General features: G+C 33.4%; 11 protein-coding genes and 1 pseudogene across 11 annotated transcripts; 11 read left to right on the forward strand and 1 right to left on the reverse strand.

Annotated features, from left to right (window-relative positions):
• The first annotated feature begins 11,034 nt into the window (after window positions 1-11,034).
• On the forward strand, window positions 11,035-11,970 carry LOC100927372 (olfactory receptor 2D3-like). The gene has a single exon (XM_003773864.1). The coding sequence runs from the start codon at window positions 11,035-11,037 to the stop codon at window positions 11,968-11,970; it is 936 nt and encodes a 311-aa protein (XP_003773912.1).
• Window positions 11,971-20,807: 8,837 nt separating this feature from the next.
• On the reverse strand, window positions 20,808-21,740 carry LOC100927633 (olfactory receptor 1019). Its single transcript, XM_003773865.1, has one exon. The coding sequence runs from the start codon at window positions 21,738-21,740 to the stop codon at window positions 20,808-20,810; it is 933 nt and encodes a 310-aa protein (XP_003773913.1).
• Window positions 21,741-46,873: 25,133 nt separating this feature from the next.
• LOC100927115 (olfactory receptor 1020-like) lies at window positions 46,874-47,815 on the forward strand. The gene has a single exon (XM_003773863.1). It carries the CDS (start codon window positions 46,874-46,876, stop codon window positions 47,813-47,815), a length of 942 nt encoding a protein of 313 aa, XP_003773911.1.
• A 10,972-nt stretch (window positions 47,816-58,787) lies between these two features.
• LOC105750956 (olfactory receptor 1020-like) lies at window positions 58,788-59,723 on the forward strand. The gene has a single exon (XM_012552705.1). The coding sequence runs from the start codon at window positions 58,788-58,790 to the stop codon at window positions 59,721-59,723; it is 936 nt and encodes a 311-aa protein (XP_012408159.1).
• Window positions 59,724-66,957: 7,234 nt separating this feature from the next.
• LOC100919280 (olfactory receptor 5M10-like) lies at window positions 66,958-67,914 on the forward strand. Its single transcript, XM_003773910.3, has one exon. The coding sequence runs from the start codon at window positions 66,958-66,960 to the stop codon at window positions 67,912-67,914; it is 957 nt and encodes a 318-aa protein (XP_003773958.2).
• Window positions 67,915-79,657: 11,743 nt separating this feature from the next.
• Window positions 79,658-80,617, forward strand: LOC100919019 (olfactory receptor 5M10-like). Its single transcript, XM_003773909.2, has one exon. It carries the CDS (start codon window positions 79,670-79,672, stop codon window positions 80,615-80,617), a length of 948 nt encoding a protein of 315 aa, XP_003773957.2. The 5' UTR covers window positions 79,658-79,669.
• Window positions 80,618-81,975: 1,358 nt separating this feature from the next.
• Window positions 81,976-82,530, forward strand: LOC100918758 (annotated as a pseudogene).
• An 8,487-nt stretch (window positions 82,531-91,017) lies between these two features.
• On the forward strand, window positions 91,018-91,965 carry LOC100926859 (olfactory receptor 5M10-like). Its single transcript, XM_003773862.2, has one exon. It carries the CDS (start codon window positions 91,030-91,032, stop codon window positions 91,963-91,965), a length of 936 nt encoding a protein of 311 aa, XP_003773910.1. The 5' UTR covers window positions 91,018-91,029.
• Window positions 91,966-102,378: 10,413 nt separating this feature from the next.
• LOC100918498 (olfactory receptor 1030-like) lies at window positions 102,379-103,347 on the forward strand. Its single transcript, XM_003773908.1, has one exon. The coding sequence runs from the start codon at window positions 102,379-102,381 to the stop codon at window positions 103,345-103,347; it is 969 nt and encodes a 322-aa protein (XP_003773956.1).
• Window positions 103,348-109,416: 6,069 nt separating this feature from the next.
• LOC100918237 (olfactory receptor 1030-like) lies at window positions 109,417-110,355 on the forward strand. Its single transcript, XM_003773907.1, has one exon. It carries the CDS (start codon window positions 109,417-109,419, stop codon window positions 110,353-110,355), a length of 939 nt encoding a protein of 312 aa, XP_003773955.1.
• Window positions 110,356-123,072: 12,717 nt separating this feature from the next.
• LOC100917977 (olfactory receptor 1030-like) lies at window positions 123,073-132,437 on the forward strand. Its single transcript, XM_012552673.3, has 2 exons — window positions 123,073-123,660; window positions 131,462-132,437. The coding sequence occupies exons 1-2, from the start codon at window positions 123,073-123,075 to the stop codon at window positions 132,416-132,418; spliced, it is 1,545 nt and encodes a 514-aa protein (XP_012408127.2). The 3' UTR covers window positions 132,419-132,437.
• Window positions 132,438-138,076: 5,639 nt separating this feature from the next.
• Window positions 138,077-139,015, forward strand: LOC105750953 (olfactory receptor 1030-like). The gene has a single exon (XM_012552672.1). It carries the CDS (start codon window positions 138,077-138,079, stop codon window positions 139,013-139,015), a length of 939 nt encoding a protein of 312 aa, XP_012408126.1.
• Window positions 139,016-144,179: the final 5,164 nt, after the last annotated feature.

The raw sequence follows: 144,179 nt of genomic DNA on the forward strand, positions 1-144,179 counted from the left end.
CTTTTAAAATGGAGGGGAAGAAGCAGACAAGAAGATGTGTGAGTGAACTTTAATCTCATCAGAATTGGTTCTATTAAGAAGTAACACGTGCTTAAGAGGCATATAGAAATCTATATTACCCTGAAGGAAAATAGGAGAGGAATGGGATATGGAAAAGTCAGGATGGGTGGTAAAAGAGAAGGTATATAGGGCATGCTGGGGGAGACAGTTGTCAGTAGGAAAACAGTTTGAGGAGGGGCAGGGTGAAAAGAGACAAAAAAATGGAGGGGGTATACAATTAGCAATAGTAATTTAAAAAAATTAAAGCAAGTTTCTCTCATGGATGTTTACTGGAAAATAATGAGCAGGGCATTCTCAGCAGGGGGAAAACTGTAAAGTTTTCCATGAATAAAATGAAATATATTGCATACAAAGTAATAGCAATGTTCTGGGATGATGAGCTGCAAATGACTGTTCTCATAGAATATCATCCACACTTACTCTAAAGGACTTATGATGAAAAATCCTCTTCATATCAAAAAAGGAACTAATATAGCCTGAATATAGATTGAAGTCATATCTATTATTCTATTTCTCCATCTTAAACTTAATTGTTCTTGAGGGTTTTTAGATTTTTATTAGGATGGGAGAGCTATGTTTTTTCTCACACTGACTTTTATGAAAATGTTTTGCATAACTTCACATGTGGTTTCTTAATTGTATGGGGTAGATAAGGAAGAGAAATATGGAAGGGAGGGAGCAAAAGTTTGGTAATTGGAAAATTAAACCAAACAAAGTATTTGTATCTGAAAATAATAGGGCATCAATCTTAGAATTTATTGAGAAAGGGAACAACATACTTAAATCTGAACCTTTTTTTGCTGAGGCAAATGGGGTTAAATGACTTTCCCAGGGCCACACAGCTAGAAAGTGCTATGTGTGTGAGGCCAGAGTTGAATTAAGTCGTACTGACTTCAGGGCTGCTGTTCTATCCACTGTGCCACCAGCTGCCCCTGTTAAACTATAAGTTAAGTATGAGCCCTGATAGGGTCTGAACCTTTGTTAAAAGTGTAAATATTGCAGTTTCCTATCTGAGGCCACCCTATTGTGTATTGCCTTTGATTTGAGGGCAAGGGAGAGCTCACACTGAGATTGTTCCCCACTGAAATCTTTTCTCCTCTTTATGAATAGCAATAAAGTTTTTGTTTGCTTTTGACCACACTTGCTACTCTTCATTTGAACTACTTCTTACCACTCTGCAATAATTTCCTCTTTAACTAAATTATCCTCATGTAAAATTATATTTAAGTAATTTTTCTATTATGTAGCATTTCACTGAATATATTTTGAAAGAACAGCAATTAAAATGATATATTAAATGTGTATTACTTGTTTGGTAACATGCTATGTGCTGAGCTACAAAAATTTAACAGTCCCATTTCTCAAAGAGTTAATATTACATGATGCAAGAGAAGGCTATGTATAGAAATTACACACACACACACACACACACACACACACACACACACATATATATATATATATATATACATATATATATATATATATATATATATATATACACATACCCACATACAAACTTTTGTTTTTTGGAAGAGCAGAAAGCCTTTATATAAAATGCTTAGTAGAGTTTTGCAAAAAAAAAAAATTCCAAAACAAAACACCAAACAAAAAAGATACTTCAAAATTCAGAGGGTTAATCCCAGCAAAGGAAACCATCTGCTCAAAGATGCAAAGATGAGAAAGTTTGAGGTATGAGGAATGGCAAAATAGGTCAATTTATCTGGACCACTCATAAGAGAAAGGGGACCATAAAGTGCCAGCTAAGTGCTAGTGGTCAATTTCCTTTTCAATCATTTATAAATGTTCAAAAAATGTATTAATAGATAGGCATTTGCATGTGTACATATGTACACACATGTGCACATATGCACATATATACATCCATACATAAACATATGTGCATGTGTTTGTATACACATATGTGTGTATGTACATGCACACATACTGGTCAAGAAGTCAGTCAAACCTGAGTTCATATCTCAGACTCTTCCTAGCTGTGTGACTCTGGACAACTGTTTGCTCCTGTTTCCTCAAGTGTAAAAGAAGGGATATCAATAGTACCTCTCACATAACATTGTGAGGAGTAAATGAGATAATAGGAAAGTACTTAGCACAATGTCTGGACCATACAAGATACTTAATAAATACTAATTTTCTTTTTCTCGTTTCTCTATATAAGCAATTATTAATTTATTATATATGTATTTAAATTTGGGATTAAAATATGCATGTATAAAATTTTGCATTTTAAATTAGAAAAGTATAGACAAAGAGAGGGAAGAGAAACTGGTGTACTAGTTATAATCATGTATTTTCATTTCTTTCTCTCTTCATTATGCATTGTATATACATATATATAGTGTATACATATATACCCATATGTTTATATGTATAGATTAAATATACACATATATAAGTATTTATGTATCTACATTCATAACTGGGACAACTTTCTAATCAGATAGAAATGGCAGCTTATTGTGTGAGATTATTATTACATATGTGTGTATATGTATGTATATACATACATACACACACACACACACACACACACACACATATATATATATATACCCACAATACTTTTCCATTCTTTCACATAATGTATATATGGATAGATATATGATTAAAATCTTTATCTACTAGTACTAAGTCATATTCAGTTGTCTACACAAGCAGTATAGGTTTAATGCATGAAATGCTTCGAAAAAATAAGAAAAGAAATAACCAGTTAGTAAATAGAAGACTGATATGGTTAAAAGTTGGTTTGACCACATCTTAGTGACACAGAGGAAATTACTCTAATGTTTAAATATAATGTAGCCAAATTTTATTATGTACTGACCACCAGTGAATATTTTGAAATTGACTCCCTGACAAAAATCAGAGATTTAAATCCAATAGAATGACTATTAATATAATGATATTTTTTTGTCTGAAAGACCAAGAAAATGGAATATCGGCCAGTGATGTCAATCTCCACAAAAGAGGTCAATAAGGTATCTTGTAGTGTATTACCTTCCAAGCATTTAACTACATGATATATATTTGTATTTATTCACTTTATACTAATGCTCTGTGTATATAGGTATTTATGTAAGGAGAGAAGTAGAGCTAGCTAGCTAGCTATAATATGTATTTGTCTTTCCTATTATTGTAAATTACTCTTTGTGAATAGGGATTGTTTAATTCTTTGCCTCTTATTCCCAGATGGTAGGATAGCACTTTGCATACTGTAGCAATTGAATAACTGCTTGATGATTGATTGAATACTGAGTAGATTATGAGACCACTCAGGTTGACACATGCCAGTTACAATTAAATTAGGCTGAATAATTTGGGACAAATTATAGCAGTCACAATAAGAGATTAGTAAAACAGTCATGAAACAATATTAAATGTAAAAAACAAACAAACAAACAAAAAAAAAAAACCAGGGGGGCAGTCCCCACAGCAAGACCTCAGTAGTCATTAGAGAGTAATTGTTGGCCTGGGACATTATCCCTCAAGAATCTAAGCATTCAGGTAGAACTGCCTCCTAAAGTGATGAATTCGACTTGTTCAGGGATTTAACTCTGCTGGTCATATATGTAAAACATGCAAAATAACATAGTCTCAAGTTTGAAATGTGATCTTTAAGGGACAATAATTCCATTCATCTTACTCTTGGGTATTTTGGGGAATGCACATTCACATACAAAAGCTCATGTTTACACACACATATACACATATACATGCATATATATCCTTCATGAAAACTTCATGTTGCCATTTTGTCCATTTTATACCAGATGAGCTTTGCTAGCAGATGCTTCCAGAATGGACAGGTAAAGTCCTCACTTTTTCCCTCAAAACTATCTTTTATTGTAAGGCTATGCATTTTGGATTTCCTTCACAGGCTAATTGTACAATATTTCAGAGTCTGATTCTTTTTGTAGCAAAATAAGTTTGGTCATGTATACTTATTTCGTATTTAGTTTATACTTTAATATATTTAACATCTACTGGTCATCCTGCCATCTAGGGGAGGATGTGGGGGGAAAGAGGGGAAAAACTGGAACAAAAGGTTTGGCAATTGTCAATGCTGTAAAATTACCCATGCATATAACTTGTAAATAAAAAGGTGTTAAAAAAATTGTAAGGCTAGTTTACCTTCAGCACCAAAACAAAAACAAAAAATAAAAATAAAAAAGGAAAATTTGACCCAATTAAATTATTTTAAATTAAATTAAATTAAACTATTTTGTTGTTGTTTTTATTTTCTCCTTCTATTGGATGAACTGCTTTTTTGGAAGCTACTGATATTGCCACATGATACTCTGGTAAAAGGAATATTTCAATGACTTTATGTCTTATGAATTAAATTTGGGATATTTCCCTGGCCTAAGACTAACTAAAAATCATAGCCTTAGGTTTAGTATTAATATAAATATTATCATTCAGGATATTCTTTTATTCCAACCTTGGATTCTCAAGTTTTCTTTCTCTATATCCTCAATCTAAACCTTATTAAGGCTAATGAAAAATTATAGGAAAACAAATTCACTTGAACTCACTGTGGGAACAATATATTATTGGTCAGGTGAGGATGTTTTCACTGGAGTACTTTACTTTCCACATATATTTTGAACCTTCATTTGTCACTTAAGTCTTTATGCAAATCGTGTGTAAAGAATCTCCTCAATTTGATAGAATCTTTGCTAAACAAAGTTTTTCAACATTTTTTTGTGTCTTATACCTCTTTAGCAATCTGAGTAGTTTATGGCCACCTTCCAAAAACGGTGTTTATAATAATCACAAAGGAAACCATTATCTTGAAATACTATGATCAAAGTGATAAAAAAAAATCCCAGGTCCTTTGGTTAAAATTGTTGACCAAGATCTAAGATCTCAGGGCTAACTAAGTCTCCCTCAGGTAAGTGTTTATAATTGATTATTGGTATTTTAGGTTTTTAGTTCGAATATATTTGTATGAAAGTTGTATCCTCTTCCATCTTCATATACTATTAGAATGTTATCTCCATAAGGCCAAATCTGTGCCTTGTTTTTTCCCCCAGTATCTCAAATAAGGCTTTTTGATAGGCAATTAGCAAGTCAATGTTAAAAATGCATTCAAAGAATGAAAAATTAGTTGTATCATAAGAGAGGGACAGCATTAATTTTAAAAGCTTGAATTTGAAATTGGTATTTTTTTGTAGAAATCATTCCTTCTTACTATTTGTATTATTGACAAGTTATAAGATATTTCTTGGTTTTCTGATTAGTAACACAAAGACACTAGAACAAGATATCGCCAAAATCTCTGACAGTTTTACATTTATTATACAATGGTCCACTTCCTTGGCATATTTGTGTTTGAGCTAAGGAAAATTCTTTCCCCTAAAGCAGGAGGGATGATCCTCTAACAACTGCTATATAAGAAATCATTTGTATAATCAACTGCAGGTGATGATAAGCTGAAATCTAGGTAGAACAACTTCCTGCTGCTTGAGTTCTATAAATTGATAATTTTGTATGTCCCCTAAATGATATTGTAAATATCCAAATGGTGTTTGTCAGAAAAAGTTTTCCCATCCCTACCCTAAAGGAATAAAGAAGCACTGGTGGAATTTCTAGGTATCATCAGTGGACTAGCTGGATGGAAAGCTCTGTGGTATGTTGTAGGGTGACATTTACAATTTCAATAGTATTTTAAAATATAAACAGCTGGTATTCTATCCTGGTAAAAAATTAACTCTAATTGCATGCTTGTAACTCTCCATACCTTCTTCTCTGTGTAAAAGTGCAATCTTGGGCCATATTTTAGGAGAAATTCTGATTACCTTGAACAAGGGTTCTTGACTTGAGTTCCATGACTCCTCAAATGGTCTGATTAGATTTCAGGGGGTCTATTCATTTTTTTTAATAAATATATTTTAACAGCTCTTTAGATATCATTGATTTGCATGGTAATCTTATGTATAGTATCTTATTTTTCTCAAATGGGACTCATAGGCTTCATCAGACTTTTGAAAGGGACCATGGCACAAAAAAAAATGATAAAAATGCTCACACTATGAAGAGGAAAGTAACCAGGTTGGTAAGATGACTAGAAATTATGCCTTATAAGAACTGATAAAAGAACCAGGGATTTTTGGTACAGGAAAAAATAAAAGGAATACATGATATCTTATATCTATCTTGATGTATTTGAACGATTGATTAAAGGGAAAGACATTAAGCTTTTTTCACTTGATCCTAAAAGATAATACCAGAAGTTGGTAAGGTTAACATAAAAGCCTATTTCCAAACAAACAAAACCTTTGCCACCGCTAACCTCTTCAATATGTTTAGCCCATTTTATGTTTCAATTTCTTATATCATAATGCAATGTTTCTGGCTAAATGAGTATCATTATCATCAATTCTGATCCAGAAAAAAATCATAAAGATTAGGTAATTTCTCCTAGTTATTTTAAGAAAGAGTTAATTGATGACCAGTGGGTGACTTTTCTGAGGTTACACAGTAGTTCATTAAAGAATTGAGACTTCAATCCAAGATTTGGAACTTTAAGTTTGATATTCTTTCCATTATTCTGGATTTAATATTTTGATCACCTAAGCCATTTGCATAAATCAAACAAATATGGAGCAGTTTAGAAGTGATTTGCCCTTTTCTCCTGACCTGGCTTCCATTTCTCCTTCCCTCACATTCTTATCTTCTATCTTAGATTCAATTTAGAAGAACAAGTCCTCTTATATTGTACACGGTACTGTGATAGGTGCTGGCAATAAAAAATAAAAGATTAAAAAGGAAAAGCTTACATCATTTCATTCTATTCCATATGTCTAGGTCTAAAAATTTGTCCTCTGAGCTTATGATAATATTGTTTGGCATAAGTTAGAACGGGTTATAAGGACAAAGAAAATATCTAGAACAAGTGCTTTGATAAACAACAAAAGAAAATATTACTTTCATCTTTTAGTAATGGAACTGTAATGAGGAAAGGCCTCAATGAGGAGGTGGCAACTGAACTGGTCTAGATGGGAAAAAAAGAAAGAAGTATTTCTGAAGTTGGAATTGAAAAGAAAATGTGATTTGGCCATAAAGGACAGCTTGTAAAATGCACAGGGTAAGGAGGGAGATGGACAAAGATTAAGGCTCAATTAGCATTCCTATTTTGGCTAAAACTTATAGTGGATGAAGAGAAGTAATGTGTAATTGATGTAAAAAAAAATTAAGTTGCAGAAAGCAGGCAGAGAATCTTGAAGTGATTGAGGAGTTTTTATTTTATCCTAATCATTAAGAAACCACTAGAATTTTGAACTGGGTGGTGACATGGTCAGATCTGTGCCTTAGTAAGAGTATTTTTTTGCAGCTGAAATACAAAGTATAGCGAATAGAATGAATAAGCAGAAAGAGACAGCAGAAAGATGAGTTAAGAGCTAGGAAGGACATTTTCAATTTATTTCTATTTTAAGTAGATGTGATGATAGACTCCATGTTTAGGAGAGGAAAGTTATACTCTATCTTCTGGGCAGGAACAGACAACATGATTTAAAATCTCTCCATACCTCTGAGCTTCTGACACTAAGAGAATCATTACAGAGAAGTCTGTTATTTGAATTAAGTGATTTCAAATTATAAAGAATTGACAATGCTGGTGAAATTAGAGGGAGTTAAATGAATTTTCACTATTTAATAAAATATATGATAAACCTTCATTTTGAAATTGAACTGTGAATATACATACTATATACATATATATGAGATAATATAGTATAAATAGAAAAATATGCAGATGGATTATAAACTTGTGAATTCTGTCTTCTATAGCCCAGGAAACTTTCTGTCATGACATTATAGATTACAAATACAAGACTAATCTTGAAAGATAAAGCATGGATAAATTATGATCTGGGTTGAGGTGACAGGAGTATCCACACTGAGATCACAGATTCATAAAAGTATCTAAGCATGGATATATATAGATCAAGGACTTGAAATATTTGTGATTTTATGATTCACATTGAAATTCTTCCTTACCTTATCACTTGGGGTGATTCTATCTATATTTTTAAAGTAGTAATTTATTGTTTATTCATTTATTTATTTGTGAGGCAATTGGTATTAAGTGACTTATCCAAAGTCACACAAGAAGTAAGGATTAAGTCATTGAGGCTGAATTTGAATTTAGGTCCTCCTGACTCCAGGACAGGTGCTCTGTCCAATACACCATCTAGTTGCTCCTTTATCTATAGTTTTCCATATAGCTTATTTAACAGATCAGTTCTGAGTAATTTTTTTTTTTTACAAATGTGACTTGTTACATTATCATTTTTGTGTGGTTGTTTATATATCCATCAATTTACTCTTTATCTATCTATATGTCTCTATATCTATCTATCTGTCTGTCTGTCTGTCTGTCTACCTCCCTCCCTCCCTCCCTACCTATCTACCTACCCACTTATCCATTCATCTGGTTATTCATCCCTCTAGCTATAGCAGGAGTAAAAATGTTATTCATCTTCATTTCTCCTTTAGCACCTAGGAAAGGGCATTTCACAGAACTCACACTTCCTGAGTCCAAGATTGTGTTTCTGTGGGAGCTTTGTCAATTGATGAAGATCACAGATACCTCTTCACCCTTGATCTCCAACCTAAACCCTTATGACTAGGGAGCTGGTTTTCAGGGAATTTTCAGAGCTGAATAATCTATTGCTTGGCATCAAACCTGATTCGGCATTTCTTTGAACTTAGCTAATATAGCTCAAAGATTTGCAAACTGTTGGTTACCAAGCTTTTGTAGTTTAGAAGAGCTTATTATCACTTGTGCTTTACAGTCATAGCCTTCAACATATAAGGATGTCCTTTCTTTCCAAGGTCAAGTTTCAGATGATGAATTTAGTGGGGAATCATTACTATCTATATAATTCCCATTTCTATACAAGATATAAAATATTTAAGTGATGAATAAGTATTAGGGAAGGAAGGAAGTGAAGGAGGATAGGAAGAAGACAAAACAAGGAAGGAAAGAATGGAGGGAAAGAGGGAAAGCAAAAAAAGGAAAAAGGGGAGAGGGAGGAAGGAAGAAAGTTGGATATAATTTAACTTTTACTTATTAACATTGAGGTCATTATGAATATCAATTATTGGGTTTCTCCATATTATACTGATATTTCTTGGATATTTGTTTTTACATTAAATCTCTTCTTTTCAATTTGCCATTAGAACATCAGCAACTGCTTAGGGCTTTTGTATTCACCGTTTCACTTCTCTGTATTTACTTTTACAAATTCCTGTTTCTATTCTGTTGACAGAGGGGAAACACAAGAATCAAGATTGCAAAGCCCTATTTTTTAAATTAGAAAATTGCATATGTTTAAATGACATGTTATTTCAATTATTCTTCAAAGCAATCTTATGAGGTAGGTGGTATTGTTAGCTCCTTTTTCCATATGAAAAAGCTGAGGTTAAATTATTTGCCCCAGGCCACATAGCTGGTACATATCTAAGGAATGATTTGAACTAAATTATTCCTGAGTTTAAGTCCAGCACTCAGTCCATTGTGCTCCTTAGCAAATACTTATTTTTGACTTATCTAAAAACAAAAAATAAAAGCCCCATAAAACCATACAAAATAATTTTTTTTTACTTTTTTGACTAAACTAACTTAAAAGCAACTACAAACAAAAAAAAAATGCATCTGTATATAATATATTAATTGTTACAAACTTTTTCTTAGATCATTTTATGAGACTGAATATTTCAAAAATCAGTTGCATGACCATTGACAGATTATTTCATTTTTTTTCTGACCCCCAATTTTCTATCTTTTAAAATATAATAACAATAAATAAACTATGCACCTTATTGGGTTTTTCTGTGAGGTATGTGAAATAATATACACAGAATCTTCTAGTAACTTGAAAGCCCTCTATTGATGTCATTTTAAAATTGTTGTTGCTTATGCTGTTGGTGGGGATGATGATAAAGAAGAAGTTCCACATGATGAGCAGTATGCTGAACATGGAGTCAATGAGACTAGTATCTGAATGTAAACTGACATTTGCCAGTTCCAGAACCATGGACAGCTCAACCTTGCTGAGTTTCAGGAAATACTCTTAAGTCTCACCTACTAAATTAAATGGAACTGATGATATGCATCAGCAGAGGACGATGCCCCAACAATGAGATCAAACATCCTTATATGTCCTCACTTTATAAAATGATGTCATTTATCTGTTCATTGGTATGGCAGTCTCCAAGATTTGAAACACTGCCCAGATTTTCACAGAATTGCTAAAAAGGATTTTATTAATCTATTTCTTTGACTGTCAGTAAGTTTTGGTTTGGTTCTTTGTGATTCTTGCAGATTAAACATGGAGACACCAAAAAATGTGTATTCTCAAATTCTGGGAGAGATACAACAGAATGATAATAATTCCTGTTCTCAAAGAGCTTATGTTCAGGTTGAAGAGATAAACTAATTTCATTTTACACTAACTTATATTGTTCATTGTTTCATTTGATTTAAACTCTATAAGACTTACTACAAATGATTTAATAATTTAGAGAAGGGAAAACTGAATGTGGACAAATATACTTATAGAAAACTTCATGGAGAAAGGGACATCTGGAAATAATCTTGAAGGATGGGCAGAAAATACATGTGTGAGTATTCTCATCTTCTTTCTTATGATGTGGTATTTTTGAATGTTAAATATATTTAATTAAATATTGATCTTGGCAGTTTCACAGAAAAACACTTTCTTAATCCTAAAATGGGAAATAAAACCTAAAAATCTGTGCTAACTTTAAACTCTATGTAGACTGCTAAAGCAAATATTTACCTTGGTTTTTATCTTTAAACTATCTGTCTGTAATGCACTGTTTGGGTATTTCCTTTTCAGACTAGGTAGGGTTGATTAATCCTTTGAACAGAAGCTACCTCTTCCTCTGGGAGATGATGATTTAGCCTGAAGAACCACTATGGCAGAGGCAAATATAACATTTGTGACTGAATTCATTTTCTTGGGACTCTCTTCTCAACCAAGGGCTCAACTCATCCTTTTCATCATGTTTTTATTCTTCTATTTATTGACAGTGCTTGGCAATCTCATCATCATCACAGTAATCCAGATTGAACCTCGTCTCCAAACACCTATGTATTTTTTCCTGACTAATCTGTCCTTCCTAGACATCTGTTACACTACAACTAATGTCCCACAAATGCTTTCAAATATGGTAGGGAAGAAAAAGACCATCTCCTTTACTGGCTGTGCAATCCAGATGTATTGCTCCCTCTCCTTTGGGATGATTGAATGTGTCCTTTTGGGGGTCATGGCATATGACAGATATGTTGCTATTTGTGCCCCATTGCACTATACAATCATTATGAACAAGCGCACTTGTGTTCACATGGTCATCGTTTCCTGTACTAGCAGCTTCCTAAGTTCCATGGTGATAAATGTCCTCACCTTGAGATTGCCCTACTGTGGGCCTAATGTGCTGAACCACTTCTTCTGTGAAGTACCCTCAGTACTAAGGTTAGCATGTACAGATACATCTTTCACAGAGCTGGTAGTGTTCATCTTTAGCATCATAATTGTCTTCATTCCATTCCTTCTCATTGTGATCTCCTACGCTCGTATCCTCCTGTCAGTCCTCAGGATGCATTCTGCATCAGGAAGGCTTAAAGCATTGTCCACCTGTGCCTCTCACCTGACTGTGGTAGCTTTGTTTTATGGGACAGCCATCTTCATGTACATGCGGCCTCAATCCAAGTCCTCCCGGTCTGGAGGGAAGATCATTGCTGTTTTCTACACTATTATCACACCGATGCTCAACCCCCTGATTTATAGCTTGAGGAATAAAGATGTGAAAGGGGCCTTGAAAAAAGTCATTAGTAAACAGAGCCTAGCATAATGCAGAGGGATAGGATAAAAACTCACAAAGATTATGGCTTGAATATTGGCCCACACATTCATTGTGTGAGCTTAATAAATTATTTCATCTCTTCATAGGGATGTCCTGCCCTTGGAGTGGTATCTAAGGGGAAAAGTTAGAATTTCTTATTTCCTGTAATGTCTGGGCTAGCTCTCTGGAGGGCCTCAGGATCAGTCAAGAGTCAGGATCAGTTAAAGTCCTTGGTCTTTAGGAGGAGAAGTGAAGGAGACAGGCAAGTTACCACATGGCTCATCAAAGATGGATCCTGGAGTCTGGAGCCTAAAGTCTTCCCTGCAGAGCACACTGCATCCTTTCCCTCAGCCCTCCAATCTTTGCCTATGATTACCTCACCACAACACATTCAGTAAGTGCCAATCATGAGAGAGCCATCACATCACCACATCATCTAAGTATATGTTTATAGGACCATTATCTCACATTAAGTAGGTATTTAGCCTTAAATACTCTGCTGTCTTAGATTCAAGTTCACCTTTTCACAGTTCCAGCTCTCTGCAATCATTCCAGCCTCTATAACTTCCTAATGAGAAAAGATTAAATTCTCATCCTAAAAGGTACCTGTAGCATTACTCTGAAGTAAGCTTAAGCTTCACCTTTAATTAGCTTGAAAAAATATGTTATTCACAACAACTTTATGAAGTGGGCAATGCAAATACTTGTTGAGAAGATACTGAAGGACTTAGATTTTGAGTGATTTCTTTAAAACTGGAAAGTGATTTAGGGACAGAGTCATATGTTTTTATATATGAGGTATTTTAGATTCAGGGAAAGGAAGTGATTTTTCTGGTATCACACAACCAGAGAGGGTCAGTATCAAACTCAGGTCTGCTGATACTTAATCCAGTACACTTACCATAATAGAAGAACAGCAGCCTCTTGTGTCATTTAATTCCTAGTCCATTTCATTTGAAACATAGTGAATTACCATAGGATAGTGAAAAAGGTACCGTATGGTAAGAGTCAAGAGACTTGAGTTTGATATCTCTCCCTAATACTTACTTGTTTTATGACCAAATAAATAATTTCACTATTCTGTGCCTCAGTTTTTCCATCTTTAGAATGAGGAATACAATGTTTCATTATCTATTCCACAGCAATGTTTAGAGTAAAACTTTGTAAACATCAAACTATAATATAAACATAAATTTGAACTTCTTTTGTTTTAAATATAGGCAGAAATTTCCTTGATGGAAGGGATTATTTTGTCTATGTCTTGTCATCCTAAGGTCTTTTGAAGTGTTATGTGCCCAATAATGGCTTAATAAATGCTTGTTGAGTTGAATTAAATGTTTCTTTGTTGCATATTTTAAGTATTCCTAGTTAGATGTAAATTAAAATATAAATGATGACTTCTGCTATCCCTTTCAATTCAGAGATTTTATCCTTTTCTCTGAGTCACAATTTCTTGAATGAACAAATAACAGCGATTTTAATTTTTCGGACTCAAAACCCATGTAATTTTGTGGAAAAGTATTAAAATAAGGCTTGTTTTTAGCCATTACCCAGTTAATAAATGGTGAAAGGATAGGAACAGCTAATTTTCAGATGAAGAAAATAAAAATATTTCTGGTCATATGAAAAAATGATCAAAATTGCTATTGATCAGAGAAATGCAAATTAAGACAACTCTGAGGTACTATTGCACACTTCTCAAATTGAGTAAGATGATAGGAAAAGATAATAAATGTTGAAGGAGATGTGGGAAAACTGTAACATCAATGCATTATTGGTGGAATTGTGAACTGATTCAAACATTCTGCAGAGCAATTTGGAAGTATGCTCAAAGGGCTATGAATCTGTGCAAAGCCTTTGATCTAGCAGTGTCTTTTTGGATCTGTATCCCAAAGAAATCATAAAAAAGTAAAAGGGTCTACATGTGCAAAAATGTTTATAGCAGTTCTTTTTATAGTGGTGAAGAATTGGAAATGGAGTGGATGTTCATCAGTTGAGGAATGACTGAATAAGTTATGGTATGTGAATATTATGCAATCTTATTGTTTTATAAGGAATAATCAACAGAAGTTAAGTGAATACACTAAGAGAACACAGCAACAATATTATATGATGATCAATTTTGATGGATGTGACTCTTTTCAACAGCAAGGTGATTCAGGCCAATTGCAATAGTCTTGGAATGAAGGGAACCATTTTCATCCAGGCAGAAGACTGTGGGAACTGAGCATGAATCACAACATAGTATATTTTTACTTTTTGGAGTTGTTTTTGCTTGTATTTGTTTTCTTTCTCATTTCTTTTTCTTTTTGGTCTGATTTTTCTTGTTCAGCATGATAATTGTGAAAATACATATAGAAGAATTGCATATGTTTAAACTTATATTGGATTACTTGCCTTCTACAAGAGGGGGTGCAGGGAAGGAAGGGAGAAAAATTTGTAATACAAGATTTTACAAGAGTGAATGTTGAAATCTATGCATATGTTTTGAAAGTAAAAAAGATTTATAAATAATAAATAAACTAAGATCTAAAAAAAAAGGAACTGATTAACAGGATGATTTCAGAAAGACCTGGAGTGTCTTCTGAACTGATGTTAAATGAAGTGAGCAGAACCAAGAAATCTTTGTACACAGCAACAAAATGATTGTGATGATTAATCTGATGGACATGGCTCTTTTCAACAATGAGGTGATTCAGGCCAGTTCTAGTGGTCTTGTGATGGAGAGAGCCATCTGCATCCATGAAGAGGACTATTGGGATTTATTGTGGATCACAGCATTTTGCTCTTGTTTGCTTGATTTTTGTTTTCTTTCTCATTTTTTTCTTTTTGACCTGTTTTTTTTCTTGTGTAGCAAGATAAATGTGGAAATATGTATAGAAGAATTGTACATAACTGCATAAAATGTAAAGAGTAATTGGAGAAATGACCCAGAGCTCCATGTATTCCCCTGGAGGTGAATCATTCTATTTTGTAGCACACAATTAGAGAGTGTAGAGGTATAATAACAGGGAGAAGAGAAGGGGAATTCAAATAGGAATGTGTCACATATATTTATAAAGTTGATGGTAGCAGACCAGTGAAATGATGAGTCTATCAGACTCACAGCAAGAAGTGAAGCTTCAAGAAAAACTACATTCTGCTAAAAGGCAGCAGAAATAATAAATACACCAACATAATGCACCAAATGATACATCCACAATTTTAAAAGAAAAGTTAAATAAATTATAGAAAAAACTATACATCAAAACAATATTAGAAGACCTTAACTTGCCCCTTTGAGAACTATATAAATTGAAATAATAATAAACTAGAAAGAAGTTACAATAATAGAGTTTTTACAAAATTAACTATAATTGCCTTCTGGAGAAAAGTGAATGGGAATAGAAAGGAATATACCTTTTTTCCTAATAGTACATGGAGGCATTCATAATACTTGACTATGTATTAGGGCATAAAAAAACTCACAACCAAATAGAGAAAAGCAGAAATATTAAATGTACCTTTTCCAGATCATAATGCAACAGAAATTACATTCAATAAAAGACCATGGAAAAATAAATAAAAGATACCAGAAATAAAATTGTCTAATGCTAACAAATGAGGGAGGCAAAGAACAAATCAAAGAAACAAGAAATGATTCCATTATAGAGAATGATAAATATGAGAATACCTCTCAAAGTTTATGTGATGCCTCCAAAGCAATGCCTGAGGGAAATGTATATCTTTAAAAGACCAATATTATTGAAAAAGAGAAAGAGTACATCAATGTATTGGGCATGCCACAAAGCAAATGTAGAAAAAAAGAACTAATTAAAAATCCCCAATTAAGCATCAAATTAAAAATCCTAAAAAGTCAAATGAGAAATTAATTAAAGTGAAAGAAAACTATTGTAGGAGCAAATAAAATCAGGAGATGGCTTTATGAAAAAAAAATCAACAGAATAGAAAAACCATTGGTAACTTTGATTAAAAACAACACCAAATCACCACATTCATAAATGAAAAGGGTGAATTCACCATCAATGAAGATAAAATTAAATTATTCATTTAGAGATATTTTGTTCAATTAAATAACATAAACTTAGCAAAGTGAGTTAAATGGACGAATAATTACAAAAAATATGAATTTCCCAGATTATCAGAAGATGAAATTTGTTGTTATCATATCACCCAGGGGTGAAACAAGAATCCTTTTTATCATCACTTTTATTCAAAATAATGCTAACTATATCAATAAGACAACTATATCAATAAGACAAGAAAAATAAAAGAAAGAAATTACATAGATAAAAAAGAAACAAAAGTATCACTCTGCAGATGATATAATGTATTTTTAAAGAATTCTATGGAATCAATTAAAATGAATAATTTTAGGAAAGTTTCAGAATATGAAATAAACCCACAGAAATCAACAACATTCCCATATATTCTATATATTACCAATGAAGTCCAGCAGCAAGAGATAGAAAGAAATTCAACTATAGGCAATAGAAACACTTGGGAGTCTATGCAGTAATACAAATCTAAGGATTATATGAATACAATGACAAAATACTTTTCACACAAATAAAGTCAGATCTGAAAAACCAAAAATCTTAATTGTTCAAAGGTAGGCTAATAAAAATAAAACTCTTCCTAAATTAATTGACTTATTTAGTGTCATTTCAATAAAACTATCAAAATATTTTATAAAACTAGAGAAAATATTGCGAAAATTCATCTGGAAGAATAAAAAATTTAAAATATCAAGGGACTCAATGAAAAAAATGGGAAGAAAGGAGGTCTAACAAAACTGGATCTCAAAACTATATTCTAAAACAGTAATCATCAAAATAATCTTGTACTGGCTAAGAAATAGTAAGGTGGGTCAGTAGAAGCAATTAGGTACACATTACAAAGTAGTAAATTATCATAACAATTTAATGTTTGATAAACCTTAAGAGACTAACTTTTGACACAACAACTCACTATTTGATAAAAAAAAAAAAACTGTTTGGGAATATTGAAAACAATATGTTAGGAACTATTTATAGACCAGCATCTCATTGTATGTAACACAAAAGATAAAAATGTATAAATAAGTTAGATAAAAATATTGATATCATAAGCAAGTTAGAAGAGCATGGAATAGTTCTACCTGGAAGGTCTATTGATATGAGAAGAATGTATAACCTAAGAAGAGACAGAGTACTACAAGTTATAAAGGGACACTTTTAAATATGTTAAATTAAAAAGATTTTGCACAAGCAAAATCAATGCACCTAAGGAAAACAGAAGGTTGAAGAAAGCATTTTATAATAAAGCCCTCATTCTTCAACTATGTAGAAAAAAAAAGACTCAAATTTATAAGAACACAAGTCATTCCCTAATTGATAATTGATCAAAGGATATAGCAAGACAGTTTTCAGATGAAATAAAAGCCACATTTAGTCCTATGAAAAAATGCTCTAAATCACTATTGATTACAGAAATGAAAATTGAAAGAATTCTGAGGTACCATTTTGTAAATGTTAAATTGGCTAATATGAGAGATAAAGAAAATAATAAATGTTGAAGAGAATGTGGGCAAATAGGGATGATCATGCATTGTTGGTGGCATTGCAAACTGGTTCAATCATTCTGGAGAGCAATTTGGAGCTATGTGAAAAGAGATATATAACTGTGCATGCTCTTTTATACAGAAATACCATTACTAAATCTATATCCCAAAGAGATTTGCTTTAAAAGGAAAAAAAAAACAAAGAACCATTTTGTAGAAATATTTACAGAAGCTCTTTTTGTGGTGGCAAAGAATTAGAAATTAAGGGAATGCCCATACATTGGGGTATGGTTACATAAGTTGTGGTATATGATTGTAATGAAATACTATTGTACTATAACATATGATGAACAGACTAATTAAAAGAAACTGAAAAGACATGAGCTGAAGTAAAGAGAAAAGAGCAGAACCAGAACATTATACACAGTAACAGTTATCTTTGTAAAATGTTCAATTATGAATGAAGCCATTCTCAGCAATACAATGATGCAAGACAATTCCAGAGATCTCATGATGAACAGTGTCATTGACTACCAGAGAAAGAAGTGATAGATCTGAATGCAGATGGTAACATTATTTTTTGTTGCTATTTTTTCCATTTTCTTTATTTTTCATGGTTGGTGTTTTCTTTCATAAAATGATTAATATATTTAAAAAGTTTCATACAACTGTAAATGTAAAACTGACAAAATTGCTTACAATACTGAGTGAAAATAAAAGGAGAGAATTTAGAACTCAAAGGTTTAAAAAATAAGTTTTATTTTACATTTAATTGGGAAAAGAATGTATTATTTTAAAAAAATTGGAAAAACAGCTTGACAGAAACTAGGTACACCAATACTGTACAAAGTAAACTAGAATAAGATCAAAATTAATACATTATTTAGACATAAAAGGTAATGTCATAAAAAATTAAAAAATCACATAATGGTTTTCTGTCAGACCTATGGATATGGAAGGGATTTATTACCAAACAAGAGATAGGGAACATTACAAAATAAGTTATTTTTATTATACTAAATCAAAAAGATTTTCTACAAACAAAACCATTGCATCCATGATTAGAAAGAAAACAGAGAGCTGAGGGAAATTTTACAGCAAGTGTCTATGCTAAAGTCTTCATTTCTCAAATAAATTATTTATCCTAGAGATTCCACTGCTAAATATGCACTCAGAGGTTAAGGATAAAAAGAAAGACCTCATATATGCAAAAATTATTTTAGTAGTCTATTATCTCTCCCTTTTACTTTTGTTAGCCAAAAATTATTAAAAAGTAAGTGTCAATTTATGGGACATGTCTAATTAAATAATGATATATTTTTATAACAGAATATTCCCATACTATAAATCTTAATCAAGGTAATAAACAAATAAGATCATGGAGACTTCATATGAACTAATAGAATTGAAATAAGTAGAATCCTCAAAACAATGTAAATGGAATCTTCAACAAAATAATTGAAATTGAAAGCTATAAAAGTAAAATGATGAAGTTTGCCTTCCAAGAGAAGACCTATCCTTTAATTTCTTTGTTGAGATATATTTCATTTCATATAATGATAGACTTTTTAGATATTTTGGTTGGTTTTGATGAACTTGTTTTTCCTTCCACAAAAAGACTTCCTGGGTAAAGGAAGAGGATACATTAGGTGTAAGCCAAGTGGAAACTAAAAAAAAAAAAAAAAAAAAAAAAAACAAGCAAAAAACTCTCAAAAAAATAGTAACAACAAAAAAATAAAAACAATCTACATTTACTACTATACCTTCATTTTTATCTATTTATCTATGAATGTATCTACACATCTATCTCTATATTTATAATCAACATACTTTAAATATGCTAATTTTGTCTTATCCAGGTCACTAATTTAAGAGCAAAGTATAGACCACAGATGCCTAGAGTACTCTATTAGAAACCTCCTTTACAGTTGTTATTTAGTATTAATAACTATAATTTAGGTCTTTTCACTCAAACAATTCAAAATCCATTTTGATAAATTTGGACTAGATAACAATCTGTTTTATGAAGATAGAATTATCAAAGATTTTGTCTCAAAAACTAGGTAAATTCTGTCAACAATATTGCCTTGATTACCAGTTTTGTAACACTGCCAATAAAATAGAAGGAAATTAAACTGGCATGGCTTTTAATTTTTTTTCTAACAACTATCCATTTTCTCTTGTTCCCATTTCTACCTTCTCCTTTAAAAAGAAAAAATAACATCCATGTAATAAATATGCTGTTAAGCTCCACCACCAAAAAAGATTCCTCTATTGGTCATTTCCAAAAATTTCACCAAGATCACCATTTTTTAAGTCCATAGGTGAATAGCGTGAATTCTCATTGGGTCTTCTGGAATTGAGGTTTATCATCGGGATGATCAGTCATGATTAACTCTTGATGAAATTGATTCTGACAATACTATTTTCTTACTATATAGTCACTCTTACACTCACTCATGTATGCACACTGTAAAAATGAAAATTGATAATTGATCACTTCCATTTTGCTAAACTGAATCAAGTCAGATTTAATATACTCTTTCAAGGTTCATTTTCCTCATAAACTTCATCCACACACCACAACTAGGAGAAAGTTGTGTAAAAGTCAGCCTTTTTCTTGCAATTACTTCTAACTTTGTAATTCCATCCATCACCTACTTTCCAGAGAATTCTGGTTAATCTAAAGATCAAATCTTATCAATTAAGCTATTGTAGAAACTTTCACCATGTGAAGTCCCCTCTCATTTCCTGGTAATCTTTGTCTTGTTACTGGAATAACATATCTTGGTTATGTAGGGGTTTTCAGAAGAGTGGTTCATCAAAAGCATGTAATCTTTAATCTGAGTATATCAATAATAGACAATCAGAAGAAAAAGAAACATGTACATTACTGAACGTTTTGTTCTGTCATCTTGCTAATTGCTCTAAAAGACCCTTCCAGCCTTTATTCAGTATGTTTGGTCATTGAGAGAGATCATTGATGCAACTGATTGGTTTGGTTGACTAGTTAATCCTTATAACTTTGTCTTTCAGTTTATCTTAATTTGCAGATGTAACAACATATACATTTCTTCCAACCAAAACACTTCACTTAACATATCATACTCAATTATACTGCATCCACATTTCAAGACTCATTCTGCAATTATCCTAATTCCTACTCAAAGGTTATGAAGCTCAATCATTTTATAACATTACTAAAAATCTATTTGGACTCTGATCAGTTTCTGATTGCTCTGGTTTCATTCCCTTATTGTATTGAAAGCCTAGGGCACTATTTTGTCTCCCTTTTTAATTGCTTTTACTGAGGTTTCTTACAGGTCAATCTTTTGAAGGCAGCTTTCACATCTTTATTTCTCAAACTGTAGATAATAGGATTCAACATAGGAATAATGACAGTATAGAACACAGAAGCCCATTTGTCTTGGTCGAGAGAGTAGGCAGATGTTGGCCTAAGATACATGAACATGACTGTCCCATAGAAAAGGGTGACGCCAGTGAGATGGGATCCACAAGTTGAGAAAGCCTTGATACGGCCTTCAGCAGAGCTGATCCTGAGGATGGCCACAAGGATGAAGGCATAGGAAATAAAGATGATGAGTATGGTACTGAACTCAATGAAGCCACACAGGCTGAAGAGTAAGATTTCACTGATATAGGTGTCTGAACAAGAGAGAGCCAGGAGTGGTGGGATTTCACAGAAGAAATGGTTGATGATGTTGGACCCACAATATTCTAGACTGAATGTGAGGGAAGTATGGGCTACCAGACTTACCAGTCCAGCCAGGTAGGAACCCACTGTAAGCACCAGACATACTCTGTTAGACATGATGGTGCTATAGTGAAGTGGGCGGCAGATAGCCACAAACCGATCATATGCCATGGCAGCCAAGACATAGCACTCAGCATCTACAAACCCCACAAAGAAGGCAAATTGAGTGGCACAGCTGGAGAAAGAGATGACCTTGTGCTGGGTCAGGAAGTCTGCCAACATTCGGGGAGCAATGGCAGATGAGTAGCCAAGATCCACGAGGGAGAGATTGCAAAGGAAGAAGTACATTGGTGTATGCAGTTGTGCATCCATCACAATGAGGATAATCATACCAACATTGCCTATCACATTGATCATGTAGACAGCAAGAAACACCACAAAGAAGATAATCTGCAATTGTGGGTCTTGAGTAATGCCCATAAAAATAAACTCTGTCACAACTGAGTGGTTTCTTTTATCCATTTGTGGAAGTGTTAGGCACACTTGGCTTTGGGTTGAGGATAACTATTGTAATTGCAGAAAGTACTTAAGAAGAGGTAAAATATATCTCTTTATCAGGGATACAATAGCTGTTCCTTCTTTGGATGACTAATTGAACAAGAATGATCTCAAAATTCTAGCCAACATTAATACCAATGATTACAATATTGGTGACTGAAATTATATGGTTGACAGTTTAAATAAAAATACTCAATTGTTAAGTCAGGGTTTAAGAATATAATTATCCCTTAGTCAGGACAGGTGCAGTTTCTCTATTGAAATTAATATTCCAAAGACAATGAAGCAATGCCAGATTACATTTCACCAAACACTTTGTCTTGATTAAGTAGATGAGCTGATTGAATATAAAATCTTGTTATTTCTAGTTATTAATACTTTGTTCTGAAAAGGAAAGATGCATGGAAATATATTAATACAAAGAATTCAATTGTGAAGGCAGGTAAAATGCCTACCTATAGTAGGAAACCTAACAATAGTGTATACCAGAATTTCTAAAGAGCAAGTGAAATGACTCCTTGAAGGCACCATATAATGCTTTGAACATCCCTTTTATATCTTTATATAATAAGGTTTGAATTATGTTGTTTTTGGATCATTATCCCACTTTTCAATATAAACTTTTTGAAGGGATGAAAAATAATATACATTTACTCTTTGGTTCATCATTTTATTGGAGTATTTTAAAATAGATTTTATTTGATTGTGTTTGCAGTTTCTATTTTTTAAGTTAATCATTTTAAATCAATTTAATCAATTAATTTTATCAGTTACTTTAACTATCCTACATCTTTTTACATGTTTAAGTGAAAAAAAATCCCTCCTTTTATTACATCATAGTTCACCAAATCAAAAGTTTATATTAGCCATATTTAAAGATTTGTATCTCTTCTGGCATTTTATGTTTCAGGAGAAACCAAAAAGAGAAGTGACTACCTAAGTGCAAAAAAAAATAATAAACTTTTTTTTAATGAAGAAAACTTTAGGAATTCAGAAAGGGACATAATAAGGACTTTTCTGTTACTAGTCTATTAAATTATGAGTATATATGTATTTATATATAAGCACACATACATATATATTTTTAGTTAACAAATAAAATTTTATTTTAAGCTTTAATCTCCACTACTAACAATTTAAAGTTTAATCTGCATTAACTCTTTCATAAATCTAGACAATTAACTGAATCAGCAAAACACTATATCAAACCTTAATTTATAGGATTTGTGAGATATAAATGTTCATGCTTAAAATTTGACAATCATCTTCCCAAATAAATATGAATTGCCCCCAATACATCCAAAATATATTTAAATCAAGAAAGGTAATTTAAGGAGAGACTGTTATCAGTTAATGGGGTCAGGAAGAACTTCATTTATGATAAGCTGACCTAAGGATATTTATTTGTGCACATTTTATGTCTTTCTTATATTTTTTGCATTCATCACTCCTTTTCACCTGAGAAAATTTTGTACAGTCCTGGATATATTGATATATAAAATAGGTATACAAATTAAAATTCCATAATCCCCAAATTCAGTTATATGACCCAATGTGGGGTAGTGACCCACAATTTAAAAAGCTTTGCTCTATCCAATAGTCTCTTCTGCTTTAAGCACTATCCTGGAACCTCTTCTATTTATTAAACCTCATTCTTGATAATTACTTCAATTCATAGAATCGAATTATGATTTCTAGTAGATCACATCTAAATCTATTTATTCAGTTCTGATATATTTCTTGCCTCTCATCACCATCTGGTTATTGGATATCTCAACCTGGATTTGCTATAAACAACTTGACCTGTCCAAAACAGATTGATTATCTTCTCCCTCCAAAATTTATTTTTTAAATTTATTTCTGCCAGAAAAGGTTACATCCAGGCTTTAATCTCCTAGGTTCACAATTTCAGAGTCCTTATTGAATGTTCACTCTTCTTCAGTCACATATCTAATCACCTTTTAAAGTTTTTTTCTTTTTTTATTTCCACAACATCTCTCTTTCAATGTGATCACACCATCAATAACCCAATTCAGATTTTCATTGTCCCTTACCTGTATTGCTGCAATATTCTACTAATTGGTCTCCCTGCTTCAAGTGTATTCCCTCTCCAATATACTAACCACTCCACTATTGAAAAAATCAAATTCATTTTATCTTGAGTTTCTTCTGTATTAATTTTTCTTTTATTGATTCTTCATTGTAATTTATTTTATGCTAGATTGTTTTTTATAATTGAGCCTGTAATTGCTTAACATCATGTTTCCAAGCTCTTTGAGTTGAGCTCATGATTTTAGCTTTCCATTTAGTTTATAATTATAAGTAAGAGAGAAATTTTTATCTCTCATATCAACAGCCCTTGAAACCCTTCCATGGCATCAATCTGCTAGCCTTGAACCCCACAAATATCATCTATCCTTGCCTTTCCTTGGGCAATTAGAATGTTTTTATCTTTCCCAAAGAGAAATCCCCTGACAAAGAATACAAGATGTAGGTGGGCCCCAGGAAACAAACATCATTTAATTGTCAGAGAGGGAAGTTAGGTGGTGTAGTGGATAGAGCACTGGGCTTAGAATCAGGAAAACTCATTTTTTATGAGTTCAAATCTAGCCTCATACATTATAAGGCCTAATCAAGTCACTAATTCTGTTTGCCTGAGTTCCTCAGCTATAAAATAGTTTAAAAAGGAAATAGAAAATCACTTTGGTATCCTTGCCAAAAAATTCCACAAGGTATCCAAAAGAGTCAGGCACAACTGAAATGACGTAACAATTGTCAGAGAAGGGAGTGATTATCCTTAACTGAATGCTAGTCCATATTTCTTAGTATTGCCAGTCATAATGCTCTATGACTACCATGGCCCTTTTCTTGTGTGTCAATAAAGAGGGTCTTATTCTTATCAGGGTCTCTGATTTTACTGAGATCACTAGTTTGACTCACTTTGTTAACAGTTATATTCATCATTGTTAAATAAACTGATTTTGTTTGGAGTCTGAGCCTTCATCTGCTTTTATTAAATTTACTTGAGACATTAACAAGATAACATTCATATGACTCCAACTATATCACAGTTCTTCTCAATAAGGTCCACTGGCTTGTAATTTTTAGTTTCCCATTAAAACATCCTCCTTTTGAGATTTAGAGTCCTTAAAAACTTGGTTCCACCTTCCCTTTCCAGTTTTAATTCATCTTTTACAGTTTCACACTCTCTTCTTGTTCACACACATTGTCACAAAAGATATTCAGTCTCCTTTTCCCCTACCTTTCCACAAGAACCCTAATTCCTGTAATACTTTTAGAATAAGCATCCTTCAAATTCATCTCAGATGTCTTTTCTACAAATTTTTATCTTCTCAAATGCTAGGGCCTCTTCTTCCAAACAAATAGCTTTTATCAGTTTTGCACATATTTATTTTATCTACTTATTTGGGCAATGACTATTTCTCCCCATAATTTTTAAGCTCCTTGAGGTTAGGAATGATTTAAATTTGTTTTATTTCCTTAGAGCCCAGCATACTGTCTAACATATGTAATGGATAATAAAATTTTAATTGATGAGTTTATTAGCTCCCTTAGTTTTCTAGGAAACTAATTTGCATGTTTTCTATTTGATGTTTTAGGCCTTGCCTTTTATTTAGGTGCAGGATACATCCTGATATCTATAAAGGGCTGAAACTCTTAAGAGGTATGCTTGAATCAGACAACTGAGCACTTAAGGCTAATTACCTATTTGACAATGACTCTATTAGCATATATTTGGGAAAATGGCCTTTCTCATTGTTCAGTGCTGCTTGATGTTTGGTGTATACAGATAATCATAGGCAAGGATTAGAGGGTGGTGTGAAAAGAGCCAGATTTCACTTGGCCACAGGAGAAGGAGGAGAGAGGTTGGTGACTTTGGACTCTATAATCCAGGAGCTTTGTGCCAGTTTTCTCTGTCTCCTTCACTTCTCCTCCTAAAGACCAAGGACTTTTACTTATCATGTCTCTGGCTGTTCCTGAGGCCTCCAGGGAACTAATATAGACTTTACAGAAACCCACCCAAACAATGTGTTTCTGACGTGTCGTAGTAAAGCATTTTTGTAATATGGTACATAGAACACTGAATTTGGTGTCAGGATGGGAAAAGTTCATGTCATGCCTCAGACACTTGATTTTTGTATGAACCTAAACAAGTCTCTTTATCTGTAATGTGAGCAGATTGGACTTGATAATCTATATCTTTTATAGCTTCAAGTCTATGGTTTATGATTCCAAATATATATCTTTACTCTTCCTCCTATGCTATCATTTCAATTTTTCTCTCAACTGTAACTGCTTTAATCCTGTCTTATTTTTAAAATACAAGTATTATTATCTCCATTTTATAGATGAGAAAACTGTTCCCCGAAACAATTCCTTCTTTCCACACAACTAGGCATAAGCATTTTGGGAGAGATTCATTGGTAAGTCTATTCCAGAATCTAGGAAGTAAAAATTTTTATCCTCTGCCAAGTAGGATGACATCCAAGATCCTATTCTCTGTCCTAGACACTGCATATTAACTGAATCACTGACAAAATAGAATTTGTAAGGGAGGTGATCTGAATTATGAAGGGTGTGGAAGCCATATTTTTTGAGAATTAATTGAAAGAACAAACAATGGAGAGGCAGCTAGGTGGCACAGTGGATAGAGCACCAGCCCTGAAGTCAGGAGGACCCGAGTTCAAATGTAGTCTCAGAAACTTAACATTTTCTAGCTGTGTGACCCTGGGTAAGTCACTTAACCCCAATTGCCTCAGAAAGAAGGAAAAAAAAAGAAAGAAAGAAAGAAAGAGAAAGAAAGAACGAACAATGGACAATGGAGATCTGGAGTCAGAGAAATTGTATCCAAATCTCATTAATGCTACTTTCTTTATATCCTGGGATACCTCATTTACTTATTCTGAAATGTGAGTCTCTTAGTGTCTTAAATCTCTTAATATAAAATAAGGATATTGGACTTGATTTCAAAAGTCTCTTGTGGCTCTAAATATGATTTTTTCTAAAGCAGATAAAACTTTGATGGGACATGATCTTTGTCTTCAAATACATGTCCTTTAGGAAAAAAGGCATTGGAATCATTGTCCACATATCCCAAGTGAGATTTATTCTGTGTGGCCTCAAAGGGAAGAATTAGGAACAAGACAGAGGGTGGTTTAGTGAAGAAAAATGAAATGAGACTATGGCTTCATTTCTGCTTCTGCTGCTTCCAATGTTTCTTTCTTTGGGTTTCAGTTTCCAAGTTAATCAATCAATCATTGAATCCACAAACACTTCTTAGGTATTTATTATTTGCCAGTTATAAATTGACATTATAACATAACTCTAAGAACTGGGTTATGAATGCAAAAGGAGTATAGACTCTTTTCTCAAAAAGCTTATTTTAATTTTTCCATGTTTATTTATTTTATTTTTAATTTAGAGAATAAAACAAGCATTTACATAATAATATAGTATGGTGTATAAATGATGTTTGTCCATGAAATTGCAAATCTATTATGTATACCATGCTATTCTTTTACAATATATAATCATGTCATTTTTTTTTTCCTTACCCCATTGTAGAGAAGACTATCAGATACAAGTGTGTGTGTGTGTGTGTGTGTATATGGGTAAAATTATTCTATATACACTTCTATTTATAAGTTCTTTTTCTGGATGAAAATAACTTCTTTCTTCTTATGCCCTTTGTAGTTAACTTGGATATCTATAATAGTCAAAATGACTTATTTACTCAAATTTGTTCTTACAACTTACATAAAAAAAAACATATTCTACTTGGGGGTTAAATATCTTCACAAATAAATAAGTACAAGACATATGCAAAATAAAGGCAAAATTATTTCAGTTAAAGCGAGGGGACAATGACAACAGGAGAATTAAGATAATACCTTTTGAAAGAGGTGATCCCATTTTACTTTGCTTACCTGCTCCACGTGTAGAATTCTTAGAATAATTTTCCACTTAAATGTGAGAATATTCTTTTTCTAGGCTACAGATTGGTATTTTCATTCAGAATGCTGATAAAAAAGAATAGCAACAGCTCAGGCAGTTTATTCTCAATTCTTTGGAACTTTGAGCCTTTGCCAATTGTCCAGGGATAAGTGACTGTGATATAAAGAAAAGCCCTAAAGATCCCCAAGAGGTAGATGATGAAATGATTTTCTTCTTCTCAGGGGGTAGGTCATGGAAAAAAAAAAAACAACTTCAGTCCCTGGGAACTCTGTTTTTCTCTTCATTATGACTGCAAGGTGAAGGACACACACACATACACTGTCCCTCGGGTATGATTTGTTTCTAAGTCATAGGGTCTTCTTTGAAAGAAGCTAGTCCCATGCTGTCATTTTACAGAGAAAGAAATTAAAACTCAGGGAAAGTGGTAAATTGACATGCAAGGAGAAATTTGGTTCTTGTTCCTTTGTCCCAAAATTTAATCATTAAGCTTTCTTTGTTATAAATAAAGGATCACAGCCCCAGAGATGCAAAGGGTCTAAGTGCTACCTAATCCAATGTCCACATTTTATAAAACAGGAAACTATGGCTCAGAATGACTAATTGATTTCCTTAAGGAGTTAAAAGTAGTAGGTTTCACAGTCCAGATTTCAGCTCTACTGATCTGTTTCCAATTGTAGGGCTGATTTGACTATACCATGCTAGCTACCTAGGTAAGGCAGTGGAAAAAATGCTGGGCCTGAAGTTAAGGAGAACCAAGTTCAAATATTGCCTCCATGCAAACTGGGGGACTTAACCTCTCTTGATCTCATTTTCCTCAGTTGAAAAATAATTAGAATTGGAGACATGCATTTAGGTCAGTGGCAGAGTCTAAAAAATAGCACCTACTTGCTAGGGTTGTTGGGAAGATAAAATGAGATAATACTTGTAAAGCATTTAATGAAGCACCTGGCATGTAGTCGATTTTGTTCATAAACACACTCACACTCATACAAGTGTGTATGTGTGTATAGTCTTTGTATGATGTATATAATATATACATGTACACACATATTTATGTTATATTACATATATATGTTATTACATATATATGTAAGTATGTATATATAGTATATATATATATATATATATATACACACAAGTATATTTTAAAAAAATATAACAGATATAGAATACAAATATATAATTTGGGTACATATAAATTTGTAAAAATAAATATATAAAAATATATCCTAGATACAAAGAATAAAATGTATCTAGGTGTGTGTGTATATGTATGTTTAGTATACATATATGTAACACATTTGTAATATGTATTATTTACATATTAATATATTATGTATTGTGATATATATTAATACACACTTATCCCTTGAGTGACTTGAGAGATCTTTCTGCTAACTATCTTCCTGCTTCCTAGCTCTTGGATTCTGATGGTAGGGATAGTTCTCAGAGAGAAGAATCCACATCTAATATCAAACACACATTTACAAAAGTACCGTACATTTTTCTTCAGAGGTAAACTCAAGCTTAATTTTGAAGAGGTAATCTCCAGAATTGACCATCTGTTCATTATTTTTATTTGTGTGGCAGCAATCCATAAAAATCATTTTTAGGACTGCTTGGGACAGAGGATAGACAGGAGGCCTACAATTATTATCAATGATGTTAATGCAACAAATGTTAACAAATAATGTTAACAAAATAGCAATAGATTCTGTCTTATGGAGCTGATAGAAGAGGCTAATGAGATAATGTATGTAAATGTGCTTTGAATATTTGCAAATGTCAATAATTGTAACATTTGATGAACATGAAAATAAAATAATTGTGTTGCTTAAGGACCAAGTATCATATGTGAAAGGATTTTTCTTTTTACTTTAAATCAATTGTCAATGTGCTTTTGTATTATCCAGAGAGCTGCTTGTGACTTCTTTTGCATCAGGAGACAGCAAACTCTTGATCCAGGTAGCAGCATATATAGATTAGTCTGGCCCACTGCAGCTGCTTCAAGGCATGAGACAGAGAAAAGGAAGGATAAAGAGGAGATACAGATAACAATAAAAGAGAAAATCAAAAGGAGTAGGGGAAAAGAGACAAAAATAAGGTAGAAGAAGGCTATGTGATATAGTTGAAAGAACATAGAATGAGGAGATCCAAGAGAACATTGTATAAAGTAATAGCAATTTTGTTTTAAGAACAAATTTGAGTGAATTTTATTTTATCTGTTATAAAAACCCAAATTAACTATTTAACTATATGGCCATGTGGAGAAAGATACTATCGTCATCTGGAGAAAGAACTGATAATAAATGTACAGAACAATTATATATATATATATATATATATATATATGTGTGTGTGTGTGTGTGTGTGTGTGTGTGTGTATATATATATATACATACACACATAAATATAAATAGGCACACATATATGTACATACATATAAATACATGCATACAATATATATGCACAGACATAAATACACATATGCACATATAAATATGCATACACATATGTATATGCACATATATAGAAATGCATACACATATGTATGTGCCCACACATAGCCTTGAAATGTGACATGGCAGATGGTGCTATAAAGTTTCATTTCCCAAGAACCATTACAATGCTGTCATTCTATGTTCACTATCCTCAGGTCCTTGCCACATCTGAAATTCTGTATCCTAAGAACTCTTATTTTAGGCCTTCTTTGTCCTAAGGTTCCTTTCAACTCTACCATTCTTTGTCTATAAATTCTTGTCAATTCTGGAAACGTGATTCTTTGAGGAAAAAAAAAAGAAAAAGAAGATAGAGATGATATGATAAAGATAATGATAATTGGGCTATCACAATCAAAGGGCAGAGCCTTATCTCATATTTGGTGACTCATAACCTGCTCTTGAAAAATTGTTAATCCTCTTAGGACTCATTGGAAGTGAAGATAATGCTTGGTATTCAAAGTAAAACCCATTGAGCATTATTATTGTGAAGAAAGACTTGTTCATGGGATTTCTGTTTCCCCAAGGAGTTATCTCTTCATAAAGGGATTCAGTCTCAAGACACTTTGGGGTATGATTTTGAGTGCTTTTACCTATAGAAAGTAAGGGAAAGGAGTGATATTGGTAAAATGTCCAGTTATTAAGTGTAATGGCAAAATTTTCGTTATGATTAAATAATAGTAAGGATGATAGTCAGCATTTGATAGTTTTAAAGGTTTGTTAAATCCTCTATGCAATCACATTTGCTATCTGGTTTATTTCAATGAATGCAGTCTTCCTATGCACATATATATAAGCAAAAAAAAAAAATGAGATGATGTGGCTAGAGGATTTGTAGATGGAAGAAGGTCCTTAAAATCATTAGCTGAAGTTTTCTCTATTAACTGAGGAAGAAGCTGAAATTATTTGAAGGAAAATTACTTGCCTAAAGACCCATGACTAGTAAGAAGGTTAGAAATCAATCAAATCTAGATGTTCTGACTTAGACATATTCTAATGTTGTAAATGGGGCCAAAATGAAGTCAATTCTTTGCTCTCCTTGCCTTACAGAGAATGCTATAATTGCTACATTACTCCATTAAATGGTGGTAGAAGTCCCAACCTAGATAATAAATCAGAAAAGGGAGCCAGAGAAATAAATGTCTGCAATATTAGCAATAAATAGTGATTCTTCTGAGAAGCTAAATGTAATAATAATAATGACAAAAATAACAAGTAACAGCTCATATTTACATACGACTTATGAAGTAATACAAGAATATTGTCAATAACTCTCTGAGATGGGCAGTGCAGAGGAAAGTATCTTGGATTTGGAATGAGAAAACTTGGAGTGTTATATTTTCTCATTTATTTTTTTTCCTTGTTTATTTTGCTAAGTGGCACAATGGCTAGAGCATTGGATCTGAAGTTAGAAAAGCCTGAGCTCAGATTCACAATCATTTAATAGCTATGTGGCTTCAAGTCATTCACTTACTTTCTGTCTGCCTCAGTTTCCTCCTTTGTAAAATGGGGATACCAATGGCACCTACTTCCCAAGATATTTTGAGGCACAAATGAGATAATTATAAAGTTTTTTGCCAATCCTAAAATATTATGTAAATGCAAGCTATTATTATTATACTTCTGGGTATTGGTCTATGTAGCATACGTGATGAATAACTGTGCTGAGGTACCTATAATGAACTAATCCATAATTTTTTATTGTCTGATATTTGTATCTCCCCTACTGTATCTATATTATTTCCACATAATGATTTAATAAACCACAAATGTCTCATTAAATTTAATTGAAATAGCAATAGGAACAAGAGAAGCTGGTCTCTTAATATGACAGCAGAAATTTAACATATAAAATGCATCCTTTAGGTCTCTTTTAATAATCATAATCTGTGATTTCTGCTCCTTTCATCTGTTTCAGAACCAAATAATCTCACAAAATCTTGTAACTTCAGAAATTAAAAAAAAAAACTAGGAAGGAAGGAAGGAAGGAGAAAAAAATAAGGGGGGGGGGGGAGGAAGCAGCTAGGTGGTGCAATAGATAGAGCACCAGCCCTGAAGTCAGGAAGACCCGAGTTCAAATCTGGCCTCAGACATTTAATACTTCCTAGCTGTCACTTAACCCCAATTGCCTCAGCAAAGAAGAAGAGGAGGAAGAAGTACAAGTAGAAGAAGAAGAAGAAGAAGTAGAAAAAGAAGAAAGAAGGGAGAGAGGCAGGTAGAAAGGAAGGGGGAAGGGAGAGAGGAACAAAAAAAGGAGGAAAGGAGGGAAGAAGCAAAGAAGGAAGGAAGGAAGGAAAGGAAGAAAAAAGAATGGAAAGAAGGAAGAGAGGGGAGAGAAGAAAGAAAGGGGAAAAAGTTAGGAAAAGTAGAAAGAAAAAAGAAAGGAAGAGAAGAAAACTAGAAGACCTTAGTCCTGATTTTGGCCCCATAACTTACTAGTAACATGATTAAAAAAAAAAAAATTCTCCTCTCTGAACTGTTTACAATGAAAAAAGGAAGCAATTGAAGATGCTATTTAGAGGGACCAAAATTTCTAAATCATCTGATCTAAGAGTATTTGTTCTCTCAGAATCTCATTAATCCTATTTTAAAGATGAGGAAACTAAGATTACAGTATTGTTTATAACAGATTTTCAAGGTATGAAGGACTCAAGACTCATGTGAACAAAGTACCATGAAAGGAAATCAAACCAAACCAAAACCAAAACAAAAATCCTCTCTACAGTCATTTCAATACCATGAGCACAGATACTAGTCCCCTATAATATTAATAGTAATGTCTTATATTTAATTTATTGAAAGTTTTTGAAATAAAAATCTAATAAATAATGAAAAAAATACAAATAAGAATGGCAATCACTGATCTTTAAGCCAAGAAGATTTGGGTTCAATACTTGTCTCAGAAAACTTAGTAGTTAAATGACTCGGGACAAACAATTTATCCTTTCTGTATGTAGGTTTCCTTAATGGTAAAGAATGGCAGTTGGATTCAATGGACTTTAACATCACTAAAGCTAATATTTTTTATTAAGTACAATTATTATTTCATTCATGAAAGATGCAATTTAATGTCATTCTCAGATCCATAAAGGACCACAGATTTCATTTATATCATCTAATCCACTCCAATTTCATGCCAATATCTCCAATATCATTGCCAATCCATTCTCTGCTTAAAGACCTCCAGGGAGGGAACACATCTACAGGCAAAGCAGCTCACTCCATTTTTGCATATCTCTATAATTGCATTGTGCCTTAATCTGACTATTTGAAATGTCTACTATTTGGGACTAAGTAGACAAAGTCTAATTCCTCTTCAATGTCTTGGAATACTTGATAGTAATCATGAACCACCCTTGTCTTTTAATATCTGAGATAAAGACCTCACAATAACCTATCTTAGATCAAGATTATTCTATGTTTTTCAAAATCATGATTGTCTCTCTCTGGACCAAACTCTAGTTGTTTATACATTTCTTTAATTGTGTTTGACCTAAACAAAATACAAGTATGGTATTATCTAGGTGGAATACCAAAATCTGTCTTGTATACATCTTTTAATGCAACCTACCATATGCTCTTTTGCTTGTCCTATCATGGTATTGCATAAATATTGTAAGGTCATTGAAAGCACTTCTTGAATAATTTTTCGTTTTCCTGTGTGACCTACTAGATGTAATTATTTAGAGTTACTAAGGATAAACTCATTAGGCATGTGATCCTAAATTACTTTTATCCTCTATTTCTTCATCTGAGAAATGGGTAATAATTGCATTTATCTTACAGGGTTTGTGATGGGATTTAATGAGACATGGGTAGGAACTGGACTTAAGCTTTTATGGGCCTCCTGGGTGGGGAAAGTTCTACCAATGGAAATCAGTTCCTTCTCTCCAATTTTTAATCTAACAGATTTGCCTAGAACATTGAAGGGTTAAGGTAGTTTGGAGAAGCACACAGTGTCAGGGGAAGGACTTCAACTCATGTTGTCCTGTCACCAAAGTCAGTTCTATTTTCATTATGCCAGGTTTTGGAAATCTTAAACTGAGATTTACATGTGAAATGTTTTCTTCTTGTCATTGTTTCTATCATGCAAGAGACTTTGAAATATTATCGGAGACTTTAGTGAAATCAATACAATGTCATCTGAAAATAGAATATCCATAGAAATCCCTTTTCTACTAGGACTTTGCACTGGATATCCTCCATGACAATGTCAATCACCTATGGAAAGCACATATTGTCTTCCTTTCTCATTAACTTCTCCCTGAAGCAAAAATCCAATTTTAAACTCAAATATTCTGGAAATTTTAATGACAAGGAATAGCACATGCTTCACTCTACCTCCCTTGTCATGGATCCTATTGCTAGTCCAGCTTTTGTAGTCCTTTTTCTGAGAAATTTAACTCAGCTGTTGCTTCTATGAAGGCTAAAGCTAGAGTGACTAAAAATCCAGAAAAATAAAATCCCCCATAAAAATCCTTTGCATTGTCAAATTGTTTAACATCAAAATTGAACATCAATCAATAGAAATAACATTAAGAAGGAGGCAATATCATGTGTTTTGCTATCAGTCCTTAGAAACCATGGGATCTTTCTAGCTACAGTTTACACCTCTTATAGATATTGTTTTTCCCTTTAGAATGTGAACTCCATGAGGTGAAGGACTGTCTTATTTTTCTATTTGAATTTCCAGCACTTAACAATAGACTGTCTGCAAGACTAACCTATGCCCATTACTAAAGATTTTTAAGTTGTATCTGGATAACCAAATACTTGTCATAGATTCAAGACTTAGCACAGTTCTTCACATATGGTAAACAATTGAAAAATACATGATCATCCACCTATCCATCCATTCACTCATCCATCTATCCATTTATACCATCTATCCACCTATCCATTTATATCCATTCATCCATTCATCTATCCATTCATGCATCCAATGGATTTTTGTTATTGTTGTTTTCATTCCATAATACTAGATTTCTAATCATACAATACTATAATATTGTAACCTATCAATGGAGCATCTTGTTTGAAGAGAGACTTTTAAGTCTAATTTTATGTTAGCCAAACAATAAATTAAAAATACATGATAATTTAAAGAACAGCAAGTGAATCTGTTTGGCACAATGAACTTTTTTTTTTTTTTTTTTTTTTTTGCTCTTTGGGGGCAGAAGGGAAGGATAAATTAATTGGTTAATTATGTTTTGAGACTAATTAGGTTTTCCATGGGGAATAAGTTCAAGGAGTAGAATGAGTAATATCTAGATCCCATCTTTAATTTAAATAAGCCAAGCTTTCTTTGAGTATAGAACAGTTCTGGAAACCACTGATGGTAGAATGAAAGTTAAATGTTTCCATGAATATAAACATGAAACCAAATTTAACTTTGCCACTATTCTAGGATATTAATAGTGGGATCTTAAGGTGAAGGCAAAAAGAAAAAAAAGAAAGAAGCCTTCTCTCTTAGATGCTACAGGAGTGATTTTTGAATAAGGGTAAGTATTGGAAAATGAACTTGTCTGTAGATGCTATCAGAAGACAAATGGTAAAATCTTCTCATGTATATGTAATCTTATCAATGGAAGTATGCTCTTAGTAAAAATCACAACCACACTGTTACATATTGTATTGTGGGGAGTTTGTCTATGTTTTGCTAAAAAAATTGTTATGATAAGGAAAATTTGAACTTGACTACTCCTTGAGATATCTAATAGCTGTATGACCCTGGAGAAGTCATTTTAATTCTCTTAGTCTCAGTTTCCTCATCTGTAAAATGGGAATAGCACATAGCTCATGGGCATATTGTGAGAATTATAGCAGGTGATATTATATAAAAGGATAAGGGAAGGAGATTTATCACATTGAAGAGACTTGGCCAGGGTCACACAGTTAGTAAATATTTGAGAAAGAATTAGAATTTCACTCTTTTTAACTATAAAAGAAGAAACCAGCCCAATAACATTGCCAGACATTCCTCAGAGATTGTACAGAGAATGCTAGGATCTTTAGCAGAATACTGTAATAAGTTCATTGATTATAGACAGAGAGTTTGATATTTTGAATTAATGTTACAGATGGTCCAAAAATTCTGTGACCTTGGCATTGTTACTTAAGTTCTCACAGCTTCACTTTCATACACTAAAATGAGAATGACACCAGCTGTCTCACAAGGTTTTGTTTTGAGAATCAAATAAGATTATTTGTGAAACTTATTGTAAAACTTAAAGTACTATTTGCATGTCATAATCATCCTATCAGTATCATCCTGATCTTTCTCTCCTCTTCTTCCTCTTCCTTCTCCTTCTTTTCCTCCTCTTTCTTCTTCTTTTTGTCCTCTTCTTCCTCCTTTTTCTTCTCCTTACCTTCCTCTTCTCCTTCTCCTTCTCCTCCTCCTCTTCCTTTTTTTTTCTTCCCACAACTATAGCTATTTCTTTTTCTGATCTATTTTCACATCTTTTGGGCAGGAAAAAAATGGAAAAGGAACAAAGTGAAATTTAAGTTTAAATATTAGCTTTGTTTTTTATTAGGTATGTGACCATATTTTAGTATTTTTCTTTTATTCTGGCTATTTCACATGCTTATTGTATAGCTTGCCTGAAAGCTTCACTTTCTATTAGGAAAACAAAAATAAAGCATTAAATAGAGGTAGATATATTTTTATTTCAAGATCATAGAATTATTCTCATCCATTTTCTTTTTTAATCTTTCTTTTAGGCAGTTTTGTAAACTAAGATCCCCTTACTCTAGTCAAATGAATGGAAACCATATAACAGAGAATATAAAATATTGTAGTTGAAATGGATTTCATTCAATTGACCCAACAATGAATTTTCTTTTACATATTGAGCATTGAACCCAAGGAGTGTAAAAATTATGATAAGACATATGTACTGCTTTCCTGGATCTTAGAGACAAAGGGGCTAATTCACATATAGATAAATATAATATATAATATTGAATGATAAGTTGATTATAGCGATTTTAAGCAAAAGTCTCTGTGAAGTCCACATATATTTGCAAATGGGGAATCTTCATGGAAAGAATGACATTATAAATTGGGATTGAATAATAGATTTCTTTTTTCTCCTCCATTCTTTTCAAATTTTTATTTATTTTTTAACACATTACTATATGTATCATGTGGGGAGAGAAAAATGAGAATAAAAGGAAATCATGGGAGAAATAAAAAAAAAAACAGAAAAAAATAGTGAATATAGCATATGTTGATTTACATTCAGTCTCCATAGTTGTTTTTTTTTTTTTTTTTCCTGGATGCAGATGACATTTTCTGTCCAAAGTATAATGGGATTGCTTTGTATCACTGAACTACTGAGAAGAACCAACTTTTTCATAGTTGGTCATGGCACATTATTGCTTTTATTGTGTACAATTTATTCCTGGTTCTGCTTGTTTCATTCAGCATCTGTTCATGTAAATCTTTCCAGGCCTTTCTAAAATCAGTTTGTTTATCATTTTTTATAGAACAATAATATTCCATTATCTTCACGTATCATAGTTTGTTCAGCCATTTCCCAACTGATCGACATCCTCTCCTTTTCCAGTCCTTTACTACAACCAAAAGAGCTGCTACAAACATTTTTACACAGGGAGGTCCTTTTCTCTCCTTTATAATTTCCTTGGGATAGAGACCTGGTAATTGTACTGATGAGTCAAAGAGTATGCTCAATTTTATAGCCCTTTGGGTATAGTTTGAGATTGCCCTCCAGAATGGTTGAATAATTTCACAACTCCACCAACAATGAATTAGTGTCCAAGTTTTCCCACATTTCTTCCAACATTTATCATTATATTTTCTTGTCAGCCAATATAAGAAGTGTGAGGTGATACCTCAGAGTTGTTTTAATTTGCATTTCTCTAATCAATGGTGATTTGGAACATTTTTTCATATAACTATAAATGGTTTTGATTTCATTATCTGAAAACTTTCTATTCATATCCTTTGACCATTTATCAATTGGGGAATGATCTGTATTCTGCTAAATATGATACAGTTCCTTATATATCATAGAAATGAGACCTTTATCAGAAATAATGGCTGGAAAGATTTTTTCCCAGCTTTGTATTTCTCCTTTAATCATGTTTCTCTTGATTATGCAAAACCTTTTTAATTTAATATAACAAAGTTGTCCATTTTGTCTTTCATTATGTTCCCTAGTTCTTCTTTGGTCATAAATTCCTCCCTTCTGCAAAGATCTGATTGCTAAATGGCATCATTTTACTGAATCAGCTATGCCCAGAGAAAGAACTCTGGGAGATGACTAAAAACCATTACATTGAATTCCCAATCCCTATATTTATGCCCACCTGCATTTTTGATTTCCTTCACAAGCTAATTGTACAATATTTCAGAGTCTGATTCTTTTTGTACAGCAAAATAACGTTTTGGTCATGTATACTTATTGTGTATCTAATTTATATTTTAATGTACTTAATATCTACTGGTCATCCTGCCATCTGGGGGAGGAGGTGGGGGATAAGAGGTGAAAAATTGGAACAAGAGGTTTGGCAATTGTTAATGCTGTAAAGTTACCCATGTATATATCCTGTAAATAAAAGGCTATTAAATTAAAAATAAATAAATAAATGGCATCATTTTTTATGCCCCAATCATGTATCCATTTTGACCTTATTTTTGATATGAGGTGTGAGATATAGGTTTATATTGAGTTATTGACATATTATTTTTCAGTTTTTCCAACAATTTTTGTCAAATAGTGAGTTTTTATATTAGAAGTTGGAGTTTGGGGGCTTATCAAATACTAGATTGATATAGGCTTTCATTATTGTGTCATATGTATGTAATCTATTCCACTGATCAACCAGTCTATTTCTTAGCCAAGACTAAATATTTGACTGCTGCATCATAATGTAGTTTTAGGTTTGGTACTGCTAAGCACCATTCTTTGTATTTTTTTTTTCATTAATTCCCTTGATATTCTTGATTTTCTGTTTTTTTCTAGTTCTATGAAATAATGTTTTGGCAGTTTGATTAGTATGGTATTGAATAAATAGACCAGTTTAGACAGAACTATCCTTTTTACTATACTACATGACTCAACCTAGCCATAAACAATTGATATTTTCTTAATTGTTTAGATCTGACTTTATTTCTGTGAGAAGTGTTTTGTAATTGTTTTCATATAGTTGTTGGGTTTGTCTTGGCACCTAGACCCCCAGGTATTTTATTTTGTCTGCAGTAATTTTAAATGGAATTTCTCTTTCTATCTCTTGCTGATGAGCTTTGTCAGTAATGTGTAGAAATGCTGATGATTTGTGCAGGTTTATTTTATATCTTACTAGTTTGTTAAAGTGTGAATTGTTTCCAGTAGGTTTTTGGGTGATTTTCTAGGACTCTCATCTTATCATTTGCAAAGAGTAGTAGTTTTATTTTTCCATTGCCTATTCTAATTCTTTTAATTTATTTTTTTCTTTTCTTATTGATAAAGCTAACATTTCTAATCAATGTTGAATAATAGTGGTGATAATGGGAATCCTTGTTTTACTCCTGATGTTATTGGGAATGGATTCAGCTTCTCTCTATTAAAACTAATGCTTGTTGTAGGTTTTAGATACATTCTGCTTATTATTTTAAAGAAAGCTCCCTTTATCCTTATGTTCTCTCATGTTTTAATAGGAAATGGTGCTGTATTTTGTGAAAAAGCTTTTTCTGCATTTATTGAGATCATCATATGATTGCTATTCATTTTGTAAGGGATATAGTTGATTATGGTAATAATTTCCCTGATATTGAACTAGTCCTAAATCCCTGATAGAAAGCCCTCTTTGTCATAGTGTATTATCCTGCTGAGGAGTTCTTGCAATCTCTTTGCTAATATTTTATTTAAAAATTTTCATCAATATTCATTAGGGAGATTGGTCTATCTCTGTTTTTGCTCTTCCCAGTTTAGGTATCAGTGACATATTTTTGTCATAGACAGAATATGGCAAGACTCCTTTATCTATTTTTCCAAATAGTTTACATTAGTATTGGAATTAATTATTTTTTAAATATTTGGCAGAATCCACTTGTGAATACATCTGGCCCTGGGAATTTTTTTTCTTAGGGAGTTCATTAATGACTTGTTCAATTTTTTCCCCTAAAATGGGACTATTTAAGTAACTTATTTCCTCTTCTGTTAAACTGGGCAATTTATATTTTTATAAACATTCATCCATTTCATTTAGATTGTTAGACTTGCTGTCACATATTTGGGCAAAATAGCTCCTAATTATTGCTTTAATTACTTTTTCATTTATGGTAAATTCACTCTTTTCATTTTTGATGCTGGTGATTTAGTTTTTTATTCCCCTTTTCTGATAAAGTAACCAAAAGTTATCTATTTTGTTGCTTTTTAAACAATAAAACAAACTCTTAGTTTCATTTATTAGTTCAACAGTTTTCTTAGTTTCTATTTTATTAATCTTTCCTTTGAGTTTCAGAATTTCTAATTTGCTTTTTAATTGGAAGGTTTTAATTTGTTTTTTTTTTCCCTAGCTTTTTTAGTTGGATGCCTAAATCCTTAATCTTCTTGTAACTGGCTTAAAATCTCTTCTAGGAATTTGCCTGCTCTATCACTTGGTGCATACACATTTAGTATGCTTGCTACTTCATTATTTATGTTACCCTTTATCAAAATGTACTTTTCCTTCTTATCTCTTTTAATAATTTCTATTTTTACTTTTGCTGTTTCTGAGATCAGAATTGCTAACCCTATTTCTTTTTTATTTCAGGTAAAACATAAAACTTCCATTCCATCCTTTTATCTCAACTCTGTATAGTCTGTTTCTGTCAAGTGTGTTTCTTGTAAATAACATATTGTAAGATTCTGTTTTTTAATTCACTCTGCTGTTCTCTTCCCATTCATATTCACAGTTATGATTACTAGCTCTCTATTTCACTTCATCTTATTTTCTCCCCTGTATATATTTATGTTCTCTCTTTCCATCCTGTCTTTAGTCATGTGTTGTTGTTGTTGTTTTTTTTTTTTTTTTTTTTTTTTACCTACCCACCCACTACTTTATCTATTATCATCCCTGGCTTTCTCTTACTAGTGTTTTTTTTTTAACCTACTTCATCTACCACATTAACTTCTTTCAACTCTTCCCCTCTTCTCTTACTTTCCCCCTAGTATTTCTGAACTCCCTTATATGCTGTCCCTCCCTTTTCTTTTCCTCTTTCTCCTCCTACTTCTTTATAGTGTTAGATAAATTTCTATACCCAAATGAACAATTAACTTATTCCCTCCTAGACCCAAAACTGATGAGATCAAGCTTCAGACAAATGCTCATCCTCCTCCCTCCTTTCTCTAGATTGTAATAGGTTTTGTGCACTTCTTCATTTTTCCAGTACAGACCATTTTCCATCCCTTAATGTCTTTTTTCTTTTATGTCATCATATCAGAATCCATTCATAATCATACCCTCAGTCCATGTGATGCCCTCCTTTATCTGCCCCAGTAACAGATACAGTTCTAAAAAGTTATAGCTGTCCTTTCCCCATCTAGGGATGTAAAGAGTTTAACCTATAAATAATCTCTATTTGCTCCTGCTTACCTTTCTATGCTTCTCTTCAGTGTTTGTAGATTAAATGTTCTGTTTTTTTTTTCAATAGAAATGATTGAAAGTTTATTATTTCATTGAAATTCCATCTCCTCCCCTGAAAAAGGGTGCTGAGTCTCACTGGGTAATTAATTCTTGATTATAAACTTAGCTTCTTTGCCTTCTGGAATATGGTATTCTAGGTCCTTTGGGCCTTTATTATAGAAGATACTAGATCCTGGATATTTGCTCCTTGGTATTTGATTTTTTTTTTTTTTTTTTTTTTGGTCTGGCAGCTCCTCTGTTTCTAAAATATTGGGAAAGTTTTCCCTTGTAGAATGTTATCCAGGCTCCTTTTTTTAATTCTCACAAAGTTATTAGCATCCATTTTCTCTGTTCTAGTTTTTAATGTGTAATTTTATTCAAGGAGCTTCTGTATCTCTTTTTCCATTTGGTTAATTCTACTGTTTAAAAAGTTTTCTTCAGACAGTTTTTTCCCTTCTTTTTCTAAACTGTTGACTGTCTCATGATTCTTCTCATTTCCTTTCTCATTTTATCTTCTACCTCCATTATTTGCCTTTCAAATCTTTTATGCGCACTTCCAAGAAGCTTCTTTGGGCTTGAGATCAACTCATATCACTCTTTGAGATTTCTTCTGTGGACATTTCTCTCTCTATCTGAGTTTGTGTTTTGGTCTTCCCTGTCACCATAGCACTTTTCTAAGGTCAAAGTTCTTTTTTGTTTCTTGCTCATTTTATGTCCTTTTCTCTTCTTTTGGCATTTCCTTTTTTTTTTTTTTTTTTTTTTTTTTTTTTTTTTTTTTTTTTTTTTTTTTTTTTTTTGGCTTTTATGGTTGAGCTCTGCTCCTGGTTTATAGGGAGTACATCCTTAGGTTCCTCTGCAGTTCTGAGTCTTGATTTTAAGCACAGGCACCCTTTATTTTTGCAGATGGAACTTTGTTCTTCTCAGGAAACAGCCTGCTTTTCCAGAGTTTGCCTTCTGAGCTGGTCCTGGAAGCTGCCCCACTTCTTTGCTTCTTTTCTGTTCAAAGACTGCATGGGTTAGTTGCTTATTTGCTGCGATTAAGTGCCTTTCACAGACTTTTCCTGAATCTATCTGAGCTGGGATGAGCATCTTTTCACCCAAGTGAGATTGACATTTCTTGAAGTTTTTCAAAGTCTGTCTTGACCTGAAGAGTAGTTTCATTCTTTCAGACTCTGTTCAGAGGCTTTATTTCATGTGGTTTCTGAGGAAATCTGAGCAAGCTCAAGCAGCTTCCTGACTTTACTCTGCCATTTTAGCTCCCTTATCCTCTATTCTTGATGAGGACTAATGACATCAGGAAGGTGATATCTTGATTGGATTTAATTAGACTTGTGTGAGGCAACCGTATGCAAAGTCATTACCTATAAATCAGGATGCCTGGAGATGCCCTTATGCTGTGGGAGAACTTGACCTTTTTAACTTAAAGCCTTTCCCAGTTCTAAGTTTGTCTGAGGCAATAGTTATCCAGTGATTAAGAGTTAGTAAGAAATGGATCAAAAAATGATATCTTTTACCTAGTAAAAAGATCAATCTGGGACGAGAAGACCCTCAGGATTTCTGGCTAAAACAGAAATAATTGCTATTTGTACTCATTTTGAACCATAAAAACCCAAGCAATGACCAAATGAGACTTGAACTGGGACTTCTTGTTGGTTAATGGTATTTTTTTAAAACAGTCTTAATGGGTTTCTACTTATTCAGCAATTAAAAAAAAAGACAGAATATTCTTGGATAAATTCAAGTAACAGTGAAGAGGAAGGAAAACACATGAAGTGTTTGCTAAAGAAAATGTTGCACATGGTGCAGGGAGAGTAGAAAAATAAAGTGATATCTGCAACGAACCATTTCTGCTAGTCAAAAGAAGTTCAGCTTTACTGAGGCAAATAGGCAACAAGTAAATTTTGTTGATCATATAGAACACATAAACTGCTCCATGCAGATTTACTAAAATTTGCTTAGCACTTTGGCAGCTAGGTGGCACAGTAGACAGAGTAATGGGGCTAGAATCAGGAAGACTCCACTTATAAGTTTAAATCTGACATCAGACACTACAAACTTTATGAATGTGGACAAATCATTTGAGCTTGTTGTTCATGTATAAAATGAACTGGAGAAGGAAGTGGCAAACCATTCCACTATCTTTACCAAGTAAACCCTAAATGGGTCACAGAATTGGACAGGACTGAAACAACTGAAAAACTATAATAGTTTAAGAATGACAAACAATTTTTCATATATTATATATTTTGATCATCACAAAAATCTCTGAAGTAGTTACTATTATCATTCCTATTTGAAATCATTTTTAATTTTTTCCAAATATGGGCAAAGACAGCTTCCAACATTCATATTTGTTACAGATTTTTCTCCCTTCCTTTTCCACCCTCCTCTCCTAGATAATAAACAATTTGATATAGATTAAACATGTGCAACTCTTCTAAATGTATTTCCATATTCATTGTGATGCACAAGAAAAATCAGATCAAAAGGGAAAAAGCATAAGAAAGGAAAAAAAAAAACAAGCAAACAACAGTAACAAAGGTCAAGATACTGTGCACTGATCCTTCTTCAGTCCCAATAGTTCTTTCTCTGCATGCAGATGGCACTTTCCATTATAAATCTATTGGAATTGCCTATCATACTTATTTTATACATAAGGAAGCTCAGAGTGAGGCTGATTGAGTTGGCCAAGTTTAAATAGCTGGGGAATTTTTGAGTCAGGTTTTAAATTCAGGTCTTCCTTACTCTCAATCCACTACACCATACTGCATCCCGTAAAGGAAGAAAATCTGATAGCAATTTGAAGGGTTATTTTGGAAGAGATAGAAAGTAAAGATGGGAAGATTTAATAGAAATCTTCAGAACAAGGTAAACTATGACAGTAACTTATACTACAATGAAGGTACTAGGACAGATAATGTGGAAATATAAGCTTTATTATGTTATTACTGATTACACATAGGGTTATTAACTTGTAGGTGGAAGAAACTTAAATACTAATGAAACCAATTGACAAATTTTACTAATGAGAAATATGAAACTAAATACATAGGGTCATAGAGCCCATATGTAGAGAACTTCTAGGAAGCTAAAAACTTCAGTACTTAGGATGTTCCCGTCCTCCTAAGATTAATCAAGAGTGCATTTCAGCTTGAAATCATGAGAAAATATAAGGTCCTGGCACAATTACTGGGGCATTGTGAACTTTAAATAAGATTGAGTCCCTAGAAACAAACAACATGCTTCGGAATTAGATCACAGAAAATGGAAACCAGGGTTGGTTACAGAACAATATTTTTCTTAGTAACTATGGTTTTAAGATATATAAAAAACATATTTTCTCTCATTAAATGGCTCTATTAAATTATCAGCAACCCCATCTCCTTATTTTCAACTACCACTAGCCTATTTGTTGTGCTGACTGCAACACCATACATGCCAATGACAGAATTTGAATGCAGTTCTTTTGACTCAAAGCCCAGTACTCAAATCATTGCACCACTTACCACCCCAAGGGATGAAGGATAGGAAGGAAACAATCAAACATAACCATAACGTTTTGATGATGGGAAATACAATAAATGAGGTCACAGAAATAGTGCTCTTTGAAGTATAATATGTCTAAAAGGAAAGATGATAATCTTATTTTTGGAATTTTAATTAAAAGTAATCAGCAAAGTAGAGCAGTTTTGAATTTCTATTTTAATAAAAATAATAACAATAATGATAATATATTAATAACAATAACATTTGTAAAAGATTTTGAGTTTTATAAGTTACCTTGTATATGTTAATTCATTTTATCTTCACAAAAGTTCTGTGAGGCAGGAACTATTATTATTATCATTTTATAGATGAAAAAAATTCAGACTGAGAGCATTAAGGTTGCTTATCTAGGAAATGCAGCCAGTCAGATTCTGAGATAGAATTTAAACTCATCTTCCCTATTCCAAGATCAAAACTTTATTCAATGTGTTACCTAAAATATAATTTCTTGTCCAAGCTTTGTATCGTGTAGCACTTAGTAGGTAACAGTAGTTTCTTGATATCTACTTGGTGAATGAATGACCTGCCAATAGCTGAAGTTGATAGTGAGCTCAAAAGTGAGAGCTAAGCTGGAAATATTGATTAGAAAGTGGCATATTTGAATAGAGTAGACATTTACATGGCATAATTCATAGAATGCTGAACTTGTATTCTGGAAGATCTGATTATCTCAAAATCTTCTGGGTGTGTAACTCTTGGAAAGCCATTTAATCTCTTTCAGCCTAAATTTTGTTTTCTATAAATGGGGATTAAAATATTACTAACTAGAATTATTGAGAGGTCCAAATGAGAAAACACGTAAGTCAATAGGTGTTTATTACAGAAAGTTTTTTGCAAATATGTAAGTAAGGTTTTTTTATTATAGTAAGTTTATTTATTTTTAATACACATTACTTTATGAATCATGTTGGGATAGAAACATCAGAGCAAAGGTGAAAACAATGGGAGAGATTTAAAAAATCAGAAAAAAAGTGAACAAAGCATGTGTTGATTTATATTACTTACTTTTATTGATTTATATTACTTTTATTGATTTATATTACTTACTTTGAGAAATCTCCTTAATTTATTTGAACCAGTGGGGTTTGTTCCACACAGTCCTTTTCCCTGCTTTATGATTTTCTTGGTATAAAACTCAGAAATAGCACTGCTGAGTCAAAGGGTATGCACAGCTTAATTGCCCTTTGAGCATAGTTCCACATTGCTCTCCAAAATGGTTGGATTATTTGACAAGCCCACCAACAATGCATCAATGCTCTAGTTTTCCCATCATTCCCTCCAATATTTATCATTATTTTTTCTTGTCATCTTAGCCAGTCTGAGAGATGTGCAGTGGTACTTCAGAGTTGTTATAATTTATACATTATAAGTTTTTTAATACACATATTAAACTCTTTGTAAACTTTTAATTGCTATACAATGCTAACTATTATAATTACTGATCTTTTTTCTTTTGTTACAGCATGAATGGATGGAAGTGATGTTGAAAATCAAACAGAAGTGAAATACTTTGTTCTTTTAGGACTCTCAGATGACCCTGAGTTAAAGCCTATCCTCTTTGTAGTATTCTTCTTCATTTACATGGCCACCATGATGGGTAATCTGGGCATGATAATATTGATCACAATAGATTCTAGACTCCACACCCCAATGTACTTCTTGCTCAGTAGCCTTTCCTTTGTGGATGGCTGCTACTCTTCTGCTGTCACTCCCAAGATGCTGGTGAACCTCTTGGCTGACAACAAGGTTATCTCTAAAAATGGCTGTGCTGCTCAGTTTTACTTTTTTGGATCATTTTTAGGTACTGAGTGTTTCCTCTTGGCTGTGATGGCATATGATCGCTATGTGGCCATCTGCTATCCACTTTTATATTCAGTCATCATGTCTGAAAAAGTTTGCATTATGTTGGTAGCCACCACATTCCTTGCTGGCTTTGGTAATGCAGCTGTCCATACAGGGATGACTTTCAAGCTGTCTTTTTGTGCCTCTAATAAGATCAACCATTTCTACTGTGATACACCACCCCTCCTAAAACTCTCTTGTTCTGACACTCAGATCAATGGAATTGTCATTATGGCTTTCTCGAGTTTCAATGTCATCAGTTGTGTGCTCATGGTACTCATCTCTTATCTCTTCATTCTTGTCACCATCTTGAGGATGCGATCTGCTGAGGGCAGGAGCAAAGCTTTTTCCACCTGTGCCTCCCACCTCACAGCCGTAACCATTTTCTTTGGGACTATTCTCTTCATGTATTTACGTCCCACCTCCAGTTATTCAATGGAACAAGACAAAGTGGTGTCTGTGTTTTACACAGTGATCATCCCAATGTTAAATCCTCTTATATACAGCTTAAAAAATAAGGATGTGAAAGATGCCCTGAAGAAGATCTTGAAAAGACATAGGATTTAAGTCATCTTTCAGTAATATACAAGAGGCTGCTATTTCCAATGAGTCCTATCTTTCTTTATTTCTGATTCATCCTTAGTTGATGAGGATAATTGTCCAGGTAGCAGTGCCCAATTTAGTTCCCACCATTCTTACCACTGAGTAGCCTAAAGGACTAATCTAATTGCCTTACTTAAAAAGTAGGAGTATCTTGCTTGTTGTAATGATTTTCTAACCCTACCTTAATTTACTGTCTCAGTCAATCAATATGACCATTCTACTTTCTCTTTCTTTCCAAATTCAGTATAAAACAGATTAACAAAGAGAAAGTAATATGATCATATTGATTGATTTTAGAAACAAATTCTATGAGGAAGCAGGACTGACTAAGCCAGAGTAAAACCATAAGAGTCAGGATTATATGTAGCTCCTTTTGGTTGGTGTATGAAATACAAGCTATTCAGCATTTTTGTGAGGGCCTCCAGCAATCTTCCTCTTCATGATATTTGCCCTATGCCACTTAACAAATTTTATTCTTTTTAGAATAGAAGCCTTGATGCTTCTATGATATAATATTGTGTATCAGGAAATTGGTGATCTCCTTCCTCTACAATTCTGTCTTTCAAAATTTTCTTCTTTAAGAAAAAAATTTCCTTAATCAATTTATGCAACATATTCCCCCTCCTATACAATTCAGACAGAAGGATGTACACATTTTACACACACACACACACACACACACACACACAGTCAAAAATTAACTCCAACTAAGGTTATAATATAGAATAATTCATTTTACCATTATTCTTATAGTATGGATATCTAGTACCATTATAAGAAAATTAAATTGATTCAGTATGTTTTCTTGATTCTACTTATAACTAATTGATTTTGTCCTATAACTGCCCAAGTTATAGTTCTTTATCTCTGCACTTGGTTCAAAAATTTATCTGACCTGAAATGAATTAAGTTTAAAAATCCAGTTCTCCTACTAATCATTGTTCTATTCTATCCTCAGGAAAATCTGTTTTTCTTGAGGGATTCAGGTGAACACAAGGAATCCAGTCCAGTATCTATTCTTTCAGGTAGATGTAAACAATGAACATTTCTTAACTGTAGGAGTTCATTTATTCCTCTGATTTTGTTTAAAAAAAAAATCTTATTATCCTTCATGACTTCAGCTTCAAAAAGAAACTCCATGATATTTGTATACTATTTTTTTAGACATACAAGATGATCTAGTGCATTTCCACAAGATATACTGGACTTCTTTGCCCATTTTTGACTAATTAAAAATGGTTTTCTCTCCCTTTTAGAAGCAAGGGAGTCTGCTATCTCTGGTCAACTACAAATAGCCTCAGGATAAGGATAGGTCTTATAAATCAATCAAGCCATCTAGGACAGAAGTAGATGGTTGTTGGCTCCACAAGAAAAGTGGTAATCCACTTTTCTTAATGTAACTACTCATGTGTCCTTATCTTGATGTCTATTATATAACCCATTGTATTTTCCTCATCTACCCTTTTCTGTTCTCTTCTATGTTTATAAAAAGAAGCTGTGCCTCCTTTTCAGGGTCTTTTGGTCTGCTTTGATAATAGGTTCAAGTTCTGCTAATAAATAAAAGCTTAGAATTCTGTATCTCTGTTTGCCTTTATTAAACTATATCAAGACAATCAGCACTTTCAAGATGAAAGTAAAGGCATTTTATAAAGTCTTATTACAGATTCTAATAAGTATTCAATAGGGGAATTATAATATTTTAACATAAGAAGAAATTTTGATTTTGATCAGATGACAAGAACGTTAGATTTGAATTCTAGGAGTCTGGGTTTTAATTTTAACCTTGTCATTTATTTTTGGTGTATCTTTAGTAAAATCACATCATTTCTCTGGATTGGCTTCTCTATCTGTAAAATGACAGAATTGGTACTGATAATCTCTCTGACATGGCATTTATCTTATGTCATCTTCTCCATCCTCAAATTCAATTCAACAATCTCAATATAAATAATACTGAAGTAATGATCCAGTCTATGCTGGAACACCTCTATTAATGAACAATATAACCCATTACTATTCTGATCAAAGGATTGATCATTTATTTTGATTTCATTGAAGTTCTTACCTGTGTGTGGGAAGGGCTTATAGGAAATAGAGTAAAAAGTCACTCTTACTAACTTGTTTTCTTGTGGTGTAGTATGTCTTTCACAAAGATTGATCTCACTCTTCTGTTTTCCAGATCATCTTCATGAGTTCATGCATAAGGGCCTCTTATTAGCATTCTTGATGACACTTTTCTTCACCCAAAGAATTAGACATAAGGGCAAGGTAATTTTCTCCAAGCTAGAACTAGCAAATTGGACTTCTTAAACTTGTTCCACTTGTGAACCCTTTTGCCCCTCAAAAATTTTATGTGACACCAGGCATATTAAAATAGGTATAAAATCACTTACTTATAAAAAATCATAATTTCACAACCTCCATGTTCAGTTATGAGACCCTATATGGGGTTGTAAACCATATTTCAAGAAAGTAGAACCTAAATAATAATCATTAATATTTAATTAATGCCCAAATCACAATGAAGACATTTAAAGACATTATATTTAATCTACATATAGTATATATGAAATATATAAGCTAGAGAATTTGGATATATTATATTATACAAATGTTGCAAATATGCATACATACATAGCTATGTGCATTAGAACCCCAGAAGAAGCTGGAGAAACATGTACTATAAGTATTATTATATTAAATATTTATCATTACATGCCTGATTTTGAAGGATTTACAAAGTAGATCTCTACTTTATTGTCACATCTTAGCACAGGTTAAGAAACCAGGTGACCAGAATCGTATATTCATATCACGAGATCACTGATTCAATTTAAAAGGGTCTAAAGACCACCTAATCCTTATCCTATGGAAAAGCTTGGAATCAAGAAAGGATCATGTGACACTATTTCTATAGGGAAGGATTTAGTGGTGCCCTTAAAGCACTAGTGCATTCTATCTTCCCTTCTTCTTCCTTGATTTCCCTAACCAACTAATAAAGTCACTGGAGAGACTACAACTCAGCATTAGCTATACATTTTAATTACCAGTGATTAATACTTCAGATCATTGAAGCCAAAGTTCTTCAGAGATCATGTCTCAAAGGACTACCAGCATCCTTATTAAGGTCCTTTTATTGTAGAAGGACCACTAAGAGTGAATTCTATTCTTTGATCAACTCAGTGACCAGATCTCAGTGAACAGATCAACCCGTTATTCATACATTACATCTGGGAAACCTTGAACAGAAGATTCAGGTGCTGCCAAAGGATATCCATGTGTTCATTTCGTATTCCACAGATTTAGAGGTAATTGAAGACTCTCTGGGATCAATGGATCCTTTTTATGGACACACTAGGCAGGGGCAAATATACTTTGATTTTAATGCTACCAGAGAAAAAAGTCTCTCCATAGGAAACGGGAACAATTGTCTTGCCCACGATGTATAAAGTAGAAATAAGAAGAAACATTGTTAGCTTTATGAACTCAAATTGCTTAGGTAAAACCTTAAAACCTAAATAGAACTTGGAAAAAAACTTTAGAGTATAGAACATAATAAATAATGTTAGAGCTGGGACCTTAAAACACACAAAATAGAATGTTAGAGTTGAAAGAGACATCAGAATATGAGCTAGAATGGTCAGAGCTGGATGAAAGGTAAAGTTTACCTTCTCTCATTAAGCCTCTTCCATTATAGCAGCCTTCCAATTGCCACAATGGAAGACTTGGTTTCATATTCTACTTTTCTTTATCTCATAGTCTTAACACAATCCTCCATTCTTTATTCCTTTATTTTTATATCTGATAAAGAGATGACCTGTACTTGCAAAGATCAATACCTGTATTTTTATACCATTCCTTTCCATCTTTTTAAACAGACTATATAACTATAATCTCTTTCACTTCCATCTCTTATTGACTATTTTCCTGCTAGCTACAATCACCCACACCCACACACCCACACACACACACACACACATTTCTTGATCATCATTAAAACAAAATAAAATATTCTCCTTAGCTCCTACTAACCTAATGGCTATTCTCTTTTATATTTCCTCCTTTTTTCAACCCAATTCCTTTGAAGAAGCTGTTTAAAATTTGTGCATCCACACTCCTATCCTTCCACTTTCTTTTAAATCTTCTACAATCTGAATTTTGGCTTTTTCATTTAACTGAAAAACTAAAGCCAAAGCTGATAATTTTTTTTGCAATCCTTATCCTCTTCAACTTTCCTGTAGTAGTGTATGCTGCTGACCACTCTTTCCTTGTCCAAGCTTTTGTGACATTTTTTGTAAAGTTAGTTTCCCTTAGTTCTTTTCCTCTCTGACATCCAGTCTTTTTTTTTGTTGGATTGTCATCCATGACATGAGTCCTCACTGTTATAATATCCCATGACTCTGTCTTTATTCTTACTTCTTTTTTTTCCCTTGCTTTATATTCTCTTTCTTCATCTTCATTTCACATGGGCTCATCATCATTAGTAACATCCAGCTCTATGTATACAATTCTATTCTCTCTCCTAATATCCAGTTTTGCATCACCCAAAATTAATTGGAAATTTTGAATATTTCTTATAAATATTTTTAATATTCCTTTCCCCCAAAATTGCCTTTTCCCAAACTTTTTTGTAGCCAAAGGCACCACTCTTCTTCCAGTGACTAAAGTTTCAAATCTTGGTATCATCCTTGACTCTCATTCTCCCTCACTCTATGCAGCTACTCACCAAATCCTTTAAATGTTATTTTTAAAAAATATTTTCTAAATACTCCATTTTCTCTATCCACAAAATCACTCATAGTTCAAATCTTCATTACTTTTCACTTGACTATTATTTTCTTTTATTGTTTTCCATGACACAAATATCTACTCTTTCCAATAATCTTTTCCAAAGATGCCAAACTGATTTTCCTAAAACACAATATTATATGTTACTCCTCTACTCAACAAACTCAGTGATTCCCTGCTACCTGAAGGACATTTATCATTTGAAGTCCTTCACAATCTGGTTTCAACATCCTTTCTATCCACATTACACATTACTCCCCCTATATAATCTGTGTTTCAGGCAAACTAACCTAGATCATGTTTTTTTTCTTATCACTCTGGCTTTGCACTAGTTAACATATCCCCTCCCCTCATGCATGGATGTATTTTCTCTTCATCTTCATCTCTTGAAATTTTTAGTATCCATCAAGACCCATTGTTTTCCTTTTCTTTTTTCTTTTCTTTTCTTTTCTTTTTTTTTTTTTGCTGCAGCAATTGGGGTGAAGTGACTTGCCCAGGGTCACACAGCTAGGAAGTGTTAATTGTATGAGGCCAGTTATGAACTCAAGAAGACTCATTTTTAATGTCACCTGCTACATATAATCTTGCCTGAGTTTTACTTCTCTCCTATTTCCCACTCAGCTATTAATGTCTTTCACTCAAATCACTTTGTATTTCCTTTGAATATATCTCTTTGTCTCTGTCTCTGCCTCTCTCTGTCTCTCCTTTCTTCCTTCTTTATCTTTTCCCCTCTCTCACTTTCTTTTCTTTCTTTCTCTTTTTCTAAGCTTCTCATCTTTCTTTCTCTCCTCCCCTCTTCCATATATCATATAATTATACAAATACATACACATATTCTAATTCTGACATGTGAAATTTGCTAACAGCAATATTATGGGCAAATAATTTAATATCTCTGAGCCTATAATATATTGCCTGAATGTAACCTGTTTTTTGTCTTTGAATCTTGAATTCACAGCTCAATAATTGATACTTAAATGATTAATGTAGAAACAAGTTGTCTTTATACTAAATCCAGTCCAGCATCTTCCAAGCTAGCCCTCTTTGATAGCTGTGAACAAGGGCTTGAATCCTGGTGTGCTAATTCAAAGACCATTTCTCAGTCCTCAATCTACAGCATTCTGTCAAAAATAACTAGTCAAAACAATGAGCCAGTGGAAAGAAATTGAATTAATTAGTTAGTGTTATGTGAATCAAATAGCTTTTGAACAAGTTTTTTGCTTCTACATTCTCAGCTGGTCATTAGGGCATCATATGGATATAGGATGTACATGGAAAAAAAAACATAAATCTGAGAAGATGATGAAGAATGTATAAAATATGAAAGAGAGAGATGGCATCTACACTGGTAATGTTAAGGGATATGGCTAGCTGTATCTGGATAAGTAGAACTCAGCATTAATATGAGAAATGCTTCTCTTCACCAGACTGGCCACTGTTGGGAGGGTTCATTCATTCAACAAATATTTATTAAATATAGATGGTGTGCCTAGCACACTTTGCTATGTGCTAAGGATATAAAGTATTTCTTTACCTCAGAGGCTTTACATTTTTTCCCAATTTTTTTTTTAGAAAATTACACAATCACCACAAAAGACATTGCATTTACATAGAACTTCAGTATTTGCAAAGTCTTTTACTTATATTTTGTTTATGGAACCTAATAAGAACCCTTTGAGATAGATGCTATTATCACTATTTAAAAGATAAAGAATCTAGATAAAGAATTGAAAGAACTCACTCAAGAGCTAAGAACAGTGTTGTCTTTCATTTGGGTATTATAGATTTAAAACTGCAGGGACATTACAGCACATCCAGTATAATCCCTTCACATACATCACATTTTTCATATGGGGACAGTAAGTCTCAGAAATGACTGGATGACTTGCCCAACTTCATATAGATTAGGTAGCAGAGGCTAGATTCAAATCCATGTCCTCTGACTCCAAATCTTGTGCTCTTTCCATTGATTAACTCAACCCGCCAAAATATTTATTCATGTCATGTCTATCCATAAGATCTCCTTCTTTCCATGTCTGCAATTGTTGAATTTGTATCCATCTTTTAAAAACTGAATTTAACTGTGACTTCTCCAGGAAGACCTTTTTCATCCCCTTTCTGATTGTTAAAAATCTTCGTAACTTGTTATCACCTAGCATTTTGTTATGTGTCCTTTTAATTGGCTTTTAAAAATCTGGACCTGTGACTTCAGGATGTAAGGAACTTCTTAGGAGGAAACTCCCTACATTAATATAGACTTGATGGAGAATAGCTTCTAGGGAAAACAGCAGTAAGGAAGTTCCCCCCCACACACACACCTTAGATTTCTTCTGTTCTTACAATCTGTCATTGATTCTAAAGTCTTCTGGCTTTAGAATCAGTGTTCCCAAGGTCCTCCTGACTTTAGAGTATTATAATTCTAACAGTCTGTCCATCAATGATTGTAAAAATCTTCTGGCCTAAATATATAATAATATTTCTTTCCTTGCACTTTACAAAAGATATATTAGGGATCCGGAGGCCCTCTGATCTTAGAGTGCTATTGTTCTAACAATGTCTAACAATGACTCTAAAGTCTTCTGACCTTAGAATAGTCCTAGATCCGTGGATCAATGATAACCAGATTTCTGAGACCAGAAGTTCCTTAGTTCTGTCTCTAAGACATAAAATTAGCATATCAGTATCTTGAAGAATTGAATAAATTTGTCTCCTTGCTCCTGGTTCTTTGCTAAATTCTTTTGGAACTTAACCTGCTTCAATTGGTGATACAATATGGATTTGAGCCTGTAAATTCCTTTGACATACCTTGTGACACTGGTCTGTAATTCCAACCTCAACAGACTGACAACATAAAATCTTAGGGAGCTGCCTTATAATAAAGACTTAGCCCCTAATATTGTGTGTTATAGCTTCAATATGACAGTCAAAGCCTGAGGCTATGCCTACTCTAAACTCTAGAACTCTTCTAGCACCAAGTACCATGTTCCGCAAGGGGTAGAATACTAATACATGCATACCATTGATTTAATTGGTAAATGACCATTCATGTAAAGAACTACTAGGTCAAGGAATCTTCTTAAAGATTTAAACCAAGTTCTTTTTTTTTTTTTTTTTTTTTTAGGCCATTGGAAAGAGGATAAATCAACAAAATCTAGAAATCATATATATATGACTAGAAAAAAATTATATTTTCCAATGCTTTAAATTTTCCATAGATATACATGGGTATTCTCTAATGAAGAAAGCAGAAATAGAGGGTGACTACTACAAGCAAATTCTTCAGGGACTAATAATAGAGAATGAAATTAGAAATAATTAAGTTGCTGTTATTTGCAGTATAATCATATCACTCTCTTCCTCTCTTTTTCAATTCATAAAGCATAGCTTCATTGTATCCCAAAGCTCTTATGTTCTTTAGCCAATGTGATTTAAACTATAATGAGGAGGGAATCACTTCTCAGAGAACCTTATAGACTGGATACCTGACCATGATTGCTGAACCTTCAATAAGCTCTATTGGATAATTGCTCCATTTTTGACAAATGCCGACAATAAACCCAGCTTAGAAACATGAATAATTCCATAGTCATCAAGGAGAAAACACATTGCAATATGGAATTAGAACAATTTTAGGAATCAAAAACTAAGCCCAGAAAAAAGCTCTGATTACCTGCCTTGTTGAATGACCTTGTATTAATCATTCCTTCATAAAAATTAATTAACTCATAAGTTAAAATGAAGAATAGCCATCATTTGAACAGGTTTTCAATTTTTTAGATTTTTTTCAAAGATTTTTTTACAGACACCATTTCATGTAAGCCATACAACAACCTTAAGAACTAAAGATTATTATCTTCATTTCAAAAATGAAGAATTTGAGGCACAAAGAAATTAAATAACTTGCATGTGGTCGTACATCTTTTAAATGTTAAAGATGGGAATCAAACCTATATCAATTAAATGATTTTTGAGTCCCCTTTTTACTCTACTATTCTATAGTGTTAAAATTCCAAAAATTGTATCTCATAGTCAGAAATTCAATTTAAAAAGATCATAGTTAAAGATAAACTAATGGCTGAATTGATTTACCTTCTCTTTCTGGATAATGCTTGAATATCAATAATATTTTAAAAATATTTTAAAATTGATTAATTATTTGATTTAGCTACAAGCAGGTTAATGTATAAGCCAATTTGACTTAAACTTAGCTTGTCTGATTCAAATATTTTTTCTAATAAATTCATTTTATGATTCATGTCGGGCGAGAAAAAAATTATATCAAAAGGGAAAAACCATGGGAGAGATTTCAAAAACAATATATCAGAAAAAAAGAAGTGAAAATAGCATGTGTTGATTTACATTCAGTCTCCTTAGTTCTTTTTCTTGATACAGATGGCATTTTCTGTGCAAAGTCTATTGTGATTGCTTTGAATCATTAAATCACTAAGAACAGTCAAATAGTTCATAGTTGATTATTGCACATTCTTGTTACTATTGTATACAATGTCTGGTTCTGCTTGTTTTGCTCAGCATCAGTTCATGTGAATCTTTCTAAACCTTTCTAAAATCAGCTTGGTCATAAATTTTTATAGAATAATAATATTCCATTATCTTCATATACTACAACTTGTTCAGCCATTTCCCAATTGATGGGCATCTACTCCTTTTCCAATTCTTTGCTACCGCAAAAAAAGAGCTGCTACAAACATTTTTGCACATGTGTGTCCTTTACTTTCCTTTAAGATTTCCTTGGGATATAGACCAATAATGACATTGCTGGGTCAAAGGATATGCAAAGTTTTATAGCTCTTTGGACATAGTTCCAAATTGCTCTCCAGAATGGTTGGATTATTTCACAATTCTACCATTTATACATTAGTGTCCCAATTTTCCCATATCCTTTCCAACATTTATCATTATCTTTTCTTTCAGCCAATATAAGAGGTGTGAAGTGGTACTTCAGAGTTGTTTTAATTTGCATTTCTCAAATCAATAGTGATTTAGAGCATTTTTTCAAATATCTATAGATGGCTTTAATTTCATCATCTGAAAACTATCTGTTCATATCCTGGGACAATTTATCAATTGGGGAATGATTTTTATTCTTATAAATTTGACAGATTTAAAAATATATTTTATTATTATATATTATTAATATACATTAAATATGATACCTTTACCAGAAACACTGGCTATAAATATTTTCCCCAGTTTTGTATTTCTCTTTTAATCTTGTTCCTGTTGATTTTGTTTGTGCAAAATCTTTCTAATTTAATGTAATTAAAGTCATCCATTTTGACTTTTATAATGTTCTCTAGTTTTTCTTTGGTCATAAATTCCTCCCTTCTCCAAAATCTGGTAACTAAATTATCCCTTGTTCTACTTTGTTTATGGTATCATCCTTTATGCCCAAATCATGTAACCATTTTGACCTTATTTTGATATGGAGTGTGAGATGTAGCTCTATACTGAGTTTCTGACATATTATTTTCCAGTTTTCCAAGCAATTTTTGTTGAGTAGTGAGTAAAAGTTCTTGTTACAGAAGCTGGAATTTGTGGGTTTATCAAATACTAGATTGCTATAAACTTTCATTATTGAATTATATGTATCTAATCTATTCCATTGATCCATCATTCAATTTCTTAGTCAATACTAAATGGTTTTGATGACTGCTGCTCTATATTAAAGTTTTAGGTATGGTACTGTACCTAAAGGATGGCCACCATCCTTTTTAATTTTTTTTCATTAATTCCCTTTATATTTTTGACTTTTTCTTCTTCCAGATGTATTTTGTTATTATTTTTTTCTAGTTCTGCAAAATAATTTTTTGGCAATTTGTTTGGTATGGCACTGAAAAAGTAGATCAAGTTAGGTAGAATTATCATTTTTATTATATTCGCTCAGCCTACCCTTGAGCAGATGATATTTTTCCAGTTGTTTAGATCTGACTTTAGTTGTGTGAGATTTGCTTTGTAATTGTCTTCATAATAGTTCTTGGTTTTGTCTTGGAAGTAGATCCCCAAGTACTTTATTTTGTCTACAGTAATTTTAAGTGGAATTTCTCTTTCTGTATTTCTTCTCTGCTTGAGTTATTTACGTGTCTCATTTCTTTCTTTATTCAGTAGAAGACATCCCTCTTCTGAGGCAATGGTTTGGAGTAATCACAGCACAGTAACACACTTCATCCTCCTGGGATTCACTGACCATCCAGAGCTGCAAACTATCCTCTTTGGGGTCTTCTTCTTGATCTATGTAATCAGTGTAGTGGGAAACCTGGGGATGATCTTGTTGATTGGACTTGATTCACAGCTTCACACCCCAATGTATTTTTTCCTGGGCAACTTGTCCTTTGTTGATTTCTGTTACACCTCTGTCATTACACCCAACATGCTCATCAACTTCTGGGTGGAGAAGCCAGTCATTTCATGGAATGGTTGTGCTACTCAATTTTTCTTTTTTGGTTCCTTTGCTGGTATTGAGGGGTTTCTTCTAGCTGTGATGGCATATGATCGCTATGTAGCAATCTGCATTCCACTACTATATACTACCACCATGTCCCATAGGTTCAATATCATACTGGTATCAGTCACTTATCTGGCAGGTTTTGTTAATGCAGCAATACACACAACCTTAACCTTTAAGTTGTCCTTCTGCCACTCTAATATCATCAATCATTTTTTCTGTGATACTCCACCCCTCTTGAAACTCTCCTGCTCTGATACCCATGTGAATGAACTGGTCATTTTTGCTTTTGCCAGTTTTAATGAATTGAGCTGCCTCTTGACTATCCTTGCTTCTTATCTATATGTCATTGTTGCCATTATGAAGATGCGTACAGCTGAGGGAAGATACAAAGCCTTCTCCACATGTGCCTCTCATCTAATGGCCGTCACCATCTTCTTTGGGACAATTCTTTTCATGTACCTGCGCTCCAGCTCTAGCTATTCAATGGATCAAGATAAAGTGATATCTGTATTCTACACAGTAGTTATCCCCATGTTGAATCCCCTGATCTATAGTCTGAGGAACAAAGAAGTGAAAGCTTCCTTTAGGAAAGTCATCATTCAAAAAACTTCATTTTAATGTGACTTTAGAATAATTGTATCTTATAGTTGGAAAGGATGAAATATTGGAACCTAGAACTAAGACTTAGAATGTTAGAGTTGGAAAGATCATTTAACACACAATATCAAAGCTAAAATGGACATTAGAAATGAGAATTTAGAATGTCAGAGACAGCTAGGTTTCATAGTGGATTAAGTGTTGCACCTGAAGTCAGAAAAATCCAAACTTAAATCTTGCCTTAGATTCAAACAAGCCTTGTGTTGGTGAACATGATTGCATAGCTTTGTCAGGTTCAATTTCCTTATTTGTAAAATGGAGATAATAACCACCTCAGAATTATTATGAGAATAAATTAGAAAACATAGACAAAATGCTTTGCAAAACTGAAAGAACTATATAAATGGTAAGATTTTTTAAATTATAGAACTAGAGGATTAGAGAACTTAGAATATCAAATTTTAGATTTCCAAAATACTGTAGGTTCTGGAGTAAACAATTATTTTATATTGGACGAAACTTTAGATTACAAAGGAAGGAATTGAACTCTGGAAAGAGTCATAGAACACAAATGGCAGAACAATGAGAAATAGTTTAATGGGACTCAGTGGAAAAGAGATGGTTGGATTAGAAATCTCCTATAATTCTGACATTTTATTTTTTGGTAATCTAATAAAGGGCTTCTTAAACATTCATTTTGACTTGTTCACTCTTTAGGATCAAGGCCTACATATTTCCTTAGGTGTGATTTAAAATCTGTTTGAAGGACTTTGTCTCTCCCTTTTGTGACTATATAACATCCTCTAGCTAGTTAGAATTAAATTTAAGTGTCTGATGGCAGAGAGGAAATAGAGGGATTGATGAGGAGGGATTGATGAGAAGGAATTGATTTCAATATAGCAGTAGGATAGATTGAGAGAGGACTTTGATTTTGTCCTGGACATTTTCTCCTTTCTACCTCCTCACCCTTCATTGACATCCTAGCATTATCCCTAGAATAAGAGCAACTGACAACAGCATCAGAAGTTAAGAACAGACTTACTACCACCCTGGGATAAAGATATTTTATTATTTCCAAATTACAAAGTGGATTGATTATTCAAGGATGAAACAGGCTGGTAGGTGTAACAGGATTTGAACTTTGAGCTGAAACCAGGTTTATCACTTTAGGCACTATGGCACCTATCTGCTTTTTTTTTTTTTGGGGAGGGGGAAGCCTAATCACCTTAAAAATCACATTAAAACTTTTAAAGTCTTTGACTTTCAAAAATAATATAATCTATCAGTTTCCTCATCTACAAAATAGTGATACTAATAGCTGTTCAATATTTCAGTCAATTATTCCAAAATAAAACTGTTTTTACATTTAAAATGCTTTTTGAAAATTTTTCTCCATCATATTCTTAGACTTAAAAAACAAACATTTTCATAGCATTTCATGATTTCTGAGGAGTAGATTATGACATCAAAAATTTCACAATCAGCCTTTAAAGCTCTTCTTTAGAACTGTCTCCAGTACATCATTGAATACGACTTACCTTAAAAGACTATAGTGAAGTTCCAATGATATTACAACAAAAAGAGCCATCTACACCCAAATAGAGGACTGCAGGAACTGAATGTGGATCATAACACAACATTCTCACTCTTTTTGATGTTGTTTGCTTGCTTTTTGTTTTCTTATTCATATTCTTTCCTTTTTGATATGATTTTTCATGTACAATAAGAGAATTATATAAGTATGTTTGTACAACAAAAAGACTATGGTGAGAATGAAATAGATAATATGCCTGTTTTACACTTAAACCTAAAATGTCTATATGCATACAGTTAGAGATAACAAATGGCATATATGTGTAAGCGAAACAACAGTATTTTTATTCATTATGGGCAAAACGTTTCCCATATTGGCACAATATAAACGTCAACTATAATTTCCATTTATAATTTCACTACGAAATTCTTATTCCATGAAGAAGTACTTCAAATGCACTTATTTTCTCATTGTCTCATGCATGATTGCCTAGGAGAAAAAAGGACTAGAAAGTTTCATGCTTGCAGGATTGAGTAATAAAGTGACCCATGATACTTTGACTGGTTGTGGTCCTTCTTGGTATCATACTCTTGATCATCACAAAGAGAGACAGAGAGAGACAGAGAGAGAGAAAGTGACCTGCCCCAGGTAATACATATAGGTAGTTAGGTAGTGTCATAGCAGGCTTCAACACCATGACAACTGATTCAAGGCCTTCTACCATCCTAACTTCTTTCCTTCAGATACCATCCCCATTTTGTCAATACCCTTCTTATTTTTTTTCCTTTCTCAATTTTTAAAAATAATTCTCATTTTATTAAATAAAGAAATACAAAATAAAATAAAACAAAACAAAAGAGAACATTGTCATGTACCCAGAAGAACATTAGGGAAGATTTGAAATATATAACAACAAATTAGCAGTTCAAAAAAGTGTGTATATGTGTGTGTGTGTGTGTGTATGTATGTTAGTACAATAAATTATATTTTTGAGTATCCATCTTTTCTTCACTTTTTTGTAAATTGTTCTTGTTCTCTGCTGCATACTTTTTTTTTTTACTTTATTCTTTCCCCCTTTTAGTCCCCAATCCTTCCCTAAGCAGACCATAGTTAAGAAAGAATATATTTATGCATACATATGTATACATATATACATACATATAGAAATACACACACACACACACTCTCTCTCTCTCTCTCTCTCTCTCTCACACACACACACACTGCTCCACTAGAGACTTCCTGCAATAGCGATATTTAACTATATTCTGACTCCATAGAATTGCATTATCATCTAGATCACTCACCCCTTACTCCCCAAAGAGAGGAGTTTTAGAGTTTTCTCAAATTCTGTGTAAACTAAAGCTTCACCATTCTACTAGTTGACTAATTTAGTAATCTTGTACAAAAAAAGAGATAATTAGAGTAAATCTGTCATGACCTGTTATATTTCCAAGTAGAATGTAAGCTCTTTGAGCAGAAAGACTGCTTTATTTTTTTATGATCTTAGAATACCCAGCTTAGTCTAGTACCTTGAGTACAATCATAACCATATGATTTTTTTGGATTGAATTGACATGGCAATTGCTTTCAAGCACTTTAAAAGATTCTGGTAGCATGCTTTCAGCAGATGAATCATTCTACTTTTTATCAGAAGGTAGAACTTGGAAAAATAACACAAGTAGTAAAAAGGAAAATTTAGGTCTGAGGTTAAAGACAACTTTCTTATGATTAAAGCACTTCAAAATTCAAATAGAAAAGCAGCAAAGTATGCAATGGATAAAGAGGTGGATCTGGAATTAGCACAATCTTGTTCATTCAGTCATTTCTGCCATGTGTGACTCTTCATGACTCCATTTAGGATTTTCTTTGTGCAAATATCAGAATGGTTTGCTAATGGTTTGAGGAAATTGAGGCAATTATGATTAAGTGACTTGTCCAGTGTCATAGCTAGTCAATTTCTGAAATCATATTTGAACTCAGTATTTATAATTAAAGGTCTGTGCTCTATCCACTACTACACCTCAGTTAATTTTAAAATGCTATATAAATTCTATTTCTTATATTATTTTTATTATTATTATTAGTAGTAGTAATAGTGGTTGTGGTGGTGGTGGTTGGTTGTAGAGGGAGGAGAAGAAAGCACAAAAGGAGATCCATAAACAAATTAGTTTCCTTTCACTGGAGGTGTTTATGGAAAGGATGATAAGCATTTGGTATATACCAAGATTCTAGAGGACAGATAATATTTTCATTTTAACTTTGTTTTTCCAGAACCTCATATCACATCATAGCATCTTGCACAAAGAAAGCCCTGGATTAAATGCTTTTTAGATTAGATTAGAATATTTAGGTAAGGGGATTATTATCCAAATATAGATGGGATAGTAAGTTTTTAGCATCCTCTCCTAAACCAAACACTCTTGGTTGTGTGATTCTCTGCATACTGAGATTTCTGTGATTGTAAGAGAGTCATTGAGACATTGAAAGTAAGAAACCTCAAGAGACCATTTCATCCCTGCTATTTCAATAAACAATTATATATAGGTGGTTATTTGACCTAGGAAAGGGAAAGTGTCACAAAGACACTTAAGAATCTTGCGTCTTGATTTTCACTTCACCATTATTTACTACATAATTCTTCCTTTTTTTTCCAGGATTGATTAAGTCCAGGTCTTTGAATGAACCAATCTACACCATTTAGTCCTCTTATTTTAAGGATTGAACTCAAGTCCTAAGTGCAGAACATTGTATTATTACATGCTCTAAATAATAGTTGAATTTAACTTTATTTCATTACAATACTCTGGACTATAATATATATATATGCACGTATATATATGTATAAATAATATATCCATAATTAAATTTGTGATTTGATAAACAATCTGATACCCTGAAATAATTTTTTTTACTAAAATCTACAGTAAACATTATGGAAATTCTATGAATTCTAAATACGAACTCTAAAATAATGCATTATGTTCTCATAATTAATAAAGGTCCCCATAGTTGACTATATAGATGTATCTCAAAGTAAGTACAAAATTTTATACTTATAACCCTACAAAAAGTATGTATGTGCTTTATATCACTAAATAATATTTACATAGAACTTTAAACATTATTAAATCATCTCACATAAGCATTCTCATTTGATCTTCCCAATAACCACATCATATTACAGATGAATAAATTGAGAATGAGAGAGGTCAATTGACTTGGCCAGGTTCATACTTCTGGAAATACTCAAATGGACTTGAACTCAAGTTCATATGCATTTTATTCACCAAGCTACTTATTGGTTTTGTATCACCAAAAATCTATATAAAATGATCCAATTATCAACTGACTTTCAATAGTTAAAGAGCAATAAATGCACATGTAAATCCATAGGTTCACACCTCTGAGGCAAAGCAAGGGAACACTGAGCCACATGGGAGCATGGAAAGTGAAGAGAATCCAGCTCAAAAACTTCTTTAATTGATATGGTTCCTTAGGGATGTAGTAATGATTTCCTGGAGATGTATTTGAGTCATCCTTCAGGGAAAAAGCCCAAGAAATATATCATGATACAAACCCTTCTACTTTTACTACTTTGCATAAAGAGTCTCAAAGGGAAAGATACCTAGGAGATCATCTAGTCTGAGCTCTCAACCAATGCAAGGAGATACGTGGAAAGACAGTCATGATTCTGAAATAAACTACGTACTACTGTTCTGAAACCTCACTATGTTGACAGGTAGGCAATTCTTTTTGGTTTGTTTTCTGGAAGCTGAGAATAAGTCTCCTATTTTGGTTTTCATTGTACACATGTCTCATTTATTGAATATTATATTTTCAAAGTTGTACTTGGGCAGAATTTATAAGATCAACAATTATCACTTCATTCCATTCCTGGACACTAGTTAAGTTCAGATACACAAACATCCATTTGAGAGACCTATCCAGTTTTATCAAAAGCTTCTATATAACTGTACTTCTATAATTTGATAAGTAACCATCAAATACAATCAACTAACATTCATAAGAAAAAATACATTGCTGAAAGAATCCTTAGAGCAACAGAAGTACAAAAATGTTTATTGGTATAGTCAAACTCATCTCATTAAACATTGAAGACTACTTGCTAGTCTGATCATTTCCATTTTCCCTTTCATTATGATGTTTCTAGAATATTTAAACTAAAAGGATTTTAGGCAAAGAACAGAGGATGTCAAAAGTGGCAAGAACTTTTCAAGGCATCTCTTAAAACATCAAGATTTTATATTGTTATTTTTTCATCCTGTTCATTTTATCTTGAACACCTTTGGGGTTTTCTAGGCAAAGATATGCAAGTGGCTTACCATTTCCTTCTCTAAATCATTTGACAGATGAGGAAACTGAGAGAAGTATTAAATGACTTACTCAAAGTTAGATAATGTCCGAGACAAGATGTGAATTCATGAAGATGAATCTTCTCACTTCTAATTCTGTGCTCCATCCACTAAACCATTTGGCTACCCTGAATTTATAAATAACATGATATAACAAAAGACAATAATTAAAAGTGGTCTTTGTCTTGAAAGAAGGGAAAATAAATTCATGATTTGGTATAGTTAAATGTGAGTAATTTAGTAAAAACCCTCTGGTAGTTATAAACCTTGATTAATAATGATAATACTATCAGAAGATTATGAGTTTTGGGGTAGCTAGTTGGAGCAGTGGATAGAGCACCAACCCTGAAGTCAGGAAAATGTGAGTTAAAAACTGACCACAGACACTTAATACTTCCTAGGTGTGTGAACCTAGGAAAGTTACTTAACTCTAATTGCTTTAGCAAAAAACAAACAAACAAACAAACAAAAAAATTATGAGTTTCAATTGAAAAATTGTGACTAATGGTGATGATACTAGTTAACATTTGTATATTATTTTAAGATTTGCAAAACATATTACATATATACCTATATGTATATATTCATTACATGACATATAAGCAATATGATACATATAATTATCCTTTTAATCCTCATAACAACTCTTTAATTCATTTTTTATTATCCCAATTTTAAAGACAAAGAAATTGAAACTGAGAAAGGATAAATAACATGGTCAGGATCACAAAGTTAATAAATATGTGAGATAGTATAAAAATCCATGCATTAGACTGTTTAGCTGCTTAGTTAAATTTCATTTGGATTTTATACAATTATGCCTCCTGTAAAATCAAATTTTCTACTTCCATGTAGGCTTAAAATCTGATTGACCATAATGGAATTCAGAATAGTATGGTAAATGTAGATTTTGAATACATATACATGTATACATATATATATATATATATAAATACATATATATGTATATAAGTATATAGATATAGTTCTACAAGGGGAAAGCCTTTTGTATGTATATCTGTGTGTGTGTGAGTGTGTGTCATTGAGAGAGAAAGAGGATGGAGGGAAAGAGCAAGAAAGAGAGAGGCAGGGAGGAATGGAGAACAAGAGACAGACAGAGACAGGATGAGACACAGAGACAGAGAAAACGAAATAGAGAAACACAGAGACAAAGAGCGATAGAAGAAAGAGGAATAAAAGAATAAAGTGGTAAGTTAAAAAGCTGAATGTGATTCTTGATGATTGGTAAAGCATTCTAAAGTGACATAAACGTTTGCTTTCATATTCATTAAATCCCTTCTAATATTTCTAATGTGTACATCTTTCAATGGATAGGACATGAGAAATGTCGTCCCCAAACTACACAGAAGTAACTGAATTCATTCTCCTGGGACTAAGTGAGGATCCACAACTGCAGAAGATCCTTTTCATTGTCTTTCTAGTGATCTACATCATCACCTTGGTGGGGAATATGGGCATGATCATGCTAATCCATAAGAGTCCACGACTCCACACCCCCATGTATTTTTTCCTCAGCCATCTTTCTTTTGTTGATTTATGTTACTCTTCCAACATCACCCCTCAGATGCTAGTTCATTTCCTCTCAGAGAGAAAAGCCATCTCCTATGCAGGATGTTTCATCCAATGTCTTTCCTTCATTGCCCTGGTGATCACAGAATTTTATATCCTTGCTTCAATGGCCATTGATCGCTATGTGGCCATCAGCAGCCCTCTGCATTACAGCACCAAAATGAGCCAGAATGTTTGCCTCTGCTTGGTCATTGTTCCCTATGTCTATGGCTTCCTGAATGGCCTTTCCCAGTCCCTATTGACCTTTCACTTATCCTTCTGTGGACCAAATGAAATTAACCACTTCTACTGTGCTGATCCTCCTCTCCTATTATTGTCCTGCTCTGATGTCTATGTCAAAAAAATGGCCATGTTCATAGTAGCTGGCTTTACTCTTTCAAGCTCTCTTTTTATAATTCTCTGTTCTTATGTTTTCATTTTTGCTGCCATTTTGAGAATCCGATCTGCTGAAGGCAGACGCAAGGCCTTTTCCACATGTACATCTCATCTAATAGCAGTCACTCTCTTCTATGGGACACTCTTTTGTATGTACTTAAGACCCCCTTCTGAGCAGTCTGTGGAGGAATCCAAAACCATTGCTGTCTTTTATACCTTCATTTGCCCCATGTTAAATCCCTTGATTTATAGCCTCAGAAACAAGGATGTCATTGAAGCTATGAATAAAATGTTCCAGAGAAAACTCTTGGTGAAAATGGCAGGCTGTGTTACATAGATATATTGGATCAAAGAATCATAAATCATTAGGAAGCTTAAATAAACAAAGAATATTTGAGCCTTATCTTTCCCTTTAATAAATCAGGAAACTGTGATTTAAATTTTGAGAATCTTTTCTCAATGGTTACAAAATATAGAGCAACAGTAAGTAGTAGAATCAACTTTCTTATTCATTTTGGCTGATTCCAGAGTAAATATCCTTTCTATTATATTTCACTTGCCATCTCGTCTTTAAAATCCATCTTGAAGCAACAATAAAAAGCCAACCCTACTGCCTGGTATATAACACAATAGAAAGTACATATTAAATCAACAGAAGCAAAACTTACTGTTGTTGTTGATGGTGATGATAATTATGATGATGTGATTATGATAACAATGGGAATGATAGTGATGCTAATATTTCTTCTGATAATTCTCTACATAAGAACTTCCATGAAACAGTGGGTGTGGTGCTGCCTTCAAAATGGGAAGGAGTGAGTTAAATCTATATCTGAGATTTATTAGCTGTGTTATCTTGGCAGCTTCAGTAACAAGATAGTGATTCATGCAGCTATTTAATCTTACATTTGACACACTATGTCAATCTGTGTTGATATGTTTCCTTGTATGAAAATTCCTTATGTAAATGAAATCAAAGCCCCTGTGTTCTAGATGTCTTTTGACATTTTATTAAAATTTTCTTCTTGTTCATATTTGAAAATGGGATTTCAAAGAAATATCCATATATATCTATATCTATACATATAAATATAGATATAAATATAGATACACACAAACATATATATACATACATACATATATTTATTTTCTTATAAAATCTCTGAGATGTGGGTATTTTTAAATTTTCAATTTACAAATAAAGAAGGCAGGCAGAGATTAAGTAAATCCTTGTCTAGAATAAACTGCTGATACATGTGTATAATAGGATTTGAACTTTGAGAAACTCTCCTGAAACCAGGTTTATCACTTTAGCCCCTATGGGACCAATCTCCTTTTTTTTTTTTGCAGTGGAGTCTTACCCCATTCTAATTTCTCAGTCTCCTCATCTACAAGATATTTATACTAATAATAATGGTGTAATATTTGTAACATTTGTAAGTATTTAACAATGAGTTCTTCAAAAACAAAAATGTTTTTATATTTTATCTGCCTTATGAACATTTTCTTTATCATATTCTTAAGTTGCTATTGTAGAGGGCTGAAACTCTGTATGATTGATTTAAACAAGATGCTAACTCAGTGGAATTGATAAAACAATGGTTTTCTAGTTTAGCATGGTGATTAATAGTTCTCTAGTTCAGAATGATTGAATTAATCTTACAAAAACTATGGTTCCATAATATATAATGATTGGCTTATACTCACTATGATGAATGGATTTAATTGTAATAGAGCATTTAAGAAGGTCAGAGTTAGACCTACAGGGGGATCGAATAGGACTGGAACAGACTCGGGGAAAACAGAGGACTGGAGGCTGGAGCACAAGCTTCCAGATTCAGGGAGACTTCAAGACAGAGACCATCATGGTGGTCTTCCTGCCTCCCCCACAGAAACCAAGATACATTCCATATGACCTACAGAGAGCTAGCCTGGGCCCCAGGCAAGCAAACAAAACTGTGAAGGAGACAATAAAGATTTTTGGACTTTATATCTGGCTATCCTCATGATGATTACTCTGCTGAAATGAAGGCTGGTCCAGAGACCTCCAAAAAAATAACCAGAACACTGCACTCTATAATAGACATTTTCTTAGCATTTCATGATTTCTGAAGTGTATATTATCACATGAAAATGTTTATAATCAGTTCTTATAAGCTCTTCATTAGAAATGATTTTAGCACACCCCTGAATATCACCTATCTCAAAGGGCTAGGGTGAGAATCAGACAGCTAACACATATCTACTTTACACATAAACCTAAATTCACTGCATGCATATAGTTAGAGATTACAAATGCACATACGTGTGAGAGAGAACAGCATTTTTATTCTTTGTGGGCAGAGAGTTTCCCACATTGGCATAATATAAATGTCAGCTCTTCCATTTATCATTTCACTAAGGGATTCCTATACTGCAAAGTTCTTCAAATGGCCTTGTCTCCTCATTTTCTCATGCATGCTTGCTTGTGAGAGAGAAATACTGGGGAGTCCCATGCTTGCATGATTGTATAAACTGACCTGTAATACTTTGAGTGTTTCAGTCTTTTCTTTTTCATTTTTATTATTTTGAAATGTTTTATTTTCAAAATACATGCATAGATAATTTTTAACACTCACCCTTACAAAACCTTGTATTTCAAATCTTTAGCTTTTCCTTCCCCACATCCTCCTCTAGATGGCAAGGAATCCAATGTATATTAAACATGTGTAGTGCTTCTACGCATATATCCACAAATATCATGCTGCATAAGAAAAATCAGATAAAAATGAGAAGGAAAACAAAATGCAATCAAACAACAAAAAAGATAAAATCCTACATTGTGATCCACACTCAGTACCCTCAATCCTCTCTCTAGATGCAAATGGCTCTCTCCATCACAATACCATTGGAATTGGCCTGAATCATCTCATTGTTGAAAAGAGCCGTTTCTGGGGAATGATTCACCTCTGGGGGAGGTGAAACCAAGATAGTGGAGTAAGCTGCTCAAATTCTCCCAGTTTCTCTTGAAAACCACATGAAATCAAGTCTCTGAACAGAATCTGATGCAATAAAACCATTCTTCAGCTCAAGATAGACTGCAAAAACTTCAAGAAAGTTCAGCGTCACTTGGGTGAAAAGGGTGTTCAGCCCAGCTCAGATAGATTCTGGGAAAGTCTTTGAGAGAGGCTTAATCACAGCAAATCAGCAACTAATACCCGCAGTCCTAGGTCAGAAGAGCATCAAATCAGTGGGAAACCAGGGTTTCCCAGGGAAAGCTATCCTCTACAAATACAAGTGGTCCCTGTGCTCAAAGCCAAGGTTCTGACCTTTACAGGAAGTTTGAGAAAGCACCAAATTTATTGTAGGAGCAAAACTCTACCTTAAAGGTAAAACGAGGAAATACCAAAAGAAAAGTTAAGAAAATGAGCAAGAAAAAGAAAAGAACCTTGACCTTAGAAAGCTTTTATGGTGACAGGGCAGACCAAAATACAAATTCATATGAGGACGTAATGTCCACAGAAAAAAATTCAGAGAGTGAAATAAAGCTCAAAGAGGCTTTTTAGAAATGCTCATAAAAGACTTCAAAAGGCAAATAAGAGAGGTAGAAGAATAATGAGAAAAGAATTGAGAGATATGCATGAGAGAGTCAAAAGTTTTGTCAAGAAGGAACCTGAAGGGCCATTGTTTCAAAAGCTGTCTAACAAAAACAATTCAAGTATCAAGAAGCAACAGTCAGGATTACCCAGGTTCTGGCAGCTGTTACAATAAAGGATCAGAGGACATGGAATACTAAATTCATGGAGGCAAAGAACCTAGGGTTATAACCAAGAATGAATTACCCAAGGACACTCAGCATCATCTTTTAGTGAAGGATATGGTGCTTCAATGAAGCAAGAGACTTTGAAACATTTCTATTGAAAAAAAACCAGAAATAACAAAGATTTTAATCTACAAATACAGGACTCAAAAGTATAGAAAGGTAAACAGGGGAAAATAGACATTATTTAAAGGTTACACTATTTACATCCACAGATGGGAAAACAACAGCTATAACCCTTGAGAACTGTATCTGTCACTGGGGCAGAAAGAGGGGAGCAGCATCACATGGACTGAGGATGCAGTTGTGAATGGACTCTGATGTAATGGCATTAAAGAAAAAAAAAACATTAAGGATAGAAAAAAGTCTGTATTGGAAGAAAAAAAAGAAGAGATATAATGGGATAATTATTTCACATGAAAATGTATACAAGACCTATTAAAATCTAATGAAAGAAGATAGGGGAATGAGCATTGTCTGAAGCTTGATCTCTTAAGTTTTGGGTCTAGGAGGGAATAACTTAGCCATTCAGTTTGGTTTAGAAATTTATCTAAACTTATAAAGAGGTAAGAGGAGAAAGAGGAAAAGGAAATGAAGGGACATAATGGAAGTGAGAGCTGAAACACTAGGGAAAAAGGGAAAAGAGAAGGGGAGAAGGGTTGATAGAAGATAAGGTAGTGAATGAAGTGGGTTAAAAGAGCTCTATTAATAAAAGGGGAGAAGGGTGATAGGAGATTAGGGAGTGATTAAAGTGGGTAAAAAATACCACATGACTAAGAATGGGATGGAAAGAGAGAACTTAAGTATGTACAGGGGATTAAATAGGGTGGAGTGAAATAGAGTTGTTAATCATAACTCTGAATGTGAATGGGATGAACTTTCTCAAAAATTGGAAGTGAATAGCAGAGTGGATTAAAAAGTGGAATCCTACAATATGTTATTTTCAAGAAACTCATTTGACAGAGAAAGGCACATACAGAGTAAAGGTAAAAGGCTGGAACAGAATTTATTATGCTTCACCTTCAGTTAAAAAAAAAAAAAAACAGAGGTACCAATTCTGATGTCAAATAAAGCAAAAGTAAAAATAAATCTTAATAAAAGAGATAATGAAGGAAAATACATCTTGGAAAAGGGCAATATAAACAATGATGTAGTAATGCTACTAAATATATTTGCATCAAGAGGTAGAGCAGGCAAATTCCTAGAGAAGATTTAAGACAGTTACTTAAAGACATAGAGAGCAAAACAATTCTAGTGGGGGACCCCAGTTTTCCACTCTCAGAATCAGACAAATCTAACTACAAAATAAACAAGAAAGAACCTAGGGAAGTTAATAGGATTCTAGAAAATCTAGCTATGATTTCTGAGACTTCTGGAGAAAGCTGAATAGGGACAGAAAGGAATACACCTTTTACTAAGCAATTCATGACACATACACAAAATTTGACCATGTATATGGGAATAAAAATGAAAGGGGTGAACTCACCACCAATGAAAAAGAAATTAAAGTAATAATTAGGAGCTATTTTGCCCAACAGTATGGTAGCAAATCTGACAATCTAATTGAAATGGACAAACATTTTAAAAATATAAATTGTCCAGATTAACAAAAGAAGAAATAAAACATATAAATCATCCCATTTTAGAAAAAGAAATTAAACGGATTCACAAGTGAATTCTGCCAAACATTTAAAGAACAATTAATTTCAATACAATGTAAAGTATTTGGGAAAATAGTACTGCTACATTTCTTCTATGATGCAAATATGGCACTATTATCTAAACTAGGGAGAGCCAAAATAGAGAAAGAAAATTATAGACCAATCTCCCTAGTGAATATTAATGCAAAAAAATTTTAAATAAAATATTAGAAAAGGGATTACAGCAGGTTATCAGCAGGATAATATAATACAAACAAGTGGGATTTGTACTAGGAATGCAGGGCTAGCTAAATATCAGGAAAACTATTACCATCATCAGTCACATCAATAACAATACCAAGAGAAATCATATCATAATCTCAATAGAACTAGAAAAGATTTTTGAAAGAATACAGCACCCATTCCTAATAAAAACATTAGAGAACATAGGGATAAAGGGAGATTTCCTCAAAATAATAAGCAGTATCCAATTAAAACTTATAGCAAGCTTTTTTTGCAATAGAAGGTGGACACATTCTCAATAAGATCAGGGGTTAAACAAGGATGTCCATTATCTCCATTGTTATTCAACATTGTATTAGAAATGTTGGCTTTAGCAATTAAAAAAAAAAGAAATTAAAGGAATTAGAGTCAATGGAAATATAACACTATCACTCTTGGCAGATGATATGATAATGTTGTGCCTCAGTTCCCTTTTGAAGTCCTGACCTAGTTTCCCCATTGTCCTATCTGCCTCAGGTTATAACCTTTCCCTCTTAATGTTTGATTTAGTTACTCTGCTTCAGATTATAACCATTCCCTCTTAATGTTTGATAGAATAAAGGTCTTATATCTTAGACTTTAGGCTATACTTATTTCATGTTTAATGGGATAAAGGTCTTTATCTATATTAGACATCATTAGAATATCAGGAGCCTCTCCAGTACCTGACCATTATGTCATCCTAGGTGCCTCCCCCCATTAGGTTATTCCCATCCAAGTACCTCTCCCATTATGTCATTGTTCTTGTTATCCTATAAAAAAGCTTGCTGTCTGATACTTAGGGCTGGATTCTTTGAGATGATAGTGTTCTTCTGCCCTGGGACTTTGATTTCATTAAATTAAAAAGTTTTCCCACAAACAAAACGAACAGATGTAATATTAAAGGGAAGTAGAAATCTGGGGAAAAAATCTTTAACCCTAGTATTTCTGATAAAGGTCTCATGTCTAAAATATATAAGGAACTGTGTCAAATTTATAAGAATAAAGGTCATTCCCTAATTGATAAATGGTCAAAGGGATGTCAAGAGTTAATTACATTTGTATTGTATTTTATTTATTTTTATTAAATCTTTTTATTTTTCAAAACAATTTTTCAGTATTATCCCTTGCAAATTCCCCTTTCCCTTACCCTTACTCTTCTCCCACACCCTCCTCTAAATGACAAGTAGTCCAATATATGTTAAACATGGTAGAAATATAATTTAAATTTAATATACATATACATAATATACATTATGTTGCACAAGAAAAAAGAGAAGGAAAATAAAATGCAAACAAACAACAAGAAGAGTGAAAATTCTATATTGTGAACCACACTCAGTTTCCACAGTCCTCTCTCTGGATGTAGATGGCTCTCTTCATCACTGAACAACTGGAACTGATTTGAATCATCTCATTGTTGAAGAGAGCCAGCTCCATCAGAATTGATCATTGTATAGTGTTGTTGCCATGTGTAATGATTTCTTGGTTCTGCTCATTTCATTTAGCATCAGTTCATGTAAGTATCTCCAGGCCTCTCTGAAATCATCCCAACAGATACAATTTTAAAATGGAAGTACAAATCTGGGGGAAAAATTTTACGCTCAATATTGCTGATAAAAATTTCATTTCAAACATGTATAAGGAACTGTGTCAAATTTATAAGAATAAAATTCATTCCCCAATTAAATGGTCAAAGGAATATGAACAGACAATTTTCAGATGATGAAATTAAAGCCACTTATAATTACATGAAAAATGCTCTAAATCACTATTGATTAGAAAAATGCAAATTAAAACAACTCTGAGAAACCACCTCATACCTCTTATATTGGCTAAGATGACAGGAAAGCATAATGATAAATGTTGGAGGGGATGTGGGAAAACTGGGAAATTAATGAATTGTTGATGGAATTGTGAAATAATCCAACCATTCTGGAAAGCATTTTAGAACTATGCCCAAAGGGCTGTAAAACTGCATATTCTTTGATCTCGGCAGTGGGATTACCGGATCTGTATACTAAAGAAATCTTAAAGAGGGAAAAGAATCCATATGTGCAAAAATATTTGCAGCAGCTCTATTGTGGTATAAAAGAATTGGAAAAGGAGTTGATCAATCAGAAAATGGCTATACAAGTTCTGTTATATGAAGATAATGAAATATTGTTCTATGAAAAATTATGATCAAGCTGATTTTAGAAAGGCCTTAAAAGATTGTTTTGCTGAGCAAAACAAGCAGAACTAGGAATACATTGTACGCAATAACAGCAAGAATATGTGATGATCAACTATGAAAGTTTTGATTCTTTTCAGTGGTTCAATGATCCACAGCAATCCCTACAGACATTGAACGGAAAATGTCATCTGCATCCAGAAAAAGAACTATGGAGACTCACTGTAAATAAAAACATGCTATGTTCACACCTTTTTTCTGTTTTTTTTTTTTTTTTTTTTTTTTTTTTTTTATCTCTCCCTTGATTTTTCCCTTTTGCTTTGATTTTTCTCTCCCAATGTGATTCATAAAACAGGTGTTAAAAATAAATTTAAAAAGAAAATAGAACTTGGAGCAAGAAATATTAGTAGCAAAGAGAAAAAATTAGATCTGAGATTACAGGCAACGCCCTTTTGATTAAAGCATTTCAAAATCTGAATAGAAAAAGAGCTAGTTATGAAGCAGATAAAGAGGAGGAAGTGGAATTAGGAATATCTTTTTCAATCATGTCTGATGCTTTATGACTCCATTTGTGATTTTCTTAGTGAAGGAAGTTGAAGCAAATATAATTAAGTGATTTGCCCAATGTCACACAGTTTATTAGTGTGGGAAGTCTTTTGAACTTGCAATTTTATAATTGAAGACCTGGCCCTATGTCCAATATTTCACCTCAATAAATTTTGAAAAGTTATATAAATGCTATCTCTTATATTATTAGTAGTATTACTAGTTAGTTTCCTTCACTGGGGGTCCTCACAAAAAGGCTTGATGAGCACTTGGTATTCTTTAAGATTCTGTAGAACAGAGAATATTTTCATTCTATGTTTATTGTCTTAGCAAGCCAAATAATATCATAAGTATCATGCACAAAGAAAGCCCTGGATTAAATGTTTTTTGTTTTCTTTTTGTTTTTTTTAGATTAGATTAGAACATTTGGTTAAGGGGATTATTTTTCATGTATAGATTGAGTAATAAACTTTTGGCATCCTCTTCTAACCCAAATATTCTTGGTTCTGTGATTCTCTGAATGCTGAGCTTTCTTTCCTTGTTAGAGTCATTGTGACTTTGAATTGAAGAAACCTCAAGAGACCATTCAATTCCTCCTGGTTCATTAAACAATTTTATGGAGGTAGTTATTTGACTGAAGAATAGAAATTAAGAGAAAGCCCTTAGAGTACAGTGTTTTGTTTTTCACTTTAGCATTATTTCCCACATAATTTTTCATTTTTTAGTAGACTTGGTTAAGTTTAGGACTTTGAATGAATGAACCATCCTACATCCTTTAGTCTTCTTATAAGCAATGAACTCACATCCCAAGTGTAGCATCTTGTATTATCATATGCTGGAAATATTAGTTGAATTTAATTTTATTTTATTATAATGCTTTGGACTGTAGTATACACATAATATATTCATAATGAAATTTGTAGTGGGAAAGATAATCTGATGTCCTGAGATAATGTTTATTTACTTATATCTACAGTAGATGTTATGGGACTATTACAAATTCTAAAATAGTTCATTATGTTCTACTAACTTGTAAAGGTTCCCATAGTTGACTACACAGAAGTATCACAAAGTAAGAAAACTTAAAGTACAAAATTTTAAACTTATACCCCTAAACAAAATATTTATGTGTTTTGTGTCAATAAATAATACCTACATAAAACTTTACATTTTGTAAAGCCATATCACATATGCATTCTCTATTGAGCTTCCCAACAACCATGTCATGTACATGTTTTAGCATCCTTTTTTTACAGATGAATAAATTGAGGAAGAAAGAAGTCAGATGATTTGGACAGATTCATACTTCCAGCAACATTCAAAACTCAAGTTTTCCTAACTCCAAAACTATCCACTATATTCACTAGGACACCTCTTGGTCTTGCAACACCAAAAACTTCTTTATAAAAAGATTCAATGACAAATAGACTTTCAATAGTTAAAGAGCAGTCAATCTACATGCAAATCCAGAGGACCACACCTATGAGGCAAAGCAAGGAAACCCTGAGTCACATGGGAGCATGGGAACTGAGGAGAATCCAGCTCAAAAACTTCTCTAATTGATATGGTTCCTTAGGGATGTTGTAATGGCTTCTTGGGGTCATATTTGAGTCATCCTTCAGGGAAAAAGCACAAGAAATATATTCTGATGCAAACCCTTCTACCTTTGCATCAAAGAGTCTTGGAAGGAAAAAGTACCTAGTACATCGTCAGATCTAAGCTCTCACCCAATTCAAGGGGGTACATGGAAAGATAAGCATTCAGGCCATGCCCTTCTTCTGAAATAAACTATGTAGTACTGTTCTGAAATCTCGCCACTTTGACAGGTAGGCAATTTTTTGTTTTGTTTTGTTTTTTGAAAGCTGAGAAGAAGTCTCTTATTCTGGTTTTTATTGTACGTGTCTCATTTATTGAATATTATATATTCAAAGTTGTGCTTGGGCAGAATTAATAAGATTAATCTGTATCACTTCATCCCATTTCTGGCTACTAGTTAAGCTCAGATACACAATCATCCATTTTAGAAACCTATCGAGTTTTAGCAAAAATTGCTATATAACTCTGCCTCTATACTTTGATAAGTAAACCATCAAATGCAATCAACAAACATACATAAGACAAAATGCATTGCTGAAAGAATCCTTAGAAAAACAAAAGTACAGAAATGTATGTCCTATAATCAATTTCGTTTCCTAAAAGATCCAAAACTACTTGCTATTCCAATCATTTTAATTTTCTCTTTCATTATGGTTTTCTAGAATATTTAAGCTGAAAGAGAATTTAGAGAAGGGAATAGAGAATGTCAAAATTAGTAAGGTTTTTTCTCTTAGAATATCAAAATATTTTATTGTTGTTCAGTTTTTTTTACATCCTGTCCAATTTATCATGAGCAAATTTGGGGTTTTCTTGGCAAAGATACAAGAGTGGTTTGTCTTTTTCTTCTCTAATTCATTTGACAGATGAGGAAACTGAGGCAAGAAGGATCAAGTGACTTGCATAAAGTCAGATAGATTGTGTCTGAGGCCAGATTTGAATTCATAAAGATGTCTTCTCAATTCTAATTCTGTGCTCTATCCATTGAACAACCTAGATGCCCAGAATTTGTAAATGACATGATATAACAAAAGATACTAATTAAAGATGACATTTGTCTTAAAAGAAGGGAAATTAAATTAATGATTTTGTATATTCAAACATGAGTAAGTTAGTGAAACTTCTCTGGTAATTAAAAACATTGATTAATAATGATAATATTAGTTAACATTTGTATATTAAGATTCACAAAACATTACATATTTGTATGCAATCATCTTATAACACATAAACACTCTGCTACTATACAATCATTTACTATTCCCCACAATTGTTGAAGACAATTTTTTTTTTATTATCCCAATTTTAAAGATGAGAAAATTGAAACCAAGAAAGGATAAATAAAATGGTCAGGATTAGAGAGCTAATAAACATGTGAAGAGAATAAAAACCTATCCATTAGGTTGTCTAGCAGGTTACTTAGCTTTCATTTAGATTTTATATGATTATGTCTCCTTTAAAATAAAATAAAAAAATTGTGCTCTCAATTAGGCTTAAAAATGTAATGACCATAATGGAATTCAGAGTATTATGATCTATGAAGATTGTGAATTTATATATGCATGCATATATGTTTATGTGTGTATATAATCTTATAAGTGGAAAATCTTTTGTGTGTGAGAGGGAGAGAGAGAAGGAAAGAAAGAAAGAGAGAGTGAGAGACAGAGAAAGAGCAAAAGACATACAGAGAAAGAGAGACAGAGAGAAAGAAGGAGAGAGAGAGAAAGAGAAAAAGAGAGAAGTAATGAAGAAGAAGGAGGAGGAGGAGGAGCAGGAGAAAGAAGAGAAGGAGGAGGAGGAAAAGGAAAAGGATGAAGAGAAAGAGGAGAGGAAAAAAAGGAGAAAGAAAGGGAGAGAGGGAGGAAGGAAGGAAGGAAGACAGAGAAACAGACACAGACCAAGAGAGACAGTGATAGAAGAAAGAGGAATGAAAGACAAAAGAGACAAGATAAAAAGCTGAATGTGATTTTTGATAATCAGTAGAGCATTCTAAAGTGATATAAGCATTTGCTGTCATATTCATTAAATCCCTTCTCACATTTGTATTGTGTACATTTCTCATTTGATAGGACATGAGAAAATGTCTCCTCCAAATTATACTGAAGTAACTGAATTCATCCTGTTGGGTCTAACTGAGGATCCAGAACTACAGAAGATACTTTTCATTGTCTTTCTACTTATCTACACCATCACTCTGGTGGGGAATCTTGGCATGATCATGCTGATTTGTAAGAGTCCACGACTGCACACTCCCATGTACTTTTTCCTCAGTCATCTCTCCTTTGTTGATTTATGTTACTCTTCCAACATCACCCCTCAGATGCTAATTCATTTCCTATCAAAGAGAAAAGTCATCTCCTATGCAGGATGTTTTATCCAGTGTCTTTCCTTCATTGCCCTGGTGATTACAGAGTTATATATCCTTTCTTCAATGGCCATTGATCGCTATGTGGCCATCAGCAGCCCTCTGCATTACAGCACCAAAATGAGCCAGAATGTTTGCCTCTGCTTGGTCATTGTTCCCTATGTCTATGGCTTCCTGAATGGCCTTTCCCAGTCCCTATTGACCTTTCACTTGTCCTTCTGTGGACCCAATGAAATTAACCACTTCTACTGTGCTGATCCTCCTCTCCTGTTACTGTCTTGCTCTGATGTCTATGTCAAAAAAATGGCCATGTTCATAGTAGCTGGCTTTACTCTCTTAAGCTCTCTCCTCACCGTTCTCTGTTCTTATGTTTTTATCTTTGCTGCTATTTTGAGAATCAGATCTGCTGAAGGGAGACGTAAGGCTTTTTCTACCTGTGGGTCCCACCTGACTTCTGTCATTCTGTTCTATGGAACTCTCTTTTGCATGTACTTAAGACCTCCTTCTGAGCAGTCTGTGGAAGAATCCAAAGTGATTGCTGTCTTTTATACCTTTGTGAGTCCCATGCTAAATCCCTTGATCTATAGCCTCAGAAACAAGGATGTCAATGAGGCCATGAAAAAAGTATTTCAGAAAAAACCTTTCATGAAAATGGCTGGATAAATTTCATAGGATTTACATAAGAAAATTACCTTACCCTTTTCATTTTGCAAATAAGGCATCTGATTCAGTGAGATGCCTGTCTTCCCTAAAAAAGTAAAGAAACAAGCATTTATTAATGCCAGGCACTCTATCTGATGCTTTACAAATATTATCTCATTTAATCTCACCCACTCATGAAACAGTGTTATGATTATATCGATGTTACAGTTGGGAATCTGAGGAAGAAAAGAAAATTTTTTAGAATGACATATCTATTGGATTATACACATTAACAGTTTACCTTTTTTGAAACTTCATTTATTTAATTAGACATGAAGAATGAGTCACATATTTGGATGTGTCCAATGTGGAAATCTGTTTGATTTAATAAAGTTATAAGTGTTTTGTTTATCTTTTTTTCCCTTTTATTCTCCATTTGATGGGAGGAAGAAAAATAATTGCTTGATAATTAAAAAAAAGAATAAAAATGAAATAAATAAAAGTAAGATAGTAATTTGCCTGAAGCATTTTTGTCATTTATACCTGTATCTTCATGAAGTGCATATTTACTTACTTTTATAATTTCTTTGAATTATTTCAGAATTTTGAAAAATAAAACAAAAATGAAACTTTTATTTATTCACTTTAAATCTTTTGATTTTTTCTTTTATAGTAGATTTTTTTTTTTCATGGTTTTATGCAAAGAATGTTTCCATTTGAGAGAACTATGAGTATTAAATCTAAAGAAGAGAAAATTTGGTAAAGAAGATTTGAAGAGGAAAGGTTTGATTACTGACTTTATCTGAATTGTTTGCCTGTGATTCAGGGATTCGATGTGCTCTGTTTGTTCCTTGGGGGCAGGAGAAGGAATAATAGATAGAAATGAACTTTAGGCTTCTTGTCAGGGGTTAGGGAACTCATCAGCAATTAGAGTTATTGTACAATGGAAAGGACTTCCTTGGGACATAGTAGATGTCCCTATTTGGAGCTCTTCAAGAAAAGATTAAATGAGCATTTCCTGGTTATATTGTAGAAGATATTCTCTACATTGGTTGGACTGATAACAATGATAGATAATATCTATACAGAGCTCTAAAACTCTCAGTTATTACTTATTTTATTTCTGACAATTCCTAAAGGAAGTAGTTGATAAAATTATCCCTGTTTTACATGTCAGAGCAGGACAATCAATAGTATAGGAGAAAATGTCTCCTGCCAACTACATAGAAGTAACTGAAATCATAGTCTTGGGACTAACTGAAGATCCAGAACTGCAGAAGATCCTTTTCATTATGTTCCTAGTGATCTAGATCCTCACTCTGGTGTAGAATCTGGATATAATCATGCTGATCCATAAGAGTCCATGACTGGTCCACTTCCTCTCAGAGAGAAAAGCCATCTTCTATGCAGGATGTTTCATCCAATGTCTTTTCTTCATTGCCCTTGAGATTATAGAGTTTTATATCCTTGATTCAATAGCCATTAATAGCTATGTGGCCATCAGCAGCCCTCTGTATTATAGCACCGAAATGAACCAAAATGTCCGTCTCTACTTGGTCACTGTTCCCTATGTCTATGGCTTCCTCAATGGCCTTTCTCAGTCTCTCTTGACCTTTCACTTATTCTTCTGTGGACCCAATGAAATTAACCACTTCTACTGTGCTGACCCTCCTCTCCTGTTATTGTACTGCTCTGATGTCTATGTCAAAAAAAAAAAAAAATGGCCATGTTCATAGTAACTGGCTTTAGTTTCTCAAATACTCTTTTAACAATTCTTTGTTCTTATGTTTTCATTTTTGCTGCCATTTTGAGAATCCAATCTACTGAAGGAATTCACAAGGCTTTTTTCCACATGTACATCTCAACTAATGTCAGTCACTGTGTATTATGGGATCCTCTTTTGCATGTACTTAAGACCTCCTTCTAAGCAGTGATTACTGTCTTTTATACTTTTATACCTTTGTGAGTCCTATGTTAAAGCCCTAAATTTACAGCCTCAGAAACAAGGATGTCATTGAAATTTTGAATAAAATGTTCCAGAGAAAACTCTTGGTGAAAATGGCATTTTTGCCACTTCAAGTTACATAGGTATATTGGATCAAAGAATCATAAAATGTCAAGAAGCTTACATAAACAAAGAATACTTGAACTTCATCTTTCCCTTTAATAAATTAGGAAACTGTGATCTAAATTCTGAAAAATCTCTTCTCAATGGTTACAAAATACAGAGCAAATAAAGTAAGTAGCTGAATCAACTATCTTATTCATTTTGGCTGATTCCAGAGTAAATACACCTTCCATTATATTATGATTGCCATCTTATCTTTAAAATCCAGCTAAAAGTAACAATAAAAAGGCTGCCTTGCTGTCTGGTACATAATACAATAGAAAATACATATTAAATCCAGAGAAACAAAACTTATTGTTGGCGTTGTTGATAGTGATGATAATTATGATGATGTGATTATGATGGCAATGGGAATGATGGTGATGCTAATATTTCTTGTGGTAATTCTCTTCATAAGAACTTCCATGAAATAGTGGGTATAGTGCTGCCTTTAAAATGAAAGGATTAAATTAAAGATCTATCTTTGAGATTTATTAGTTTTCATCATGGTTGCTTCATTTAACAAGATAATGAACTGTGCCATTATTTAATCTTACATTTGAAACACCATGTCAATCTGCCTTGGTATAAGTTCCCTTGTATGAAAATTCCTTATATTAATGAAATGAAAGGTCCAACCCCTCATCCTATGCCCTAGATATCTTTATACATTTTGTTAAAATTTTCTACTTGTTCATATTTGAAAATGGAATTTTAAAGAAACACAAAAACCCAAAATCATACATACATTCATATATTTATTTTCTTACAAAATACCTGAGATATGGTATTTTTTTTGTTTCCAAATTACAAATAAGGAAGGCAGACAGAGATTAAGTGACTTGTCCAAGATAAACAGCTGGTACATGTGTGTAATAGGATCTGAATTTTGGGAATTTTCCTGAAACTAAGTTTATCACTTTAGCTTCTATTCACCAATCTCCTTTTTTTTTTTTTTTTTTTTTTTTTTGTGGACTCAACCCCATTAGAACTCACAGTGTTTGACATTTAAAAATATTTTAATTTCTCAGTTTCCTCATTTACAAAATAGTGATACTAATTACAATGGTGTAATATTTATAAATATTTAACAATCAGTTCTTCAAAAACAAAAAAAAAGTTTTTACATTTGATCTGCTTTATGAACATTTTCTCTATCATATTCTTGTCTCGATAATAAATCATTTTCATAGAATTTCTTGATTTCTGGGGTGTAGATTATCACATCAAAACTTTTACAATCAATTCTCATAAACTCTTCATTAGAACTGACTTGAGCATACCACTCAATATCACCTAATTAAAAGGACTGTGATGAGAATTAAAGAGATAATATATACCTACTTTACACTGAAATCTAAATTCATTGCATGCATATGGTTAGAGATTACAAGTGTACATGTGTTTGAGAGAGAACAGTATTTTTATTCTTTGTGGGTGGAAAGTTTCCCACATTGGCATAATATAAATGTCAACTCTTACTTCCATTTATCATTTCACTAATGGATTCCTGTCTCATGGAGTTCTAAATAGAGCTTTCCTCTTCATTGTCTTACACATCCTTGCTTGTGAGAAAGAGGGACTGGGGAGTTTCATACTTTCATGATTGTAATAAACTGACCTGTGATATTTTAAGTAGTTGTGTCCTTTTTTATTCTTATTTTTAAACTTTCTATTGCCAAAATATATACATAGATAATTTTCAACATTCACTCTTACAAAACCTTTTGTTTCAAATTTTTTTCCCTCTCTTCCCCCCACCTGCTCCTCTAGATGGCAAGTAATCCAATGTATGTTCAACATGTGTAGTTCTTCTATAAATATATCCACAAATAACATGATGCACAAGAAAAATCAGATAAAAAAGAAAAAAATAAGAAAACAAAATGCAATCAAACAACAACAAAAAGTGAAAATACTATGTTGTGATCCACACTCTGTACTCTCAATCTTCTCTCTAGATGCAATTGTCTCTCTTCATCACAAGACCATTGGAACTGGCCTGAATTATCTCATTGTTGAAAAGAGCCACTTCTAGGGGGTGGGGCCAAAATGGTGGAGTAAGCTGCTTGAATGCTCCCAATTTCTTTTGAAAGCCACATGAAACCAAGTCTCTGAACAGAATCTGATGCAATGAAACCATTTGTTCTTCAGCTCAAGATAGACTGTAAAAACTATAAGAAATTTCATCCTCACTGGGGTATAAAAGGTGTTCAATCCAGCTCAGATAGATTCTGGGAGTTTGTGAGAGGGGCTTAACCACAGCAAATCAGCAACTAATACCCACAGTCCTAGCTCAGAAAAGTAGCAAATCAGTGAGGCAGCTTCTAGGACCAGCTCAGAAGCAAACTCTGGGAAACAAAACCATTAATAGAGTGGGTAAAGCTACACCCTACAAATACAAGGGGTCCCTGTGCTCAAAGCCAAGGTTCAGATCTTTACAGGAAGTTTAAGATAGCACCAAATTTACTGTAGGATCAAAGCTCCACCTTAAAAGTAAAACAAGGAAATACCAAAAGAAAAGGAAAGAAAATGAGCAAGAAAAAGAAAAGAACCTTGACCATAGAAAGCTCTTACAATGACAGGGAAGAGCAAAACACAAATTCAGGTGAGGACATAATATCCACAGAAGAAATTTCAAACAGTTTGATAATGCTTAAAGATGCTTCTTGGAAATGCTCTTAAAAGACTTCAAAAATGCAAATAATAGAGGTAGAAAAATAATGAGAAAAGAATTGAGAGGTACGCATGAGAGAGAGTCAAAAGTTTTGACAAGGAAGGAACCCTAAGGACCATTGTTTCAAAAGCTGCCTAACAAAAATAATTCAAATATCAAGAAGCAACAGTCAGAATTATCTAGGTTTTGGCAGCTATTACAATAAAGGATCAGAGGACTGTATTCATGGAGGCAAAGAACCTAGGGTTACAAACAAGAATGAATTATCCAAGGACACTCAGTATCATCTTTTAGTGAAGGCTATCAAGCTTCAATGAAGTAAGAGACTTTGGAACATTTCTATTGAAAAAAAACAGAAATAACAGAAAATGTAATCTACAAATACAGGACTCAAGAGAATAGAAAGGTAAACAGGGAAAAATAGATAGTATTTAAAGATTAAACTATTCACATCCCTAGATAGGAAAACAACAGCTATAACTCTTGAGAACTGTATCCGGTCACTGGGGCAGAAAGAGGAGGGCACACATCACATGGACTGAGGGTGCAGTTGTGAATGGACTCTAATGTAATGACATCAAAGAAAAAGACATTAAGGTAGAAAAGTCTGTACTGAAAAAAAAAGGAAGAAAAAGCATAATGGGATAATTATTCACATGAAGAGTTGCCCAAGACCAATTACAATCTAGAGAAAGAAGGGAGGGGAATGAGCATTTTCTCAAGCTTGATTTGGCTCTAGCAGGGAATAAGTTAATTGTTTAGTTGGGTATAGAAATTTATCTAAACCTATAAAAAGCAGGAGGAAAAAGAGGAAAAGAAAAGGAAGGGACAGGATAAAAGTGAGGGCAGAAAGGGTGAAGGGTTGATTGAAGACAAGGTCATGGATCAAAAAAGCATTATTAAGAAAAGGGGGAGGGGTGATTGATAGAAGATTAAATAGGGGGTAGGGTGGGTAAAAACACCACATGACTAAGAACAGAGTGGAAAGGGAGAACATATGTAAGTAGGGTGAGAAAATAGGATGGAGTGAAATAGAGAGCTGTTAATCATAACTGTGAATGTGAATGGAATTAACTCTCTTAAAAATTAGAAGAGAATAGCAGAGTGGATTAAAAAAAAATCCTACAATATGTTGTTTGCAAGAAACACATTTGACAGAGAGACACATGCAGAGTAAAGGCAAAAGGCTGGAAAAGATATTATTATGCTTCAGGTTAAATAAAAAAAAAAAGTGCTGAAGTAGCAATTCTGATCTTAGATAAAGCAAAAGTAAAAACAGATCTTATTTAAAGAGATAAGGAAAGTACATCTTGAAAAGGAGTGCTATAAACAATAAAATAGTACCACTACTAAATGTCTATTCACCAAGTGGTAGAGCAGGCAAATTATTAGAGAAGATTTTAATTCAGTTACTGAAACAAATAGACAGAAAAACAATTCTAGTGAGGGACCTCAATTTTCCCTTCTCAAAATCAGACAAATCTAACCACAAAATAAGCCAGAAACTGGGGAGATTAATATGATTCTAGAAAATCTAGATATGACAGACCTCTGGAAAAAATGAATAGGGACAGAAAAGAAGACATCTTTTACTAAACAATTCATGACACATGCACAATTTTAAAAAATTTCTTTTAATAAAGTTTTTTATTTATAAAATATATGCATGGGTAATTTTTCAACACTGATGCTTGCTAAACATTTTGGTCCAAATTTTCCCCTCCTTTCCTCTACCCCCAATCCCAGATGGCAGGTAGTGTAATGCATTAAATATGTTAAAATATATGTTCAATCCAATATATGTATACATATTGATATAGTTATCTTACTGTACAAGAAAAAATCAAACAAGAAGAAGGGAAAAAAAAAACTGTGAAAGAAAACAAAATGCAAACAAACAACAGATAGAGTGAGAATGCTATATTATGGTCCACACTCAGTTCACACTGTTCTCTCTCTGGGTACATACATATACAAAAATTGACCATGCATTTAGGAATAAAATCTTCACAATGAAGTGCAAAAAGGCAGAAATAGTAAATTCTTCCTTTTCAAACCACAATGCAATAAAAATTATATTCACTAAAGGACCAGGAAAAGATAGACTAAAAACCAATTGAAAATTAAATAATTTAATTCAAAAGAATGAGTGGGTCAAATAACAAGTCAGACAATCAATAATTTCATCCAAGACAAAGACATTAATGAAACATATCAAAACCTCATGGGGTGCAGTCAGAGCAGTTCTTAGGGGAAATTTTATCTCTCTAAAAAGCTACATGAATAAAATAGAGAAATAGATCAAAGAATTATGCATGCAACTAAAAAAGTTAGAAAAAGAACAAATTCAACCTCTCCAATTACACAGCTTTAGAAATATGAACTTATTATTTGACAAAAATGGCTGAAAAACTGGAAAATAATGTTAGAAAATCATCATAGATCTACATCTCACACCCCATACCAAAATAAGGTCAAAATAGATAGATGATTTGGGTATAAAGGATGATACTATAAACAAATTAAGAGAACAAGGAATAATTTGGCTCTCAGATCTTTGGAGAAGGGGGGAATTTATGACCAAAGAACTAGAAAACTTTATGAAAAGCAAAATGGACAACTTTGATTACATTAAATTAAAAAAGTTTTACCACAAACAAAACCAACAGATGTAATAGTTTTTAATTTTAAAATTTATTTTATTTTATTTTTTAAACTTTTTATTTTTCAGAACAATTAGTCCTTGCAAAATCCTGTGTTCCAATAACCTCCCCTTCCCCCACGCCCTCCCTTAGATGGCAAATAGGCCAATATACATTAAACATGGCAGAAATATATGCTAAATACAATATATGAATGCATATTTATACAATTTTCATTCCACACAAGAAAAAAAGTGAAGCAAAATAAAATGCAAGAAGACAGCAACAAGAAGAGTGAAAATGCTATGCTGTAAACAATACTCAGTTCTCATAGTTCTCTCTCTGGGTGTAGATGGCTCTCTTCATCATTGAACAATTGGAACTGGTTTGAATCATCTCATTAGCATTCCCTTTTTACAGATGGATAAATTGGGGATGAAAGAGGTCAGATGACTTGGCTAGGTTCATACTTCCAGGAATATTCAAATGGATTAGAACTCAATTTTTCCTGACTCCAAATCTATACATTTTATTCACTAGGACACCTATTGGTCTTGCATCACTAAAAATTTCTTTATAAAATGATCCAATGACCAAGTGACTATCAACAGTTAAGGAGCAGTCAATGCCCATGCAAGTCCATAGGATCACATCTATGAGGCAAAGCGAGGGAATCCTGAGTCACATGGGAGCATGTGCACTGAGGAGAATCCAGCTCAAAAACTTCTCTAATTGATATGGTTCCTTAGGGATGTTGAAATGGCTTCCTGGGAATGTAGTTGAGTTATCCTTCAGGGAAAAAGCACAAGAAATATATTATGATACAAATTCTTCTACCTTTGCATCAAAAAATCTTTGAAGGAAAAAGTACCTAGGACATCATCTGGTCTTAGCTCTCACCTACTTCAAGAAGGAACATGAAAAGACAATCATTCAGGCCATGATCTTCTTCTGAAATAAAACTATGTAGTACTGTTCTGAAACCTCACCACTTTGACAGGTAGGCAATTTGTTTTGTTTTGTTTTCTGGAAGTTGATAATAAGTCTCTTATTTTGTTTTTTTATTGTACATGTCTCATTTACTGAATATCGTATACTCAAAGTTGTGCTTAGGGAGAATTTGTAATATCAATATGTGTCACTTCATCCCATTCCTGGCTATTAGTTAAGTTTAGATACAAAACCATCCATTTTAGAGACCTATCCAGTTTTAACAAAAATTGCTATATAAGTCTGCCTCTATACTTTGATAAATAAGACATCAGATGCAGTCAACAAACATCCATAAGAAAAAAAAAATGCATTGCTGAAAAAATCCTTAGAACAACAAAAGCACAGAAATGTATGTTCTATGGTCAAATTTATTTCCTTAAGCAACCCAAACTATTTGCTATTATGATAATTTTAATTTTCTCTTTCATTATGATGTTTCTAGAATATTTAAGCTGAAAGAGAATTTAGAGCAGGCAATGGAGAATGTCAAAAGTAGCAAGGTCTTTTCTCTTAGAATATCAAGATGTTTTATTGTTGTTCAGTTATTTTTCCATCCTGTCCAATTTATCATGAGCACATTTGGGGCTCCCTTGGCAAAGATACAAGCGTGGTTTGTCATTTTCTTCTCTAACTCATTTGACAGATGAGGAAACTGAGGCAAGCAGGATCAAGTGACTTGCATAAAATCAGATAGATTATGTCTGAGGCCAGATTTGATTTCATGAAGATGAGTCTTCTCAACTCTAATTCTGTGCTCTATCCTCTAAACAACCTAGCTGCCCTGAACTTGTAAAGGACATGATGTAACAAAAGAAAGTAATCACAGGTGAACTGTTGCCTTGAAAGAAGGGAAATTAAGTTCATGATTTGTTATATTCAAACATGAGTAAATTAGTGAAAACACTCTGGAAATTACAAACCTTGATTAATAATAATACTAATTAAGATTTGTATATTAAGATTTGTAAAACATATTACATATGGGTATGCAATCATCTTATATAACAATAAAAATTCTTTTAATATGTAATCATTAATCCCCACAACAACTCTTGAAGACAATTTTTTTAAAATTTTTATCGCAATTTTAATGGTGAGAAAATTGAAACTGAGAAAGGATAAATAGCATGGTCAAGATCATATGTGAATAGAATTTCCTTTCCATTAGGCTGTCTAGTGGGTTAGTTAGCTTTCATTTAGATTTTATATAATTATTTCTCCTGTAAAATCAAAATTTCTACTTCCATGTAGGCTTAAAACTTTATTGACCACAATGGAATTCAGAGTAGTATGATAGTATTCATGAGTAGTATGAGCACAATGATAGATTGGGAATACATAGATACATGCATATGTTTTATGTCTCTGTGTGTATAATCTTATAAGTGAAAAATCTTGTGTGTGAGACAGGGAGAGAGAGAAAAAGAGAAAGAGAGAGATTATTATTATGATAATTTTCATTTTCTCTTTCATTATGATGTTTCTAGAATATTAAAGCTGAAAGAGAATTTAGAGCAGGCAATAGAGAATGTTAAAAGTAGCAAGGTCTTTTCTCTTAGAATATCAAGATGAGATCAAGTGAGAGACAGAGAGAGAAGAGGGAGAGGGAAAGACAAAAGAGAAAGAGAGAGATGGACAGAGAGAAACAGGAGAGGCACACACAGAGAAAGAGACAGAGAAAGAGAGAGAGAAAGAAAGAAGAATTAGAAGTAGCAGAAGCAGGATAAGAAGGAGGGAGATGAAGGAAGGGAAGAAAGGAGGAGGAAAAGGAAGGAAGGAGAAAGGAAGGGAGGGAGAGAGACAGACATAAAGACAGAGAAATAGACCTTGACCAAGAGAGACAGACTTAGAAGAAAGAGGAATGAAAGAAAAAAGAGAGAAGTTAAAAAGCTAAATGTGATTCTTGATAATCAGTAGAACATTCTAAAGTGATATAAGCATTTGCTTTCATATTCATTAAGTCCCTTCTAATAATTCTAATGTGTCCATCTCCCATTTGATAGAACATGAGAAAATGTCTCCTCCAAACTATACTGAAGTAACTGAATTCATCCTGCTGGGTCTAACTGAAGATCCAGAATTGCAGAAGATCCTTTTCATTATCTTTCTACTTATCTACACCATCACTCTGGTGGGGAATGTGGGCATGATCATGCTGATTCATAAGAGCCCACGACTCCATACTCCCATGTACTTTTTCCTCAGTCATCTTTCCTTCGTTGATTTATGTTACTCTTCCAATATCACCCCTCAGATGCTGGTCCATTTCCTCTCAGAGAGAAAAGCCATTTCTTATGCAGGATGTTTCATCCAATGTCTTTCCTTCATTGCCTTGGTGATCACAGAATTTTATATTCTTGCTTCAATGGCCATTGATCGCTATGTGGCCATCAGCAGCCCTCTGCATTACAGCACCAAAATGAACCAGAATGTTTGCCTCTGCTTAGTCATTGTTCCCTATATCTATGGCTTCCTGAATGGCCTTTCCCAGTCCCTATTGACCTTTCACTTGTCTTTCTGTGGACCCAATGAAATTAACCACTTCTACTGTGCCGACCCTCCTCTCCTGTTACTGTCCTGCTCTGATGTCTATGTCAAAAAAATGGCCATGTTCATAGTAGCTGGCTTTACTCTCTTAAGTTCTCTCCTCACCATTCTCTGTTCTTATGTTTTTATCTTTGCTGCCATTTTGAGAATCAGATCTGCTGAAGGTAGACGCAAAGCTTTTTCTACCTGTGGATCCCACCTGACTTCTGTCATTCTATTCTATGGAACTCTCTTTTGCATGTACTTAAGACCTCCTTCTGAGCAGTCTGTGGAAGAATCCAAAGTGATTGCTGTCTTTTATACCTTTGTGAGTCCCATGCTAAATCCCTTGATCTATAGCCTCAGAAACAAGGATGTCATTGAGGCCATGAAAAAAGTATTCCAGAAAAAAAACCTTTCATGAAAATGGCTGGATGAATTTTATAGGATTTACATAAGAAAATTATCTTACCCTCTTCATTTTGCAAATAAGGCATCTGATTCAGTGAGGTGCCTTTCTCCCCCAAAAAGAAAAGAAACAAGCATTTATTAATTTCCTCTCATGTGTCAGAAACTCTCTTTTAGTATTTTGCAAATATTATCTCATTTTAATCTCAAAGACTCATGAAACAGTGTTATTATTATATCAATGTTATAGTTGGGGAATCTAAGGCAGAAAAGGACATTTTTAGAATGCTATATCTATGGGGTTATACACATCAACATTTTGCCTTTTTTGAAACTTCATTTGTTTAACTAGACATGAAGAATGAGTCCCATTTTGGGATGTGGTCACTATGGAAATCTGTTTTATTTGAAAATCCACATTAGTTACAATTTTTTTTCTTTTTTCTTTTCTTCTCTATTTCATGGATGAAAGAAAAAAAAATTGCTTGATCTTTGATAAAAAAAAGAATAAAAACAAAATAAAATATAAGGAAGATGGTAACTTGCCTGAAACATTTTTGTCATTTATAACTGTATCTTCATGAAGTGCATATTTACCTTTAAAATTTCTTTAAATTATTTCAAAATTTTGAAAAATAAAACAAAAATGAAACTTTTATTTATTCACATTAAATCTCATGATACCATTTTTATAGTAGGTTTTTTTCATAGTTTTATGCAAATAATATTTCAGTTGAGGGAACTATGAGTGTTTATCTCTAACTGAGGAATGTTTATAAACAAGGCTGTACAACATAATAAACTGTAGCTCTTTTCACAACCCATGAGTCTCCTACCTCATTCATCTTGTTTCTGAGATCAAAGACCTCTTGTAATTAACGTCCTTAACTAGAATGGCCCACTTCAAGTGATGCCTGAAAACAGGAACTTGAAAAGAAAGGTGCCAGAGTGGTCACTTTGCAATCAAACATTTCCCACAAGCCATGTGGTCAAGACAACTTCAAGAGATGTCCAGAGATATAGGCCATTGATCTGTGCTGTTTCTGGACCAGGCAGAGAGCGGTGAAGACGTGAAACACTTTCCTTTAAAGCTGTAACTCAGATTAAGGACTCAGTTTACAAATAAGGATTCATAGGAACTTTTGTTATGTTTTGTTTATGTTTTTTTTGTTTTGTTTTTATTTTGTTTTGTTTTTATTGTTGTTATGTTTTTATTATAAATCCTCCACTATCCCTATAAGCATTAGCTATCCCAGTTATACAAATATATGAGGAAGTGCCTGTGTCTATAACTCTGATGAACATTGACAATATTTAAATTTATCTTAAAAAGAGGCAATGTATAGCTCAAGGAATAGTCATTCCACCTGAACTTACAGTTAAAACAAATAATAATAATTGTGCATTAGCTCCATAGATGGATCCAAATTCAGAGGCCATTGTACAAACATATTTTACAAAGGCTATCACACTCACTTGGCCAATATTGACCCTTACTTTGAATAACCAACAGTTTGAACAATTAATAGACACTGGAGCATACAGGGCTGTGGTGGCTGCTTTTCATTGGCCACCTTAATGGCCTGTGATTTCAGCTAACAATAGAGTGGCAGGGATAGGAGCCAGTAAGGAGGCTTTGATGTGTGCTGAACCAATAAATTGGCAAAAAGATGGAAAGACAGGAACCATTTTTCTTTTAATAATAGATGGCTTGCATGTTAACTTATGGGGCAGGGATATATTATACCAATTAGGCATGAAAATCACCACAGATTTTTAGGAGAGGTCATTGCTGCTGCGGCTTCCACTGCTCCAAAAATGACTTGGACTACTGACACACTGGTATGGGTGAAGCAATGGCCCCTGACTAAAGAAAAAACAGCCGCTCTCCATCAATTAGTACAAGAACAATTAGAATTAGGACACATTGAGGTAACAGCCCATGGAACTCCCCTGTATTTGTTAGAAAGAAAAAATCTGATACATGGATAATGTTAATAGACTTGAAACAAGTAAATTCAGTCCTAGAAGATATGGGTTCTTTACAGGCAGGTTTGCTATCCCCAAACATGATCCCCAAGAAATAACCCTTCTGGATAATAGATATTAAGGATTGCTTTTATTCTATCTCCCTTCATCCTGAGGACAGGGATAGATTTGCTTTCTTAGTATCAACATATAATTTTCAAGGACCTGTGAAGAGATTTTCATGGAAGGTCATACCATATGCCAATTCTTATTAACAAGATAAAGAAACACTACTCTGATGCAGTCATCCTCCATTATAAGAATGATATTTTGCCTAGTCATCCACAGTTGGAGGAGATGTTACAAATGACAGAAAGAGAATTAAAATAGTTAGGTTTAATAATGTCATCAGAAATGATTTGGACTTACCCCCTTTTAGCTATTTGGATTTTACTGTTTAGCTGGAAGGTGTATATAAAAAAATCACCTGATTTTGGACTGACCAGGTACACACATTAAGTCAGGTCCAAAAATTGATTAGGGATATTCGATGTCTTGGACACGAAGCTTGTATACCCAACACTGATGTTTCCTTTGTATGAAATGCTTGAGGTTGATCCTCAGTTAGATTCTAGCAGGACAAAGACTCCTGAAGCCCTTGATAGCATTAAAGTAGATAATACAAATAACAGCAAAAACAAGCACTCAGAAGGTGCTTCCTCAAAAAGGTTACATGGCTTTGTTATTTTAGCTCCTATCCAACCGATAGGAGTTAAACCTTAAAACAATGACATTTATGAATGGATATATATAATGGGCTGAAACTGAGCAGATGCACTGAGGTCCAAACACTTAAGGCTAATTACCAATTAGACAATCCTCTATTAGTATATGCTTGGAGAAAGAATGGCCTTGCCCACTACTCTTTGCAAGTTTATCTGTTGTATAGGAGATTGGGTGGAGGATTTAGGGGGTGGAGTGAGAGAGCCAGAGTCACTCCTGGCCAGATTTATGTCTCAATTCCTCTCACTTCATATGGCCATTCTGTTCACTTCCACAAAGAATAAAGATCAAGGACTTTTGCAGATTGTGACTCTGGATGATTCTAAAGTATCCAGGGTACTAACGCGGTCATCACAGATATATATCTCAAAGACAAAAAGGTCACTATATTTTGACATTACATCTGAAATAGCAAGAAAAACACTGCTCAGAATTATCCAATTAGCAGGCAAAATAGGAATTATATGAGTTAGCTTAGACAAGGCTAGGTTGGATTGATTTAATAGCTACTCAGGGAACTTGCACCATTTTATTAGGGTTAGGAGAGGTAAGAACAAGAAAAATCCTGACCCAATTGACATTCCATGAACAGTGGCAATAGACATTTCCCACAAAAATGAAAACACATTCACTTAAAGGCCCTAATGTGTTCACTGATGCTATCAAACAAAATAAAGAAGCTATATATTCCCCACAATTGGGCAATTCTAATGTATTCACTACACCTTACACCTGTACACAGCAAAATGAGTTGGATGCCATTATGCAAGCATTGAAAATAGACAAACCCATCATAAATACCAAGAATTCCCTCCCCAAATATATATATAAAGCATTTGTAGTTGAATGAATTAGGAAGACTTCACAGAGGAGATGCCATTTCACTTGAGCTCTCAGGGAAGATAAATTAGAAGGAAATTTTGCAAATGAAGAATTTTTTGTATAAGCACAAAGTTGTAGAAGATGGCATGTCATATCTGTGGATAGCTAGTATGTAGTTTTGCCAATATTTATGCTGTTATATAGTAAGGAGATAGATATAAAATAAAGCAGGTCATCCCAGAACATTGCTATTACTTTATAGACAATATATGTCATGAAGAACTTTCTAGGTTTTTTGTTTTCCTGGGCACATCCTGATCATCATTTCCCAGAGAACAATATTTCATCAGAGAAACTTGCTTTGAATTTTTTTTATAATTACTATTGTTAATTATATTTCTCCCCATTTATTCTCCCTTTCCTTTTACCCAATCCCTCCTCAAAAATGTTTTACTATTGATAATGATCAGTCCTTCCCCCAATATACTCTCTTTTTTATCACCCTCCCTGTCTTTTCCATATCCCATTACCCTGGTTATTTTCCTGCAAATTTCCTGCTATTGTGTATGTATATTATTTATTATTACAGCCAATTCAGATGAAAATGAGGGTTACTCACTCCCCTTCTCCCCCTCTTCCCGTAAAAGCTTTTTCTTGACTTTTTTATGGCAGACAATTTGCACCATTCAACTTCTTCCTTTCCCTTTCTCCCAGTAAATTCCTTTTTCATCCCTAAATTTCATCATTTAAAAAAAAAAAGATATTATTCTTTCATAATCCCATGCCCTCTGTCTACATACACTCCTTCTAACTGTCATTATGCGAATCTTCTAATGAGTTACACACATCATCCTCCCATGTAGAAATGTAAAGAGATCAACCTTCTTAAGTTCCGCATGATATCACTTTCCTGATTACTTCCTTATGCTTCTCCAGAAACCTGTATTTCAAAATCAATTTTTCCATTCAACTCTGGTCTTTTCATTACATATGCTTCACAACTTCCAGATTTGTTGAATGACCACCTTTTACTTTAAAGGATTATACCCAGTTTTGCTGGGTAGGTGATTCTTGGTCACAATCCTAGCTTCATTGCTTTCCAGAACATCATATGTCAAGCCCTTCAGTCCTTTAAGGTAGAAACTATAAGATTTTGTGTTATCCTAATTATAGCTCCATTATACTTGATTTTTTTTTTTCTTTCTGGATGCTTACAATATTTTTTTCTTAACCTGGAAGTTCCAGAATTTGGCCTCAATGACAGTTGAGTCTGGACTGGAGCTGGGACAAGGGTTAAGCCTCTGCTGGAATTACATGCTGGATCCCACTCTAGTTCTACAGACCTTTTCTGCTGACCTTTCAGGTCCTGTTCCATGTGTCTGAGCTGAAAGGTCTAGAAGCTGCTACAACTGCCACTGATTCAGAGGACAGGACTGGTTTGGATTGGCGCAGGATCCAGGGCTGCACACTGGACTCCCACCTTTTCTGCTGAGCCTTCAAATTGCCTTCAACTTCAAAATATTCTATTCCATCTTTTTGGTTGTTCTGAAGCTCTAAAATCCATTTAGACTCATTTTTAAATAATGAATTTGTAGCATTTTAGGGAAGAGACTGGGCAAGTTTCTACCATTACTCCAACATCTTGGCTCTGACTCTCCTAGAAAGTTCTAAAGAATTATCCCAGACTCTCTCTAGGTCCTTCTTTATAGGGCAATTATGCCCTGAATCCACAATTGCAGAACAAGAATTATCATAGAGAAATGATACCCTAAGTAAACCCCATGTCATCTCTCTTGGATGACAAACCAAAGCAAGGTTGACCAAGACCAAAATAGGCATCCCAGACAGTCACAAAACTGTTCAATTGAACATCAATTGATGTTCTTGTCTTCTCACGGTAATGTCTCATTGTAAAGTCTATTTTCCTACTTTAAGGTAAAAATGGAAATGTTGCTAAAAGATTACTGTCATTATTATTTTAAGAAACCCTTCCTCTTTTCTTTGAACAACTTCCCATTTTGCATTTAACCAACTACCTAGGAATTAATTCTGTTTATATTATATAATATACATATATATGCACACACATGTCATATGTGATATATACATATGTGGAGATATATAAATATATGTATGTTTTTGTTTGTTTGTTTTTTTGTTTGTTTATTTGTGAATTTATTTATTCACATAAATTCAAACAAGGCATTTCCCTTGTGGAAAATAAAAGTTTCTTGATATTTGGAATTGTCTCATTTTGTATCCGTATTATCACAAGCCATTATTAATACACAGTAGTTTTATAATAAATGTTTTTTTGATGGAAATATTAATTTGAAACCTCTAAATGCTATGTATACAAACCCACAATTTTCTGAAAGCACCAAAAAGGTCTTGGGAAAATATTCATTTGTCCATCTGGTTGTTCACTCTGAAAACAAGAACAACAACAAGAAAAGTTACAATTCACAGTAAAGGATTAATTCCCCTGATGACTCTAATTACATCATCAAGAAACTAATAAGAAATTCTTAAGAGAACATTTCTCCAAGGGAAAGGTATGGGTATAAAACTTCTTTCCTCACTTCCTCTTCCCAGTGGTCCCAGAGCAATCTCCACTTTCACAGGTAGGCTCAGTCATTATTCTTCTTTAGGAAATCAGGGCTAATTAGCCTTATTTCAGCTTCTTGGGGAATCTTTGTTAGGAGTCATGACACCCTTCAATTCAGTGATTTCTATATTCAAATAAAATCATAAGAAAAAAATTATTATTATTTTTTTTTACAGTATTGACAAAATGATTTTATTGAATAAGTCTTTCACATTCACTGGGCCTCAAAGATAAAAATCTTTCAAAGACAAATGTCATTGTAAAATTGGACCCTCCTCTGGCAAGATAAAAAAACGGGAATTTGACTAACAAGAATTTTAGCAGAAATATAAGTGGAGCTTCGAGGACAATTTATCCTTTTACTAGTATTCTAATTTCTAAGTCCTCTTCCAATTCTAACTTCCTATATCTTAAGATCATTTTCTGGCTTTGGCATTTTATGCTCAAAGACCTCCTTTAATTTAAATTTCCAGTTTAACTTTAAATCTAATCTGTGAAATCTTCCTAAGGTCTCTTTCAGCTTAAATATTAAAACAGATGATCATCAATCATTATGATTATATTTATTTATCAAGTTTAGATTAAATAAGTGATTTTTACAAAGTAACCAAAGCTAGTACAGTTCAATTTTTTAATCATATCTTAACCAGTTTACATGTACAACTTTTGATTATGACAAATGGGAGAAAGTTAGCAACTGCCACAAATTAATGCCAAGTGATGGTGGTACCTTTCTATTTTCCATAGTCATACCTAGGTGGGGAGAGGATAATGGTGATGATATCTGGAATGATCTGCTCTGGGTTTCTGGTCACACTTGTTGGAATTTATCATGGGGAATCTTATTTCATAAGTTGCTTTCTTCTATATTTTTCAACAACAGCATCTACAACTGCTTTTAGCATTCTTGATTACTCTTGAGATGTTAATCAGAGGGGAGTGCTCAATTTGGTGAAGGTTCACCCCTGCCATGAAGAACAAGATAACTTAGTTGCTGGTTTTCAGGAATAATTACTCACATATCTGTTCTTTTTTATTGATGTTGAGTAGTAGATTTTAAAATAAATGTAAACTGATATGATATTTATGGATATTCTACTAGGAAATGAATTTTGCTTTTTAAGTCTCTATTGCTAGATGGAAGGTTGACAGGCGTGTTAAGCCCCTGCCAAGTCAACAAATTAATTCAATTAAAGGTAGCTAGATGACTCAGGAAAAAAAAAATCCTTTACCTTGAGTAAAAAAGACTTGAGTCCAAAACTAGACTCAAATATTTAGAAGCTTCTGACTCTGGAAAAATTGCTTAAACTCTCACTTCCTCAGTTTCCTCAGCTGTAGAATGGGGATAATAATGGTTCTTCCTGCCCACAGCTGTTGAGATATCAAATGAGATAGTCTTTATAAATTTATGTCTAAATGCTTAGCATTATTAATTTGTTACAGAAATTTTTAATGGCACATTTATAGAATTCATCCTGCTCCATCTGTCTTTTCTGCCAAATATATTCGGTCTTTTACACATTTAATTCCAGGGGCAGCTAATAGAGCAGTGGATAGAACGCTGGTACTGGAGACAGGAAGACTGATCTTGACTTTAAATTTAGCCTTAGATGCTTATTAACTATGTGATTCTGGGCAAGTCACGTAACACTGTTTGTACCATTTCCTTATATGTAAAATGAGCGGGAGAAAGAAATGACAAATTCAAACACTGTACTGGATTTTATAGAAACAAAAAAAAAGAATGTCTTACCCCATCAGCCTCTATTGTGCAAATCTTTAATTGTTTGCCTATTTATAATATTTATTCATTACCCTTTTTTAAAATGAAGAAATTTTCTGTGAATTTCATCATGAAAATATAATAAAAATGAAAGTTGGAGTGAAAAAATGAAGCAATTGCTTACATTAAGTCTATTAATTATTTTGGGGATAAGAATATGTACATAAAATAAGATAAAAATAAATCCAATGTAATTTCTAGGCAATGAGTTCCAATAAAACTGGGTGGAAAGAGAATAAAGACAGGTTTCTCTAGAATCCATCATTTGAAATGATCTTGAAGGAAGAATTGCAAAAAGTAGACATAAGAGGGCAATATATTGTTAGCTTGGAGAAAAATTGTGGAAAGGGAGAGAAAAGGGACACAGGAATGGCAAAAGCAAGTGGCACAATTTGACTGGAATGCATGAGAATAAATTTAGAGCTTCTGGAAGGATGAGACAATTGGGGTTATGTGACTTATGCAGGGTTCTACAACTACTAAGTCTTAAGTGTTTGAGGCTGGATTCAAAGTCAGATCCTTCTGATTCTAGGGCTGTGTTCTATCCATTGCACCATTCAGCTGCCCTCATTTAGATAATTTTAAAACTTAAGATGAATCTAGATTGTGGAGTCTAGTAAATGTCAGATTAAGGAATTTTTGTTTTATTCTAGTGGTGATAGGGAGAAACTGAAGATTTTTGAGGAAGGGAATGATGTAGTTGCAACAGGGATTTGGAAATATCTCTTTGACAGCCATGTGGATTAGAGTTGGGAAATTCTACATGTAGGCAGCCTAAGTAAAAGACTAATCTAATAGTCCAGGTAAGAGACCAGGTATGAGTCTGAGGGCCTTTAGAATGGAGAGGGGAAGAATACTAGAGGGATGTGGAAGTCAAAAAGACAACATCTAACAACTGAATGGATGGGTCAAGAGAATAAGAAAAAGAAAAAAAAAATTATTGTGAGGATAAAATGTGACAAGATAGCAACTCATTAAATGTGAGGAATGAGAGAGAGGAAATAAAATAAAAGTATTTAGGCAATTTCTAAAAGCATAATTGTATAGTAGATATAGAGGTACTAGAAATAGAAAAAAGGAGTTTTGAAGGAGAAGATCATGGTTTCTGTTTGAATATGTTGAGTTTAATGCCTATGGACTACATATTAGGAGATGTTTAATAGGCAAAGCACTAGAGATCAGGAAAGTGATAAGATATATTGTATATATCTGTCTCAATATTTATCTCTAGGATTGAAGAGGGGACCAACAACAATTGTCACTCCTCAAGGAAAATTAACTGACTTTAGCCTCTAATTGGCATTTTTTGTTCAGTTATTTCAGTGAATTGAGAGTCATCCTACCCTCATCTGGGGTTTTCCTAACAGATACTGGAGTAATTTGACATTTCATTCTCTTGTACATTTTTACAAATGAAGAAACTAAGGCAAACAAGGTTAAGTGACTTGCCCAATGTCACACAGCTAGTAAGTGTCTGAGGCCAGATTTGAACTGAAGATAATGAGTTTTCCTGTCTCCACAGGACCTGGAATTATTCACTGTGCTACCTAGCTACTTTTAATTAGCAATGCTAATCAGCCAAATAAAAATCCTCTACCTGGAAGAATTGCATGGTTTAATGGATAGATATTTTCCTTCAGAATTAGCAGAGCAGGGTCCTAGCTTTTCAGCCACACCATAGTCAGCTGACTAGGGACTTCTTAATTTTTTTTCCATTCATGATGCCTTTTTGCTCCCCCCCAAAAAATTTATATCATTTCAAGTATAGAAAATAAATATACAAAGAAAACAGTTACTGAAACTAAATCATAATTTCATGACTTCTACATTCAATTATTAGGCTCAATATAACATTGTAACTTACAGTTTAAGAAGCTGAGTCTTTAACAAGCAGTTTCAAAAAAAGTGCAAATCTACTTTGGTAGGAGTATCCTCTTCTGGAAATTCCCTAACCCAAAAGAAAACACAATATCACAATTCCATTCCCTATTCTAAAATAGGAAGCCACTGGAAGATGGGCTATATCTAAGTTTAATTCCAGGTAACTCCTGTCCAGTGTCCCAATACTTTATAATCCATAGTAGACTTCCCAGTATTCCAGGATCTCTATCTCCCTTTTCAAAGGGAAATACCTTGAGTTTTCCAGAGCCTTCTGTCCTCAGATTATCCCACTTTGTCTTAAAAAAAAAACTAATTTGAATATGTCATTCATGCTGCTTAGTCTACATTATATTTTATACAAACTGCCTCAGGTATATAAATTCCCAGTCATAATTCTGAAAGCACCATTAGTATATTAAGGCAGATACACAGCTCTATTTTAATTTAACAAGTCTAATGGTTTTCTGTTATCTTATCAACAGCAGGATCAAAGAACAATCCTTTATTGCCTGTATGAATGGATCAATCTGGTCTCAGACTTCTATACAGCTGATAGACACCGAAGGCTTTTCCATCACATCAATATGACAGAAATTCAAAATGGCAGCCAAGTCACTGAATTCGTTCTTCTCGGCCTCACTGGTCGGCCAGGGTTGCAACCCATCCTTTTTGTGGTGTTTCTGTTTATCTACCTCATTACGTTGATAGGAAATCTTGGAATGATTACATTGATCAGAATTACCTCTCGCCTTCACACCCCCATGTACTTCTTCCTTAGCCAACTTGCCTTTGTGGATGTGTGTTATTCCACTAATGTTACACCTCTCATGCTAACTCATTTTTTATCTGAGAAGAAAACCATTTCCTATGTTGCTTGCTTGACCCAATGTCACTTCTTCATTTCTCTGGTCATTACTGAGTACTTCATGCTGGCTGTGATGGCCTATGACCGCTACATGGCCATCTGCAGCCCACTACTTTATAATAGCAAGATGTCCATGAGCACTTGCCTCTGGTTGGTCACCATTCCTTATGTTCATGGCTCTCTTGTTGGTGCGGTGCAGGTCACTTTGACATCTCATCTGAATTTCTGTGGCCCTAATTCCATCAACCATTTCTACTGTACTGACCCGCCTTTGCTGGTACTGAGCTGTTCTAACACTTATGTCAAGCAGACAGCCTTGCTTATCTCTGCAGGCATGAACCTCTCAAGCTCCCTTTTAATCATTCTTGTCTCCTACATTTTCATATTTGCTGCCATATTGCGTATTCGTTCCACCGAGGGACAGCGCAAAGCCTTCTCCACATGTGGTTCCCATTTGACAGCAGTCACCATGTTTTATGGCACCCTCTTCTGTATGTATGTGAGGCCTGCCACCAAGAAGTCAGTGGAACAGGGTAAAATCATTGCAGTGTTTTGTATCTTCCTCTGTCCTCTGTTGAACCCGTTTATCTATAGCTTGAGGAACAAGGATGTTAAAGATGCTCTTAGGAGGATCTTTGGAAAAATCATCCACAAAAGGAAAAGCAATACAATGGCCACCATATCTTAATCAATGAGCAAAATAAAAGAAAAGAAGCTCCTGTGGGAAAGTGACAAAATGCATGGCAGTGTACTGAAGAGGATCTCAATAAAATTGAATTCAATCATATGGTTTTATATGCAAGAATGAGGCAGTGGGAAAAGAAGTGATTATATAGCCAAAGAACCTAGGTTTAAAAGCCTCTTTTATCATTATTTGTGTGAGCTTGATTACTTCATCTTATCTCCCAGAGCCTGAGTGTTTTCATATTTAAAATGGGCTAATTGGACTGGATATCTCCAAAGGGTACTTTGATATTTGAATGTGTGATCCTGTAAAAATCAGTACTGATGATGATGTTTTATTTATTTGTTTGTTTGTTTATTTATTTTTATTATAGTTTTTATATTGACAGAACATATGCATGAATAATTTTTCAACATTGTCCCTTGCACTCACTTCTGTATTTTTTTTAAATAAAATGTCATTATGTTAAAATATGAGGAAAAAAATCCTCTGAAGATGGTAATTCTCTTTTGTTGTGAAGTTTTTTTTTTAATAATTAATAATGAGAAAGTCTTTAAAGTTTCTTTGTTTGATATTGTGCACCTTCCATACTACAATTATCTCTTTATATTACAAGTTTGTTAGTACTTACTTTGATTTTTGACAATGTTAATTTTGCAAATACCATTTGGAATGTAGGGAATAAGTAGAAATCTTTCATCATCTAACTCAAGAATCCTTATCTGAAAGCTGGTTTCCTAGCAAGTACTGATAAGAAGCATTTCCTTCACCCAAGCTCCTAGTAGTTCCTCTCTTTTTGAGACAATGTGGATCATAGAAAGAGTGTCTGACTTGAAATAAGAAGAGATCTGGATTAAAATCTAAGGTTTGGTATTTACTAGCTATGTAACCTTGGGAAAATAACTTTATCTCTTTGGAACCTAATTTTCTCATCTGTCAAATGTATAGAATAAAATATCAATTGTACTCATGAGTGTTTTGTGTACTTTAAGGCACCAAGCCACTGTTTATGTATCCATGTGAATCTTTACCATCACAAAAGTGGCTGTCTTTGTAGACTCCACAGTACATTCACATTATTCCCTGTGCTTTGCTGAGAATCAGACATTAATTCTAATTTGTATATAAATGTGGCTACTAAATCACCATTCTTGGGAAATTTTATTTACTCTTCCAATTCTAATCCAGCATTAATATCACTCTATTTTTATGTTTTAACTCATATTGCTTCCTATGCCTGGAACAGAATATTCTTTTCACCTCTTATTTCAACTCTCTTGTCTTTTCTTTTATAAAAATAATCCACATGACTTCAATGTCAGGTTTAGGGTAAGAGTTTGGTCAACAAGACCCAGGAGTTAATTCTTTCAACTTTATTACTTCTACTCTAGTAGCTCTGCTGTCCTTATTGATGAGTGCTTGAAGATAATTATACATAATCACATATTGCTGGCTGACCCTAATTAGGTTTGATATTCCTCATGAGTTAGGTCCTAGTAAACTATTCTGTTGGTATCTCCTTTCTTTGTTTATATCTCTTATAACAATAATTAAAACTGACCCTCAAGCTCAGCTTAGAAGAACAGATAAATAAGGTCTATTACTGTCTTATTGTAAATAAAACATAATAAAACAGAAAACAAAACTACTTCCCATATTTTCTGACTTTATCCTCACAACACTACCACTTATGCAGCAGGTAAATCTGTGGAAAGCAGAGAAGATGAGCATTCCAATTCAATAGTTATTCACTACTACCTCAAAAGTTAGAAAATTCTCTCCCCTGTTTTTATTTCTGTTCTACATAATCACTGGTGATGAAGGAATACATTTTCCCCAAACTCCTCTTCTTCTCACATCATCCTCAGTTTTTTTGACTTTCCAAAACATCTCTGTCTATCCCTTCCATAGTATCCTTTGAAATTTCAGTAATTCTTTTCATACTCCATCCATCTACCTGTACTTACAAAGAGTAGACCTCCCTTAGATGACACTTCATTCCTGGTTATCATTTCAGACTTGGGTAAACCTTTACATCATGATTCCTGGGAGATTCACCCATTACCACTGTAATCCAGCTGTCCCTTCTCCTTTGAACATTAATTATTATTAATATTTGTTCATCCCTGTACAGTCACATCAGCATTTAATCTCCAACTTAGTTTCCTTTTTTGACTTTTAGATCTTCTCACATCTTGGCCTCTTCTTAAATTTTCAATCTCCTGATATTATACACTTCTCTACATAGCCCATATTCTACTAATATTTAGCTACATGTCCTTGCTAACCACTGAAATTCCATCTCTCTGCTTTACAGATTTGATTGTCATCAAATATATTTACATCTAAGTTCTTTAGTGTTCTCATATCCCACTTTTCCTTCATTCACCCATACCCAGAGATCATTACACTGTGTAATGCAACATAATTTCCTAACATTCAATCTCTCCTCATCCCTCTTAATCCTATTCTATTCCTCATTTCTCAGTCTCCAATCCCTTTATCCTTCACTACCTTGACTGATTTGATTTCTATTTCTTTCCCTTCCCAATATATTTATTGTAAGTAATTAGTGCAACAATATACTTTTTTTCTGTTTTCATATAACAGAACAAGCACCACAACCATTTATATAATGCCAATTATGTTCCAGGAACCAGTCTAAATGCCTTACAAATATTATTTTATTCACACAACTACCCTGGAATTTAGTTTGTATCACCAATCCCATTTTATAGATCCTTTGTTGTATCATCCACAGGAAAATTTAATCATTTATGGGCCATTTCTTAATAGGGAAAAAAAAAACACCAAACAAACCCATAATCAAAAACTTTAAAAGTTTCCATACATTAGGAAAATCAATGTTGTTTCCTCTTGTGAAATATTAAGAAATAAGCAATCTTTCTGATACATCATCGAGGGGAAGAGACTAATTGAACCCCAGGGATTCAGTCCCAAAGTGACTACGATGTCATAAACATAATTCAGTTGCCACTGTCTTACTACCTTCTTGGAGAGATCTCTCTTCTTTCATAGGTAGGTTTGGAAAATCTGTAGGCTCTGGAGTTCAGTGTAAATCATATACAGTTCTGCTTTCAGATTTCATTTGCTTTTGTTTCAGACAAGAATTATAGAGTATGAAGTGAAGAGGAAAATTTTGGTGATGTGGATTGTAAAGGTTAAAAAAATCAGTGTGTAATGAGAAGTATCCTCTAGGAAGACTTGCATTTCAATTTCCATCAGTCCCATATTAGCTCTGTATTTTGGGGAAAAGTATATAACATATGAAAATTCACTTACAAAGTAGTGATTCTAATACTCTTGCTACTAATCTCAGTGAAGAGTTATGGAGAAGTCACTATAATAAGCTTAAAGTGCTATTAAAATGAGAATTGGTAGCCTTCTGTTTTTAAAATATTTCATTTCAACCTAGAATAAAAGGGGTAAATGATTAGACTCTTACTAGAAGAGCATTTCCAGTACTTCTGTCACTAATTAGATAGAGGATCCTCAGTAAGTAATTTCATAACTGTGGATCTTTGTCTTATATGTAAACTGAGGAGGTTGAACTGAAATCTAACATAAGCAATTACCATTCAAAAAGCATTTATTGAATTATGATGATTTTCAGGCTCTGCATTAAAATGAAAATTTAACAATCCTAACTCTCAAGGAACATACATATTTTACTAGAGGAACTCTCTCTCTCTCTCTCACACTCTATTTACTTATATACAAAATATAGAGGAAGGTGAGACAAAGCAATTTTGAAGACAGCAGAAGCAATTAGAACTGAGATCAGGAAAGATCTCCTGTAGCAGAAATGTTTATTTTGAAGGCAGAAGTGAGCAGGGAGAGAATCCCAAGCATGGAGATAATAAACGACAGTCAGGAAAGTGATAGATGAAATGTAACTTAAGATGTAAGCAAATAATCAGTCACTCAGTTATTACTCACCAGATACTGTCTGAAACAAAAAAAGACAAAAAAAAAAGTTTCTCCTTTCAAGAAGTTTCAAACAGTTCTAATGGGGGAGACAACCTGCTAACAACTATGAATGACTGAGTTACTTATAAATAAATTGAAGATAAATAGAGGGAAAGCATTAGGTTTAAGTGCTAAGGCCTTGAGAATTGGAAATGATTCCTTTAGAAATAATGATTTTTACCCTGGAATTGAAGGAAATCAGGGAAGCCAGGAGGAAAGATGAGGACAGACAGTAAAAATGTGTGGAATCAAGATGGTGTGTCTTAGTCTAAGAAGAGCAAGACTAGTGCAGCTACATTGCAAATTGTGTGGATAAATAAGGGAGAAGATTGGAAAGATAAGCAGAGGATTGGTTATAAAGGACTTTGAATGCCAAAGAAAGGTTTTTATATTTAGTTTTAGAGCTAAAGGAAACTTGAAATTTACTGAATGGGTTGGGAGGAGTGACAATTCCCACCTGAACTTAAGAAGATCCATTTGACAGAAGAGTGGAAAATAGACTGTAGTGGGGAGAGGCAACAGAATCACTCAGAGGACTATTGAACTATCCATGCATGAAAAAACAAAGGTCTCTACCAGGAGTGGCAGTGTCAGAATAGAAAAGAGCAAATATGAAAGATGCTTAAATTCAAAGCAGTTGGCAACAGGTGACATACAGGGTATAAGCCTGGGTGACTGTCAGTATGATGGTATCCTCAATAGTATTAGAGAAGTTTGGGATAGCAGGAGGTTTCAGAGGAAAGATAACAAGTTAAGTTTTGGACAAGTTGAGTTTGGTGTGTCCAATACAATTTTGGAAAGGAAGGAGGAACAGTCAGAAGAGAGGTTAGAAGTGGATAGCAAAATTTGAGAAACATTAGCATAGGGAATGACGATAGAATTCATGGGAGCTGATGATGTTACCAAATCAAAAATGGTCTAGAGAATAAGGCCCAGGATAAAGCCCTTCAGAATAGCTACACCTGATGAATGTGGGCCTGAACAAAAATATAGTAAAGGAGATTGAAAGGCAATAATCAGAGAAGAACAAGAACTGAGAAAGTGTAATGGCAAACAAATCTTAAGAAAAGTTTGCAGAGAAGTCAATTTTGGTTGAATGATAAGCTTGGAACCAGATTGTAAGGAGTAGAGAAGAGAGCGAAAAGGAAAGAAGAAGCATTGAGTATAGAGAAGAATCTTCTCAAAGAATCTTGCCATAATAGAAAGAAGAGAGATGAAATGAGAAATCAATGGCATAAAAGCCTATGTTCATTTTCAATAATTTATAGACAAAAGAATTTTCCTAAGAAACACTTTCTTAGATACTTTTTGGAGAAAGGTTTTATTATTTATGCCATGGTGATTGCATTCATTCTTCCAAACTGGAATGGGCTACATCTAGAAGGGGAATTTCCCCATATTTGAAGATGTTTAAAGCAACATTGGATGATGACTTGTCAGGCATTTTAGTGTGGTAATTCCTTTTGATTTTCAATTGGACCAGTTGTCTCTGAAGTCTCTTTCAACTATCAAATTCTATAATTTCATGCATCTATAACTTAGTTTCCAAAAGGCAACCTTTTTGATTTTTGAAGTCATCCTTTTCCTCTTTTATTCACAAAGCTAAAAATTGCAACTTCTTTCAACTAATTCCCTGATAGAAAGATCTTGATGACATTCACTATTTTGAGTTTTCATATCTGCATGTTTTCTTGCTCAGAAACATTCTGATGAAAATGTATCATCTAGAACCTAAGACAATCCTGTGACATTATTGAGAGAGAGAACAGTTTGAATATAACCTCTGTCATCCTTCACACTTTGCATTTATTTTTTCAGCTTAAAATGATATCAATCTTTGTAGATGTTATAAACTATGTTAAGTCATTATGAATTTCAAGATCATTAAAATATTGAGTTCTAGAATAAATCAGGTGCTTATAAATACGCAGGAAATGTTTGCTTTTCCAGTTCTCTGTGGGTCATATGTAAGAAAGTACTGAGGATGAAGAAAGCATGGAAGTCATGTGAAAGTAAAATGTGATATCAAATGTAAAAAAGTCATATTTATTTTCCCTTTTTACCTTCTTAGGTTTGAACAAAATGTCAGGGGTAAACTACACCATGGTGACCGAGTTCATTCTCCTGGGACTGACTGATCATCCAGAGTTGCAGTCCATTCTCTTTGTATTGTTTTTAATGATCTACCTCATCACTATATGTGGGAATGTGGGCATGATTGCACTGATCAGGACTGATCCCAAACTTCAAACTCCCATGTACTTTTTCCTCAGTCACTTGTCATTTGTGGATCTTTGTTATTCCACCAATGTCACACCTCAGATGTTGGTCAATTTTCTGTCACAAAGAAAAACCATTTCTTATATTGGCTGCTTCATACAGTTTCATTTTTTCATTGCCTTGGTGATAACAGACTATTACATGCTCACAGTTATGGCCTATGACCGTTATGTGGCTATCTGTAATCCACTGCTCTATAGTAGCAAAATGTCCAAGAACATCTGCATCTCCCTGGTCACAGCAACTTATGTCTATGGCTTTGTCAATGGTCTGATACAAACCATCCTGATGCTCCGTCTATCCTTCTGTGGCCCTAATGAGATTAACCACTTTTACTGCGCTGACCCACCCCTTATGGTCCTCTCCTGCTCAGACACTTACATCAAAGAAACTGCCATGTTTATAGTTGCTGGTTCCAACCTCACCTGCTCCCTCACAGTCATTCTTATCTCTTACATGTTTATCTTCATAGCCATCTTGCGTATCCGCTCCACTGAGGGCCAGCGGAAAGCTTTCTCTACTTGTGGTTCCCATCTGACAGCTGTTACTGTGTTTTATGGGACTCTTTTTTGCATGTATCTAAGATCTCCCTCAGAGACATCTGTAGAACAAGGGAAAATTGTAGCAGTTTTCTATATTTTTGTGAGTCCTATGCTAAATCCCTTGATTTATAGCCTGAGAAACAAAGATGTTAAGGATGCTGTGAAGAGAATAATGAAAAGTAAATTACAGGTTAAATAGGTTCTTGTTTTAATCATATCTGTGTTTCTCTGCACTGGCAGACAGATGCCTCTCAAAAAATGGTTCATTTTTAATTTATACAAACCAAGTGTTATTAAATGAGTTTTGTTTGTGCATGTTCAAGAAGACATTAAGTAACAAGGACTTCTCAGAATTTCATCAGTTTTGCTTTAAGATGCAAGCAGAACTTCTTTCTCTCTCTCTCTGTCTCTGTTCCTCTCTGTCTCTTTCTGTTTGTCTGCCTCAGTGTGTTTGTATGTGTCTCATGAGAATTTTCTGAAGTTCATATTTCACCTTCAGTTTTAATTTTTTCAAATCAATTTATATGTATATATATATATATAATCATTATTTAGCTTCATTATAACTCTGTGAAAATTTTATTAGCATCTGCAGTTTTATTTTTGAGAGACCAAGGTTCCAGGAATTTTAGAGACTTCCACATATTACATACCTTATAATAGTCTGAGATAGCATGTCTACTCAAATCTTCCCAATTCTTGGTCAGTACCTTATCCTGTATACCACTAGATAAAAATCCTCTAATTTAATTGGCATAAAGGACTCTAATTGTCATTACTAATGTAGATCATTAGTAGTTTTGCCAATTAGAGATGGAGAGAATTCTTTGGTATCATTAAGGAATTAAGTGGTGTATTTGTGAACACACAGCCAATGGCTGTGTGAAGAAAGACTTCAATGCAGATTATGTAAATTACCTGGTACTGTAAATATTGAACCAGCTACCCTTTTTTTTCCTTTTCCAACTCTTATCCCATATTGTCTCATCAAACAAACAAAACAAAACCAAGTTATTTTAGTAGTGACTGAATATTTTGGATCCTTTAAGAAAGGCATTGCTTGGTGAATTATTTTTTCCTTCTGGTCTATTGATAAGAAAGGTGAAAATGTCACTCATACAATGAAGTATAAGGGTTTTGCTTTAAAAATGAATAAGAAAGTTTCCTTGAATCCATGGGATATCACTGGTACCATTTCATTCCTGGAAGCTGAGGGATAGCAAAAATATTTATTAAATGACCAGGTTGAGAAAAGCAAAATACTAGACAGATACTGGGAGATATAAAAATTTAGATAAGATACCCTCACTTCCCTCAAGAGCATAATCTTTTTTTCTGAGTAGTCATCACAGAGCCAGGGGTAAGAGTCAAGAAGAAATTCTATCCAATGGAGTTTGATGGGACAAGCATTTGTGTTATTTTTTGGTCTCTGTTCATAGTCTAGCTCCTGTCACAGACCTGATCCATAAAAGATACTACATGAGTATGTTTATTAATTCATTAGAGTAATGAAAAAAGATGAATACTTAGTTTCAGGAGATTTAGTTTTGAATACTATGGGAAAGTAACCTGAAAGTATTCCAGATGCATTCTTAGTCAGAGTGGGTCAAATCTCATGGCCTCAACTATGAGACTAATTCAATATAAAAAAAATTATGTAGGCTTTTACATGTGGTATGTTTTGTGCTCATTAATCTTTTATCAATTTTGTTTACACCATATATGTACGTAAATATTTGGTCTTGTTTCTCACCATTAGAATTTGACCTCTTTGAGGCAGAGACTTTTTCATTGCCTTAAAAAAATAAATCCAGTGTGTCAGTCTGTTTCTGGTACATAAATGCTAAATAAATGGGCCAGTGTTGCCATATATTGATTGAAGAGAGTTGTTTGTTGAGTGCCAATAATGCACTGATTTATGTTCTGCAAAGTCCCAAAATGGCTGTTTTTTGTCAGAAATAAGTGGCAGAGATAGTAGAATTTAAGATTTACTACTTCTTCTGGAAAAATTAATCTTCTTGCAGCTACACTATCAAGGGAGGCATAGAGGACCAAAGCTTTGTTAATAAAAATGAAATAGTAAAATCTATAAGCAAAAAAATCTATAGGCAAAAAATTGGACAGCACACAGATGGCAGGACAGTTGAAACTTTAGGTCTTTTTCTAATAGACAGTGTACCAGAAATATATAAGAATCTTGCTTCATTGCACAAATCTTCTTGGTCTCAGTTGTCTCTAAATGATTAGTGGAGATGGTAAATAATACAGCTGATGAAGGACACTGTGAAATTATTCATGCTATTAGGTTTTGATGGCAAAAGTTTCAAGTGCCAATTCTATAAAATAAGTTACTATTAAAACAATGACAGAGATTGGATCTATGCAATTAGGATGTATGCAAGATATCACTGATGTCACAGCTGGTAACAGGAAATAGCCAATTCCATCAAAGTACTCTATGCTCTTTATGGTCAAGAAAGCTATCCAGGATAATTTGGGATATATGGATCAAAAAAAGCATTCTACAATTATTATAAAACAAATTTTACTAGTTCAAGATGGTCTCATATATGGAATGTTTAGTTGTGTGCCAGAAAATATATTTATTACCTGATTATGCTGCTTTCTTTAATACTATAAATACCCACAAAGCTCTGGACCTTACCTTTATTGACTTCATATCTTTAGAATGAAACAAAAAATTCTAAAGTCATGTTTTGGTCATAATAGATCAGGTTCCTAACTATGATCAAGCACACTCAACTAGGAAAAGAAAGGTCTCCATAGTTGCTGAAATATTGTGGGAAAAGTATATGTCAGTGTATGGACTTTCTCTATGAATCCATTTAAACCAACCAGAGACTTTGAAAGTATGACACTCCAAAGAAAGGTAAGCTTTGGTTGTCATAAAAGTCTTTACTTCCTGATGTGGGGCACTCAAAATCTGAACATTGCACTGGCATTTAGATGAACATGTTACCTACATTGAGACACAAAGACAAATCTTAATGATGCTAACATGGAACTTTTTTTCTGTATGTGTGCAAGTACATTAGAAACAATGCTGTGGGATGTGTACTTGCTCATGTTTGGGCAAAAGCCATCCTATGTCTCCACCTGATTTAAGCCTTCTGAGGATTAAGAGACTACATAAATTAATGACCAGTATTCCTATTAAGAGAGAAAGGCTTAAAAAAAAGTTTACTACTTACCTATGTCTTCAGTTTGGAAGAATATCAAAAGAAAAATATGGTAATATGATGCTGATGATGTTCATTATTCAGACTTTCATATGTCCTAAATCACACTAAGATACCTGGGCCTTCATAGAACACACAAAGCTATCCCATACCTAATTGTAGAGAGGCTAGATAAGTTGACTGCTTGCAAAATATCCCATGATATGTGCAGGAACCAATAAAAATAATATCTAATCACATGTTATTTGGTCATTGATTTTCCAAATGAAAAAACCGGGGCTAGAAGATAATAACCTCAGTGGAATTTATGAAAAAGTAATTGCCAACCAGGTATACAGAAACTGCCTACAAATGCATGGAATAAGAAATAGACATTTCAAGAGAAAATATGTATAAAGTGTATATAAATCATTATACCCTCCTGCAAATAATGGGAGATGACTGACCTATCTTTTCTGTTATTTCTGACTAGTATAGAAGTTACTTATAGATAGATAATTTTTTAGAGAATTGCAATTTTACTAGTGACCCACATAGAAGGATTAAGGTGAATTATTACATAGTTTTAATGAAGATTATGATAGGCCCATATGCTAGACTAATAAAAATATAGGAACAGATCAGCAGGTCACAGGAGGGTTAGAACTCTGTGCCCTATGACCAGATTAACTTATACTGGCCTTGATGAAGCTGTGGAAATTGTTTATATTACCTTTTTATTGTTATTGGTCAGTCATTTCAGTTATGTCTAATCTTTCATGACTCATTTGGGGATATTCTTGAGTAAGATACTGGAAGACTTTGTCATTTCCTTCTCCAACTCATTTTACATATGAGGCACTGAGGCAAACAGGGCTAAATGACTTTCAAGGCTCACTCAGCTAGTAAGTATCAGGTCAGATTTGAATTTAGGAAGATGAGTGAGTCCTCCTGACTCCAAGTTCGGCATTCTATTCACTATGCCACCTAACTACTCCACATTATATTATGTCTTTCTCTTTCTCTGTCTCTTTCTCTCTCTTTCAGAAAAATGGATCCATCTATCTAGCCATTTTTCTAAAACGGTGTTGACCTTTTTAGTATAAGCTGAAATCACAGGGACATTCTAGTCAGCATGGTAGCTTTGACCTGTTTTATTACTGGTCTGGGTCAGTTTTCCTCTCCTTTAGCAATCTAATATTTCTCCCATTATCAGAGACTCACATAAATTAATGAAGTACTTAATGTGGACACCCCATGGCATATTTCACTGTAACTCAAAGCTCATGACTCAAAAATGAGGTATTGTCTAAGACATAGTAAACATTTAATAAATATTTGTCCCCATTGATCCTCTCACTTTTCTTCCAAATCTAGCACTTAATCTAAGGTGCTTCATGGCTTAAAATATCTATCTCAGAGCATTGTTGGGAGCAAAGTTCTATATAAAATAATATTAAAATGAACAATAAATGTGTCTTACTGTGTCTAAAATTCTTTGTGAATCATAAAGGAGTGTAAAAATGCTATGTTTTTTGTAATTATACTAATAATTACTGTTACTACAATACTCTCCTTAAGTAAAATACACTTATTGACATTCAAATATCACTCTAATGAATAGCATAGAATCTCTGCTCCTTTTCAAGATCTGCTCATCATTTTATTATCTAATAGCCTTTGAAGCCACCTATAAAGAACAAAAGTTTAGTGAATGTAATCTATGGCTTATTTTGCTTAAAACACTAAGAAAAGGACCCAAGAACTTAGTTAAGCCACTGAAGTGATCTGAATATCATTCAGCTTCTGGTCCTTACCGATGCAAAGCAGATCTGGAGTAGCTTTTGTCCCCACCACAGTACTTGGTCCTAAAAATCCGGGGAAAATGTTTCCCTCTTCAAATGCTGATTCAGATTCATCTACCACACGATGACCACCTGACAAGCTAACTCGTCTATTCAAGATTTTAGCTCTGTAAATCTAAAATCATGCAGCAATTCAACAGATAAAAGTTTTTCAAAGGGCATTATGTGTTACAGGTACTGTCAAATTCAATGAAACCATCTTGGGGAAAAGACAAAACATTATACACTACATACAGTGCTCTGCTTTCAGAGGATTCCTCTGCACAAAAGTGAGTTATTCCATTATAATTACGTTAATCTATGTTCACAACAGTAAATCTTATTGTAGTCATTTAATGATAATATCTTTGTCACATATAGTACAAAAGAATTGACACAATCCTAGACTATTATGCCCAGTTACTACATAAGAATATGTAAGTTAATATGTAATATATAAAAATATGTAAGAAAACAAAATCAAATATAGATGAATAAGGCTTCTATGAGTTCCTCTTTATTATGGAATTAAAATTTTTCTTTTGTGAATATCATAAGAAGAGGAATGTCAATACCATAATTCTTTCCAAAAAAGTTAAGTGAACCTCAGTGATTTGTCCTAAAAGCCACATAGGGCACATAAATGTATTTCCAGGCTCCTATTATTTCTAAATCCTCACGAAAATCCTTCTACTTTTACAGGTGGGATTGGCACTTCTGTGTACTTTGGAATTCACAGGAAATCATTTAATATTCTACTTCTCTATGTATTTGTTTCAATTAGCAATTGGAGAAGCAATGGTAACTTGATTGGCATTTTGGTATTGTTGTGCCAAAGTTCTCTATTAATGTTGTGACCCAGTTTCTCCAATTATCTATTTCACCCAGTTTCTCCAATTATCCTATTTAGTTATTCTGCCTCGGATTATAATCTTTCCCTCTTAATGTTTGATGAGATAAAAGTCTATCTCAGTTGCTCTGCCCCAAAACCCCAGGCTATAATCATTCCCTCTTAAATGGTTGATGAGATGACTCATGAAACAGTGTTATTATTATATCCATTTTAAGCTGGGGAATCTGAGGCAGAAAGGGAAATAGCTGATTTGCCCTCAGTTAGTAACTTACAGTTAGTAACTATCTCAGGCTGGATTTGAAATCTTTCCAATGCCGGACCCAGAACTCTGTCCATTATATTCAATACAAGATTTTTCTTCATTACTAGTGATGATTACAAATTTCTACTCATCATTACCCAGCAGCTCTCTTCAAAATTTACAGGTAGGTCCCAAAGAGTGCATGTATCTTAGGGAAATCTTTTCAGAATGTTCTATCTATGAGGTTGTACACATTGGCATTTTAGCTGGTTTGAAGCTTCATTTGTTTAACTAGACATGAAGAATGAGTCACATTTTTTGGATGTGGCCAATGTGGACATTTGTTTACTTGCACATTTGTTAAACATGTTTTGTCTGTTTTTTTTTTTTCCTTTTATTCTCCATTTGGTGGTAGAATGAAAAATAATTGCTTGCTATTTGGAAAAAAAATAAAATCAGGATGGTTATTTGCCTGAAACTTTTTTTTTAATTTATAACTGTATCTTCATCGAAGTGCATATTTAATTACTTTTAAATTTTCCTTAAATTATTTCAGAGTTTTAAAATATAAAACTAAATAAAAATGAAACCTTTATTTATTTACATTAAATCTTATGATACTACCTTTATTGTTGATTTTTCCCCTGGTTTTATGTAAAGAATATTTCAGTTAGTGTTTAATTTAAAGAAGAGAAAATTTGGTAAAGAATATTTGTAGAGGAGAGGTTTGATTACTGAATTTAAATATTTGAATCTATAATCGGGGATTAGATGTTCTTTCCCAGGGGACAGAAGGAGGAATAATAGATAAAAGGGAACATTAGGTTTGTTGTCTGGGGTTGGGGAATGCATCAGCAATTAGTGCTGTTCTACAGAAGAAAAGACTTCCTTGGAATATAGTGAATACCTATACTTTGAGCTCTTCAAGAAAAGATTGGATCACCATTTGCTGTCTATATTGCAGAGAAGATCCTCTACATCGGTTGGACTAATACAGTAATAGCTAATATTTATACAGAGCTTCAAAGCTTACAGTTGCATACTCATTTGATTTTTGCCAAATCCTTCAGGATGTAGTTGATGTTATCCCTATTTAACATATCAGGAAACTGAATCTGTGAGAAGTTAAGTGATTTCCCCAAGGTCATAGAACTGTGATAGATTTGAAGAAAAGATTTTTAAAAAAATCAGGTCTTCTTGAATCCAAATCCAGTGCTCTTTCTATTTGCCCCTCTAAAGACCAAGGAAACCACATGTATGAGACTGCTTGCCATTTGGAGAGGGGGTTGGGGGAGAGAAGGGAAAAGTTGGAACAGAAGTGAGTGCAAGGGACAATTTTGTAAAAATTACCCATGCATATGTTCTGTCAATAAAAAGCTGTAATTTAAAATTAAATAAATAAATAAAGTATGAAAGACTACCAAAAAAAAAAAAAAAGAAAAAGAAAGAAAGAAAAAGAAAGACCAAGAGAATTCTGACAATGCTTGAGGAATACAGCCTGTTCATAAGAACAGAGTAAATAGAGAGAGAACATCTGGGCATAATGTTTTATGTCAATGCCTAGGCATGGGCAGCATAGTTCTGTAGGGTATGCAGTTAGTGACTTGCATTTGGAATTTTTGAAAGGTGAACATGTAGAAATTCTTAACATAAAGATTATTGCTTTCATTTGGGAACCAAAAATAACTTCAAAAAGTCAAGAACTAATATTTAATTGAAAAATGTAAACTTTGCAAAGTGCTCCTTTTAATCCAACCCTTCCCTTCCTTGATCCTAAAATATAACATAGCTTCTTCAGCTTTATATTTTGGCTGAAAGAAAAGAAAACTTTTTTTTTTACTAATTGCATAATATACTTTGTCATGAAGGTTCAAGATTAAGTTGAATGACTTGTGACCTGTGGAACATGTTTTTAAAAATGTAACTTTCAATTCTGTCTTTTTATCCCCTGTGCCTGACAAATAGTGAGCATTTTGAGATTGCTTATTGATTGATTAATACTCAGATAGTATATAATCAGGATTTGAAGTCAGATTTTTTAAAAATTTCAGTGTATTATTTCCACTAAACCATGACAGCAGCTGGTAGTCACTAGGCTGCAGAATCATTTTAACTATAAATACATTTTGAAGTCAATTCAGAAGGTTGATGAGAGATCAAATGTCATTTTAACTACGGTCATATCAAACCATTTAAAAATTAAGGGACTTAAAGGGATCTGGTTTTGTAAACATATTCCTTATTTCACAGACAATAAACTTTGTGGATTATTCCTGGAACACCTAGCCCAAAGATGGATTTTGAAGGAAGTTTGTCTCATTTTCTATTCATTTTAGGCATCTGCCTATTGTCAGATATATTATCCTTAAGAAATTACTTCATATTCGTGAATCTTAGTTTCCTCATCTATAACATAGGGGTATTAAGATTTTAAGTTCTTTTTCCATAGTATAATGTGAAAAAAAAATTGTCTGAAATCATACATTACTGGGTGCTACATATAATAAAGGTTTTCTTAAAAATGAGAAAAGAAGGCAGCCAAATGGCATAGAGCCTGGAGCATGAACCCTGAAGTCAGGAGGACCCGAGTTCAAATTTGACCTCAGATACTTAACACTTCCGAGCTGAGTTAAGTCACTTAAGTATAATTGTCTCAGCAAAAAGAGAGAGGGAGAGAGAGAGAACTAGATAGAAAAAAAGTAAAATTCTGCTATTTAATATTTAGCTTCAAGTTTTATACTCAATGCAAAAAAAAAAAAAACAAAAAAAACTTTTAATTGTTCCTTCTGGGTATATTTGAGGAAAAAAATCCCCACAAGTCACAATCTAATGGGACTAATTTTTCTATTGACTGTTTCTTTATTACTAATGGTAGATTCTTGGAAAATCTCCATCCAAAGTGATAGGGAAGGCAATAACATGCAGGTTTTATAAATCCCCAAGACAAGCACTTTGCTTTGTCTCACTATTTTCCCATGTAGAAATGATTGAGGTAAAGGTGAGTGAGTGCTGATTTTCTGGGGAAAATGGTATTTGACTGAAAATAGAGGTAAAGATTATGATCTCTGTATATATTATTGAATATTATGTGGATAGAGATGTTAGAATATCAAAGAAAAACAATCTTAGAATATAAAATATCGATCTTGGAAAAGGACTAATAATAATGTCAGAGATGAACAGAATCCCAGAACATAACATTTTGGATTAAAAAGGTAAAGATACTTTAGGTCAGGAAAGACTTTACAAGTGAATTCAATAAAACTTCCCAGGTATTTAAGAAGGTTTTACTGAGCTTACCATCTGGAAAAGCTTCAATAACAGTATATTAATATGCCTTCCTTCTCACAGGCCTGACACTAATTCTTCTAATTGTGCTATTGAATTCTTCTGTTCTACATTCTCTATTTTATTTTTCAGGTTATTCACTGCTTTATTAGAATTCTCCATTTACTATCAATTTTTCTTTCCTCAAATTTTTATCTAAAATGATTTCTGAATTTACCTTACATTTTCCTACCATTTTTATTAGCTTTTTCAAAACTCTTTGGGTTTTGTGATTACAACATTTTCTTTTCTAGGGTTCTGGCTGTAATTCCTATAGAATTTTCTTTTAATTCTAGAAAATTTCCCTTCTTATTCTTTAACCTTTAACCATACTTATTTGTACCAAGACTTCCTTTTTTTTACCCACTTCCTTAATTTTTCTGTTCATTTTTCTGGTGAGTTGTGAAGGTAACTTTTTGTTTCTCTGGCTACTTTTTTGCTGGAGCATTTCTTAGGGGTTTAAGATGATATTAGGTTGTTCTGGTGTACACATTCATATCATCTTTAATTACTTCTCCCACCCCTGTGCTGAAACTGTTCTTTAAGGTATTACAAACAATTTTGGAATTGATAAAATCCAAAGGCATTTTCTCAATGTTCATCTTCTTTGAGTTCTTCCAGCTGCTGATTCTGTTAACTATGTCGTCTTATGAGTACTCTCTTTGCTTTTGACTTCCAGATTACTCCTAGTTTCTTTTCAACTTATTTACTTTCCAAATTTTTCATAATCATTCCTTTCTTGCTACTAAGACAGGCTCTATTCTAGTGGAGATGCTTATCAGTTTTTGCTCACAATAGCATCTTAATTGATGCTTATCAGTTCTTGTTCACAATAGCATCTTAATTGATCTCCATGATTCAGATGTCTTTTCCTTGCAACCAATCTTCTACAGAATAGAAAAAAATGACATTTTTGGTATATGTGTTCCTTTAATAATTAACTGACAAGAAACTCAAAAAGAGAATTTATATACACACACAAAAGGTAATTTTATATGAAAAATTAATGTCCATTTTAAATCACTTGCTTTTTTAAATAGTCCTTATTATAGATCTTTGGTAATTGAACTGTTTCATTATTTTTATGAGATCATGGACTTAATAGAATCAGAATCCAAAAGCATTTATTAATCAACAACCATATGCTAGGAATATGCTAAGCACTAGAGATACAAGGATATTAAAAGAGAGTCCTGGATTTCAAGGAACTCTCAGTATAATGGGGAAAAATAACATATCTTTTAAATAAGTGAAGACGGGGTGGCACCCCAATACAAGAAGCATGATGAAGTTCCACGGCCAGTTTAAAAAAATACTATTTTTATTAAACAAATGTTCTTTCCATCTTCTTGCCAATAATTCAGTTCTAATCAGATTTCAGAGAACAATAATAGTCTATAATATTCATATACCATAACTTATTCAGGCATTCTCCAACTAATCAGCATTCACTCAGTTTCCAGTTCTGTACTACTATAAAACGGTGGCTACAGATATTTTTGCACATGTCGGTCCTTTTCACTTTTTATGATCTCTTTGCGATATAGGCACAGTAGAAATATTGCTGGTTCAAATGGTATATACAGTTTGTTAGTCCTTTGGATATAGTTCCAAATTCTTCTCCAGATTGGCTGGATCAATTCACAACTCCACCAACAATGCATCATCATCTTAGCCAATGTGAGAGTTGTATAGTGGTACCTCAGAGTTGTCTTAATTTGCATTTTATAATGATTTAATTTCTTCATCTGAAAATTGTCTATCCATATCTTTTAAACATTTATTAAATAGAGAATGCCTTGTATTCTTATAAAATTGGGTCAATTCTTTATATATTTTAGAAATGAAATCTTTAACAGAGACTGTGGATGCAAAATTCCCCCCCCTCCAGTTTTTTGCTTCCCTTCCAATCTTGTCTGCATTAGTTTTGCTTGTAAAAATAATTAGCACTTTAGATAGTAGAACAATGAAAACTTTAACAGACATATCAACTATAAAACAGGTTTTCCAATTTTCTGCTTGCCTTCTAATCTTGGCTGCATTTCCTCCTGTTTGTGCAAAATATTTTCATCTTAATATAATCAAAATAATAATTTTGCATCTTTAAATGTTCTCTTTTTTTTCCCTTTGATCATTGGTTCTCCCTTCTCCATAGATCTGACAAGTAAAGCATTCATTGCTCTCTTAATTTGTTATATCATCCTTTAGATCTGAATCATGCTTCAATTTTGAGCTCAATTTGGCATAAAGTATAAGATATTGATCTATATCCACTTTCTGCAATACTCTTTTCCAATATTTTTTCATGAAAGTTTTTGTCAAATAATGAGTTCTTGTTCCAAATGGATAGTTTTACCTTGATCACCTTTCAGTGTCAAACATTCAACAGGTTTATAATGGAATTCATCATTTTCCTAAGTTTCCCTCTCTTCCAATCTTCCCTAATTCTCTTTTTAGCACCAATATCTTCCTTGTCATCTAGTTTTACAACTTCAAATTCATCAATGTGGTTGTCTTTTCCTTCACTTCTCCCCTACCCAATTATTTGAAAATATTGAAGTTTTTACTCTTAGCATTTTCACTGGTATTTGATCTTTCCTGAACCCTCCAAAACCACCATTGTAGTTAGGACCTTTATGATTTTTCATATGAACTATCAATACTCTAGTTGATTTCTGTGAATCTCTTTTTTTGTTTATTCTATCAGTCATCTTCAGTATGTAAAATAATCATCCTTGGCATAGGTTTGGCTATGAAATTTCCCTACATTAATATATATATATATATATATATATATATATATATATATATATAGTGATTCCCAGTTGATTTTGCAATATACTACATACTCAGTCTGTTTGGTGATTTGCAATCTGGCTCCCATTCATGTTTTAAAAATAATTTAATTTTTTTTAAATTTTAAATTATTAATTAAAAGTTAATGTGGGTATGAGTGAAATGCTAATAAAAATGAAGGGCTGGAGACATAGATTAGAAAACAGAACACACAATGTTAAAGACCACGTTTTGTAGTAGAAAGTTCAGTGGGTCTAGAGGATAGGAGATAATGAGTTACAAACCCGACTATACTATTTACTATATGTATGACTTTACTACTATGCATCTCAACTTTTTGAATAATGTGGTTGGACTAGCTGTTCTACTAAAGATTTTTCAGACTATAAGTCTGTGATGCTATAATCTATTTTGATATCTTTTTTTATTCCCATAACCATCATTCTAGTTTCAAAGTTACTTCAAACTTCAAATCCCACGATATATAGAAGAGTAAATTGGAAACTAGAAAAATAGAGGAATTTAATCAAATCCATATAGAAATTTAATAACATTAAGAACAAGAATATAGATCTTTGAACTAGCCTATTAGTACTCAAGTGTATTCCCCATTTATTTATCCTAAAAACAGTTATAATATATCATCTTTCTTTGCTCAGCATGAATAATCAGATAGATGGGTGACATTAAGGTATGGAATGAAACAGAGGTGACTGAATTTGTCCTGTTGGGACTCTCAGATAATCCCAAACTGCAGCCTGTCCTCTTTGTGATATTTCTCTTCATCTACACATCCACCATGGTGGGAAATTTGGGAATGATTCTTCTCATCAAGATTGAATCTAGACTCCATACACCCATGTATTTCTTCCTCAGCTGTTTGTCCTTTGTGGACTCATCTTACTCCTCTTCAATCACTCCCAGGATGCTGGTAAATCTCTTTGATGAAAAGAAGGCCATCTCCTTCAATGGTTGTGCTGCTCAGTTTTACTTCTTTGGCTCATTTGTAGGTATTGAGTGTTTCCTCTTAGCAATGATGGCATATGATCGCTATGTGGCCATCTGCTACCCATTATTGTACTCTGTCATCATGTCTGAAAGAATTTGCCTCTTGCTGGTAGTTACTGCATTCTTAGGTGGATTTAGTAATGCAGCTGTTCACACTGGCATGACCTTCAGGTTGTCATTTTGTGGCTCTAATCTGATTAATCATTTTTACTGTGATACACCTCCCCTCCTGAAACTCTCGTGCTCTGATACTCGTGTTAATGGGATTGTCATCATGATTTTCTCCAGCTTCATTGTTACCAGTTGTGTGCTGATGGTCCTCATGTCTTACCTTTTCATCCTTGCCACCATCTTGAGGATGCACTCTGCTGAGGGAAGAAGCAAAGCCTTTTCCACCTGTACTTCCCACCTTATGGCTGTAACCATTTTCTTTGGGACCATTCTTTTCATGTATTCACGTCCTACCTCCAGTTATTCAATGCAGCAAGACAAGGTTGTCTCTGTATTTTATACAATGGTTATTCCCATGCTCAATCCCCTCATATACAGTTTAAAAAACAAGGATGTGAAGGATGCTCTGAAGAAGATTTTCTTGAAAAATACTCCTTAGGGATACATATGCATGCATGCATATATGTACATATGCATGAACATGTATGTTAATATATATATGCATACATATATAAACACAGAGAGAAGACAAAGAAGAGTTTTAGATTTAATGAGCACTGTGTTTGTATGCCTTATCACAATGTCAATTGATATTGAGCTTCCAGTCCACTAAATTTCCCTTCCAATTTTTATTTGGATAAGCTATATTAAAATATTTAATATGGAAAATTAAATGATTTCTGACTTAAATACCTCTAGTCCTTGCTTCTCTAATTGCTACAGTAATTTTAAGTCTTGACTTTCTATAGTTATTTCAATCACTTTAAGGAAATTTTCCCTTATTGCTGTTATTAGTGGGTTTTTTACAGTGGAGTATAATATCTCATTACATACATATATGTGTATATATACATTATGCTTATATATGTGCATATATACACACATATATGTGTATAAACATGCATATGTATGTGTGTATGTATGTATATATATACATATATATATATATATATATATGTATATATATATATCCCTTATCTTGGAATTCCTGTAGTTCCCATGCCAGAGAACAAATTATTCATGGGGAACATAGAACAATGTAGATGGTCAGAATTGAATAAGTCCATACAGAAAGAGGCCAGTCCAGATATTACCTGAGACTTGCTCTCTGTAAAGGCACATAGTTCAAAGCATTGGTTCACCATCACCCATAACAATGAATGAAAGACATGCTTGAGATAAATGTAGGATAATCTTAGTGAAGAATGCATATAACAGGAACAAATCTATACTATTTAGTCATATTATTTATGACCATTATAATGATTACACTGTTACTGCTAGTTACTGCTATTTATGACTGTTATTGCTACTGCTAGTTACTGTTTAAAATTAATGTCAAACTGTAATGTCAAATAGCATATATATATATATATATATATATATATATATATATATATATATATTAACCCTGGGATGTACACACCTGGAGACATCTGGTGTTAATGCAATGCTAGCTTAATCCTGTTATTAATTTAGTCTAAAGAGTTTATTAACTCTGACTCTCAGATCAATAAACAGATTGCTTAGACAATTCCCGCCTGGCTTGTGCATCTTCATTTCATATCCACACTCATTTTATACACTGGAGCTGGACTCCTGCAGCTGACACCTGAAAAGACAATGACTCATATGTCCCAGCAGAGGAAAGTGAGCTTTTAGTGAATTCAAGAATTTAAACAGGTAAGAAAGAGGTGAAAGTAGCTTATCACAGGCTAACACAAGGATTAAGATATAAAATATAAAATAAAAAATATGATTTATTCTTGTCCGGCTGATAACAATATAGCCAACATACTGAATTAGAATAGGACAAAATTAATCAAGTGGCAGGGAGAGAGGAACATCTGATAGAAAAATCATGCAAGAACCCAATGAGACCTTTGCTGACTTTGTCAGTCCCTTAAAGATGACAATTCAGCATTCTATCAGCACGGGGAGGCAGCTTAAATTTTACTGAGACAACTTGCCCTTGAAAATACTAATGCTGCGGCAGCTAGGTGGCACAGTGGGGCAGCTAGGTGGTGCAGTGGATAGAGTACCAGCATTGAAGTCAGAAGGACCTGAGTTCAAATTTGGCCTAAAATACTTAAAAAAAATTTCTCACTGTGTGACCTTGAGCAATAGCCTCAGCCAAAAAAAAAAAAAAAAATGAAAATGCTAATGCAGATTGTAAGAAAGCATTAGCTAGGAAAAACTAAAAAGTGTCTTTAGTAGAAGGGATCCAAAGGTGCACTACTTTTCAAGCTGCAGTAATGTTTCCTGCACTAAATCAGGACAGAGTTCAATTTCAAAATTTTCCAAATTCTCATTTATTTTATAATTGTGGACAATTGGGTCACGTAAGGAAAAATTGTACTACCCAAAAGGTTGTACTTCATCACAATTCACCAGGAAGGGGAGCTATTGGGCTTCTGAATGTTGCTTTCAGAATTATAGGAAAGATAATCTGATACTGGGGCCAGTTCTGGTCCTCTCAAAGAATGAAAGCTGCATTTTCCCTTATTCCCCCTCAAGAGTTTCCTGCAAACAATAGCTTAACTCTGAATTACTGAAGTACAAGATTTAATGCATGCTACCCTGGGAAGTGCTGGCCTTGATTTTCCCCCTCTGTGTCACACTGAATTACTGACAGTAAGCGAATGTGTTCTCTCACCACTGGATTCTCAGGTCCTCTTTCTTCTGGTATGCTAGGGCTCATTTCAGGAAGCAGTTCAGTCATTGCTAAGGTTTATGGTTGTGTCCCAAGTAGTAGATTCTGATTTTTTTAGGGGGAATATGTATTCTTTGCTATGCTTTGTTTTAAAGAATGATTTATGTTTTCACAATGTTAATAATGGAATAGTTGTTTTTATTTTTCCTTCTCATACACTTGGGGGGATGTATCAAACAACAGAGCCAATAAAATACTAAGAAATGTTGGGGTGGGCAACAGCAAGCTGAGCCCCTTCCCTGGGGTATCTGTCAACTCCCATTAATTTGTAAGCTTGCCAGTTTTCTTGAAACCATCAGGGTAAGCAAGATCATTAGCCCTGAGAAATGAGTCTATCTAGGGATGGGATAAGATAAGATAAGAATCTATAGGCTTGTTTAATGATTAATCCTGTCCACTAGGATGAAGTTAAACAAATAAAACATGTTAAACAAAATCTCATATGTGTGTAAGTCCTAGTAAACTTTTAAAAAAATAAGAAAAATATTATCTAGCCCTAAGCTGTGATTAGTAGAATTTGCTATTAGAAATGAAATCTCTTGGGAATGTAACTAATATTGTTTTGCATTTTAAATTTGTGAATGATTATGATCTGAAAAATTATTGTCAGTAACCAACAATGTGAGAGAAATACCAATAAACTTCTTAAAATAAATGTGATTCTGAAGTGTAACAGGTAGAAATCAGTATTCTATATCTGGACAAGAGTTGGGAGGACAACATTAGCCTCTTCTCAAGATGGGATCCTCCTGACTCAGTTTCTCAGTTGTGTCTCCTTGAATAAGAACCAACATTATTATTCCTGAGCCTATATATAATCAAATTTAGTTAAGGATGCCTTACCCTGTAATGCATCTGCTCCTAGGGTGAGGCCTGAAGACCCAGATTTGATGGTATTATAATCATACCCCTGTATTTTCCTCCTATAGCAAATTTCTACAATCAGAGCAAATGGTCAATAGAAGCCATGAACACAATTCAATTATGCTAGTTACTGTTTAAAATTAATATAAAACTGAAATGTTGAAGTATGGTCCATACATTAACCTTGGAATATATATAGTGCCATGTGAAGACATCTGGTGTTAGTACAACACTAGCTTAATTCTGATGCTAATATAATCCTAACTTAATCCTGACATTAATGTAGCTCTAACTTAAAAAGTATGTAAACTCTGGCTCTCAGATCAATAAATGGAGTCCAACATATACCACCTGGCTCATGCATCTTCATTTCACAGGCATACTCATTCTATTCACTGCAGCTGGACTCTTACAGGAAACCAAAATACCTTGTTGAAGAATATTAACTATTAACATGCCATGGTGAAAAGTCACCTGACCTTGGAATCAGGAGACCTGAATTCCAACTTTTCCTCTGCCACTTACTATCTATGTGATACTGTACAAGTTACTTTATCTTCTAAACCTTATTTTTCTTGCATTAAAAGGGAGGATAATAATGCTACAGAAAACTTTCTTTCTTAGGTCACAGTAAGGAAAGTTGAATAAATAGCAGTATCATAAATATTAGGATCTATAGGGCTAATAAGGAAGAAAGGAACTAATAAAAAGAAAACAATTCTGCTGATAATTGTTTTTCCCACAGAGAAGCATTTTAATTGTATCTTCTGGGTGTCTGAAAAATCCCCAGAGATCATAATGCAATGGAACTAATTTTCCTATAAATAATTCCACATCTTTGTATTCCTTTGTAGTATTTGCTTGGCCCCTGGAATATGCTTTTCTGCAGGTAGGAAAGTCAATAAGCATGGGCCTTTGAAATCCCTAGAATAAAGTTGTCACTTTGTTTTTCCATTTTCCCAAGTAGAAATGACTGAGGCAATGGTAAGTAAATGCTGACTTGATGGAAATGGAAGCTGAAAATAAAGCTGTTCAGACACAATAATGGTGCTGCTGCTGCTAACTATCTACCACAGAGGATATTAATTAATTCTATGTAATATTTTAAATACAAGTGTTTTATATGTATTATTCTATTTTATCCTTCCAACAACCTGTTAAGGTAGATTCTTTTATTATCCTAATTTTGCAGACAAGGAAATCAAGGCTACATTGCTGAAAGGACAGATTTAGGGTAACACAGAAAGTATATTTCTGAGTCAGAACCCTAGTGCAGGCATTCGTTTCTTGTGTACCCACATACTATGTTGCCTGCCTTCTAGAGGCTTGTATTTCATTTGAAAGATGAAGAACCTGGGACTTTGATACTCACAGACTAAATGAAAAAACATTTCAGCTCAAGTCTTCTTGACTCCAAGTCTAATATTCTTCCTCTTAATGACAATAACTAGCATTTATATAGGACTTTAATTTTGTCTTCACAACAACCCAGGGAGATAAGTGTTATTATTATCTTTTTGTTGTGGTCATTATTAAATTGTTTCAGTCATGGCCGACTCTGCATGATATCATTTGGCATTTTCTTTGCAAAGAAGTTGGCTATTTTCTTTTCCAGTTCATTTTACAGATGAAGAAACTGAGGCAAACTGGACTAAATGACTTTCCCAGAGTCACATAGCTAGAAAGTATATGAGGCCAAATTTGAATTCACAAAGATAAGTTTTCCTGATTTTAGCCCCAACACTTTATCCACCAAGCCAGCTAGCTTCCCAGTAAAGTGACTTGCTCAAGGTCCCATAGGTAGCAGGCTATGAACCTGAAGCTGGATTTAAACTCAGATCTTCTTGCTTTCAAGTTAATACTCTATACTACATGATTAGAGGTCAAAAGGAAATGAAAACACAAAATACAAAATGTTGGTTAAACTTAGTTTAATTAAATTAAGCTTAATTTTATTAAAACAAAAACAACTGCCATTATCTAAGGCATAATCATAAATACCAAGAATTATCCCCCAAAAGAAATTTTTATAGATAGATAAATAGATATTGACATACATGCACCCATACTTATGAATATTACACAATTTTTTGTTTCAGGTACCTTACAATCTACTGTGAAAGGTACAGCTTATTCACTATTTAACAAATACAAAGTAAAATGTTTTGGAGATAAGAGAAAAGCCCTAAGAAAATTTAAGAAAAGAAAATAATCACATGCAGTTGGGGTGGATTAGGAAGACTTCACAGGGGAGATGCCAGTTCACTTGAGCTCCCACAGAAGATAAATTATGTGAACAGTGGAACAATGAGGAAGGAAATTATCTACATAGAGGATGATTTGCATCAAAGCAAAGTGGTGGAAGATGGCATGTTATATGTGTGGATAGCTAATATGTAGTTTTGCTAATATTTATGATTTTATGTAGTAAGGGGAAATCTGTAAAGTAAAGCTAGAAAGATGAAGTATGGCCAGTTGAGAAAAAATAAATAGAAAAGTGAGCAGGCTATATTTCATCATCTAAGCAGTATAAAGCTCCTCAAGTGTTTTGAGGAAGGGAGTGAGATAAGAGTCAGGAGACTTGGATTTAAAGTTGAAGTATGTAACTCATGAAATTTGTAGCAAATCATTTATTTCTTTGAGCCTTTGTTCTCTCATCTATAAGATCAAGGTGTTTGACTAGATGACTTCTAAGGTCCTGGTTAGCTCTAAATCTAGGATCATTTGGAAGAATTAATTTTTTCAGAGGACATTAAAGCTGGCAAGATATTTGTTTCACAACATCCCAGTGAATTAGGCATTATAACTTATTCAATTCCCAGTTTATAGATAAGAAAAACAAGACTCTGTGAGGTGAGATGACCATTCTTGGTATGCCAATGGTTTGTTATTTGAAGAACGATTAAATGTATGACTCCTGACTTTAAATCCAGTATTCATTCCACTATGTCACATGGTCTCTTCAGAGGAAGGATGGTAGTTTTGAAATCTAGGAGAAGGATGGTGTGAAGAAAGGAATGGTTGAAGGGATGGATGTCCCATCAATTGTGTGAGAGAAGGGGATTTGAAGAAGGATTGTGGCCAAGCAAATGGAGAGAAGCAAACAAAGTCCACAGATGCTGAGCAGATTAGATGGAGAACTTTTTTCAGAAAACTGTTTTAAAAAGTTTAGCAGTGAAGGGATAAGAGAGTTAATATCATACCTAAATGGAACAAAAGATAAGAGACAAGTGTTTTGAAGCTTGAGAAGCATGTGTACAAGGAAATAAGAAGTCCAGGGGACAAGGAGAGACTGTAGATGTACAAGTGGAGAGGGTTGACTAAAAGGTACTCAAGGGGTTGGAAGAGAATGGGATTGAAGGCAAAGTCACATGGTTTATCCTTTGGAAACAGTAAAAGGCATTCATCCTTCTATTGCCAAAAGCAAAGCAAAGAAATAATTGATGCTAAGTTTTCAAGTATGAAGTTAAAAAATTCAATTTATGTTGGACAGCCTCAAAATTTTCAGTGTCCTTATTTGCATTTGTGTATTAGTGTCTTTAAATCTTGCATGTATATAATATTTAAAAAGTTAGCTATTCAAATGTAGATATTTGGTATCTTTTTAAAATAGAAGTGTAATTGTAATGTTAAAATCAGAATTCGTGCAAAATAACATATACATGAAAATATATCAAATATATAATATAACATATGGTTAAAATTATACCTTCAATATGGAATCACTATTAATAGAACTTATAAGTAATAACTTATAGAATAATAGAATTATAGGTTTGGAAGATATTTTAAACATAATGTTTTCACTTTCCTTAAATCACCTTCTAGATTATGGCTAAAACAGATGTTTTAATGTGAATATATTTTGCACCCTCATTCCTCCCTAGTAGAATATAAGCCCTTTAAAGTCAGTGGTGATTTTATTTTTGTCTTCTTGTCCCAGGTGGTTAGCACTGTGTCTGGAACATAATAGGTGCTGTGTGTGTGTGTGTGTCTGTGTGTGTGTGTGTGTGTGATTTTAAAGATCCCAACACTTCCAAAGCAAAGGATTATGTAAAATGGGAATCTGGCTTAGACTCAATTTAGTCCAGATGGTGCTTATTTTGGTAAATGATTTCTTTCCACTAGGATCAAGTACTGGGCATAATCTCAGGGCTAACATAATACCTTTAGGCTCAAGGAAGCTATAATGAATCCTGGTTGCTGAAATAAATGCCTTTAAGTTCTAAATCCTTTGATTCCATGATCTTTTTTTTTTTTTTTTTTTTTTCTGATAGATTTCTTTGCATTTCATGAAGGGGTCACGAAGATGAAGACTGTTCTCAGACAGAATAGCACTGAAGCTACTGAATTTATTCTTCTGGGACTAGTCAGTCAGCCAGAGCTACAGCCAGTCCTCTTTGTGGTATTTCTGGTGATCTATTTGATCACCTTGACAGGGAACTTTGGAATGATAATACTGATCAGACTCACACCACGACTTCAAACTCCTATGTATTTTTTCCTTACCCACTTGGCTCTTGTTGATCTTTTTTATTCTACTAATGTCTCTCCTCAGATGTTAATTAACTTCTTGTCAGAGAAGAAAACAATTTCCTATATTGGTTGTTTAACCCAGTGTTTCATTTTTGTTACCCTGCTCCTTACCGAGTATTACATGCTTGGTGCAATGGCCTATGATCGTTACATAGCCATATGCAAACCTTTGCATTACAGCACAAAGATGTCGAAGCCTGTTTGTATCTGCCTAATCATTTTTCCTTACTTGTGGGGTTCTATGGTGGGTACAATGCAGGTCATTTTAACATCTCGCCTGTCTTTCTGTGGCCCTAATACCATCAATCACTTTTACTGTGCTGACCCACCCCTCTTAATGTTGACCTGCTCTGATACCTACATAAAACAAACTGCACTGTTCGTATCTGCAGGATTAAATCTCACAGGTTCTTTGCTCATTATCCTTACCTCTTACATCTTTATTTTTGCCACTATCCTGCGCATGCGTTCCACTGAGGGGCAGCGCAAAGCTTTTTCCACTTGTGGCTCCCACCTGATGGCTGTCACTATGTTCTATGGGTCCCTTTTCTGTATGTACTTAAGGCCAGCCACTGAGAGTTCTGTGGAACAAGGGAAAATTGTTGCTGTTTTTTGTATCTTTGTAAGTCCTATGTTAAACCCATTTATTTACAGCCTAAGAAACAAGGATGTGAAGGAGGCTTTGAAAAAGATGGCCAACAGAAATATCGGCAAAACAGGAAATCAATGAAATTAAAACCATTTCTCAATAAAAAAAATAGCCAAAAAGTTTATTATAATTAATCTTAATGATTTATTGTGGTAGTAGTAGCCATTGCTATTATTATTATTAACCCTTACCTGGAAATCAGGCCTAGTTCTGATCATAACAAACCATCTGACCTTAAGCAAGTCATTTTTTCTTTCTGGGCCCCAGTTTGCTTATCTGTAAAATGAACCAATAAGATTGAATAAGAACCAATAAGACTGCCTAATATCACAATTTCTTCTAAGCTCTAACTTTTTTTTCTGCAAACTACATGAAATGTGTTTTTGTTTTTATAAGTTAAGTGGTTACCACATATTCTGTGCTTAAATGCTCTTTGAATGAATGAAGAATGATTGAATGGACAAAGGAAGAAAGGAAGGAAAGAAGAAAAAAAAAGGAAGGAAGGAAGGAAGGAAGGAAGGAAGGAAGGAAGGATTGAATGGAATATTGGTTGTACTAATCACCTCACAAGTGTTTTGTGTACTTTAAGGTACAGAGCCACAATTTATGTATCCACGTGGATTATCACCATCACAAAAATGTCTGTCCTTGTAGAAGCCACAGTACATTCACATTATTCCCTGTGCTTTTAGAGAAAGTCAGACATTATATTGAAAAGATTTCCTTGTAGTTTGTATATAAATGTGATGTTACCAAATGACCATTAATAGGCAGTTTTAATTATTATTCCAATTCTAATCCATCATTAATATCACTCTATCTTCATATTTTAACTTATATTTCTTCCTATGCCTGGAACAGACTATTCTTTCCATCCCTTATTTCAACTCCTTGCTTTTTCTTTCATAAAAAAAAAAATCACATGACTTTAATGTCAGGTTTAGAGGTAGGGTCTAGTCAACAAAACCCATGAGTTAATCCACTCAGCTTTGCAACTCCTACTCTAGGGATCTGCTGTCCTGATTGATGAGTGCTTGAAGATAATTACATATACTCATATATTACTGGCTGGCCCTAATTAGATTTGATATTTCTCATGACTTAGGTTCTAGTCAATTATCTTGTTGGTATCTCTTTTCTCTGTTTATATCTCTTATAACAATAATCAAAACTAACCTCAATCTCAGTTTAGAACAGATAAATAAGGTCTATCTGTCTTGTTGAGAATAAAACACAATGAAACAGAAAACAAAACTATGTCCCATATTTTCTGACTGTAGCCTCACAACACTATTACCTATACATCGGGTAGATCTGTGGAGATCAGAGAAAATGAGCATTCCAATTCACTGGTTATTCATTAGTACCTCAAAGGTTAGAAAACTCCTTCCCCTTATGGTTTTATTTCTGTTCTACATAATCACTGTAATGAAGGAATAAAATTTCCTCAACATCCTCTTCTTTTCACATCATCCTCAATCTTTTTTACTTCCCATATCATCTCTGCCTATCTCTTCCATAGTATCCTTTGAAATTTCAGTAATGTAATGACCCAATTTGCCTTTATTCTGGACTTTTTCTTTTCATACTCCATCCCTCTACCTGTATTCACAAAGACTAGGCTTCCTTTAGATGATATTTCATTCCTGGTTATCATCTCAGACCTGGGTATATCTTCTCTTACAATCTATCCTCACATCATGATCCCTAGGAGGAGCCAGAAACGTCTTGCTCCACATTGTTACTTCCAGACTCATGTATTACCACTCTCACCCAATTGTCCCTTATCCTTTGAACATCACTCTATTAATAACTTTTCGTCCCTTTACAATCTCATCAGCACTTGATCTCAAACGTAATTTTTGTTTTTGGCATTTAGATAGTTTTACTTTGTGGCATCTTCTTAAAAGTTCAATCTGTTGATATTCCACATCCTTCCACATACCCTATAATCTACTTATATTTGGTTACAGTTCATTGCTTGCTATTCAAATTCTATCTGTGTTCTTTGCACTGGCTGCTCACCATACTCAGAATGTACTCTCTCCTCATGTCCAACTTCAGTATCTGACTTTTTTTAAGACTTACATCAAATAGTACTTCCTCCTGGAAGCTTTATTGTTTCTCTTCTACTGCAAACACTACCTTTTCTATTATTACTTTTCATCTAATCTTTATGTTCATATCTCTATATATTATATAATAGAATGGAATATTATAATATAGAGTTTTATATTATATATACATATAAATACATTCATTCATTTTGCAAACATACATACACAAACAGGTGTGTTTCTCTGAGTGTGTGTGTGTGTGTGTGTGTGTTTCTGGGTTTTTTGGTACCCTCATGTTTACCAAAAAATTTGGTAAATATTAAATGCTTAATGAATGCTTGTTGATCAATTATTTAACTAATTGATTTCTCAAGGAGTTGATTTTCCTCCTTTCCTTTCCAACTCCTATTTTTATATTAGGGAACTTCAACATTGCTATTGATGCTCAATGAAATATATTAATCTCTAAGTTCTTTGGTGTTCTTATATCCCACCCTACTTCAACTCAGCCATGCCCAGGGATGGTTACATCATGTAACACAGCGAAATCTCCTATCATTTTATCTCTCTAATGCTTCATTCCTCTTAAACATATTCTGTGCCTTCTTTCTCAATCTTCAATCCCATTATCCATCATTACCTTGAGTAATTTGATTTCAATTTCTTTCCATTCCCAATATAACTGTCATATGTAATCAATATAACAATATACTATTTTCTGTTTTCATATCACAGGATAACCACTGTAATCATTTATATAATTCCAATTATGTTCTACATGTTAACACCATGTTAAATGCCTTATAAATATTATTTTATTCTCACAACAACCATGGAAGTTAGTTTTTATCATTATTCCTAATTTTTAGAATCTCTGTTGCATCATCCAAGAAAAGTTGACTCATTTATGGGCCACTGGTTAATAGCTAAGCAAACAAACAAACAAATTAACCACCATCAGAGTTTCTATTCATTAGGAAAATCAATGTAGTTTCCTCTTGTGAATATTAAGAACTAAGCAATCTCCCTGACATATCTTCATGGAGGAGGAGGAGAGGCTAATTGAGCCCCAGGGATTCAGTCACAACATTATTAGTGTGTCAAAAACATAAATCAGTTGCATTGTGTTTCTGTCTTCTTGGAGAGTTTTCTCTTCTTTCACAGGTAGGTTTAGAAATTTTGTGGGCTCTGAAATTCAGAGTAAATCATATACAGTTCTGTTTTCAGATTTCATTTGCTTTAGTTTCATATAAGAACTGTAGAATATAAAGTGAGGAGGAAAATCATGGTGATGTGGATTGTAAAGTTTAAAAAAATAATCAGTGTGTAATGGGAAGTGTCCTAAAAGAAGACTTGCATTTCAATTTCCATCAGTCCTATATTAACTGTGTGTCCTTAGGATAGGTATTAAATGTATGAAATTTCATTTCAAAATATTTGATTCTAATACTCTTGCTATTAATGATAGTCAAAAATTATGGAGAAACCACTATAATAAGATTAAAGTGCTATAAAAATGTGAATTACTATCCTATATTATTATTATTATTATTATTATTTTTACAAAATTCCATTTCAACCTAGAATTAAGGGGGTGAAAGGTTTGACTCTTAGTAGAAGAGTATTTTCAATATTTTTGTCACTAATTAGATATAGGATCCTTGATAATTCATTTCATAACTGTGGAACTTTGTCTTATATGTAAAATGAGGTAGTTGAAATGAAGGCTAAGATAAGCAACTTCAATTCAAAAAGCATTTACTGGAAATATGACAATTTTCAGATTCTGTAGTAAAACAAATTGAACAATCCCAACTCTTAAGGAACATATATATTCTACTAGAAGACATCTTTTTGTCTATCTATCTGTCTATCTTATCTATCTCTATCTATCTAACTATTTATACATATATACAAAGTATAGAGGAAAGTGAAACAAAGCAATTTTGTGGACATCTGGCACAATTAGAACTAAGACCAGGAAAGATCTGTAGCAGGAATCTTTATTTTGAAGGCAGAGGTGATCAGGGAGACAAATCCAAGCATGGAGATGATAAAAGTCAGGAAAGTGGCACTTAAGATAACAGTAAATAATCAAACACTCAGTTATTATGTGCCAGGTACTATCTTAAACACTGGGGAAACAAACAAACAAAAAAAGACAGTTCCTCCCCTCAAGAAATTTTCAAGCCGTTCTAATGGGGTATACAAGCTGCAAACAATTATGGATGACTGAGTTATATAAAAATAAATTGAAGATAAACAGAGGGAAAGCATTACCTTTAATTTCTAGGGCCTTTAGAATTAAAAAATTCCTTTAGATATAGGGATTTTTTTTTTTTTTGCTGGAATTTGAAGGAAATCAGGAAAGTCAGGAGAAGAAATGAAGACAATGGGGCATTCCAGACACAAAGGACAGGTAGTAAAAATCTGGGGAATCAAGATGCTGTGTCTTGGTCTAAGAAGAGCAAGATCAGTGCAGCTGCATTGCAAATTGTGTGGATAGATAGGGAGAAGAAGACTGGAAAGGTAAGAGAGGAATTGGTTATGAAGGGATTTGAATGCCAAAGAGAGGATTTCATATTTAGTTTTAGAGATAAAGGAAATAATGAAATTTACTGAATGGGTTGGGGAGAGCGACAAGACTGACCTGAACTTAAGAAAATGCATTTGACAGGCTAATGGAAAATAGACTCTAGTGGGGAGAGACTTGAGGCAACAAGATCAACCAGAGACCTATTGAACTAACCCATTCATGTGACAATGAAGATCTCCATCAGGGTGGCAGTGTCAGAATAGAAAAGAGAGCAAACATGAAAGGTGTTAACAGAGTTTAAATCAAGAGCAGTTGGTAACAGGTGACATGTAAGCTGTAAGCCTAACTGACCTGCAGTATGGTAGTATCCTCAATAGTATTAAGGAAGTTTGGAACATCAGAGCATTTCAGAGGAAAGATAATAAGCTAAGTTTTAGACAAATTGAGTTTAATATGTTCATTCTGAAATGTCCAATACTCAGTTTGGAAATGCAGGAGTAACAGAAGTTAGGAGTTTTTAAGTACATTTGACAGCCATTAGCATAAGGAATAACAATAGAATCCATGGGAGTTGATGATGTTACCAAATGAAAAATAGTTTGGAGAATAGAGACCAGGATGAAACCCTTCAGAATACCCATAGTGGCAAATATGGACCTGGACAAAATGTAACAATAATCAGAGAAGAAGGAGAACTGCGAAAGTGTAGTGGCAAAGAATTCTCAAGAAAAATTTACAGAGAAGTTAAGGGAAATGAGGACAGAAAAAAGGTCTTTGGATTTACCAGTTGAGTAATGATTGGCAATTATGGAGAGAACAATTTTGGTTGAACTATAAGCTTGGAAACCAGAATGTAGGAAGTGAAGAAGAGAGTGAAAAGAAAAGGAGTTGAAGAGAGAAGTGATATGAGATGAAAACCCTATAGCAAATTGGTCTAAATTAATTTTTAATAATTTATTTAAAAAAATTTCCCTAAGGAATTCTGAATACACAGGAAATGCTTGCTTTTCCAATTCTCTATGGGCCATATCTAAGAAAGTACAGAGGAAGAACAAAGTATGGAGGTGATATGAATGTAAAATATGATATCTAATGCAAAAAGTTCATATTTATCTTCCCTTTTTATCTTCTTAGGCATTGAACAAAATGTCAGAGATAAATTATACCATGGTGACCGAATTCATTCTCCTGGGACTGACTGATCACCCAGACTTGCAGCCTATTCTCTTTGTAATATTTTTAATTGTCTACCTTCTCATTGTATGTGGGAATGTGGGCATGATTTCACTGATCAGGACTGATCCCAAACTTCAAACTCCCATGTACTTTTTTCTCAGTCACTTGTCATTTGTGGATCTTTGTTATTCCACCAATGTCACACCTCAGATGTTAGTCAATTTTCTATCACAAAGAAAAACCATTTCCTATGTTGGTTGTCTCATACAGTTTCACTTTTTCATTGCCTTGGTGATAACAGACTATTATATGCTCACAGTTATGGCCTATGACCGTTATGTGGCTATCTGTAATCCACTGCTCTATAGTAGCAAAATGTCCAAGAACGTCTGCATCTCCCTAGTCACAGCAATTTATGTCTATGGCTTTGTCAATGGTCTGATACAAACCATCCTGATGCTCCGTCTATCCTTCTGTGGCCCCAATGAGATTAATCACTTTTATTGTGCGGACCCACCCCTTATGGTCCTCTCCTGCTCAGATACCTATATCAAAGAAACTGCCATGTTTATAGTTGCTGGTTCCAATCTCACCTGCTCTCTCGCAATCATTCTCATCTCTTACATGTTTATCTTCACAGCTATCCTACGCATCCGATCTACTGAAGGCCGGCGTAAAGCTTTCTCTACATGTGGTTCTCATATGACAGCTGTTACTATCTTTTATGGGACTCTTTTTTGCATGCATCTAAGACCTCCCTCAGAAACATCTGTAGAACAAGGGAAAATTGTAGCCGTTTTCTATGTTTTTGTGAGTCCTATGTTAAATCCCTTGATTTATAGTCTGAGAAACAAAGATGTTAAGAATGCTCTGAAGAGAATAATCAAAAGTAAATTACAGGCTAAATAATTCCCTGTTTCAATCACACCTGTGTTTCTCTTCACTGTTATACAGCTGTCTCTCAAAAAAGGTTTATTTTTAAATTTAATCAGACAAAGTATTATTGAATGAGATTTTTTGGTGTATATTCAAGAAGACAAAAAGTAACAAGGACCTCTCAGGACGTCATCAACTTTGATTTGTTAAGCAGAACTACTTTTTCTATCTCTGTTTTTGTCCCTCTCTGACTCTATTTGTTTGTTTGTGTATCATGAGAACTTTTCTGACCAAAGCACACATTTCACCTCCAGTTTTATTTTTTATATCATTATTTAACCTCATTTTAACCCTGTGAACATTTTATAAATCTCCACAATTTTATCATTAGCAGACTAAAGTTTCAGGAATTTTAGAGACTTGCACATAGTCTTATAGCTTATAAAAGTCTGAAGCAAACATGTCTATTCAAATCTTCCCAATTCCTGGTCAGTACCTTATCCTGTATACCCACTAGAAAAAAAGACCTCTAATTGTATTGGCTTAAAGAACTCTCAATGAGGAAATTGTCATTGCAAATGATCATCAGGAGATTTACCAATTAGTGTGGTAGAGAATTCCTTGGTATCAGTGAGATGTTAAGGGGTGTATTTGTGAACAAACACTCAATATATGTATGAAGAAAGACTAGAATGCAGGTTATATAAATTACCTGGTATTGTATACTGAACCAGCTATCTCTTTTTTCCTTATCCAACTCTTATACCATATTGTCTCATCAAACAAACAAACAAAAGCAAACTATTTTGTACTATTTTGGATTCCTTAAAATAGCATTGCCTGGTGAATTATTATTTTTACATACTTGTATATTGAAAAGAAAGTTGAAATGTCATTCTTACATAAAGTGCAGAGTTCTTTTTTTAATGAATAAGAAAGGATCCTTGAGTCCTTGGGATATCACTGGTAGTATTTCATTGCTGGAAGTTGAGGGATAGGGGGAAAAAATATATTCATTAAATGACCAGTTTGAGAAAAGCACAAAACTAGATAGATCCTGGGAGATATAAAAAAAAAATAGAGAAAACATCTTCACTTCCCTCAGGAACTTACTCTCTTTTTTGAGTAGTCATCTTACAGAACCAGGATTAAGAGTTGAGAGGAAACTAATTCAATTCACTGAGTTTGATGGGACAGGCATTTGCATAATTTATTGTTCTCTTTTTATATTCTAGCTTCTGTCACAAGCCTGATGCATAAAAGATACTACATGAGTATGGGTATTGATTCATTAAAGTAATTAAAAAAGATGAATACTTAGTTTTGTATACTATGGGAAAGTAGCCTGCTAGTATTCCAGATGCATTCTTACTCAGGGTGGGTCAAATCTCATTACCTCAATTGAATTGCATCATTGAAACAAGTTAGATTTGCCAGTAGAAATTTGAGATATATTAAACTATCTTCCCCCATTTATATGCTGAGTTTGCAGTGGATGTCCAAGTTTGGAGTTTGTGTATAGAGTAAATTGCAAGTGTGGAGTGTCAATAATCCACTAAATTATATTTTGCAAAGTTGCAAATGGCTGCACTTTATCAGAAAAAAATGGTCAAAATAGTCGAATTTAAGATTCATTACTTCATCAAGAAAAATGAATCTTGCTGCAGTTACACTGCCAAGAGGGCCACAGAATGCTAAAGCGCTGCTAACACTAAAAGAGTAAAATCTGTAAGCAGCAACCAAAGAATTCAACAAAGAGACAGCAGGACAGTTGAAACTTTAGGTCTTTCTCTAGATAGCATACCAGAAACTTATATGAATCTTGTTTCATTACAAAAATCTTCTTGATCTCAGTTGTCCCTAAATGATTAGCAGAGTTGATAGGAAATGTGTTTTTCTAAATTTATCTAAAACTATAAAGAAGTAGGAATAGAAAAAAGAAAAGAAAAGGGAAGGGCAGGATAGAATTGAGGGCAGAACCACTAGGAAAAAGGTAAGTGAAAGGGTGGATGGTTGGCAGAATAAAAGATAGTGAGTGGAGTGGGTGAAAAATAAACACTACTAAAAAAAAAAGGGTGGTTAAACAACAACAACAACACGTGACTAAGGACAATGGAAAGAGAGAACAAAAGTGTACAGAGAGGAGAAAATAGGTTGGGAAGAATTTCAAACTGGTAAACATAACTTAATGTGAATGGGATGAACTCTCCCTTAAAATGGAAACAAACAGCAGAGTGATTAAAAAACAGAATCCTATAACATGTTTTTTACAAGAAAAACATTTACCACAGAGAAACACATAGAGAATAAAGGTAAAAGGCTGGAAGATAATTTATTTTCCTTCATCTGAAGTAAAAAACAAAACAAAACAAAAAAAGCAGGGGTAGCAATTCTGATTTCAGATAAAGCAAAAAGAAAAATAGATCTTAACTAAAAGACATAAGGAGGGAAAGTACATGTTGACAAAGGGTACCGTAAATAATGAAGTCAAAACAATACTAAATGTGTATGCAAGAAATGATAGAGGAGGCAAATTCCTAGAGATTTTAAATCAATTATAGGAAGAAATAGAATTTTATTCTATTCACACACAATATTAGTGAGGAATCTCAAACTTTCCCTCTCAGAATCAGACAAATATAACCACAAAATATACAAAAAAGAAACTGGGAGATTAATAAGACCATAGAAAACCCATGATAGACCTCTGGAGAAAACTGAATAGATCAGAAAGGAATACTTTATCTCAGCAGTACATGGCACCTACCTAAAAGTTAACCTTGCATTAAGACACAAAAACCTCACAATCAAATGCAAAAAGGCACAAATAATAAAAGCTTCCTTTTCAGAACACAATGCAATAAAATTTTATTTAATAAAAATAGACTAAACATTAATTCAGAATCAAATAATCTAATTCTAAAGAATGAATGGGTCAAACAACAAATCATAGAAACAATAATCCATAATTTCATTCAAGAAAGTGACAATACTTTCTTGGTATGTTACATAACATACCAAAACCTATGGCAAGCAGCCAAAGCAGTCTTTAGGGGAATTTTTATATCTCTAAATTAGCTACATAAATTAAATAGAGAAAGAGAAGATCAAAAGAAATGCGACTAAAAAGCTAGAAAAAGAACAAATTGAAAACTGCCAATTGAATAGCAAATTAGAAATTTTGAAACTCAAAGGAGAGGTTAATAGAATAGAAACTAAGAAAACTATTGAACTAATAAACAAAATTTAAAGTTGGTTTTATTCTAACAAAATAAACCATTGGTTAATTTGATGAGAAAAAGGAAAGAAGAACACCAAGAACACCAGCATCAAAAATCAAAGGGATCTGACTTAGTATCAATAAAAAACAAAATTAAAGTAATTATAAGGAGGTATTTTGCCTAACTCTATACCAGGAAGTCTGAAAGTCTAATTGAGATGCATGAATATTTACAAAAGTATAAATTGTCTAGTTTAACAGAAAAGGAAAATACTTAGTCTCATTTTAGAAAAAGACATTGAACAAATCATTGATGAACTCTCTAAGAAAAAATTTCCAGAGCCAGATTGATTCACAAGTGAATTCTACCAAACATTTAAAGAACAATTAATTCAAATACTATGCAAATTATTTGGAAAAAATAGTAAAGAAGGAGTACAGCCAATTTTCTTCTATGACACAGATACCTAAACCAGAAAGGACCAAAACAGAGAAAGAATACTCAGACCAATCTCCCTAATGAATATTAGGGCAAAAATCTTATATAAATTATTAGCAAAAAGATTACAGCAACTTATCAGAAAGAAAGGGCACTATGACAAAGTAGGATTTATACCAGGAATGCAGTGCTGGTTCAATATCAAGAAAAATATTGACATAATTGACCATATCAAAAAAAATCATATGATAATCTCAATAGATGCAGAAAAAGCTTTTGACAAAAAAAACATCATTCCTATTAAAAACACTAAAGAACATAGGGATGAAGGAAGATGTCGTTAAAATAATAAGTAGTATCTCTCTAAAACCTAAAGCAAATTTTTTTTGTAATAGAGAGAAACTGGATGCATTCTCAATAAGATCAGGGATAAAACAAGGATGCCCATTATCAGCACTATTACTCAATATTGTATTAGAAATGTTGGCTTAAGCAATAAGAAAAAGAAATTGGAATAGGCAATGAGGAAATCAACCTATCATTCTTTGTAGATGGTATGATGATATACTTAGAGAATCCTAGAAAACCATTCAAAAACCCACTGGAAACAATTCACACCTTTAGCAAAGTTGCAGGATGAAAATAAACTCATACAAATCATCAGCATTTGAATATATTACTAACGAAGTTTATCAACAAGAGATAGAAAGAGAAATTCCATTTAAAACTACTATAGATGGAATAAAATACTTGGGGTTCTACCTGCCAAGACAAACCAAAAAACTATATGAACACAATTACAAAGCATTTCTCACACAAATAAAATCAGATCTAAATAATTCGAAAAAATATTAATTATTTATGGCTAGGCCAAGCTAATATAATAAAAATGATGTCTGCCTAAATTGCCCTAGCAACCAAATTGCCAAAACATCATTTAATAGAATTAGAAAAAATAAAAACAAACTTCATCTGGAACAACATTAATTAAATTAATGAAAAAATATAAAGGATAGTGGCTTATCAGTACCAAATCTAAATTATATTATAAAGTAGCAGTAATCAGAATGGTGTATCAATGGAATAGACTAGAATCATACAATACAATAATCAAAGCAATTTAACATTTGATAAATCCCCAAATAGCAGTTTCTGGAATAAGAACTCATGAATTAACATAAAAAGGGATATTTTATCTATCAGATATTTAGAGAAGGAAGTTATGACCAAAGAAGAACTAGAGAATAATATGAAAGTCAAAATAAACAAATTTGATTACATTAAATTAAAAAAGTTTTGTGGAAACAAAACAAACAGAAACACGATTAAAAGGGAAATGTAAAGCTGTGGGGGAAATCTTTACAACCAGTATTTCTGATAACGGTCATATTTCTAAAATATATGTGTCAAATTTATAAGAATGCAAGTCATTCTCCAATTGATAAATGATCAAAGGATATGAACAGACAATTTTTTGATAATGAAATTGAAGCCATTTATAGTTATATGAAAAAATTCTCTAAATCAGTATTGACTAG

The sequence above is a fragment of the Sarcophilus harrisii genome, chromosome 6 (genome assembly GCF_902635505.1).
Source record: "Sarcophilus harrisii chromosome 6, mSarHar1.11, whole genome shotgun sequence".
NCBI lineage: Eukaryota > Metazoa > Chordata > Mammalia > Dasyuromorphia > Dasyuridae > Sarcophilus > Sarcophilus harrisii.

Coding starts and splice junctions, on each gene's coding strand:
- LOC100927372 (XM_003773864.1), top strand. CDS start 11,035: ATGGCAGAGGCAAATATAACATTTGTGACTGAATTCATTTTCTTGGGA.
- LOC100919019 (XM_003773909.2), top strand. CDS start 79,670: ATGTCTCCTCCAAATTATACTGAAGTAACTGAATTCATCCTGTTGGGT.
- LOC100926859 (XM_003773862.2), top strand. CDS start 91,030: ATGTCTCCTCCAAACTATACTGAAGTAACTGAATTCATCCTGCTGGGT.
- LOC105750956 (XM_012552705.1), top strand. CDS start 58,788: ATGGTTTGGAGTAATCACAGCACAGTAACACACTTCATCCTCCTGGGA.
- LOC100917977 (XM_012552673.3), top strand. CDS start 123,073: ATGGGTGACATTAAGGTATGGAATGAAACAGAGGTGACTGAATTTGTC. Junction 123,661..131,461: donor TCTCGTGCTCTGATACTCGT/GTTAATGGGATT, acceptor GGGGTCACGAAG/ATGAAGACTGTTCTCAGACA.
- LOC105750953 (XM_012552672.1), top strand. CDS start 138,077: ATGTCAGAGATAAATTATACCATGGTGACCGAATTCATTCTCCTGGGA.
- LOC100927633 (XM_003773865.1), bottom strand. CDS start 21,740: ATGGATAAAAGAAACCACTCAGTTGTGACAGAGTTTATTTTTATGGGC.
- LOC100919280 (XM_003773910.3), top strand. CDS start 66,958: ATGTCGTCCCCAAACTACACAGAAGTAACTGAATTCATTCTCCTGGGA.
- LOC100918237 (XM_003773907.1), top strand. CDS start 109,417: ATGTCAGGGGTAAACTACACCATGGTGACCGAGTTCATTCTCCTGGGA.
- LOC100918498 (XM_003773908.1), top strand. CDS start 102,379: ATGACAGAAATTCAAAATGGCAGCCAAGTCACTGAATTCGTTCTTCTC.
- LOC100927115 (XM_003773863.1), top strand. CDS start 46,874: ATGGATGGAAGTGATGTTGAAAATCAAACAGAAGTGAAATACTTTGTT.